Genomic DNA, 144,179 nt, shown 5'->3' with positions numbered 1-144,179 from the left:
TGCTCCCTTCTTGGATACATATGAGTGATTTGTGGAGCACGAATACCCCTAAGGCCTTCTTGGATGGCCTTGGTGAGATCTGCCAAAGTCATCTCAGAGATCGTTTGCTCTTTCATGATTGGCTTTATCTTCATTGGCTCATGCCCTGATGCCTGCAAGCTACTAGACTTCGGCTTGGCAGACACTCTTTCTCCTGCAATCATTAAATTATCCTCCAATTGGATTGCATTCATGGTGACTGCTTCCCAAGTAGTGATACCTCTAATGACTAGGCCATTATAAATACTTTCATGTCGTAGTCCCCTAATGAATCTATGGAGCAATTGGTTGTTGTTGAATCGCTCGTTTGGATTGCATCGAGAATTCAAATTCTTTAGGCGACTAATGAAGTCTCTCACGGATTCACCTTCTTCTCGTTGGGCTTTCTGGAGCTGAGAGGCTACACCCCAAAGTACTCCCTCTCGTATGTATTCTTTTAAGAACAGTCTCCTAAGAGTAGAGTAGATCATTTTCTCTTCTACTCTTAAGGTTCTATACCAATCTCCAGCCTTTCCGCTTAGGGTCAAACTCAAAGCCTTACACTTATGTAGCTCATTGTGCTCTTCCAAGGAATCGCACACATGTTCAAAGACTTCCATATGCTTTCTAGCATCTCCGTCTCCACTGAATTTTTGTGTGAGCTTAGCTACTTGAACTGCCTTGCTCCTAGGCTCTCTATCAGGTGCACTACGCATGTTTTCCGCAATAGAGCGACCGATAGTTTGAGCAAATGCTGCCAAATCTCCTATTTGAGCAGGTATAATGGGTGTATGTGCTCCTAGAACCACATGTGAGATGGCAGTTGGCCTTGGCCTTGGCATACGCGCGGCTCTTGGGTCCCATATTTCGTATGGTGGTGTACCAGACGGTGGTCTAAAGTTTACAGGCGTGGCCCTAGGCATAGGGGGTGCCTGATATGGCATGTTATTATTAAATGGCATGGCTCCACTTGTATAAGAGCTTGGATAATGCCATTGTGGATTGTAAGCTCTTGGAATAATCGGAGGTGTAGAAGCTACATGAGGCTGAGGTACGACAGGTGCACATGATTGATACATACATGTAGGTATAGTTGGGGGCACTGTGCTACTAGGCATCGGCGCAGTGTTAACAAATGAACTCCATGGTGTACTTCTTGTCATGCTCACCACTGGGATATGCATGGTAGCCGTAGTGTCATTAAGAGAAAGATGAGCTAGATCTGGGAAGGTAAAGCTGCCACTTGTGGGCTCAGATTGTACTGAGGCTCCTGGCGAAACAACATATGGAGGATCAATGGGGCTCACTGAGGGAGTCTCCATTTGTGACAGGGTTGGTTGGTTGGCCTTTCCCGTATCCAAGAATCTCATTAGGCCTGTTGAAGGCATGTTGATCCCTGTGTTCTGTCTTTCTAACTCGACAATCCTATGGAGGACATCACAGACTTTCTGTTGTTGCTCATCTATGCTAGTAGCACCCGATGTGGATTGTAGAACATCTAACCAACCCACATGATAGGTGTGTCCTGTGTACCGATCAGTTAAAGCTTCTGCTTGTAGGTCATACTCCCAATTTTCGTTTAGGAATATCCCATCTAGGCCTGGCGTGCTGGAGTTTTCCCTCGAAGTGGAAGCATTATTGCTCCCCATCACTTGCCCCTCCGTGACTGCTACCTTGGGAGCACTCGGTTGCTCGACTGGCATGATTGTTGTCATAGGAGCCTTTGCTTTCAGGGCTCGACTTTGTTCTAGCCTTCTTAGGTTCTCAATTTCCCTCTCCCTTGTTCCTTGCATATAGCGTTCAATCTCTTGTACTTCGGCAAGACTCCTACCATCGGGTAGTAAAACCTCAGAGGGAGATAGTCCTAAAGGATCAGGAGGTGCAGTGGATGGAACATTCACATGCACACTCTCAAGAAGCATAGGGTCTATTTTAGGCATGAATAACGAATTTACTTCCCCACTCCCTTCATTTATTTCATTAACCGCATGTTCGGAGCGAGTAGCTCTACTAAGGGTCTCTTTTAAGCGGCTAAACACGCTGGACCCGGGCCGTGGGCCCATGGCATGCATGTCTTGACTTGAAGTATCAGGGTTTGGTGTAGGATACCCCTCCATGACTTCGTAGTCAGAGGAAGAATCACTAGACGCGATATGAGGATCTTGGGTCGCGCTACCTTGAGTCCCGGCCGAAGGTCCAAAACCTAGGGTGGAGGAATAATGGGTGCCCGCGTAAATGGAGGCACTACCAATATGCTCGTGCTCTAACACTCGTCCAGAGCGTAGATTCATATGACTTGGATCCCCTAGAAGTGTCAGTGAGTGCCCGTGAAGGCTGCTCACCTAGTAATTTTGGGTGTTTTGCAACCCAAGTCTTTTCTTATTTATTTATTTTTTGATTTTTTGGTCCTTTTTTTCTGACCCAGCCATAGAATAGAACGTATGATAGCTCAAAACGAGCGTCTCGGTCAGAAGGACGTGCCGTGCTTTACAGCCCTCCGTTTGGTCACTTTATGCCCTCGGAATCCCTAAAACCGTCAATTTGTAGTAGGGAACTAGGCCCAAATTAAAAAGTCTAAGGGTGTAAGTGGGAAGAGAAGGGAGGAGAGTGGAGGACTTGCCCCACATGCTCTCATTCCCTCTTGAGGGGGTAGGGTATATATATAAGAGTGAGTCTAGTATATATCATAAGACTGAGGACTGAGGCCTGGGCTTGGCTTGGGCTTGGGCTTGGGCTTGGGCAAATGATCCCAATCAAAATTTTAGTGTAGCCCCCCAGTCACTCACGCTTAAATATTTTCGGTTTTTTATTATTATTATTATTAAGGCGACGACCACGCGCGGTTTAGGTGACCCTTTCTTGGCCACACACACTGTCAACACCTACCTAACCTCTCTGTCAACAGCTCAAAGACAACTCACTACCTTATCTACTTACTAACAGTGCTTCTAACCACTAACTAATCTGTTAATTGCTTACTGACAGTGAGCTAACTGTCCACCTACTTCCTCTCTCACTACCTTACTGTGCAAAGACTGTGTGCAGGCAAACCTTGACAGAAAACTGTGTTTTGACTGTGTGCAAACAGAAATTGCTAACTGCCTTCCTACTTATTCATTCACTGCAAACAAGCTAACGACTACTAATTGTGCAAAGACTGTGTGCAAACGGAAAACACAACATTATGCAGAAATCACAGAACTTGCAGACAATACAGAAATTAACAACTTGCAGAAAAATAACTCATTCCTCTTCCTCTTCCTCTTCTTTCCTACTACAAACAACTCATAGGAGAAGCACAAAGTGCCTCTTGGGCTTAGTGCAGGGCGATTCCCCGACAGCGGCGCCAAAAATGTGCACTCCTTGCCGCACTGTCGAAGCAAGGGACTTGCCGATACACCGTGTGCGAGCCACAAATGGCTCTAAGCACACAACAAGCCTAAACTAGCAAGCTCAAGAGAGCAAAGGGTGTGTCACTCACCGCTCTACGCTCACCTTCGTGGTGGATTCCTCGCCGCGATGAAGAAGAAGCTGCAATCGTGCCGCGCTCAACCACTTCGCCGCCGTCGTGCCTTCGTAATGCTCGATCTCACACACACTCCCCCCCTCTCTCTCTCTCTCTCTCACATACACACACACACACACACAAGGAGGTGAAGAAGAAGAAGATGGAGATGGAGATGGAGCAAGAGCACTCTTCTATTGCACAAATGAGAGCATGAGTGAATTTTAGGTTTAGTTGGCTTTTATATGAGCTCACCCCATTCACACTTGGGCGCCCATGCTTAGCCAACTAATCCCCTGAATGTCTCAGTTAGAGTGCACCTCTCATCGGCGATCACTCTTACCCTTTTCCTATTGGTCCGACAAGCCCGGTACCTGACTCTACCAAATACGTAATACACGTCCGTCGTAGGTGATGGGGTGTCCGTGAGCCGTGAGGGTTAACACTTGGGGTGTAGGTGGCTCTTGGCCCTTCCTCAGGGGCATATGCTGATGCTCCTGGACCTGTTGCCCTCCCTACCTCATCTGGGAGAATAAGTTGGTATTCTCGCCCGTATCTATCAACAAAAACTATGCCCTTCCCCGTAGGAGTTTCATAAGAGAATAAGTAAAGAACCTTGTCTTTGCTTAATTCGTTTACATATGGTTCTTTGCTTCGAAAGTAAAAGACTATACCCTCACTCTCTTGTTTGTAGATTCCCACGTTCTCGTTATAAGTTGGAACCCTAGTTGTTTTCTTATCATACATAAAGATAGCTCCCGGTCGATCAATGTTTGGTGGCGGTTCTTGAGTTTCTGAAACCATTTTCCCTTTCGCCACGTTATCTCCATATCTGTTATAATCTTCAGGGTTACTAACTATTAAATAGTGGTTCCCCTTTTCGTCTCGAAATCTATCTCCATCATCATAGACTCGGATTATCTCTAATCTTTGAGCTGGCCTCTCTTTGATACAAATGCACTTGCGGCCTCGATAGTCAGAATAGACTAGGGCTCCTCTCGAGTTTGTTCCCTCCAAGAAGATCACCGTGAGCTTGGAATCATTCAAAGGATTTTGGAAGGTGCTTCCTCCTCGCATAGGTCCATCATAGGTGAAACCTCCTGGCTGTTGACTACCCATCATGAAGAAAGATTTGTCTGACGAAGTGTCAGTATCACTACCTTCCTCAATAATCAGTGCTAGCGGATCTAGCCTTACCTGAGTTACACTCTCTTCGGTGGACACTAAGCTACTTTGGTCACCTGCCACCTTCTGGTCTCTAACAATGTATCTTCCTGATCTTAAATTCATCAAACTTATCAATGCAATTTATCACAAATCCAACCACTCACCTGGCAAAGGGTCAATTTCTGCACAACTTCTTTCTTTGTTGCTGAATATACCTGTACGCATGCGTTTTAATTTCGGCAATCAAACCAAAGCATTTATCAGCTAGAGGTTATCTTAGTAATGATTGGTATAACTGGAGAGTTAATCTCAACCACTACTGTATTTTATACACTGCTGATGTTCTGGATTAGGTCTGCTAATCTGAACTGTACTACCCTCAGATGTTGGTCAATTTACACGAAAATGTCTGAATTCAGTCTTTGCTTCATCAGATGGGCAAACAAGGTCCAAATTCACTTCTGAAAGAAGTTCTCACTGTCTATGCCAGGTCAAATTTTATTTGCAGTATGCCCCAATAGACATCCTACACGTAGGATGTCTCCTACTGTGTTTTGCCTGGATTTTTGCACTGTTGTTTCCCCTTATTGTGTTGAGCTTACAGCTGCCTTTACTTTTTGGTTTGGACATCTATTAGCTGGTCAATGAGTCAAAAATCTGTTCCTACAGCCTGTTGCTGATATTGATCAATCTAATCAACTCCAATTTGGATCAAAATTGACTAGGAGGCTTGCCTTAGGCTATACAACACCTTACTATGCTCAAAGTCAAAGTCTGGCTTCAATTTCTTGCATTAGACATCCTACACGTAGGATGTCTTTTTCATCAGAATGGCTTCAAACTCAAAGCCCAGGCTCCCCTTGAGTTGCTGAGCACTTTGGTATACTCAAAATTTAGTTTGGAGTCCAAAATCACTCAGAAGACATCCTACGCGTAGGATGTCTTTTTGGCCTGTTTGACCCCAGACTTGTGCCACAGCTTCCCCTTGATGTCAGTAACCCAGTGGTATGCTTAGATTTTGGTTTGGATGTCAAAAGTTCCAAATTTTAGTTGTTCTTGCCTTGTACCGTCAAAAGTGCTAAAGTCCGCTTTGAATCCAATTTTCTCACCCAAATGAGGTGAAACCCCTTCCGTCACTCAATATATCATGCAAGACATGCTCATGCTGCCATCTTATGGTTTTGGTCTCAAAATAATGTTTTGGCACTATTTGGGTAGGATGTCTGGCAATTTCAGTCTATCTGGCCTTATCCTATCAAGATATGGTCAAATTTCCACTTTCCAATTGAAATTAGGGTAAACCCTACCTTCTAAACACACTGGTCAACTCAAAATCCCAAAATTCCTCCCAGATTAGCCTGTAGACATCCTATGCGTAGGATGTCTCCTGTCTTAAAATTAAATTTTTTTCTGACAGGAATGCTCCTAATGCTCTGTAGATCTATCAGAAACACTCACAGTAACTTTTGGACTTCAATTAAGCTTTCAAACACACTTTTGCGTCTTTTACAAACTTGTAATGACTTTACCAAGCAAGTGTACATGCATGAAATGCTCTAGATCCTGAATCATGATGTCCTACTTACTCTACTCCTACCTATCATGTGAAATGGTGATAATGGTGTTTTTGGTTGCTTTTTGGCCTCTCCGGACTCTCAAGCTCTCCTCTCACCGCTTCTACCACTCCAACTCCTACTCTAGAACTCGACTACCACCTAAAACTACCTAAGTCTACCTCATCTACCTAAGTCGAAGGATCTAGGCCAAACACACGCTTCCTAGACTCCCTCTAAGACCTAGAGAGTCCTCCACACTCTGATCCTATCTAAATGTAAAGCGAGACTCTTGGCAAGCCAAAAATCCGAATCCTCAAGGATTAGTCTCGGTCACCTACCTAAGGTTTTCGTCCCCGGCAGCGGCGCCAATGTTGGACGGATACGCCGCGACGGACATCAGCACAGCGAGAACTCACCTAACATGTAATGTCAGCTAAGGACGAAGCTCGACCCGCAGGTGCGTGGAAGCAAGCATAAGGTGTCAACCTAAACTCGACCGACTCCTAACTAATTCCTACAGAGGTCTCTACCAATTGTCTAAGTCACAACCTTCAAGAGTGCATAAGAGGAAACTCCCTATAACGCTTTCTAGAGCCGAACACCCATCAAACAATCTTGAAACACCATAGAACTTAAAGGAGACCCTACTAATACCAATAGGTTGCTCTCCCTAAGGTCTATGAACCAAAATCCCGACCCAAAACCCCTAGTGCAGAAACACGTAGGATGTCTAGCCAAAATCTGCAGGTCTTCGTTTCCAAAATCTAAAGTACCTAATGTGTAGTTCTACTCAATGTGAACACGTGGATATGCTGCAATGCAAAATCGGATAACCTATGCTCACCCAAACACTCGATGAAGCTCGTAGAAGGAGCTCACAAAACCGGACCGTACGCGCGCAATGTGGGTATCGGTGCGTAGCTCTCATTGGGGGCAACACGCTGCACTTCTCCGCACTCGATTCCGACCACCGGAGCACACGTAGCGTCAAGATGAAGCTCACACTCTCTCTCTCATACACAGTAAGCTCACTCACAAACTTCAAACTTGTTTTAAAATGACAAAAGGTTTTTTCATTAAGGTCAAAAAGTGGTATATATACCTTACAATTTCTCAAATGCTAAAGTTCCAAAATCAACCATCTACTCAATCTAACTATCAAAACTGGGATACAATCTGGAAACTTCTGTAAGTCCCAATAATTACAAGGTGAAAAATCAGGTTTTCCTCAATGAATGAATAATTACAAAAATAATAATCCTCTGAGTAGTTACTGCCGTGGGGTGTGTCCAGCTTCTAACAATGCCTATAAAGGCTTAAAAAACCTAATATTAATCTCTCTTTCAATTTTACAACTACGAGTCTTTTCTTCTCCCCCTCCCCTCTCTTCCTCTCTCTCTCAAGCAATTTGACAATCGATTTGATTGTGTGGGGATTTTTTCTAGCCATGGAAGAACTCGAATGCACACATAGCAAGGAAGGTCACAAGCCACCCCAAGCGCGCAGGCACTGCTTCTATATTCGGCCTAATTCCCAACCAGAGAGAGATCAATTGCATGAAGAATACAGGGACTATTTTTTGATGCAGAAATGCAGAACTCAACATAGAGATTCTAAACTTCTCTTTGTCACATGGATGACCTTGCCAAGCAACATGTAGCTGCATGCATGCAATGCACAAATTTAAAAAAATGCAAAGATCTCAACATACCAGACATACACTTGCATGCATGCAATTTAACAAGAAGAAAGATAGGACTCAAAAGCTAGAATATTTCAAATAACAATAGCTAGCTTTCATGAAAGAAAAGCAAATCCTGTGGCACAACACAACAATGTACACATGCAAAGGAGGAGCACAAACCTCTGGATTTTGTAGATGACCGAGTCTCATCCTCGCTAAAAAGCACTCCAGACTTAGCAGATTTCTCCACAGAAAAACTTGCCTTGCTAGCTCTCATGTTCGGGGTGCTGATGCTCTGAGGAGATTTTGTACCTATTGGGGGTGACCTTGCATCCATGGTCGTGGGCTTCTTCCCCTTGTCTGGTGAAGCCCTGGCAACAGCCTTCCTTGCATGTGTCCTCATAGTTGAGATGATGCACAGCCAGAGACCTCAATAACTGCACAGCAAGATGAAGAAAGTGGAGCCTATGAGAGGGGTGCAATGCTTGTGCTCAAAAAATATTAACAAATGTGCTGTTGTGAAAGACGTCCAAAGCCACTAATCCACTGATTGAGAATACCGAGTCACTTTACTGACGCAGGATAGAGTGCCACCTCACACAAGTTTAAACGTACAAGTCCCACCCACGATTTATTTCAAAGGAGTGATGTATTAGTGTTTCAATTTTTAAAACATTCCCTCCTATGGTACTTAAACTTAGAGGACAAAAAGGCTCCCTCCAAAACAACCTAGACACATGTAAAAGTACCAACTAGGTGAAAAAAAAAAGGTTCTTTTTTTGTACCACCATTGCATGCTTTCAGCTTTAAATCTTCGATCTTATGAAAAATACATGTATGTGATTTATGAGGGCTATCAAGATTTTGACTAAACATATGAGTTCATCATGAGTAACATGTGATATAACATGACTCTTAACATCTTTGGAGTTAAATGTGGCTTTTTGACATGAAATTTGCAATTGTCAATCTTGTGCAACTACTCTTATGGGATTATGGTAAAGAGTGTTTGTCCAAATGCACTACAACTTCACACACTAGCCTTTTAGGACATGCTGATCATGCTGGAGATCACCAGTTTTCATTTCAAGTCCAATTTGACAGATGATGTCTTCTATCGTGATAGAAGAGTGGGGCTCATTTTTGCAGGGTTTTTTTACCAACTAACTACTTCATTGGCTTCTCCTTCATCTCTAGGGCCCATACATGTTATTTTTTCTCATTTCACATTTTGTTACACTTGATTATCACCATAGTTTAACAATTTGGACAAGTCTTGGTCCCAAAGTGTTTCCACATGTTAACTTGATTTCAATTTGTTCCAAACTTGATACACTACCTTAAGATCACATTGTGAACATCTCCAAAGTGTTTCCACGTGTTAACTTGATTTCAATTTGTTCCAAACTTGATACACTACCTTAAGATCACATTGTGAACATCTCCAAAGTTTAAAAAACCCTTTTTGGTCCTTCCTCCTACTGATGAGTCTTATATCAAGATACAAGTCCTTCCCTTGTGTTTTTTCAAGAAAAGTGAACTTTTACCCATACACTTAGCTTCCCCATGTCATCTTGAGTCCATTGATTTAGTTTCATCTAGTTTGGGTCTCTAGACTTCTTGTTTTGGCATATCTCGCTCAACCTGCTTTATCCCTTGGTAAACCAACTCCACTTGGCCCAATCAATACATGGACCTGTAGATGAGCTCTAAGGGGCATGTACACCATAGTCCTTGAATTTGGACTTTATCTAGCACTTGTACAACCGTGGTTGTCTTCTATCACAATAGAAGACCTTCATGCTACTAGACACTTCAATTTTGCCCCAGACTTGTACCACATGCTCTTCAAGCTTTGATAAGCCCCTTGATAGCCTTGGTTTACCTTTTTGGCATTGATACTTGCACTTAAACTTATCCATTAACTTCTAGGATTTTTGAGACAATTATCAGCAGAATGACATGCAAATGTGCAAATGATGTGAAAATGTGTATACAAAGGTCTATACTGCATGTATAATCCACCTATGAATAAAAGAATTCCAATCACTTCTCTATACCTGCCTCTCAAACTTCTATTGAGATAGAAGACTAAGGGTGTTAGTTTTCCATCTTATGTGAAACTTCTTGACATATTCCCAAATAGTAGGCTCTAAGAAACACATGCAATAAGAATTAGCCAATTTGGATGTTTACTCCCTGATTTCTCACTCAATGAGCACTTGAAGTCATATCAGACTCCATAGACACGGCTTGACATGTTGATTTGTCGCCTCAATTGCCTTCTTTGCCCTCGTGAACCAATCACTTTGTCATTCTAAGCTTTCATCAACCACTATGACCATTTTTCATCTTTTCAAAGACAATTGACAAGTGCATGTCAAGTTTTGGTTGCTCGGATAGGCTTCTACAACTTTGTGACGCTATGTTGAGGTCTTGTCATTGATGAACTTTTACCCATCTTCCAAGGCATCATTGCATGAATTAACCTTGTAATCGTGTTTTCTACCGTCTAATATACCCACCCATGAATTTTCACTCCATTCTAAGCACTTTGATCTGGTGTCTCTTCTGAACCCTTGTAGGATTAGGGTTTCTTGAAATGCATTATTTCCACTATATGAGGGTAAGGGTTTGATCTCTAGGCCTAGGGAATTGTGCCCTTCAAGTTTGGTATGATTCGGTGTTTCCTAGCTAGGCCTAAGGATGTTTGTTCTCTCCTTGTGTGCTGGCCTAATCTAGTGTTCTAGCGAGGTTTCGCGATGACCTATGACCCGGAGTGTGTAGAGTAGTGATAGAAGAACTCACCTCTCACATATGGAGTTTGTTAGTGTAGTAAGTACGATAAACAATGAGCTAGAAGTCTCTATGCGATCTCTAAAAGCTCTCTCTCCACAAGATCTAAGTCACAATGACTTACTTTTTGGGTGGCTTGTACTTACATGCCTAGGGATCCCATACAGAATTGGCTTAAACTTCACCTGTGGTCTTGAATCTTGACAAAATGCGGTTTAGGCTCAAAAATTTCTTGATTCGGACTTTGTTTGCTCAAACTCCGTCACTTTTGCACTTTTGCCCTCTAGAAGGTCCTCTTTTACAGGTGTCAAAATTTAAGATCTTCTGATGAGCTTCATAATTTTTATATGGATTCTCCAACATTGTAGGTGGAGATGGATGCTACACCCACTTGGGTTTATCTATGTGTGGCCATACTCAAGTTTACCTATGTGGCCACTAGTGAGAAACCTCTTCTCTCTCGCTCTAAATATATTTATTTATTTATTTATTTATTTATTTATTTATTTATATTTATATTGTCACGTGCATCAAAGGTAGGGATTCTCACCCTACTTTGTGTATGCAACCAATTTTTGAGCGAGAGAAATTAAAAGTTGAGCAGCCTTCAATTTTGGAGGGAGACAACTAAACAGAATCCCCTCGTCATGGGCCGGATGCCCCATTGACATCACACGTGATGTCATGCATGCCTTGGGTGCTAGGGTTAAAACTTGCTATAGCAAATCTCCAACCAAGATTGCGATGAGAGAGAGAGAGAGAGAGAGAGAGAGGGAGGGAGAGAGATTATGATTTCTCTCCTATATGCAGTTTGTGTGTCTACAATGGCCTAGGTTTATAGTTGGATGGGTTTACAATATGTCTAGCAATAGGCACTGATAGACTAACAACTTGCACGTAATGCATGTCAAACCAAAACCAATCCAAGAAATTCAACCATGTTTAATTTACAAGGAGTAGCCTGGTTCAGTAGCCTACAAAGCAACCAAAAGCAAAAACGTCAAAGACCCACTAAGTAGACCCTCTTCAGCGTGAAGGAGATGATGGCTTTTTAGAGCAAGTGGAACGACAAGGTGATTCACATGAAGGAGAAGCAAAATAAGGGATAAAACAAGCACCCCAATACACTTTAGATTTAGAGGTGTTTTGCTACAACCAGTGTTGGGGTAAGCCAACTTGTAACAAGGCTTGCATAAATTGGCTAGACCGGAGGTCCCTAACACCTTAAGGTTTTGGGCTCTGGATGGCTAGACCAATTTGTGGAATTTCATTGTTAAGCACGCTTGCGCCCGACAATACTTGGATGGGTGACCTCCCTAGAAGGCTACCCCCTTGAGACCAACAATTGGTATAAGAGCCATGGTTGGAAGCATAGAGTCTGTGTGTCAAATTGAGCTTGTGTGGCAAACATAATTGGATGAGCTTCCCAAGTTTAGCTTAAGAGGGAGATTGTTGGGGTAAGACCAACTTGTAACAAGGCTTGCATAAATTGGCTAGGCTGGAGTCCCTAACACCTTAAGGTTAAGCGCGCTTGTGCGACAACAGTACTGGGATGGGTGACCTCCCGCAAAGGCTACCCCCTTGGGACCAACAACCAAGTCCCTATGCATGTAACTCAAGGTTTAGTTGGTGCATCATCTGTACTACAAGAATTTAGTGAACCCACACCAACATCATTAGTTAAAGGAACACTTCAGTATCCAGCACCACCAACAATTACCACACCTAACTAAACATCAATTGTAGCACCCCTTGTAAGCCCACTACTAATGTCAACACCACCACGATCACCAACCTAGCAGTAACACCACTTGTTGCAATAGCATTTATTGTAGCATCACTTGTGGTAGCAACACCTGCTGCAATACAACCAACAAAACTAGCATTAGTTTTTTGAAGACCAACAATATCTCTTGTGCACATCCCTAGGATGAGTTGGTACAACCAACACCAAATAGAGATTTCATCATACATGTCTAATTGATCAAAGCATTTTCGGCCAGGTCAAGGATAGAGAAAACACATGGAAAGAGCTAGGCCTCCCAAAGCAACAAAACAAGTAAGTTAGGTTCTACTAGCACACAACTCAAGAGCATTCAAAATATCACCAAGGAATTTCCCAGTAATAGCTAGAGGCAGGGGTATCAACACACATACTCACATACATTAGGACCACTCACTTGTTTGTATTGTACTAGAGATGGGACGCAAAGTGGGGCCAAATTGTGCACTTTGGTGCAAACACATGGAAGAGAGGAATGCTAGCCCAAAGGTATACCCCCAAACCCACCAATTACAAAGACAGACCAAGTACATACAAAGATATAGTGTAGAGCAATGTGGCAATAATCCACAATCATAATTAGGACCAAGAAGGTTAGGAAGATCATCATGAAGAAAGTCAAGAATTTAAAGTTAGTTGCCCCACCACCACGGCAAAAGCTCTAGTAAAGTAAGCACTTGAATGTGAACTGACCTATGTGTGGTAAACCAAGAAGAAATCTTGGAGGTTCAACAAGAACACAAACACCAAGATCAAGACGAGATTATTTATAAAAGCCAAACACTTGATAAAAATGAGCACCCATAGAATTGTGGGAAGAACTGTGTCAAGCTAGCATGTCAATCCCATTGCAAAAATTGTTGAGGTTGGTTCCTGATTTCAAACAACATCTAGTTGTACTCTCTCTCTCTCTCTCTCTCTCTCTCTCTCTCTCTCTCTCTCTCTCTCTCTCTCTCTCTCTCTCTCTCTCTCTCTCTCTCTCTCTCTCTCTGTGCGATATGTTTAACCTTGCACTTCAGTATGGCATGCCTCATGATTGGAGTGCAAATTGGATCAAACCTTTGCACAAAGGAGGAGATGTAAACAATGTGAACAACTATCGCACTATAATGGTTGGTTCTTTGATGGCAAAGTTATTTGGATGTATCATGGAGATGAAGATAAGTGAATGGGCTGAAAAGAATGGCAAACGTGCGCTTGGCCAAGCAGGTTTTCGAAAGCATCATAGCACTATTGATCACCTTGTCACTCTTCGAGTTCTTATGGAAGCGTCTCGATTGAAAGGAAAAAAGTTGTATTGTTGCTTTGTGGATTTCAAGAAAGCTTTTGACATGGTACCGCGAGGAAATCTTTGGAGACGTATGCAAAGCCTTCAAGTGCCGAGAGAATTTATGCATGCAGTCTTTCGCATCTACCAAAAAGTGATATGTCGATTACGTATGGGAGATGGAATTTCAGAATTTTTTGCAAGCACTATTGGTGTCAAACAAGGATGCCCACTTTCCCCAACCCTCTTTGGGCTACTCATTGATGAATTGGAATACATGGTTCTTGATTTTATGCAGCAAGAAGGCATAGAAGAGGTTAAGATTGGAAATGCGGTGATCATGCTTTTGCTTTATGCCGATGATGTAGTGCTCTTGGCACATACCTTAGAAGATGCACAAAAGCTTATGAGTGTCTTGGAACGCTTTTGCCTACATAGCGGGCTGATCGTGAATGGATCCAAAACCAAGGTTATGCTTGTAAAGACCCTCAATGACGAAAATCCATGCATTGTATACAACAATGAGAAACTTGAAGTGGTAGATCACTTCAAGTACCTTGGCCTTGAGGTTCCATCCAATCATAAATGGAAGGATTGTGCAATCCGTCGCTTGGAAGCCGGAAAGAGGGCTTATTATGAATTTGAGAACATGTGCAATGCAGGAGAGATCAAGTGTTGGGCTCTCAAAAAGTACCTCTTTGACACATTGGTGACACCGGTGCTTCTTTATGGAGTGGAGGTGTGGGGTGGAAGCATCGGGAAGTCTACTTGGAAAGAGTTTGAGAATGTCCAAAAGCGTTTTCTCACCAACTTTCTCCAAGTCAAGACACAAACACCCTACATGCTCTTACTTCTTGAGTCCGGATCGCTTCCCATTGAGATCTTGGGCATGGAAAGGGTTGTGGAGTACATGCGTAAGACACAACGTAGCCCTTTGCATCGACTTCCTAGAATCGCATATGAAGCAAGTCAAAAGGTTCAAAAGACATGCAAGAGCAAAATACTAAGTTCGGGGTGGATGCTTGATATCAAGAAATGGTTTGGAAGATGGGATGCATGTCACTTGGTCAAGGATGCGTCGATCGACTCCCAAGTTAATGAGGCCTTCTTACAACGCCAATGTATCATGGCTTGGGAGAAATCCGGAGGTTCTCGCTTCAGCCATTACACCACACACGTTGCCCCAAACTACAAATCTCTCTTCTTCTCGGAACGAGGTAACCGAACCCATTCCTACATCCTTGAGCCCATCCCGTTGAGTGCGATCCGCACCATTGCCTCCATTCGTCTTAGCTCCCATTCTCTACGCTGCGAGACAGGACGTTGGGGCACTGGCGAGGAGTGTCATCGACTTTGCACCTTATGCCCTCGTCAAGTGCGAGAGAATGAGTACCACACACTACTTGAGTGCTCAGCTTTTGACCACATTAGGTCCTCTTTTCCCCATATATTCAGCCATGAGCTCTCCCTACATACCTTCCTCTCCCAACCACGATGTGGACTCTCTATTGCGACGCTCATTTCAGCCATTTTTGAGCATCGAGAGTCACTTATGAACTCCACTCACACCACGTGACATGTTCATTTGGTCCCATAGGTCATATTTGACCTCCCAGGACGATAATAGAACTATCTATCTATCTATCTCTCTCTCTCTCTCTCTCTCTCTCTCTCTCTCTCTCTCTCTCTCTCTCTCTCTCTCTCTCTCTCTCTCTCTCTCTCTCTCTCTCTCTCTCTCTCTCTCTCTCTCTCTCTCTCTCTCTCAAATCTTGTGTATCGTATAAACCCAATATAGTGTAAACATTGACCATTGTAAACCCATCCGACCAAAAACATAGGCCATTTGTACACACATATTGCATATAGGAGAGAAATTATTATCTCTCTCTTCTCTCCATCTTTCTCCCCCCCCCCCCCCCCCCCCCTCTCTCTCTCTTTCTCTCTTTCTCTCTTATCACAATGTTGGTTGGAGATTTGTTGCAGCAAGTTTTAACCCTAGCACCAAGGCATACACCACCCATCATGTGTGATGTCAATGGGGCTTCCAGGCCATAGCGAGGGGATCTTTTTAGTTGTCTCCCTCCAAATTTGGAGGGAGCTCAACTTTTAATTCCTTCCCCTCAAAAATTGGTTGCATACACAAAGTAGGGTGAAAATCCCTACGTTTGATACATGTGACACGAGAATGAGAGAGAGAGAGAGAGAGAGAGAGAGAGAGAGAGAGAGAGAGAGAGAGAGAGAGAGAGAGAGAGAGAGAGAGAGAGAGAGAGAGAGATTAGAGGTTTCCCACACTACAGGATCAAGGTAGCAGGAAATTGGTTGCATACACAAAGTAGGGTGAAAATCCCTACCTTTGATACATGTGACGAGAGAGAGAGAGAGAGAGAGAGTAGAGGTTTCCCACACTACAGGATCAAGGTAGCAGGATATTGTAGAGATTGGCTGGTAGTCCTAAGGGCTAAGCCTCCATCCACCTCGTCAAGATAAATAAAATCTTCCGCAATAAGACTATACGTATCATCTATGCAGTCAAACAAATATTCCTCATCATGTCTTCCACATAGGTGCACTAGAAATTTTACTAGACATGGATACTCATCTTGTGCAAAAGGATAAGCATGTGCAATTGAGAGAATGTTCTGGGCTGAATAGGGATCACTCGTGGTCAAAAAACATATCAATCATTCTAATTCTTCAAATTTTTCTTCACATGCTAGGCTATCTACGAGTTCCTAGTCATAGGAAAGTACAAGATAGCACATGTGACACACTTCAGAAAAGTAGAGATTATACCTTTCATTGAGTGGTAAATTGGACGACTCCGGTGCACTAGCCATGTCTGTGAGTACAAATAGCTGTGGGTTAGGTTCTCTAATGACATAAATATTTTGTTTCATTGTGCATGATGTGACTTGTGGTTTTGGGCTATCTTTAGGATTCGATATGGTTCAATCTCCTTGTTAGATCACTCTTGCTCCTTTCACTAGTTTTTGGCTTGTTGGTTAGTGTGAGTATAAAGCTATATATATACAGTGTTGAACGAGGCGAGATAGACGAGTGTAGATGAGAGAGATACGAGAGAAGAGAGAGACACAACACCACAATTGCAACCCCAAAGTGTGTATAGAGCACACACTAAGTGCACTTATATAGTGGGGACCCATACCTATATATAGCGTGGGTATGGGCTCTATAGATAGCTACAACATTCCTGCTCAAATAGAGGTCCCTATGTATGGATGAAAAAACCCTTCGGGTTGAAGGGAAAAACCCACAGCACTATATACATGGACTGTTATATTAATACTTTGTTGAGTTTAGAAGATTTGAAATTTCAGGAGCTACATCACTCCATTGTATACAACGATGGCCATACAACCTAATCTATCTTGCTTTTATGGATGTCTTCATATATTTGTGTGTTCTTCATATCTTGCATGTAGATGCGACACCTACTTCCGAAATGTTAACCTGTGATTATCATAAACTCAAGAAACACAACTTGGTAAATTTTTAGCTTCAGAAACACACAATGTCTTTAGAGGTGGTTTGCGACGTTGCTCCTTAGACAACATATATACAAACAACAGTTGCACAATTGTGCATATATATACGGTTTCACAAACGTACATTCACATACAAGTACACGTGGTTATTGAACAAGACAATAAGAATGGAAACGATATGCATGCTCGGATGAGAGATCATATTCACCATGAGATGATGTCCATAATGAGATATCATCATCCTTGTGCTGCCGTCACTAGAGCATGGAGGTCTCATATCATGCATGGAGCACCGAGCTCTCATGGAATACTTTGAGCACTGAGCTCTCGAGTAATAGCCGTCGATGTAGACGAGTTGATGGCTATGATGGTTCTTGATAGCCATGCCATCATAATTGTGAGGATGAGTGGCTCCATATCATACTTTGTAATGTCACTCATCCTTTGTAATGTCATCATCAAGGCACACCACTAAACGTGTCAATCCATGAAGTAATGAATGCAATTATCATCCATTTCAAATCGCCCATTAAAGGTTTATTGTCATCAAATACAAGAATGTAGCATGTAAAATTGATGAAGTATGAAAAACCATATACAAACCATCAAACGATATCTATTAGGAACCATCCTCGTGCCGCCATTAGAGCACCGAGCTTTTTTGTACACATAAACTTTATCATTATGGAGTACAAAGCTCTTAGGCACACATAAACCCTTGTCATTGGAGTGGAGCATCGAGCTCTCAAGTACGTAACAAGTAGGTGAAGAAGAGAGCATCAACTTCTATAGTGGTGGTGTCGCTGCGTGACAATCATCAAGTCATAGTATTCCATGAAGTATGTCATCAATAAACCCCAACAAGCATTCAAATCCCCTTTAGACATCATCATCATCATCATCAAATAAACGTCATCATGAAAGTATTTGCAAAGAAACTCTATAATCAAACTTTGTAGTAGAAGATAAATTTATGATATGAAGAAGGGAACTGTCAGGAGGACTCAGGACCGTATTATCGATTATGAGAGCACATATAAAAGTCTCATCAAAGGTTAAATCTAAAAGCATCCCAAGACATCCAATCGAGAAAATATAGATCATGTACATATAGATTCCATATATATATATATATATATATATATTCTCATCATACCGATGAAGTTTTTGGTCACTCCGACCAGTTTTCACTCCCCAACTTTCCTTGGGTTTCTTCTTGATTCCGGAGCTAAGAGGGGGGCATTAGCAGTATATGATGTAGCATGTGCCACGTGTCATCTCCGACGTGGACAAAGAGTGCCCCGGCCTTGGTGAGGTAGTTAGGCTGGGTTCACAGTGGGCGGCGGCAGCAAACGGGACCTTGCTGCGAAGAAGCGCAGTTATAAAGGACTACCACTTGGGGTATAGTTCGGTCAATAGATACAAAATCTTTGGTGTTCAAAATTACAATGAGAACATAGAGGGTGGAAGAAAAAGTGATTGGCGATTGCCTCCCTGCAACTCTAGCAGTGCAACTCTGTAGCATGGATCTTGTAACTTATGCAAGCTTGTTTCAGATGCTGTCATTTGGAATTTCAGATGTTTCAGATCTTGCACTTGCAGAGCTGCACTACCCGCTGGAGAAGCCCAATATTGTGATAGTCACTACTGATCATGAGATCATGCTTCCTGTCCTCATTCGCTGATGGTTTCAAGATTTGGAGCATACATCTCACAAGCTTCAACCCTTAGATGTGTCGGTGTTCAAGTCATTAAAGACTCACTTTCACAAGGAACGTGACATTTGGTACATAAGGACACACTCAAGGCAAGCTAGCAAGATATAATAAACTGGGTCAAAACCTCATGAGGCTTTACAAGAATGCCATCATTCCAATGCCACAAGTGCAGGAGCACTTTGCCTAGCTAACAAATGTCTCCCCAAAAAAACATTCAAAAATTTGATGTGTCTAACCCACCTCCCAAGTTAGACTTCCCCCTACTGGCTCCTCTACCCTACGATGTAATTAGGTTCACCGCTTTCTTGCGTAAGCAGGTGCACAATGTGAAAAGTGCAGGGAAAGGAAGAGGCAAGGTGAAGAAGATAACCACCAAGGCCCAGTTGTGATGAGCGGATGTGGCAGTGAGGGTGAAGAAAATAACCACCAAGGCCCAACAAAGAAGTCTAAAGAAGGAGGTGAAGGAATTAACCACCAACAAGCTGTGAAGAAAGGAGGCAGTGCAAAAGCACCTAATCTGATAGACACATTATTGGAACATAAACTCTTGATCAAAAGACTCATGGACTTGTGTCCGAATTTTAAGGAGAAAGTGATCAGCACCTTAAAAGTGTGAAGATGATGAAGAACAGGATGTGGCAAAATGTCAAATGGTTCAGCCAGAAGAACCAATTGCGTTCAATATAAGAATGGCAGACAATCAAATAATGATACCCAAAGAGTTGGTCCGTAATGTGAAAACAACAATTGGTGGGTTAAATTTTTTGTTACACTTAGTAGTTTTTCCTATGCAGAAGGGAGTCGCTGATGGGTATCAGGTATTGCTGGGAAGACCCTGGTTGAGAGATGCAAAAGTGAAGCATGACTGGAACAGGGATAGGATCTTGGTAAGGAAAGGCAAAAAGAAAATCTATATTCATTTCGGGAGTAATGTTGCACACATTTCACAGCTCTCTCTCTCTCTCTCTCTCTCTCTCTCTCTCTCTCTCTCTCTCTCTCTCTCTCTCTCTCTCTCTCTCTCTCTCTCTCTCTCTCTCTCTCTCTCGTTTCGGTCACAGATTCATAGCATAATTTGAAAGAAAGAGATATTAAAACTACAATTTGAGTTGATTTTGTAGGCTTTTGAGATGCATCGCTTCGTTAATTTTATACATAATTGACTTTTTTGTGAAGTAATTTGCGACACATTACATGCGAAGCACTCAAAACGGACCTCAAAACATGCAAAAAGGAATGAAGATTAGAACATCTTGAATCCAACTAAAATAGAGTATTTTGGGAATTTTTGAATTTTAAGGTTATTATTGATGTCTTAAATCTTTGGCCCGCTTGATCTAGGGGCTCTCTTTCTCTTCTCTCTCTCAGGCTACTATCCGGTAGTATTTGGGAAAGGTTTGCCTCGCTTTAGCTTTGAGCCGATTGAAAATCAAGACTAGCAGGTTTCAAACTAAGGTAAAGGGAAGAAAAACCAGTAAAATATACAAGAAAATAATTTACAATTTTGTAAATTAATTTTTTTAACAAGTGTTTCTGGTTTGCATCTTCGCAAGGAGGAAACCTAGTTGTTTAGGAAAAAATACTTTCTAGAATCCCGAATATTGCAGTCCGGTTCTAGCCTTCCTTCGTCGCCAATAGTACTACCCTCAAGCCCTTCATCTCTGGGGACTCCACATTCCTTTGTATTCTCCAACACTTGCAACACTGACCAAATGTCCCCTATCATATGATGTGCAAGCCCTTGCATCATATGCCTCTAAGAGGGGGCCTCCACGGACGGGGGTAACTGCTTCCCTCCTCTGAGGTGTGGTTGGATTTAAAACCTTTAATCCCCCTCCCATTCAACATGAACGTGAAGGCTTGTCATTTCAAAATGTCCCATCAAGATCTCTCTTACGATTATCCAACTCGGCTTTCTGGCCACACCAACAAGGTATCCTCGACAACCAATCAATTGGCTTTGGTAGCGGCCAGTGGTGTGGGTGTGTGTGTGTGTGTGTGTGTGTGTGTAGAGAGAGAGAGAGAGAGAGAGAGAGAGAGAGAGACATGCTACAATCCCAATCTCCATCGATTGGGTGTTAATGCTCGTGAGAAAGAGATTGCAAGTGTGAAGCCTTCTTCTTTCGCAACGCTAGAGAGAGAGAGAGAGAGAGAGAGAGAGAGAGAGAGAGAGAGAGAGAGAGAGAGAGAGAGAGAGAGAGAGAGAGAGAGACATGCTACAATCCCAATCTCCATCGATTGGGTGTTAATGCTCATGAGAAAGAGATTGCAAGTGTGAAGCCTTCTTCTTTCGCAACGCTAGAGAGAGAGAGAGAGAGAGAGAGAGAGAGAGAGAGAGAGAGAGAGAGAGAGAGAGAAATGAAATGGTATATTAACGTCTTCAAAAGGCCAAAATGACCTATGAGACCAAAAAGTTACAATTGGTGAATCTGATACCATGTCTCAGTACGAAAATTACAAAGTTACCAAGTTACAAAGAACTAACACTAAAACACTAAGGAGAAAGGAAATAAGGGGAAGGGAGGGGGGGGGGCGGGTTTGTGGGTTCATATGAAATCTCTCATCGGTCGCTGTCGGATCTCATCGACCTCCTCCATGGTTAGAACTCTGGTTGGGCATCTTGCATGTCAAGCTAGAGTGATCTGTATCTTCTGTTGCAACCTTCGTCGGTAGTGGGAGACCCCCCGAGGTCGTGGACGTCTAGATCTGCCAAGTTCAGTGGCTCTGTCAAGCAGTGTACCTCTAGTATGAGTAGGCTCTGAGATCTGCTATAATGATTGCTCCGTTGTATCTCATAACTCTAGAAAAAGGTCCGAACCCTTCTCTGAACAGGCAGTGGAAGCGGCCGCGTATCTCATAGTATGTCGGGCAGTGGCATGTGTATTGCAACTCTGTCTATGGCTCTAAGTTACATAGGTGACCCATACCCAATATATCATTGTGGCTACGGACTATCTCACAAAATGGGTGGAAGCCAAGGCAACACAAAAAGCAGACGCAAGAAACACTGCACAATTTTTGTATGAGAATGTCTTTGTACGATACGGATTACCAATAGAAATTGTTAGTGATCGAGGAACACATTTTCTTAATGAAGTCATTGAATATCTGCTAGAGGAATTCATGGTCATACATAGAAATTTTGCTCCATATCATCCACAGGAAAATGGACAAGCTGAGGCCACAAATAAAACACTATGCACGGTTCTCACTAAAATTGTATCAAAGTCAAGAACAGACTGGGATCAGCAGCTACACTCAACACTATGGACATACAGGGTAGCTTACAAAACATCAATAGGAACAACACCTTTTACAGTTTTAGAGATGTAAGTAATGATTTTTCTTTATTGATATAGATCCCGCTCTAGCTGAGATAGATAGGCCCTTTTCTTTCGTCGCACTAGGCGGCGAAAGATAATCCATGATTGTCTATGTGTGGTAACACCCGTGAGCACTTCCCTCTGTAGTTTGATCCTCGTCTCTCTGCACTCCTCATCATACCAACTGTTCTGGGGCATGTTCCCAGATCGTCTCCGTGTGGGCTGGCTATGGGGGTATGCCTCTGATGCTGTATCATGGAGCGTCTCTGTCAATATCTGAGTGAGTTCCCGCCCCGGCTCTTGGGTGCATAGCTGCCTGTATATCTCATCCATATACACAGAATCCGTCTCCCTCATGAAGGTATACAGAGTGTGTGTGGGGACCTCTCCTAATGGAGTTGTGCTGAACTAAAAGGTCAGGGTGAAAGACACGATAGCATGATCAACTGCTACTCCAACTGGCCTAGTGCCCACCATGAAATCCTGAAAGAATGGAATGACCTGGCTGGGCCATAACATAATCCATTGTGTTGGCACCATGCTAGTGTGGAAAGCAAGTAAAACCTCCAACTGTCAAAAATCTTTGTAGGCCATTCACAATGGCCAATTTGTGTGTGGTTCCCATATCTATCAAGTATCTGCCATATTCAGTGTATTCCTCATCTTGTGATAGTCTGGATAGACCCATCTCTGTGACGTCCAGCTCCCTGAGCATCTCTTCGGAAGTATCATAAAATATTGTCTGGTGGTGGGCAGTCCTAGCATTGAAATCCCCTAGTATGAGAACGTCACCATCCTTGGAAAACTCCCATATGTCATTATCCAAAATAGCAAAGGGGGATTGTCCTCTAGGTGATGCATATACTGACGTACTAGGAGGAAAGTAACAAATAGCAATGTAGAGGTATCTCCCCGTCTCTGCCCTGAGCCTCACCCACATGTACCTAGCCTGTTCATCCTTGCGTGCTATATATATCATTGGCTGTAGTTCCTCCCTGAATAGAACTGCCACTCCCCCTGAGCCCCATCCTCGATGCTCCGATCTGGTCTCCTATCTCTGCAGGCTGTCTCCCATCTATATCCGCTCACTTGTGGCATGGATTGTCTCGTTGCTTGATGCGTCTCAGAGTAGAAAATGATGTCTCTCCCCGTGAAGCTATCCTCAAAGGCCCCTACATCAAGACAGAGTGACCCATTACAATTCCAGGTTGCCATCTTTAGTGTGGTCCCATAGGTCTCGCACCGTCATGCATGGCGTCGCTCCAATATCACCACCTTTCCATCCCTGTAAAAAGCAATCTTCCCCTTTTCCCTTGCTGCTCTTATTTTCGGCATTACTTCTTGCATATGAGCAATCTACAAGAGGGTGAGGTCATCTCCAAGAAAGATGCCCGTCTTCTTTAGAGTCGCTCTCTTCTTCAAGAAGTCTTTCTTCGCTTCCATGGAGGGGAAGTGGAGAATGAGTGCCCTTTCCTTCGAGGTTTCTCCGTTGCTCCCACTTTTCTTAGTGCCCACTCTCCAAGCCCTCGTATGCGTCTGCTCGTTGACCCCCACCGGAGTCATGAGTTCTTTCACCTCTTTATCTACATTATCTTGGTCTCTGAGGCCACATATCCTTACGTGTAAGGCCCGCACACGTCTCCTTTGCTCCTCTTCTAGTGTCAAGTTGATGATGGTTGGTGTGGGGTGGGAGTTATTTCCTTGCCTTTCCCTTTCTTGACAATCTCGATCCATTTTTCGGCCTTTTTTGCTTTTTGATGGGTCTTTGTGATGACATCTACCCATGAGGTCGTCATTTCTTTTTGTTGCTCCCCACCTTCTTTGATGGCCCGTACTTGTTCCTTAATCGTGTTAAGCTCTTCAATGAAAAAGGGTTGAAGTTCTCCCTCTTCGAGGACATTCTGTGATTGCACCTCTGCAAGCTCTTTCTTGAGGAGTGCGATTTCCTCATCTTGGGCCTTCATGCGATCTTCGAGTGTACGTATCGTGCTTTCCAGTGCTGCCACGCGTGCATCGAGTCCGTTAATAGTACCTAAGAGGTGGCAGTTAATCTTGTTGATGGACTCGCTCAGTTCTTCTTTGCATTTTTGGATGGCATCCTCCACCGGGTCATCCTTGCTATTCGGCTTTCTCATGATTGAGAGGCCGCGACAGGAAAGGGAGAGGGAGTACCGGAGGGAGAAGAGGTTTTGGTTTCTCTCTCTCTCTCTCTCTCTCTCTCTCTCTCTCTCTCTCTCTCTCTCTCTCTCTCTCTCTCTCTACGCGGATAGAGATTCTCTCTCTCTACTCTCAACGGTCGCGGGTGTTCTCTCTCTCTATGCCCTTTTTTTCCTCTCTCTCTACGCGGAAGAGATCCTAAGGTCGTGGGTTTTCTCTCTCTACACCTTTTTTCCCTCTCTCTCTCTCTCTCTCTCTCTCTCTCTCTCTCTATGTCCTTTTTAACCTCTTTCTCTCTCTACGCCTAAAACCTTCCCACTCTCTCTCTCTCTCTCTCTCTCTCTCTCTCTCTCTCTCTCTCTCTCTCTCTCTCTCTCTCTCTCTCTCTCTCTCTCTCTCTCTCTCTCTCTCTCTCTCTCTCTCTCTCTCTCTCTCTCTCTCTCCACGTCGGCAGGGCATTTAGGGTTGGGGTTCAAGAGGGCGGGGGTGGGTTGCAGGGGGGCGGCGGGAGGGGGAGCAGGGGAGAGAGAGAGAGCGAGCAGGAGGCAGGGGGTGTAGAGCGTGCACGAGCAGGTGCAGAGAGCGGGGGCACGAGCAGGTGTAGAGAGAGCGGGGGGCAGCGAGCAGGGGACAGTGAGCGGGCAGGGGACAGGGCGCGAGGGGGGCAGGGGCAGCGCAAGGGGGGGCAAGGGCAGCGGGTGCTCAGAGAGAGAGAGAGAGAGAGAGAGAGAGAGAGAGAGAGAGAGAGAGAGAGAGAGAGAGAGAGAGAGAGAGAGAGAGAGAGAGAGAGAGAGAGAGAGAGAGAGAGAGAGAGAGAGGGATGAATATGTGTTTGTGGAAGATATTTGGTGTTATTTGTGCATCCTTGCTCTTTTTCTCCAATCCTTATCGATGAGTCACACCCTACTCACCTTGATCAACATTGCCTGCAATCCTTATCACCCAAACATGAGGTTGCAACTCCACTCTCGAGGTACATCACTGCAAGAGTGCCCACAAACCTACCTGTGCTTACTTATTTGTATGTGCAGATACATACACATGCATGTATGTGTGTGCATGTGCGTGTGTGTGTGTGAGAGAGAGAGAGAGAGAGAGAGAGAATATTTTGACGTGTAGTGAATTTCTATGCATAGCATTCAACTGGGTTGAAATATTTCTCGTGATTTTAACACTTGTTACTTCATTAGCGTAGTGGGCATTTCCCAGTCCTTGGCCCGTCAACAACCCGCGTGGCTCTAGCACAGCGCTCATAAGCTCTTAAAAAAATGTCTGCGCTTCGCTCAAAAGCTCTAAAAAAAACAGCGTCGTCAAAAGCCCAGCGCATCGCTCAAAAGCTCTAAAAAAACAGCGCCGTCAAACACCTGTCGTTACCGCAGAAAAGCATACAAACAAGAAAAATTTATAGACTCCGCCTATTGCATCGCCAGAGCCATTGTGTAAAGCTACCTCATGCTGCCCTGCGCTGCCTCTTGTTGAACTACACCGCCAACGCCCACTGTTGTGCCGGATCGCTCATAAGCTCTTAAAAAAACGCTTGCGCTTCGCTCAAAAGCTCTAAAAAAACAGCATTGTCAAACGCCTGTCATTACCGCAGAAAAGCATACAAATAAGCAAAATTTCTTGACTCCGCCTATTGCATCGCCAGAGCCACTGTGTAAAGCTACCTCATGCTGCCCTGCGCTGCCTCTTATTGAACTGCACCGCCAACGCCCACTGTTGTGCCAGATTGTGCTGAAACTGCAAAACTACGCCGTCAGAAGCTACCACAACAGGCCAGCACTCATAAGCTCTAAGTAAAAACTACGCCGTCAAAAGCTACCAAGTGAATAAAATAAAAACAACATTCTGCGTTGCTCTCACGAGCAATTCGATCTTCTCCACAAGCAGTTCGCACGAAGTAAGCAGCTCTCACGAGCAATTCGATCTTCTCCACAAGAAGTTCGCACGAAGTAAGTAGTTCGCAGGAGCAATTCGATCTTCTCCACAAGCAGTTCATAGGTTCCAGAAGTAATCAGCTTCGAGATTTGCCTACAGGTTTGTCTCTGGCCACTGTATGAGAGAGAGAGAGAGAGAGAGAGAGAGAGAGAGAGAGAGAGAGAGAGAGAGAGAGAGAGAGAGAGAGAGAGAGAGAGAGAGAGAGAGAGAGAGAGAGAGAGAGAGAGAGAGAAGGCTATGAAGCTAGTAGCATCTTTTGACGCTCCTCCTTTCAACCAAAGCCATCATCGCAGCCCGTTAAAATTTCCGCACACACAGTAGCATCTTTTGACGCTCCTCCTTTCAACCAAAGCCATCATTGCAGCACGTTAAAATTTTTGCACACACATACTCACAGGAGTAATTGCTACACGAGACTGTGACTTCTTCATGCAGTAAAGCCTCTGCGCCTTCCCCGCGTAGCAATCATATCAGCTTTATGTGTAACAAGACCCAGTGGCTAGTTGAACAGTATGTCCAGCTTCAACTACCTTACTCACCTCGTTTCTGCAAGCGCAACTAGTTATGGTCTAGCTCTATGTGTTTCATTGCAAATAGATCAAGAGAACCTTGGACACGTCTCTATATTTGCAACGACGATATATTCCAGCGTGCGATGAGTAAGAAGTGCCACATTCTAGTTTTGAACACTGAGAACACAGTAAAAAGAACACACCAAAAATTGCATGCCACTGTGGGAATGGCACGTTCCTCGTATTATAAAAATTGGGGAGGACTGTGCAAACTCCCCCGTGCAAGGACACCAACACGTTTTCTTTTTTTTTTTCTATAACATAAGAATGAAAGAACACATACAAATAATGAGATTACTCTCAGAACCTTCAACATTGTGCTATTACTTTTCTAACGCTTCATACTTATTCTTTGCAAGGGACATTCGGGAAATCAGCTATCGCTTACATCTTTCCAACTCAAAAGCCTACAGCAGCACAATCCAGCACCACGTACATGGTTGTTTCAAACGCTTGCATTGTTCGTTGCTTAGATGTGACTAGTAAGTAGATATCACAAGGTTTTCATCGCATTGAATCATTCATATTGAGTCCGACTTAAGCCTTGAATTGACCATCACCGAAAGCGTAGGATACACCTCAGCAGATCGAATGCGAGACATTGCACTTCAATTAAGAAGAAGGCTAGATTTCTACCATGCTCACAATCATGGATTGATATCGTCAATATAGTCTACCGATGGAGTTCAGACGTTGCAGCGATATTCAGACCTTTAAGCATATGCTTTGTTTGTGGTGTAATTTTCATCCAAAGAAGTGCCTCTTTTGATTGTACTCGAGCTCCAGACGAGACATCGATTGCAATGTTTGCTAGCAGTCTATTTGTATCCAGCTTAGAGGCTACACGAATAGAAACGCAATGGGTGCAGTGCTCCACTTGTGAGAACTCAAGTGCACGTCGCAGATATTGCGTGCCCTTACTTCCAGACTACACAAGAAGAATATTGAACGGAAATCAGCTTCACATACAGCTATTGAGAGTCATTGACATATCTGTCAATGCCATCTCAACAGTGACAACAATTGCACGAGGTACACTAGACAGACGTTCAATATTAGATAACCCTCTGCTATCATGGAGTAAAGAGCATAGAATAACATTCACAGAGCAAGATGTAGCTACATCACAAGTGGCAGACATACTTGCATTCAATCTCGAGAACAAATTCGTACTACAGAAGTACATGTCGATGGCTGAACGACCGAATAAGAAGCTTGGCCTCTGCATACTAAGTCAAGATAGTGTGAGAAAGATCATTCAAGAACAACAAGACAACGCACCGTTTGCACCGATGGCGCGACTTGACACAAGTTTGATGTTTGGTATCATCAAAAACATCGTTGAACCAGCCAGGAGAAGAGCATTCACCTCTAGCAATACTTACGAATTTGCTTCTCTGCAGCTCTGTGGCCGTCAACAGTTGCGTGAGAGAACAGTTGCTTTCAAGCCGAATGGCATGCCTGCCCCATCAAGCTCTGCAAACGATATCACAATAGAGACATCAGTGTTTCCATTCCTGTTCCCTTTTGGGAAAGGCCAGTATGATGGTAAAATCAACTTTAGTATATATGTAAAGATCCGTGCATCAACTCTGTTCTCCGTTTACACCCTGTACAAGCCATACCTGCTCATAATGTACCAACTAAAGCAGACACTTATGTTGGCTAGCAATACACACACGAGCTTGTTACAAAAGGACATTGACAAATACAAGAGGGTCAATCGTACAGCAACTGACGAAGACACTATGAAGCATGTGCTTCGATACAGCACCCTGTCCGCCATGCCAGGCTCTTGCTCGTGGCACCGCAAGAACCTAAAGGACTTGATAGCAATGGTGAATGAATGGGGAATTCCTGATTTCTTCTTGACTTTCACTGCCGATGAGGTCACAGACACAAGATGGCCTGAGCTTGACACAATTGAGCTAATTGCGCATCAGTTAAATGCCTCCTTCACTTGGACAGACTGCCCAGTCGAATGTGCCCTCACCTTCCACTCTAAGTTCCAAATGCTTATGTCTAAACATATACTTGTGAAAGGTGTGTTGGGCCGTGTGCAACACCACTTGGTTAGATATGAGGTTCAAAATAGAGGATCATTGCATGCTCATGTCATATTTTGGATGCATGAAGAAGACAAAGAGCAACTATCTGCTGAAATAGCTGCATACATCCCGACAGAAACTAGCTCTGTGGTTTCGCCAGAAATAAGCCAACTCCGAGAACTCGTACTCAGGAAACAACTTCACAGGTGCCGTACCAGTTGTTACCACGGTCAAAGAGATGGAATATGTAAACACGGGTTTCCATTTCATGTGCAGCCAAATCCAAACCCAGTCTTCAACGAACAAAATCACAGATGGCACTACTTCAGGCCCCGACATGAAGACAAAAATGTTGTACTGTACCGCCCTACACTGCTCTTGCTATGGGGTGCACATATGAATATACAGTGGGTCACCAATTCATCGCTATCCTACTACCTCTTGAAGTACGCACTCAAAACTGAACCAATGGGCCATCTCAACATCTGCTCAGAAGATGCAGAGCGCTTAGGCCTAGGTGGCCTCAACGCTGTAAAATTGAAGCCGATCTCAGCCTCTTTACTGTCGAAGCCTATCTCAGCAACACAAATGGCATTAAATTGTTTGCAAATCCCAATCATTTCAAAGAGCGATAGCGTCCAATACGTTGACTCATCGCCCCCGGCACTACGACAATGAATCATTTCTCACAACAATGATGTCGTGCTGCACTCTGTTGATCTATATTGCGCACGACCATGAACTCTGGAGAAGCTTACATTTTACGACTTCCACAAGAATTACATAGTGACGAAGGAAAAAGAAAGGAAAAAAAGTCTTTCAGAGGAGAATACCTACGGCCAATTGCTGCAGCGGCAACGCCGACTAGTCCGTTTCACAGACTTTCACCCAGGGCATCATCCGGAGGCTTTCTTTTACAACGTGTTGCTAAAGAGCATCACCTTCAGAAATGAATCCCAACTTCTCTCACCTGAGAATGCGAGCGGACATGCATGCACATAGTCCTTTCGAGGACAATTTTGAAATTACCACTTTAGTAACTAGTACCAATATACATAAAGCTAGAAACTTAGAACAATTCTATATTAAACAACAGAAAACAACAATAAAGATGGAGAGAGATGCATTTCGTACATTTGTGATGATTGTGCCCATAAATAAAAAAAGAAAAAACCATACGGATGTATGGTGTGGAGTTGGCACAATTCTCCACATTTATAATAATACCATAGGAAACGTGCCCTTCCCCCGCCACTTTTATCCCCTCCAGTGTAGAAGGGGGACTTATGCTTCTCCTTCAGTGTTGGAAGGACTTTCTTATTGTAAAAATACTACAACTGTACAAGGAAGAACTCATTACCGATGTTTTATGAAGACATGTATCATTCCACATTGCCATGCCGTGGTGTATCGTCTATGTGTCTCTTTGTTGGGCATCCCCAAAAATTCTTCAGCCCTTGTCACCTTCATCTACAACCTTTAGAATGGAAATGATGTAAATTAATTGCTTTAATGAGTACATGATGTAATCTTATTTTTGAGATCACATAGAGGAAAAAAAGTCAAAATATAAGTTTACCTTTGGTATTGGTCGTGTGGATCAACGCACAATCCTGGATGGATCGGCTCCTAGATCTTCCTTACATTGTTCCGTCACCTTGCCTCCAGTATAAAGTTCTGCCATCGTCATCCAGTATGTGACTTCTGCAAAGATATCAACTGTCGCATTCACTTTTGCTATCATGCCTACCGATACCTACACTACTTCTGATGTTCTTGGTTTCAGGGTATGTTGAATCTTCCTTACTGTCTGTTGTAGGCTCACACGCATACATACACAAAGTTGCAGACTTTGGGGCACCCCATATGGCATACATATTGATCAAGACACGGCGAAGCACAAGATCTTTCTCCAAGAGCCCTTGCTTGGCATCTGCTAAAAATATCCTAATGTTTTTTGGTGCTGCCCTTTTGGAGCAAATCCTGCAATCAAGAGAGAGGCCATCGCTTTGCATTCGTGAAAATAGACTAGAGCTTTCTAGCCCTGCCCTTGTGGGGCAAATCCTGCAATCAATGCGTTCCAAGAGTCCACACTTTGGATAGGAATCTTTTCTAGAAGTTTTGGTGGTCTTTGAAGTGCACCATATTTAGCATCTTGCGTAAATCCACATGCCTTCAAAATGCACGCGATTGTGTTTGGAGATAGGCCCTCCCTTCGCATCTCCTCAAAGAGTTTCCTTGCGATACCCCTTTTGAGCATATCCTGTAATCAGACACAACATCTTGCACAAGAATCTCGTCCAAAAATCTCGTCAAAGACTTGTTGTGCCATGACAGCTGCAATGCACTTGACACACATACTAACCAACATGTTCCCCAAGTATGTGTTCGTGTCAAGTAACCCAATATCGCAAATATCTACATGAATACCATTGCCTTGGTACAAATCCTTTTTCTCAGCATAGTCTTTAAGTGAGATCATAAAAGAAATACTTGTTTCCTAGTCCTACCCCTATCGGGCATATCTTGCAATCAAAGATGACATCCCACATAGTAGTCTCGTCAAAGACTTCTTGCACCATGAGAGGTGCAACGACCAACATGTTCCGCAATTATGTGTTCATTTCAAGTAATCCACTATCGCAAATATTAGCATGAATTTTACTGCCTTGGTACAAATCCTTCTTCTCAGCACAATCTTTAAGTGATCTCACAAAAGAAATACTTGTTTCCTGCATCTACCTTTGTTGGGCATATCCTGCAATCAGAGACAACATCTCGCACAGGAATCTTGTCAAAGACTTGTTGCACCATGATAGGTGCACCGCACTTGACATACATACTGACGAACATGTTCCCCAAGAATGTGTTCGTTTCAAGTAACCCACTATCGCAAATATCAGCATGAATCCTACTTCCTTGACTATCAGCCTGAATTTTACTGCCTTGGTATGAATCCTTCTTCTCAGCATATCCTGTAATCAGAAAACATCCTGCATAAGACTTGCTGCACCATGACAGGTGCACCGCACATACTGACCAACATGTTCCCCAAGAAAGCGTTATTTTCAAGTAACCTGCAATCAATGCATTCTAAGAAACGCCACTCCAAACTATAATCTCCCTCACGACATCTTTGTTTGATAGCCCCTGACTAAGAGTATCAACGTGAATTTAATGCTCATATCAGCATTTGCGTAGAGCCACATGCCTTCAAGATGCACGCACATGTGATTGCATTAGGAGAGGTGTGTAAGCGATTGCATCAGGAGAGAGGTGTGTAAGCAATTTCATCAGGAGAGAGGTGCGTAAGTGATTACATCAAGGGAGAGGCCCTAAATTTGCATCTGCAAAAAACAGCCTAGAGATTTTTGGACGTGCTCCTGTTGCGCAAATCCCGCAATCAGTGAACTCCAAGAGAGGACATTCCGGACAGGAAGCTCCTCAAGCACTTTCTATGCTTTCAGAAGTGCACCACATTTGGCATACATATCAACCAAGGCATTTCCAATCACGACATTTTTTTGCAACAACCCTGGACTAACAATATAAGAGTGAATTTTTAAAGTGCACCACATTTAGCATACATATTGACCAAGGCAGTGCCAAGAGACCCTCACTTCGCATCTGCTCAAAACATACAAGAGCATTGTGCCCTGCCCCTCTGGGGAAAATCCTGCAAGCTGTGCATTCCAAGAGTCCATACTCTGGACAGGAAGCTCCTTGAGCACTTTTTGTGCTCTCTAAAGTGCACCACATTTAGCAAACATGTCAACCAAGGCATTACCAAGAACATATTTTTTCAGCAGCATCTAGCTAACAATATCAGCATGATTTTTTAAGCTCATATCAACATCTCGCATAGAGCCACATGCCTTCAAGATGCACTCATATGTGATTGCATCTAGAGAGATACCCTTGCTTTGTATCTAATGAAAACATCCTAAAGCTTTCTGGCCTGCTCCTGTTGCATGTATCCCAAAATCAATGAACTCTAAAAGACAACATTAGACAACAGCCCCTGACTAACAATATTAAAATGAAATTTGAAGCCCATATCAGCATCTTGCACATAGTCACGTGCCTTCAAGAGGCATGCATAGGTGATTGCATCAAGACAGAGGCCCTCACCTTGCATTTGTTGAAATCATCTTAGAGCTTTCTGACCCTGCTCTTGTTGTGCGTATTTCGCAATCAGTGCACACTGTTCCAAAAAGTAAGCTCCTCTAGCCTTTGTACTTTGTGAAGTGCACTACATTTGACATTCATATTGACAAAGGCAGTGCCAAGCACGATTTCTCTTTTCAATAGCTTGACGTACATACAAAGTAACGTGTTGGCTAAGTATGTGTTTTTTTCAAGTAACCCACTATCACAAATATCAGCATGTATCCTGCTGCCTTGGTACAAAGCCTTGTTCTTAGCACAGTCTTTAAGTGAGCTCACAAAAGAAAGACTCATCTCTTCCTCTCCATGTTTGCTTGTGTAGTGGATATTACGTGAAAATGAAACTAGTGCTGCATATAGAGAATTGAGTGTGTGTGTGTGTGTGTGTGTGTAAGTGTATGTGCGCATACAAAGAGTGCTTTATAAATTACAACACATCTAGCATACATGTCAACCAAGGCAGTGCCAAGTAACAACGTTTCTTTACTTCGTTAGCATAGAAGGCAAAATCAAAAATCTTGCACGACGTTCGTCCACCTGGCAGCTCTTTTCAAAGTTTTGTTTTTGCTAAGCTCGCCTATCTTTATCGTATGCGCGCTCATAGCTTTTGCTTGCTCACTGTGCATCATTTTTGTGGTTGATGAAGATAGTGTGGCAAGGAAGCATCGATTTGCAGGGTTGCACAACAATAGCATCTATGAGAGGCAAGACTCGGGAGGGAGAGGGGTCGTACACAAAGCCATTGGATTAGCGAGAGCATGCTATGTTGTCAGAAGGGCAAGCGGGGGAGGATTTAGTTTTGCAAGGGAGGGAGAGGGGTCGTACACAAAGCCGTTGGATTAGCAAGAGCATGCTATGTTGTCAAAAGGGCAAGCGGGGGAGGATTTAGTTTTGCAAGGGTGCACCTGGCTCTTAATTGATACCTCCACGGTCCACACTATCCTCCTCTCTCATGATTCTCTCTCTCACTCTACATACTGGATGCCTTCCATAATGCCAATTCCCAGCCTTTTGTTACTGTTGTTTAACAAGCAACCCACTGAAGCCCATTTAAGAAGGCAAGAGCACACAATACTTTGTGCATACAGTAGAGCAATATGCTGCAATAATGCATTACTAGTACGAGCTTGAAGGGTCCCACCGTTCCAAGCCAAGTGGAGGATGAGAAGGAAAGTGTGTTGAGATGCTCTTGGGAATGGTGTCGACGAGAACTCTCCAGATGCAATCACCTACATAAGCATCTTGAAGGCATGTGGCTCTACGCAAGATGCTGATATGGGCACAAAAATTCACAATTACATTGTTATAAAAGTATTTTGTGCTTGGCACTGTCTTGGTCGATATGTATGATAAATGTGGTGTGCTTGAGAAAGCCCAAAAATTGCTCCAAGAGCTTCCTGTCTGGAATGTCGGCACTGATTGCAGGATGTCCCTGGCTAACAATATCATCGTGAACTTCTTTGCCCATATAAGCATCTTGCCTAATGCCACATGCCTTCAAAATACAAGAGTACGTGACTGCATTTGGATAGCTGCACTCTCTTTTACATGTGCTGAAAACAACCCATAGCTTCTTGGCCCTGCCTCTATTGGGAATATCCCACGATCAGTGCCTTCCAATAGACAACATTCCAGAAATCAAGCACTTTTTGTGCTTTATTAAGTACACCACCTTTGGTATACATGTCGACCAAGGTAGTGCCAAGCACAAAGTTTTCTGTCAACAGCCCCTGAATAACAATATCATCATAAACTCTTTTACCGATACCAACATCTTGCATGATTCCAGATTCCTTCAAGTTGCACGTGTAGGTGATTGCATTTTCTCTCTTTGCATCTGCTGAAAACAGCCCAGAGCTACCTGGCCCTGCATACCTTCAAGATGCACGCGTAGGTGATTTCATCTAGACAAAGGCCAACAATTTGCATCTGCTGAAAATATCATCATAAACTCTTTTACCGATACCAACATCTTGCATGATTCCAGATTCCTTCAAGTTGCACGTGTAGGTGATTGCATTTTCTCTCTTTGCATCTGCTGAAAACAGCCCAGAGCTACCTGGCCCTGCATACCTTCAAGATGCACGCGTAGGTGATTTCATCTAGACAAAGGCCAACAATTTGCATCTGCTGAAAATAGCCTACAGCTCTTTGTCCCTACACCTATTGTGGGTATACCACAATCAGTGCATTTGAAGAGACGTCGTTTCAAACAATAAGCTCCACAAGTTGCTTTTGGAGTGCACCACATTTGGCATACATATCGAGCAGTGCCAAGAACAACAACTTGTTGTGCTCGGATAAGTACACCACGCTTGACATACATACTGACTAACGTGTTGGCTAAGTATGTGTTGTTTTCCAGTAACTCACTATCACAAATGTATCCTGCTGCCTTGGTAAGATTTGTGGCCCTGCTTCTCTTGTGCATATCCCGCAATCAATGCACTCCAAAAGACGACGTTCCGGATAGGAAGCTCCTTAAACACTTTCTCAGCTTTTTGAAGTGCACCACATTTGGCATACACATCGACCACACACAGGCAATGGCGATGGCAGAAGGAGCTGCAGCTTATGTGATTGCATCAAGAGAGGTTTGAGCATATCCCACAATCAATGCACTCCAAAAGACGACGTTCCAGATAGGAAGCTCCTTAAACACTTTCTCTGCTTTTTGACGTGCACCACATTTGGCATACACATCGACCACACACATGCAATGGCGATGGCGGAAGGAGCTGCAGCTTATGTGATTGCATCAAGAGAGGTTTGAGGCATTGCCAAGCACAACAACAACCCCTGACTAACAATAATAGAATGAATTTTTAAGCCCATATCGGCATCTTGCATCATAGAGTCACATGCCTTCAAGATGCATGTGTAGGATGCGTAGGTGATAGCATCGGACAGAGACTCTCACCTTGCATTTGCTGAAATCAGCCTAGAGCTTTTTGGCCTCGCTCCTGATGTGCATATCCTGCAAGCAGTGCATGCGTAAGTGATAGCATCCGGACAGAGGCCCTCACCTTGCATTGACTGAAATCAGCCTGGAGCTTTCTGGCGGAAGGGATGAAGCGATTGCTGCAGCTCTCTTGCATCGGGACAGAGGCCCTCACCCTGCATTAGCTGAAATCAACCTGGAGCTTTCTAGCGGAAGGGGCTAAAGCGATTGTTGCAGCTCTCCTCTCCTCTCTCTCTCTCTCTCTCTCTCTCTCTCTCTCTCTCTCTCTCTCTCTCTCTCTCTCGCGCTCGCGTGCGCGTGCGCTCTTTTCTTTTTGCCTTTAATACAAACCCCAATGAGCTGCTGCCAAGTGGCATTGCTCTTCTTGCAGGGTTTCGCAAAATGCTTCTAGGCTACATAATCAAGGTAACGAAGCACTCTAGTTTTTTTGGGTGAGTGCGAAAAACAAGGACTTGTAATGGCAAAGTAGCGCGCAGTCTTGTTTCTGCTACAAGCTTCAAAAGTACTCGAGTCGAACAAGCTTCAAAAATACTCGAGTCGAATGAGATGGTTCTTCTCCCGCGAAGAAAGCATTTGATCCATAGCTTGGTGGTTGCATCGCTTTCACGTAGACTCCTCTCTCCTTTGGGCGTGCTCAGAGATTTTACGGTTTGACATGGCGAACGACCGAACAGAGGGTTCTTTATATGGCCCAATTTCTACCAGGAATCAGGCTACCCAAACATTACCTGTGCAAACGCAGCCGCCCACTCAACTTTTGTCCCATGAAGTGCATCAATTCACTCAGCTTGTCCACCACGACTTGACACCGCACGTGGGCGGGGACACCTTGGTAAATGATAGTGACGCTGAAGGTTCAGGAGACACCGTAGTTCTGAATGATGATGGGGAACTGCATGGAGTTGGCGATTCGGTTCCTAATGAGAAAGAGCTTATGAGCAAGCCTGTTGAAAACGGGCACAATAGCACTCTGCACGTACCCAGAGATCTTCCAGATTCTGATGCCACAACAGAGGAGGGAGATGGTGCATATACAGGGAACCTTGATGCAGATGCTGAGTCCCGACCTCCGCAGATTGATACCCCTCCAGATAATGAAGGTGCTTGTGTTTCTATCTGTTTGGTTTGAAAGATACTATCTTTGCATATAGCTAGATCACTTAAATTTAGGGATGTTTACAGGTGCGAAGACCGGTGATAATGTTCCCGCATTCATAAGGGCCAACTTCCCTGAGGTGGAAGGAGGCTCTGAGAATGTCATCCGACAAGAGACCCCCCATGTTGCTGTGGTGGCTGCTACAAATGGCTCAAAAGATTCACAATCAAGACCAAGAAGTATCTCATCTGTTCGAGCAGCATCTTTACGGGCTTCAGGGCTCCGTGCAGCTGGTCGGACTGCATCCTTTAATTCCTCTGGAAAAGATGGCATTAAGTTTGATTCTGAAAGTACAATTGATTCAACCCTTGGAACATTAGATGACGGACCAAAGAAGCCTCTCAACGGTGTGGAAACAGAGCTACATGGTGTAGATAAGACCACAGCAGTGGAGTTTGACTCAAGGCAATCATCACCCAAGGTGACTGTGCCCTTTGATGATGCATTGGCGCGCATGTCTACTTCTAGATCAAAGTCCAAGGGTGCTTCATCTACCCACGCATCTCTCGAGCATGCATTTGGCTTCAATGATGAAGCACCTGGTATGAAGGATCGTATTGACTCTGATGCGATGCTTATGACAGAGAAATCAAAATCTGATGCAGAAAAGTCATCAGCTCCTCTTGAGCCAGTTAGTTTAGGACTAAAGCGGTTGCGTTCTCAAGCGTCTGTTATTAATGGTAGTGATGCAGGGGTTGATGCTGATGTAAAGTTGCAAAGTGGACCACATAATAGTCAGAAAGCAAGGAAGCTTGTATTTGATTTTATGGAGACATCGACCGACAAATTTGGGGGAGCAGAAAATACAGCTTTCAAGGGTTCAAACACAGATTACGGTAGTTCGTTGAGAAAACAGACAAGTGGGATTCATGCAGGAAGGCAAGGCTCTGTGCCATCTGGAGTTTGTGCTGCGTCCACCAATCTAAGCTACCTTGAGTCTCAGGATCCAGGAGAGGAGTCTCAAATGAATGCCCTGAATGTTGTCGATAAGCTTGTGTGGCTCGATGCATCATGCATGCCTGATGATGATGCAACAAATCATGTGCCTCAGGATGGTTCAGTAAAATGTCATTCAGGCATCAAGGGGCTTCAGTCCCTTGCCCAGGCTGCACAGATGAAAGCAGTCCATGATAAGCTGGATGTTTTTGACTGGGAAGACAGTCAATTAGATGAAGAAGCTTCTTCTGACAAGAAGCCAGTTCCTGTGAATGTTAGAGGTCGAAAGAGACAAATGGAAGCTCCCAAGGTAACCATGTCTAGCAAAAAGCAAGCTGTTTTTCATCAGCAAAAGACACAACCTGTTCCTCCTTGCCCCGATAAAAAAGGTCAGAAAAGCGCTCATGTTGTCAGCACACCAGAGATGCCCTCTCTGGGTAGTGGCAGGCTTCAATTCATCTCCGGCAGGCTTCAAGACATGGAGATGACGCCACACACTGTACTGACCACACGACTGAGGAATAGGACCAAAGGTGAATCAAGGCTATCAAGCAAGGGCAGACAGAGTCCAGGCTTGCAAAGAGGACGTAGGAAACGAGATGATGTGAAAAAGCAAACAACTGAAGTAAGCAAAACGCATGAAACAGAGCAGCAAAGAACAGAGAATACCATTGAAACTAGGGTTCAGCAGCCAGCTGCTGAACCAAGACAACGAGCTGGCAGAAACAAATCGATTGATGGATCGGGAAGAAATCTCAAACCGGAGAAAAAACAAGAGAGGGTTAATCAGGAGGGCAAGCAAGAGGCAGTCACGAAAACTTCTGAAATCGACGCTAATCCACCATCTGGTCTTGGGTTAGCTGACCGCACCAGTCAGGATGATGCAGCTGCTGACATATGGATAGAAGCTTTTTCAAAAGCTAAGAACAAAACACCAATGGACCACAATGTTGAGTTAATCAAGTTCAAAAAACGCAGTTCTTTGCATGATGAGACTGGGGAGGATCTTAAGAAATCTAGAACCATGGAGGCTTCACCAGTTACTAGGGATGACAAAGACCTGGATACCTGTGAGCAAGAAGAAGTTTTTACAGGGAAGGATAGGGTCCAGTCAGGGTCCAAATCAGAGAGCAATCTTAATAAGTACAATATGAAGAATTTAGCATCAAGTGATCAGCGCATAAGCAGGCGAGCCAATACTCGCTTGAATAAAGTTGCACAACAGAATAATGTTAAAGGAATAAAGAAAGTAGATACTGATTCCTTGGAAAAGGAAGCGCTTGGGAAATTGAAAAAATCAAAGATATCTGATACCCGTCAACTGAAAGGCAGCAGTCATGTAGAACACCAGGATGCTTCAGAAAAGGAATGGAATGTGCTGGAGAAGGACGAATCTGTGAGAGAGTCTAAAAAGGAGCAGGATACAAAGCACAATTCAACTGCTGACCCCATCAAAAAAAGTAGGAAGGTTACTTCTCAAAGTGCAGGGGTGGAACATGTGAGCAGAGCTCAACAAGACAAGACTGGGGAGAATTCTGTGCTTGACAGAGGACCCAAAACAAGGTCTCATGCCCAGGTTACCAGACTCTATAGTAACAGCACCGATAGAACAGCCACCAAAAAACTTAGAACATCAGAAGAAGCATCGCAGGCTGATTTTGGTGCAGAGAAGCCAAGTAGAAAAGCAGATAAATCGAGAAAGAAGGAAGGTTTGATGCCACATCAGCACTCAGGCAATTCGGTGGAAGAAGCACCTGCAAGAGTATCCACAAGGAGTACGAGGGGAAGAGAGGCAGCTGATAATAGCGTTCTTAAGTCAGCAAATGCTAGAGAAGAGGTGCCTGCACAAGGTCTGAAGAGAAGTACAAGGAGAAGAGATGCTACTGATGCAAGTGTTCCTGAGTCAGCAAAGGCTAGGGAAGATGCCGTATCACAGCCTGGAGAACAGGATACCAACAAGTTTTTACAGCATATAGGAGAGTTAAGGAGTCAAGAAGGTGATGTCTCTGGGGCTTTGACGAGAACTAGTGGAAGCACAACTGAAAGTGTCAAGAGACAAGAACCTGTAAATGTTGTGAAAGAGTCACAAGTTAAAGGCAATTTAACTAGTGAAGGGCAGTTGCCGAAAAATCAGGTGGTGAAGTCAACTACAAAGACTAGCAAGCCATTGTCATGGCAAAACAAGAAGGCGAAGGCTTTAAGAACGCTGGAAAAGCTTATTAGTTCTAGTGTAGTTGACGAAGGAAGGAGGAGGAAACGAGAGTCTGGTGAGATTCATGTGCTTTTTAGCCACAGTTTGACAGAAGAAACAATCAAACATCAAAAAAAGGTATGTAGTCCCTCTTAGTTGGCTAGTGTGAAACCTCACGATCCTTGCGGAAAATGGCGGATTTGCATTAAGTACAGTGGGGTTTAAGAAAGAGTGTTAGTTTCTGGAACTTTCTTTGGTATGTGCAAAGGTTCATTGTTTGTAATGGGTTAGGAACTGCTGATGATCTTGATTTTGTGTACAAATTTTTCTGCCTGTAAGGGTTGGTCAAATTATAAAGCTTCTCACTCAAAAGTTGCCAGTAAATATATTTTTTACTTTCATAAAGTATACAGCACTTACAGGAATATGTGTGTTATTTTTCAGTTTGAGAAAGTACAGTATTGATACATTGGTGCCTCTAGATATATAACTTTCCATCGGGCCTGTGGGAATGAAAAGTGTATGCATCAGATCTGCAGATACGTGGATGCTTGTTGTTGGAAAGTTCATGCCATTACTTATATGTTCACGTTTGTATTGCTTGTTTTGAATGCAGCAAATAAATTTACATGTTCACATTTCATATTGTAGATACTAGCAAAGCTTGGTGGCCGGACGGCATCGTCTGCTTTGGAGTGCACTCATTTCATTTCCAACGGTTTTGTTCGATCCCAGAATATGTTAATAAGCATGGCTGCTGGGAAAATAGTCGCCACAACTTTATGGCTGGAAAGCTGTGGCCAGGCTCACTATTTTGTGGATGAGAAAAATTATGTACTACATGATGAGAAGAAGGAGAAAGAGTTTGGGTTTTCTATGATCACATCGCTAGCAGCTGCACGCCGTAAACCTTTGTTTAAGGTTAGCAGACACCATATCAGGCAATTACTATGCTAGTGGTTGTTTGCCACTGAACTACTCCCTTTTTTCAGGATGTTGAAGTAGTAATCTGCCCAAATACAATTCCGGAACCCACAGCCTTGAAAGCGATCGTAGAAAGTGCTGGTGGTCAGGTTTGTTCTTTTTTATATCCTGCTTGCGTCACATATGTGCAAGATGTGAGAGAGAAATGAAATGAAAAGTTTATTTATGTTTATGTTTGCAAAAGGCCTCAAAGACCTAAGAGTTGAGAAAGCTACACATTATCTTATGAATCAATATCCATTCCACTTTGAGTGATGACCATCCACTGAAGTCGTGGGTTCTTGTGGATTCTTGTGGTCTTGGGTTCTTAAGTTCACGAGGAACTTGGGTTCTTGTGGGTCTTGGGTTCTTGATTTCTTGAGGTTCTTCTTTTGCTTGCAATCTGTGTTAGAGAAGGATCTTCTCTTCACCCAAGCTCTTCTCTTTCCCGCAGGCACACCCCTTGGCGGCACACCAAGGTTGCTTTTTCCCACCTCACGTCGATTGGCCGGCCGCTAAGTGCACGGTCCGCTCTCAATGAGTGAAAAGAGGCACAAGGGGAGGCTGGACAAGCCCTTCTTTCTTGGGTTTCCTGCCACTCTTCAAAAACACGATTAGGAATCGACACGTCCAAGAGGACTTAGGTTACGTGCGGCCTCAACAAGCAAAAAAAAATTTATGTGGTTCTTTCCTTGAGTGATACAGAACACTGTCAAAGCTCTGATACCAATGTTAGGTGTAGCGGAATGAATGTTGAACTTTGCTCAAGATAGTGCTCCGAACTGTGCTCAAGGTTCCTTTTACTTACGGAAGGGAGAGCCTTCCGTTCCTTTAGTGGGAGAGTGCAATGGACACAAACAAAGTGGATGAACATTGTGAATGAAGGTACTGAGATTGAGAGATAGAGAGAGAAGAGTACGACACTAGAGTGTTGTTAAACCCTCCTCCGAAGGCCCCACTCTCTATGGCGAGAGCGGTACAATGCTTGGACTTGCTGACGATGTCGACGACGACGAGACAGGCGGAAATTTGAAACTGCTAATGGCTGAAATCTGCAATCTTCTATCTGCTGAATTTTGACTCTATGTCGGTGACGATGTCGATGGCGACGATGCGACGACGACGCGCTGAAAACGCAGATGCTAAAATTTGCGTTTTTCGGGCTGAAACTGTAAACTTCGATGGATCCCACCGTGCGGCGAGGAACTGTTGCGAGAAGGTGAAATCTATGAGGTTCGGGACTTGATCTGCGGTGTCTAAGGGCTGAAAACTGAAAACGCTGATGCTTTTGCTGATTCCGTCGCGGGGGAACTGCAAAACGCTAGGTGCTCTGTTGTCCCAAGTTCGGGACTTGATCTGCGGTGTCTAAGGGCTGAAAACTGAAAACGCTGATGCTTTTGCTGATTCCGTCGCGGGGGAACTGCAAAACGCTAGGTGCTCTGTTGTCCCAAGTTCGGGACTTGATCTGTGGTGTCTAAGGGCTGAAAACTGAAAACGCTGATGCTTTTGCTGATTCCGTCGCGGGGGAACTGCAAAACGCTAGGTGCTCTGTTGTCCCAAAGACGCTAGGGCTGAAATTGGTCCTACTGTCGCCGGTGGTTCTGCAAATGCAAAACGCTAGGCTGATTTGCTTTGTCGTGATGATGCCGGGCTGATCTGCTGTGCACAAAACACCAAGGCTGATCTGATGCAAAAACGCTAGGTCCTCATATGGCTGAAAACGCTAGGGCTACTGCGGGTGTTGGTCTTGCTGAGAAGTTGCCTGTTGAGCAAGGTGCTCCTGCTGCCTCTTCTGCTAGAAAGTGCTAGCGCTAGGTTTGCTTATATACAAACTTAGCAAGATTGCCCTACCTACTTTCCAACAAAAGTCACTTAAAAATAATAAGTGAAAAACGTCAAAAATAGGGAAAATAGGTCGATGCACTGTAAAAATGCTGCTGATGGGATCTGACTGAAATCTGATGGTCATGCTGTGTGCAACTGGAGGATATGCATCTATTCTAAGTGTCTGGACATGCACGGTCTGCGAACAGACTCACAAAAGTGCCAGATCACTTCCTATTCTAGACTCACTTGACTGAACTGAACCCTGTTCATGCTGTAGCTTGTCCACGGACACATAGGGTTGGATGTGTCACGTGACAGTCTTGGGTTCTTAAGTCTCTTGAGGTTCTTGAGGTTTTGGAGTTCTTGAGGTTCTTAAGTCTTGAGGTTCTTGAGGTTTTGGAGTTCTTGAGGTTCTTCTTTAGCTTGCAATCTGTGTTAGAGAAGGATCTTCTCTCACCTGAGCTCTACTCTTTTCCGCGGGCGCACCCCTTGGCGGCCTTGCGCTCACACCAAGGTTGCTTTTTCCCACCTCACGGCGACTGGCCGGCCACTAAGTGCACGATCCGCTCTCAATGAGTGAAAAGAGAAACAAGGGGAGGTTGGACAAGCCCTTCTTTCTTGGGTTTCCTGTCCCTCTTCAAAACACGATTAGGAATCGACACGCCCAAGTGGACTTTGGTTACGTGCGACCGCAACAAGCAAATTTTTTTTCTGTGGTTCTTTCCTTGAGTGCTACAGAACACTACCAAAGCTCTGATACCAATGTAGGGTGCATCGGATGTGAATGTTGAACTTTGCTCAAGATGAGTGCCCCGAACTGTGCTCATGTAACAGACTTGGGCACTCCAAGTCAAGAATCTACCACGACAACACCAAATAACCACTTCAAAACAGTTCACAATTCACAATTTATTCGACACTGGCCCGACAGAGTTCCGTGTCCGACGGAGTTCCGTGCCTAGAGATATTGGCCCCAAAGACTGGCGCCCCTTTCGGTATTTCTTTTTGTATTAATCTGACTGCTCACATATTTAAAGTTACAAGGGATGCCAAAAGCAGAGCCCAAAAGCTGAAATCAAAAGCTTGTAAAATAAAGCAGTTTCAATCTTTCTCTCTCAAGCTCCCCCTAGAGCCTTTTTAATAAAAGCAAAAGAGTTCTCTCTCTCTATTGCATAGAAAAAGCAAATCCAAAATCAGCGCTGATTTTTCATGTTACCGCAAAACGTGGAAATCCGTACAGCTGCCACGTGTCAGCCAACCCATGATTTTCGGCGCAGAATCCGACAGCCAGCCACGTGAGCATTTCTGGGGTGTTGGGCAGCCAGTTAGGGTTAGGGTTTCAGTAAAATTAGGGTTTTTGATTTTAGGGTTAGGGTTTCCTACAGAGCAAGCAACCACGTCATCAATTTGTGACATACCCCCTTCTTGAAAGCATTGTAATCGTCGTCGATTATGCCTACAAAACAAATAGAAGCTAGCTGAAGTGGAAGCTCAAGCCTCTGAGTCTCTGACGCATCTCCTTAGTCACAAGACAAGGCATCTTTGCCCACACCTGCTCTTTGCATGCATCCTGACGCTCTGACTGAGGCTCTGCAGACAATAACTCACGGTAAAAGTTAGTAGCAATTGCACGCATGTCCTCTGGCTCAGAAGCAACTGACCCATCGGGCCTCCTCAATTGACTGACCTTGGCATGCGTATGCCGAGGTCCCATTGCCTCGAAGAAATCACTAGTCACTCGGTCACCCACGTGCGTCCACTGAGATGCCTGTCAATGGAAAGCAAACTCATGGCGCCGCTCCTCTGTGCTAACAAGCTCCTGGCGAGCCTGTTGTAACTGCTCCTCCAACCAAGGACTGTCTGGATACTGCTCCTGCATCCTCTGCAAGGTCCCGGCTGAGACGCTGCTCCTCTCGCTGCAGCGAGGCGAGCCAAAGACTCCTGGAGAAAGAAACGACTAAGCTGAGCTAGTCCTGAGGCCACTCTGTCAGCAGGAGAATCCTGCATGTCCAAGCTCTCTGTCCAAAGAGCCTCTACTCGCTCTCTAAGTGCAGAGTCCAGCAAGACCCTCTTAGGGATGCAAAGCATCGTGCTCCCTCTCCTCTACCTATTTGCCACTGTGGATCACTGGTGCATGGTCCGAGAAGGAGGTCCTTGCTAGAATGCCAACTGTCCCACCCAAGCGATCTATCTGCGATAGATTCACTCCTCACACTTTGCGGCCCGAACGGGAGAAGGCAGGTTGTCTGGGGGCCTCACAAAGCTAGAGTGTTGCCACACATCTGAAACCTTCAGAGTCATACAAAACCTCTCCCAAGCTGTCAGCTCAACTCCATGCACAGTAGCATGGCTACCACCAATCCTATCAGAAGGGTCCTCCAACATGTTGAAGTCAACCCCTATGCACCACTGCTCTGCCTGCGGCAGAGACTCAACAATCTGTGACCAGAACTCTGCTCGTGCACTCGCCACATTGGGCGCATATATGTTCAAGAAGCCCACAAGGCAACCCTGAACCTGCATAGTGATCCACTGAGACCTGCCTGGCACAACAATCCCTCTACCCACAATGCCAACTGTCCCACCCAAGCGATCTATCTGCGATAGATTCACTCCTCACACTCTGCGGCCCGAACGGGAGAAGGCAGGTTGTCTGGGGGCCTCACAAAGCTAGAGTGCTGCCACACATCTGAAACCTTCAGAGTCATACAAAACCTCTCCCAAGCTGTCAGCTCAACTCCATGCACAGTAGCATGGCTACCACCAATCCTATCAGAAGGGTCCTCCAACATGTTGAAGTCACCCCCTATGCACCACTGCTCTGCCTGCGGCAGAGACTCAACAATCTGTGACCAGAACTCTGCTCGTGCACTCGCCACATTGGGCGCATATATGTTCAAGAAGCCCACAAGGCAACCCTGAACCTGCATAGTGATCCACTGAGACCTGCCTGGCACAACAATCCCTCTACCCACAATGGCCTGCTGCAAAGAATCCGCAATAGTCATACATAACCAACCTTGGATGCCTCCAGGTCCAAAAGCAGCTGACCAAAAAGTATCATATAGTCCACGCAAGAGCATACCACATCGTCTAATGCGGCTCTCACACAGATCATGCTCCTGTAGCATAAGGAGATCAATCTCCCCTCCCACAAGGCAACGTTGAAGCTCGCGACGGAGTCAGCCCCTCTGACACTGAAACTGGGGCCCACCTAATCCCTGCACGTTCCATGAGACGATCCTCACGGGGAGCGAGAGAGAACACATGCTGCCGCAACAGCTAAATGTGCTATCTTCGAGGCTGGCTTGGATGGGGAGTAATCCGCATCCGAGCGTCCTCTAGATAGGTGTGACTGCAAAGAGTGCCTGGCCCAAGCCCAAGTAGACCGAGCCGTGCGTAAAGCAACCTGCTCTGTCCAAGAGTCCTCATGAATGTGTACATAGCATGGCGGGCACTACGTATCAACAAAGAAGTGAACCACAATGTGTCTACATCCTGCTGCATTTGGAGGGGTCACAACAAACTTGGCCAATGGCCACAGAGTCTGAAGCATGTCTGTAACTCCTAGGTCTCCCATGTGGTGAGAGGTTGGCTTCTATCTGGAGCCACTCCAACATTGAGTCGAGAGTCCACTCAGTCTGGTCCCTGCCGCAAAGGGGAAAAGAGAAGCCAACGGCTGAGTCCAAGGCCTCTATCCCCCTAGCTGCAAGGAACAAAACATGAACCCTGAAGCATGCTGCCTCAAGGTCTGATGAGGAGTCGCCGAGAAAGCGTGTAAAGTCGTAGGCAAAGAAGTCCCATCGGCGCCGAATGTTGAAGCTCGTCAGACCCCAAGGGACTATTGCAAAGGGAGACGTCTGTACCTGTAGAGGGGGTCGCAAGAAAGGCTGTCCCTTTCTTGCCAAGCGACTCGTGGCAAAGGTGCTGCCAAGAGATCTCCTAGCAGCCGGGGATGGCCTTGCCCCCTGGGTCGACTCTGGAAATGGAGCGGGAGGGGGGGGTGTAGGAGCAGGGGGAGGTGGGAGTGGAGAGGGGCGAGGAGGAGAGGCGGGGGGGGGGGGGGGGGGGTTTGATAAGGAGGGGGGGAACTCGGGGGGGGGGGGCTGTCGAGGGTGAAGCTGAGGTGGGGGCTGGAGTAGGGACCTCGTCCTGCTCAAGAGGACCGAATCGGTTCCCCGTGGGAACCCATTGCTGCTGGGCAGGAGCTTGAGGACCACTCGGAGTGCTAGGCTGTCGCTCTGGCCCCTGTCGTCGTCGACCATGAACTTGCTGCCATCCCTCCTCCGCTGGAGCCTCAGGCTTGGAGGGTGGCTCTGCCGGTGTGCTCTGTGTCTCTGCCTGTGGCTGCTGGCCAGCCCTTGCAGGCTGGGGCTAGGCCTGTGGTGTAGGTCCGGGCCTCCTCCGCGGACAGGCCTTCGCAAGATGGCCCATCTGTCGACAAATGAAGCACTGATTCGAGAGGCCCGAATACTCCACGCTCTGTCTAAACCAACCCCCACTCACCTGAGGGAGTAGGATAACCTTCGGGAGAGTGTGAGTGTCCCTAACCATAACGCAAACCGAGGGAATACCGGCCGCCTTGGCAACTAGTGAGGCTGCCGTGCGAGGTGTCTCCAGGACCGTCCCAATTGCTGAGCCTATCCTGGACAAAAGTGGTAAGTACTCCCTCCGCAAACCAGGAAAGCAGACGGAGATGGGAATGTTTGCCTCCTCTACCAAAACATCTGAAGCAGGGTGAAAACCATGTCTCCACTGTCGAAAGTGGGCTCGAACTGCTCGGATGGTCAAGGGGCTCATGGCGATGACCTTAGGCGCATCTCGGAGGTCTCAAACTCGATCTGATAGTAGCCTTGTCCGAGGAACTAGATATCCAAGATCTTGCCCACCTGTGCAAGAAGGCGGGCCTAGAGAAGGTCACACAACTCTCCTCTGCTAGGTCTGGTGCCGAGAATCTTACAGATGACGAAGGTCGCCTGGAGGCGCTCCATCTTAGCTACGAGGCTCGCTTGCTTTGTCGGTGAAAGAGCAAGTCGGATGGTGGGCTCTGCAAGGTCAGGCCAGGGGGCTTCTGAGGAGTCCCTCTGGGGCGGAGCATGAGCCTCCATCTGTGTCTGCTGCCGTGGAGAGGGGCGAAATGGCGTTGACAAGATATGGCCCTCTACTGGACGAGCACGCCGAAATTGATGACGATTTCAGCAGAGCTAGACCCGGGGGTAGAGGGAGGGGGTAGCGAAACGGAAGCAGTGGGAGTGCGAAGCTGGGGTGGCGCGGGCTGAGGCTGGGGCGAGCGAGCGGGCGGGCTGTTGCGCTGCGACAAGGCAGGCGGGGCGGATTTGCTGTGCGCTGCGGCCGAGTGTAGGCAGCGGGCAGGCAGGGCTGGGCAGCGTGCGCTGGCGGGTGAAGGGGGGAAGTGATGGCGCGAGCGGGGGTATGCAGAGCGTGCGCGGGGAGGTAAGCGAGGGACCTTCCCAGAGACAGATATGCTCGGCTAGCACTTGAGTCATCCCGACAACTATTGCTACAAGGGGACACAAATGTTGTTATGGGCAGATGACATCATGGTTTCAGTCACATGGCTTCAACATGGATAGACTACCTTCATTCCAGTACTCTCCTTGGATGCACCCTCCCTTTCTCTCACGCGGATAGAGACCACTAGACTTATACGTCAGGATACTAGATACCAGAAGCACATGGATACAACCGATACAAGAGTTGGGCACGAAGATGGCTTTCTATAGAGAGCATCTCCTTCAACTAACAGAGAATGGACATGTGATTAGACCGGCCTATATGGACACTCATTTATCCTATAGGAACTTCATTCGAGACCATCTTATGGTGTGCATGGAGTTCGGTACCAGGACCTCACCCTAAGCAGGAGGGGATGTCACGTGCACATGGCTCTGTGTGCCATGTGGACATGGTTCATCGACTTCCTGAGCCAGTTGTCCCCTTCTTCATAGATAGGAGTGTCTAGAATTTTGTGAGCCTGTTCGCAAGACCTGCATGTCCCGACGAGTCCATCAGATTAGGTTTTCCAGTTTTGGAACCCTCTTGCATAAATGGATCCAACGAGCCATTCCCCGCGTTGATTGGATTCCCCGGTGGGTAGATGTGGTGACAGTTTCACCCAAACTGACCCCCCCTTGGCCAACTTCTCAGCAATCATTTTTATGATTTATTTTGTTGGGTCTGGTGGACAATTTTCCCTACCTAGCTCTTAGCACATTTATAAGTAAAAAAGTGGGCCTATAAAGGGAACCCTCAGCCTAGCATTGTCAATCAGATTGGACGAGCGCTAGCAGAGGAGAGCCATCAGCCTAGCGCCCTCTCTGTGTGGAGGAGGCCTGGCGTTAGTAGAGCACTAGATCAGCACTTGCATTTTGCACGGCTCAGCCAACATTTGCGTTAGTGAAGAAGATCTGCAGCCAGAAGGGCGATCTCACTAAATGGCTCCTCTTGCCCAGGGTGACCCCATCTGCTGCCCATTTGTGCTCTGCTTGCTGTCCATCTGCCATCAGCCCATCAAGCCCTGATTTCAGCCCATCGGATCTCTCCTTTCAACCCATTCCCTGGCTCAGAATGCGGTTCCACATTGCTGCAGATTCAGCCCAGCAACATCGGTGGTTAGAAGACATCAAATCAGCCCGAGATCTGCTACGTTTTGTGCAGACAGATTTCAGCCAAGTAGATCCTCTCCATTGGCAAGCTTGTGGTCACCCAAGCAAGTTCCATTGGTGGTCATACGAGGCCGGCATCGAGGACAACCATCAAGTACATCAGATCAGCCCCGGAGGTGTCTCTTGCTGAGGAGCTACTGTGGCGATAGTCAACATTCGAGTCAGTAGAGTCTGCACGCGAGGTGTTGCATTTGTGTGTACATTCCATTTACGTAATCGAAAACAAATATCACATTGGCAACGGTGTGGGGGGCCCGGGGGGGGGGGCCTTGAGAGGGTTGGTTGGGACCCCATCGAGTGTCATTCTCTCTCTTTCTCTCCCTCTACACATCTCTACCGGTCTCTGTCATTCCCTCTCTTGAGGGAAAGGCAAAAGGAATCACTAACGCAAGGAAAGAAAGAAAAGGATTTGTGGAAGTGTAAAACCTAGATCTTCACCATTTCAATTCCATTGCAGCTGACAAAATTAGCATACTGCAAGGGAAGCTTGGCAAAAGTCGAGTAGCCATATCCTTAGAGGTGATCACTTTTCAGTCGAATGACTAGAAGGCCTGATTAGAATGATCACTTGTTTCTTTCACGGATAGCACTTCTTTCCAGCTGTTAACAAGGCCAAGAATTTGCAGCATAGTTTTTGATGTACAATTGGTTGCATTTTCTCTTGTAAATATTGTTTTAAACATATTCCCAATTTGATGTTCTAAGGGGAATGCCCCCTTAGATTTTCTCACCATGCTTGTGGTTTTTGTAGGTTGTGGATGCAAGAACTTGCTTATCACAATCAGATAGAGAGGATGACAAACCTCTTGTAGTAGTTGCTAATGAAAAAGGCTTGGAAACTTGTAGTCAATTTCTTGTGAAAGGTATTTTGTGAGGTAATTCATACAATCAGGCAGGATGGAAATGGTTAGGCTCTAATTCTTTTAAATTTTCGTCCTATTTGTAGGTTTAGAGGTGTACTCTGAGGAATTGGTCCTGCAAGGAGTTGTCACACAGGCTTTGGACTTCTCAAGGTTTGTTTTCCTCAAAGCTAACTTTTTTTTGTCATTCTCTTCTTTTGTAAGTGCAAAAAACATTAAGTTTTTAATGCATCAAGGGGTTTGCAAGCGTGTTTTAGTTTCCACAAAAAAAATTTGAGTGTCGCTAATCTCATTTGAAATGACCGCTGCCCTGTCATCACAATAGGCCCCAACATGAGAAGGTCAGTGGCATCCACTTTATAAAAGCCCAAGGGGTTTTAAGTCAACCTAACATATTCAGAGATAAGATAATTTTTTGCTGATTTTTTGTTTGAGCATACCTACTAAGGAAGTGGAACATAAAATTTTCTAATTAGATGTATGTGCACATATGTGCTCTTATAGACATGTGCATCCAAATAAACAATTATCGATACATGTTACTCAGTTTTCAAGTTTTATATGTGTATTTATATCTAAATAATGTTGTATAAGAAATGCTTAAAGATATTAAAATGTGATGCGATGTGTGTAGGAAAGAAATATTAACGTCTTCTGGAGCCCGAACTCGGTCTATGATACAGATCAATATACAACTATGGTATCTCCTTTCGTCATCCGAAACAACAATCATAATGACGAAATGATAAAAGTGAAACTAAAGCTAGGGGTAACCGACTAGAATATACAATACAGGGTTCTTGCCGGATTCATCTACGTATATGTTTTAGTCATACTAGCGGACATGGAGATTTCACAACGTGAAGTTTTTGTCCAAGTTGCGACCAATTGATATTGTGGAAATCTTGCTATTCTTAGTGGTGCATATGCCTTGTTGGGAGCACTAGTTCTACACCCACTATTGGGGGATGTTGTAGCATTTGGTCAATACTATGCATGATGAAGCTGATGGTTATACTGTCTTATGGGTGACTACCATGAGTGTATAGCTGCACTTTCCATCATAAGTGAATTTGGGCTCTTCCTAGATTCATCTAGGCGTATATATATACAATAGAGGGTAATGTAGTGTAATATAGAGGAGGATGTAGCTTTATGACTAGGGGCTGAGAATGCAAGCTATATGCGTTGGGTGTACAAGCGTAGTTATAGGATTGGACACTCCAAGCGAGAAATCAATAGCAACACATGAACAAAAACTGCAAAATTACTGAACTTGAAGAGAGAGAGAGAGATTTGATTTGATTTGGTATTAACGTCCGCGGGTGGCTAGAAATGACCCATGGGACCTCAAAGTGATGCATAGTCTCCCCTCACGGGGGTGTATGGTGTGTGTTGTTCTCTTTTTGTGTTCCTATGAGTGTCTTTTGATGCTCAAGTATGCGGGTGAGGTATGTTCTGAGAGCTGTAGGGGAGGGGTCTGTCTTGGATAATAGATCCGCAAAGGTAGAACAACCGCTTAGGAGTGGTTGAAAATTAGCCCAGATGTGAGCGTATTCTGGGCATTCCAATGTCACATGTGCTTCATCTTCGGGAGCTTGCATTGTGCATGATGTGCATATCCGTTTAGAAGCATCAATTCTCAGCCAGCCCTTTGTTTCTATTTTGAGCATATGTGACCTTGTGCGCATCAAAGAAATGGCTCTTCGTGCCATGTGGGGCATGGGTGTTCGTATGTGGGCCTGGGCTTCCATTGGGTTTGTGCTATAGCCTGCCCAATACTTTGTGTTGACATGCTTGCAATAGTATTCAAATTTCAAGCGGTGTTGCGTTGTCTTTCACTTGCTGTGGAGGCTATTTAGTAATGCAATGTCAAAATTCAGCATGTGTTCTCCCTCCTTGCCCTCCTCAATAAGCATGTCCACATATGCCTCTACATTCCATTTAGCGAACCATTTCTTAATGTCCTGTATGAGGCTCGATGACAAAAATTTGCTTTTCTTTGTCTTTTGTGGCGCACATCCCGTTTCCCATGCAATGCGGGGGATTCAAGTAGTAGGCATCACTTTGACCTTCATGATATACGTGTACATTCTTTGCAATGCTTTCATTTCTAGTGGTCTCTTGCCTGTCTCCAAGAGTAGCACGGAGTATGGTGTCGTCTTTTTGACCCCCATGTGTCTACATAGAAACTTTTTCTGAATTTTTTCAATTTCATTCCATGTGTGGGCTGAAATGCTTGCTCTCCAGATTTCCACTCCGTAGAGGATAGCTTGCACCACGCTTGTCTCAAAAATGGTCGCTTTTATCTCCCATCTTTTGTGTGCACATGTTTTCAAATTGATACTACTTGGCATGGCCGATGTCAATTCTATTATGTGCGCATTGTCCCCAAGCATAGTTCCACGGAATGTCAATCCCCAAGTACTTGAAACTGTTGACTTTCTCAATTTGTTTCCCTTGATACATGAGGGGGGGGTGGATATCCATCTTACGAGTCTTTACAATCATGAACTTTGTTTTGTCTACATTGATTGATAGACCCACATTTTCACAAAAAGCATGTAAAGCATCGACCAATTTCTGTAGAGCTGTAATGTCATGGGCGAAAAGAGCCACATCGTCTGCATAGATGAGCATGAGAAGTGTAAGCATCTTGATGGCTGGTTCATCCCCTTCTAGTTGAGGGAGGAAGCTTTCTATTTGATCAATGCACAGTCCAAAAAGAGTAGGGGAGAGAGGGCATCCTTGTTTGACTCCCATGTTGCTTGAGAAAGCTTTGGACAGCCCTTCGTGCGTTTTTAGTTGACATATGACTTTGTCATAGAGATGTGCTACCGCACTCCTGAGATGCATCGGTACTTCTATGCATTCCATCCTTTTCCATATACCCATTCTCGGTACTGTGTCAAAGGCTTTGGTGAAATCTACAAAGCAACAATATAATGTTTTTCCTTTTAGCCGACTCTCTTCCATTAATACCCTAAGTGAAACAAGGTGATCAACGGTGCTATGTTTTGGTCGGAAACCTGCTTGTTCTTTTGCTCATTTTCCATTTGTCTCCGCCCATGTGCTTATGCTTTGTTCTAAGATGCTTCCCAAAAGCTTTGCCATGCAAGATCCTACCATAATGGTACGGTAGTTGGTAGGCTGATTTACATCCCCTTTTTTGTAAAGTGCTTTGATCTAATTTTTTTGCCAATCCTCGGGTAGCCCTTGAACAATGGCTTGGTTTAGCATTCTATGTATCCACTCTCTGGCTCTCATACCTGACCATTTAAGCATTTCTGAGTTCAAGTGTAGTATGTCCGGAGCTTTTCCATTTGCAAGTTTCAGTATGTCTTTTTTAACCGTTTCAAAATCAAAGTGGTCTTGGGCATGGAGATCGGTTTGCATGTGTGGCATTTCTTCCGCATTATTATGTACATATAGTTGTTCCACATACATGTACATGTCATCTGGGCTTATGTCCCCCATAATATCATGTCTTCGTCCTTTTATTTTCAGCCATTCTTTTTTGGGATTTTTCTTGAAGTTGGCTATGGCTTGTGTCTCCGTGCGTAGCTCATAGTTTCTTCTTTTCCGCCTCTTGAGATTTGTGTAGTCTTTTGATAGAGTTTCCCATTCCGTGTTCGTCGTTGACAGTGCCCGCAATTGTTTTTTTACATACTTACACTCTTCATCAAACCATGGGTTCTGCGGTAGCCCTTTAACATGATTTCCTCGCCGATGCGGTTTTCCCATTGTTTGTTCCACGACGTCACATAGAGCTTGTTTGAAAATTGGCCATGCTTGTTCAATGTGTGATGGCATGGGTATATGAGCAAGTGCAATTTCTAGATGTTCTGCATACATTCTTTTCTTGTCCACTTGCATTTTGTATGTCCATGATCGGGCATGGGGCTGTTTTTGTGCTTTTTGAGTGGGAACTTGTAGCCATACATGGATTGGGGTGTGGTCCGAATTGGGTGACCTCTTCCCAATTGTAAAATTACTTACAATATGGGATGCCTCATATGCAATCAATACATAATCAATAACACTCATGCCTTTGTTGGCCGTGCAGCATGTGCATTCTCTTGATTTTTCCATTGACGGCGATTAGTTGTAAGGATGTCATCATACTGAGCAATGCAATACCTTGCGGGTTTGTAATGAGATCTTTCGAACATCTCTCCCATGTGGGATCTAGTATCTCATTATGTTCAAGCATCGGAGGTGTCATGAGATCCACCATTTGCATTTGCGCATGTGCTATGCGAGCATTCATGTCCCCAATAAGCATAATCATCCCTTCTTGTGCATAGGCATGGATATTGGCATACAGATCCTCAAAAGGGTAATTCTTCTCTACATTGAAGGCACCATAGAATGGTGACTCTCTATGGGGGATGTAGCACTCGGCAATGAACATAGGTTTAGGTTTTGTGTCAAACTTGATCCATATGTACCGGTTATGAGCATGTGTCTTGCAAATTGTGATCATTTTTCTGAGTTCCTCTCGGTATATCACTGCGACTCCTTGTCCCCTCATTTTTGTACATGGCATCCGTAGGGAGTGTGTGACATATCCTTCAATGTGTGGTATTCTACATGCATCGTGCTCCCATGTTTCCAATAAAAAGAGAATGTCGGCTTGTGGTAGGACTTCCGTTAATCCTTCTCCTTTATGCCACGGGAAGCCTCTGCAATTCCAACTTGTCACGTGTAGTTCCGTGAACCCATGGGTCTCGCATTGTCATTTTGTTTCCTCTTTTTCCCCTTTCGTGTCCGCGAGAGAGAGAGAGAGAGAGAGAGAGAGAGAGAGAGAGAGAGAGAGAGAGAGAGAGAGAGAGAGAGAGAGAGAGATGAAATGCTATATTTAACGTCTTCAAAAGGCCAAATTGACCTATGAGACAAAACTTAGACAATCTTGGTGGATCTAATACAATGTCTTGGTACAAACATAAAAATGAAGTAAAGTGAAAAATAAAAATCATCATCGATGCCCAAGGATGCCTGGCATCCTCGGGATATCCGAGAAATTTTTGCATTGGTCCCTGAAGAGCTCCTTTAATGTCTGCCTCTGTAAATAGTCGTACTAGGCGTCTCCCATGTCGTGCTAGAATAGTCCTAATTCTTTGATGAAGCCTCCATCGATGTCGTGGTCGCCCTCATAGACATGGGCATGTAGCTCAGTGGCTCTATCTACTAATATACCTCTGGTATAAGTGGGCTCCGAAGTTTGTTGTGAAGCATGCTCATGTGGCTGCCGAGTCCTTGCTCTGAAGAAGTCATTGATCTCCCTCTGTGAATGTCTCCCACTACCTGGTCTCCTCTGGAGACTCTCCCTGTGTCTGCGCATCTCTAGCAAAAACAAACCGAGGCATCTTTGATCCTAATATCTCATGAACCAAAGCCCTCTCTCAATAGACAATGAAAGCGGCCTCGTATGTCACAATATACCGGACAATGACGAATGTGATGTAACTCTGTCTCTAGCTCCATATGATACAACCGGCATATCCTGGCCTCTGTTAGTACTCTCCTAAATCTGCCAGTCTCAATCCCTAGTTGATGCGATGATGTGCGCATCTGACCAATAGCACATCGTATCCCATAGGATAAATGAGTGTCCATATAGGCCGGTCTGATCACATATCCATCCTCTGTTAGTTGGAGAAGATGCTCTCTATAGAAAGCCATCTTCGTGCCCAACTTCTGTATCCGTTGTATCCATGTGCTCTTAAATACAAACAACCATTGTAAATCAAAAGAAACTACTCAAAGGGAGACTGGTGATGAAGAAACCAGATAAAGCATTACCTTATGCGTTCCCAATGACAATGTATAAAAAAAACTAGACTAACCTGGATACCATCACACAAGGGTGTGCTATGGCTATCCCCAATAAGGCTAGAACACCATCAATAATTCCATAGGCTAGATGATGGAAGCCTAGGCATCCATTTCCAGCTCAAAAGTGAACAAGCTTCAAGCAACTTGAAGTGAGCTAACACTTGGCCAATCCCATATCATTGACATGCAATTCTCTCAACATTTCCTCTGAGGTATAGTAGAAAGTTGTCTGAGACTCGCCTGTCTTGGCATTAAAGTCTCCTAGAAGAATGACATCTCCATCCCTAGAGAACTCCCATATGTCCTCATCCAATATCATGTAGGGTGACTGCCCCTTGGGCGATGCATAATGCGATGTGCTGGGGACAAAATAGCATATTGCAATGGAGAGTGGCCTCCATGTCTCCGCTCTCACTCTGACCCACATATATCTGGCCTACTCATCTCTCCAAACAATACGAATGAGGGGCTAAAGCTCCTCCTTGAAAAGGACCGCCACACTTCCTGATGCCACACCTCCTGACCCACGTCCTCTATGCGTTGATCTCACATCCTGCCTACAAGTAGTCTCCCAATGGTATCCCGTTACTCTAGGAAATGTGCCACCTAGAGTCTGATGCGTCTCCGAGTAAAAACTAATGTCCCTTCCCTTAAGCTATCCTTAAATGCGCCTACAGCCAAGGGTTTCCACAACACCCCCATCCGCTAGAAAACACACTTAAAACTGCACACCTCTACGTACAGATCACCATCTGCACGCATACCAACACGCGCACGCTTCGCACAATCGATAGATAGCATACCACCCCAATTCTGCCTGTTTCTAGCAATCTCACAAAACACACCTCTCTTCTTTATTTCTCACACACACAAGCGACATGGGGGGCACACACCACTCACACACTAGCACCATACACCTTGGAGCAGAGCAAAGACGAGAAGGGGAGAAAGGGGGAAGAAATGGCACAAAATTCAGCTATGGTAAGCTCCAATTTCGACAAAATCACCATCTACAAACACCATGAAACTCGACTACAATCCGGCTTCGTCGACACGGCCTCGACGAGCGCAAAGAAACTCCTCTGGCAGCATTCTTCCTTGTGGAGCTCTCCTCGTTGAGAGCTCGGAAGTCTCCTCCTGTGGGTGCCCTCGTTGGCCCCAAGCTTCTCTTTTTTTTTTAAACTACAAAAAAATTGGCTCTTAAGGGCGTGTGCAACCCCACTCTATTTTGGGTCGACCACTCTTCTTTTTTAGTTTCCTTTGCATGTGCACCGCTGCTATTCTCGGCAACTTGGGCTCCAAGTCTCATGGGAGGACCCCCCTTGGTGTTGTCACGACAGCGTGACATTGCCTAGGGGTGCCCCCTCTTCAACTAAAATTTTATGGCCCTTTAAGCATCGCAGGAATTGTTGCTAAATTGGCTTTATCTTACAGAAAATAATTCTAAATGAATTATTGGATTTACAAGTGAGAGGGTTTTCTCGCTTGGAACACCAAGGAAAAAATAATTCTAAATGAATTATTGGAATTTTAAGTGAGAGGGTTTTTCTCACTGGAGACATCCGAGTACAGAGTATTCCTAGTGTGTCATTTAAAGTAATGACGGGAACACTGAGAACGGGAATATCTATAAGGCCACCAGGAACGGGTACTTCTGATGCGTCACATCAGATGGGTGACAGGGAGGATCGGAAAGAAGTATCCGACCATCTGGGAACGGACATCTCTGATGCGTCATAGGATGGGTGACATAGAGCATCGTGAAGGAGATTGTACCGTAAGTTCGGTAGGAAAGGACTAGGTGATGGGTATTCCTGATGCGTCACAAGGTGGGTGACGGGTGCATCGGAAAGGGAATATCCATAGTCGGGAGGAAATTCCGAACTGTGTTAGAATTGTGCACAAGGAAAAGCAAGCACTTGAATGAAGATGGGTTCAGAGGAAACTTTGAGGAAAAACAAATGCTTTATGAGAAAACGGGATTGCTTTTCGGGAAAGCAGATGCTTTCCTGCGAGGAAGTCCATGTCTGCATTGCAACTGTGCATGTGATTGCATCCAGGGACGCCTGGGAAGTGCTGTGAAAGCGTTGTTTTTAACTTATAAGGTTTTATTGAGTTTTTGGGCAGGTTCAGACTATTTTTAAAATACGCCGGCCGCCCACTTAATAAGTGGGCAGCCATCTGATAAATAAGGCAACAGATCAGCCAGCGTTTTCTCTCTCTCTTTTTCTGGCAGAACAGAAAAAATGAAAAAAAAAAAAAAAAAACCGGCCGCGATCTCGATGCGAGCAGCTATTCGTGCCCGTGGCTAGGAGCTATAAAAGCATCACATGCCCTCACTCAGAGAGGAGGACCAATCTTTGCAAGGAGGAGATGCTGTTGCAGATTTCAGCCGTAAAGAAGACGTTGCCGGTGATGCCCATGGCTGCCCCAAGTGTACCAGATGTCGCCAAGACCCAGTGCGCGAGTTTCCTCCCGAAGAAGTGCCTATGAAGCGTGTTTCCATCGCGACAAGTTGCTGTTTTTCTCTGTTTTCAGCCCATAAACGTCGTAGACGGGGCTGATTTACGAGAAGGAACCCGAGAACACACCTCTTTTGTGTGTAGGATTGGAAGAGAGGATTTTCTATGGAGAGATCTCTTCCGAGGAATTGCTTTTCGAGAATCGAGTTGCGTTTCGAGCGTCGAGACTTTGAAGGTAACGATTTTCATGTTCTGATCTTTGAGTATTTGATTGCAGGTGTACTTTCTCTTTGTGAGGGAGTAGGAGCAGAGGAAGGCATGAGCCTCTGCAGGAGAAAAGCGCTCTGAGGAACTAGAGCCAGATCAGCCCAAGGGTTTCGTACCTGAGTTTGGGAAGTAGATCCACGGATCGGAGAGAGGTAGTCTCTCAAGTTGTGATCCGGGAGTTGGGATTCCCAAGTAAGGACTTCGTGTCCGGGAAAGCAGAGTTGTTCTGTGGGAAGAGGCCTCTGGAAAGAGAGTTGGAAAAGAGTTGCAGGGATGCCATGCCCTGAGTTTGGAAGGTGAGATCCAGAGGCGAGAACCTTGATTCTCGAGGAATTGGAATAAGGAACGGAAGTTCCTTGGAATAGGGTTTTGCCCTAGGAATCGGAAGCTGAGGCTTCCGGGAACCATCAAGTCTTATTCTAGAACGAACGTGGTAATACGTTCGGTTCAAGTGCTTGTATAGACTTCTCCTCAGTAATAAAGATACTATTACGGGGGGGGGACCAGCCCATCTTCTGGTCCCCAGTACTGTGTCGATCTTCTCACTCTCTATCTCTCTCTCTCTATCTATTTCTCTCTATATCCTTTGGCTTCAGTACTAAGTGATAAAGTCTATTTATCAGAATGTATTTTATATTGTTATGCGCTCCTGTTTGTGACAGTGGTATCAGAGCATGGTCTCCTCTCTTTCTCTGTAAAGGAGGACGACTCTGGGAAGATACGGGAAGAAGCCATGACAAGCCAAGAGAGAAGTAAGCAGGCGGAAACCTAAGTCCTGTAGGAAAAGCTCGCAGAGTTGGATTTTTTTTTTTCTCTGCAAGAAGTCGACACAAGACTTGGGATTCTCTGAGAAGGCGACAAGAGCATGATGCTCAAGAACCTAGAGAATCCAAGGAGCGGAATGCTCAAGATCCTTCAAAATTCAGAAAATATCCATAAACATCAATCCAAAACCATAGCCATGAAATCCCATCATTTAGGGAAGGATATGAAGGAGGTCTCTAGACCTAGGAACACTCCGGTCAAGTTTGATACTTGTGACGGAAGAGAAGATGTTCCGAAAGCTACCGCTTTAATTCGACAGTTTGAAGTTGCCTTTGCAAATGGCAATTTCTCAGAAGCGTCGAAGGTGAGGCATGTGACTAAACACCTCAAGGGGGATTGCAAGTACTTGGTGGTATACCAAAGCTCTGCAAGGAACTTACAACAAGACTTGGATTCAATTCAAGGCTGAATGTTTTGACAAATTTTTTTTCCTCTATGCTTTGAAGAAGGTATCCAAGAAGATTGGGATCGGTTTGCCCAATAGGAACACGAGTGAGTCAAAGCAAGTAGTGGTTCACTCTTGCCAAGGTAGCTCTATTCTTGATCCTCTCTGAGGAAGGAAAGATGAACAAATTTAACGAAGGACTTTTGCCCGAATTTGTAAACCCATCTGCAAGATACTTTGCAGCAGATGGTGGAGTCAGCAATAAAAGCTGAAAGTGTACACCTTGATGTACATAGAATACAATCCCCGCAGTGGGACGAGAACCATTGAACCGAGAAACAACGAATTTTTGTTACCTCTCCTCGAAGGATACGTTGCTATCCGGAGAAAGTTTGGAGTAAGGGAATTCAATCTAACTCCTGAGTTTTTTGAATAGAAGACCCTCAAACTTCAAGTGAGAGGGCAGGTCTGATCAAAGTTACGTCTTTGAGAAAGTTACAAAGCGCGTTTTCTTTTTCACACGAGGATTGCATAAGTCTAGCCAAGACTGATCACTCTTGAGTGCTTATGAGAGTAGGGTTGAGTCAGAACATTGTTTTATACGATGAACTACTTTGCTTAACCATCCGGAAGGTCCATAATTGATCTGGTATCCTGTAATTCTCCAACAAATTACCTGCTATTGCGGGTAGGAAATTATGAAGGAACCATTCTGAGTTTTCAAGCAAAGAAAAGCTTTCATGAAGCTTGAGTACTCTTTAAGCCCACACTCCCTACCCGGTAAGGGAAGATATGGTAGTGCTTTTTGCACAAGTGAATGAACACTCTCTTTACGAGGGAAGGAACAAGCGACGACTACGGCCTGTGCTTGAGGAATCCAAGGATTAAAATCCTAGATTATTTGATGAGCGGGTTTTGCTCTAAGATCGAGCCAAGTGATCATCAAGTTGAGCGTCTTCGCTCTAAGGATCTTACAAAGGGAAGGTAATTTCCCAGGTTCACCGAAACTTTAACATAGCTTAAGAATTATGTACACTTTTGAGTACATGGATAACACACGAAGATGTAGACCTATGCCAAGGAACTGGACGAGAGTTTGTTTTACTCTCTTGGGCGCCTTTTTGCGCGCAAGGATATTCTGACACGAGAATCTCTATTTGAGATGTGTTTGGTAGAAGGAATTTGAGTTTCTCTACGGAGAAGAGGTTTTCCGATGGTCGTTGATCATTGAGTACGCTATGTGCCTTTACCATTACAGTAGCAACTTTTGGTTGCGGTATATGTTTCTCCATGAGCAGATCAAGTAGCATTTACACGCTGCTGAAATAAATTCGAATTATTATGTTCGTAAGAATATAGTTCGCCAACCGTTTCAAAATGGTAAGAATTACATATGGGAGAACATCCCTGAGAATCAAAGAGGGTTCGCTCTATTGTGAACCGGGTTTGAACGTACGTTCAGAAAATGCTATGACTAGAATCCTATCTGCCTGAGATTTTGCAAATCGTCATTGATGCTCGCAAGGTGAATCATTTTTTATGATTTTGTAAGGAAGAGACGCTAATGGGCGTTGGGAAATCACTGCTGGTGGTAATAACTCGCAGGAGGAAAAGATTGGAAGGAAGTGCCGCCGTGCACAAAGAATCTTCGGATTGGAATTGTCCGCCTACGTTGAGTGACGGCCCGAAACAAGAACCTTCTTTAAGGTGATCGCAAACTTTGTTTGTGAAAGAAAGACATCGAGCTTAATGCTCTATGACTTTAGCATTCCCTATGTGGGAGGACACAAGAGGTTTAATACCCTCTAGACTAACAGCGCAGGATTATGCACAAGGACAGATACCTAGATTGGTTTCTAGGAGGATTACTCTTTTCGGATTGAGAAGGTGGAATTGAGTTAACAGACTCTGGAATGAGGAAACTTCCGGTCTGTTGGAAAGACATGAATGACGAGTTCTTCCACGGCTCGTAAGTTTGATGATTGGTGAAGGATATCCTCAAGAGGAAGGACATGAATCGGTAAGCTAAGTATTGAATTATTAAATTTTTGAATTTTTGTTTAATTTAATTTTTAAGTTCTCTTTTGAGAAGGACTAGCTCAACTCACCATTGAGCAAGATTTGGAATATTTCCGGTTTCTCCCCGGTAGTTCAGTTGGACCTCTACAGTTGAGGACAACTGTTTATAAGTGAGAGGGATGTTGCTAATTTGGCTTTATCTTACAGAAAAATAATTCTAAATGAATTATTGGATTTATAAGTGAGAGGGTTTTCTCGCTTGGAACACCAAGGAAAAAATAATTCTAAATGAATTATTGGAATTTTAAGTGAGAGGGTTTTTCTCACTGGAGACATCCGAGTACAGAGTATTCCTAGTGCGTCATTTAAAGTAATGACGGGAACACTGAGAACGGGAATATCTGTAAGGCCACCAGGAACGGGTACTTCTGATGCGTCACATCGGATGGGTGACAGGGAGCATCGGAAAGAAGTATCCGACCATCCGGGAACGGACATCTCTGATGCGTCATAGGATGGGTGACATAGAGCATCGTGAAGGAGATTGTACCGTTAGTTCGGTAGGAAAGGACTAGGTGATGGGTATTCCTGATGCGTCACAAGGTGGGTGACGGGTGCATCGGAAAGGGAATATCCATAGTCGGGAGGAAATTCCGAACTATGTTAGAATTGTGCACAAGGAAAAGCAAGCACTTGAATGAAGATGGGTTCAGAGGAAACTTTGAGGAAAAACATATGCTTTCTGAGAAAACGGGATTGCTGAAAGCAGATGCTTTCCCGCGAGGAAGTGTATGTCTGCATTGCAACTGTGCATGTGATTGCATCCAGGGACGCCTGGGAAGTGCTGTGAAAGCATTGTTTTTAACTTATAAGGTTTTATTGAGTTTTTGGGCAGGTTCAGACTATTTTTAAAATACGCCGGCCGCCCACTTAATGAGTGGGCAGCCATCTGATAAATAAGGCAACAGATCAGCCAACGTTTTCTCTCTCTCTCTCTCTCTCTCTCTCTCTCTCTCTCTCTCTTTTTCTGGAAGAATAGAAAAAATGAAAAAAAAAAAAAAAAAAACGGCCGCGATCTCGACGCGAGCAGCTATTCCTGCCCGTGGCTAGGAGCTATAAAAGCATCACATGCCCTCACTCAGAGAGGAGGACCAATCTTTGCAAGGAGGAGATGCTGTTGCAGATTTCAGTCGTAAAGAAGACGTTGCCGGTGATGCCCATGGCTGCCCCAAGTGTACCAGATGTCGCCAAGACCCAGTGCGCGAGTTCCCTCGCGAAGAAGTGCCTACGAAGCGTGTTTCCATCGCGACAAGTTACTGTTTTTCTTTGTTTTCAGCCCATAAACGTCGTAGACGGGGCTGATTTACGAGAAGGAACCCGAGAACACACCTCTTTTGTGTGTAGGATTGGAAGAGAGGATTTTCTATGGAGACATCTCTTCTGAGGAATTGCTTTTCGAGAATCGAGTTGCGTTTCGAGCGTCGAGACTTTGAAGGTAACGATTTTCATGTTCTGATCTTTGAGTATTTGATTGCAGGTGTACTTCCTCTTTGTGAGGGAGTAGGAGCAGAGGAAGGCATGAGCCTCTGCAGGAGAAAAGCGCTCTGAGGAACTAGAGCCAGATCAGCCCAAGGGTTTCGTACCCAAGTTTGGGAAGTAGATCCACGGATCGGAGAGAGGTAGTCTCTCAAGTTGTGATCCGGGAGTTGGGATTCCCAAGTAAGGACTTCGTGTCCGGGAAAGCAGAGTTGTTCTGTGGGAAGAGGACTCTGGAAAGAGAGTTGGAAAAGAGTTGCAGGGATGCCATGCCCTGAGTCTGGAAGGTGAGATCCAGAGGCGAGAACCTTGATTCTCGAGGAATTGGAATAAGGAACGGAAGTTCCTTGGAATAGGGTTTTGCCCTAGGAATCAGAAGTTGAGGCTTCCGGGAACCATTAAGTCTTATTCTAGAACGAACGTGGTAATACGTTCGGTTCAAGTGCTTGTATAGACTTCTCCTCAGTAATAAAGATACTATTACGGGGGGGGACCAGCCCATCTTCTGGTCCCAGTACTGTGTCGATCTTCTCACTCTCTATCTATTTCTCTCTATATCCTTTGGCTTCAGTACTAAGTGATAAAGTCTATTTATCAGAATGTATTTTATATTGTTATGCGCTCCCGTTTGTGACAGGAATGAGCCCCCAGTGACCGTGCCACATCATCATTGTAGCATGCTGGCTGTCGGCCGCACCAACATCAACAACTCCATACACGGCATGGCCCCTAGGGCCGCCACCCACAAACGTCTCTCGGACGCCGCACGTAGAGCCAAGCGAGCCGCCACAAGCCCATGCCATAACTAAGGACCTCAAAGGTCTACTCACTTTCCAATTCGAAAGGAGCTCGAAAGCATTAAAGAGCAGGTGAAAACTCTACGGGAAGAGGAAGAACAGAAGGCAGGAACAACCTCTTCATGGGCGGAGCACCTATTCAAAACACAAGAGAAGGTTGATAAAGGTGAAACGTGGATCGAGGACGCAAAGAAAGGAAAAGATAAGATGCACGAAGCCACACTGACATCCACTATCATCAATATGACAATTGAGGAGGAGTAAAAGAGGAAGACTAGAGTCCTTCATATGATGTTACACGTCTCTCAGACATTCGAAAAGTACACGCACAGGTGCTTGGAGAGTTGGCAAGAAGAGAAGTGATGCGAAAGTCCCAAGGAAGGAGCACTCATTATATGTTTCGCTACGTTGGAAGCTAGGAAGGAATCCTTGAAGAAGAGACCAACACTCAAGCAAACTGGGATATTTTGGGGTGATGACCTCACTCTAACACAAGTAGCACACATGCAAGAGCTGATGCTAGAGATCAAGGAGGCAAGGGAGAAAGGGAAAATTGCTTTCTGCAGGGGAGGGAGAGTAGTGGTGTTGGAAAAACGCACCGCATGACTGTGCGAGACCTATGGGATTAACCTTAAAATGGCAGCATGGAATTGCAATGGATCAGTGAAGATAGATGTAGAGAGGCATTTTTGTTGTGTGTTGGGTGTGTTCCGCTTTCTGTAACAGACTTGGACACTCCAAGTCAAGAATCAATCACGACAGCACCAAATAACCACTTCAAAACAATTCACAGATCACAATAGATTTGCACTGGCCCGACGGAGTTCCGTGCCTAGAGATATTGGCCCCAAAGATTGGCGCCCCTTTCGGTATTTCTTTATGTATTAATCAATGATCAAAGTACAAGAGAGCGGTTAGGGTTTCACTCTCAGACTCTGCGTCCAGATGCTCTGCAGAGTGTGTACCCAAACCGCTTATTTAAAGTTTACAAGGGTTGCCAAAAGCAGAGCCCCAAAAGCTTCAAAATCAAAAGCCTAAAATAAAAGCAAAAGCTCTTTTCCCTCTCAAATTGACTTGAGTGAGTTTTAAAATAAAGCAAAGTCTCAGAAATTAGGGTTTCAGCAGTTAGGCTTTTTGGCAGAAATTAGGGTTTCTACAAATTAGGGTTTCTCGCAGAATTTAGGGTTTGCAGGAATTTCAGGGTTTCGGGCAGAAATTAGGGTTTCTGCTGTCGGTAGCCACGTCATCACTTTGTGACATACCCCTCTCTTGAAATTATTGTAATCGACCGCGATTACGCCTGCAAAACCGATAGAAGCCATAAACCGTCTTAGCAGACACTGACTGTTAGTAACTACATACTAGGGACACACATCTAGCACATGTACCAAATCGACGGTCACATCACATGACATCACAGGACATCACTAGACATCACAGGACATCACATGACATTCAACCTTCATTCGGATCTTAGACCATGATTTATCGGCAATGTAGCTAGCAATCGCATCTAGATCCAATCGGGACCTCATCGATGTCCGATTGACTAACCCCTATTGCAACCATGTCTATTCAAGATCAATCAGACCAAAATGCTGTAGTCATTTCGCTTAAAAAGAAGTGAAGAACAAATCAGTATCATAATCAAGAATTCCATTTCATAAAGTCATCCAGCAGAATACTGTCAGCTGTCAGTATCCCTGAAGGTCAAAGAGACATCAGTGACTTTAGTATCAAAATCAAGGCATTTGTTGACAAGGGAGCGGAGTGACTCCCCTCTTGTGCATCCCATTGTACCAGATCTCCGGCCAAGCTGAATTCTGGGTTCCGTTTGGAATAGACTATGCTAAACCAAAAGCATCGAGGTAAAGTTTCACAATCCGAGGAGTATCTGCTAGGTCCTCCTCCTCCATCCACTTCACATCAAATGCAGGATATTTCTTGAACTTAACCAAGAACCGCCTTCGGACTTTACCTTTCTTCGTATCCTTCTGTGCCAAAATCTGTTCAGGAACAAGGATCTCCTCGTTTTCTTCCACTTCGGGTTGCTCGTTAGGCTCCCCATCATCAGGCACATCACCTTTAAAAGGTTTCAAGAGACTCACATGAAATGCATTGTGAATCCTCCAAGTATCAGGGAGTTTCAATTGGAAGGAGACATCATTTATCTTTTCAGTAATCTGGAAAGGGCCGTAGTATCGTATACTAAGCTTTGGAAAAAGCCTCTCCTTTCCTTTTTTCTTTCTTAGGCGTGCTTTCTCAAAACGTAAGAGCACCCAATCATTCTCCTTCAATTTCAAGTCGCGACGATGGCGATCCGCTGCCTTATTCTGTCGTTCTTGAGACTTTTGCAAAGTCTCGCGAACCTTGGCAAAAGCCGTATCCAAATCTTGCGTATATTCATCTGCTTCAAAAATCGCTACGCTTATTCATTCTTGGTTGCACCAATTTAATGCTTATTTTGCAACAACTAAGAAGTCAGGGAATAGCAAAGTCTTGACGGCAGCTATGTACCTCACCGGTGATGCCATCAATTGGTAGCATGCATGGCAAGAGGCACAGCTAGCCGCACACCTAGAGGAGGCCGATGAACTTACGCCCCTCTTTTTTAGTTGGGCTGATTTCCAAGACAAGCTCAAGGCGCGGTTTATGCCACCTCAATACCTAGCGAGATTGAAGGACGATTGGCGCTCTCTCAAGCAAAACGGTATGCCGGTTATGTCTTTCTCTAATCGTGTTTTGTAGCTAGGTACTCAATTACGCAAGTCGGATGATGAACGCAAAGAGGCATTCCTTTTTGGATTGGACGAGTATATCAAGTACGATGTCGAGGTACTCGATCCAATCGATCTCAACAAGGCGGTAGCGATTGCTCTCGCACAGGAGATGAAGCACAACAAGGGAAAGCCTAAGGAGACCAAGACGTCCACAAGTACCTCGTAGACTTCTCAGAACCCTCAGAACGGTAAGAACGGTAAGAGTGGTAAGAATGGTAACTCTTCTAACCAATCTTCCTATGAATCTAAGGGTAAGGCTAACACAATTGCTAAACCTAAGCTTACTCCAGATGAAAAGGTAGCACAAGGAATTGTAGGAGGATACATCACGTCGGAAGAGCAAAGCACTTATTCTAAGGAAGGTCATTGTTTTCATTGTCACATTAAGGGCCACATAAAAAGAACATGTCCTAAGCTTGAATCGAATGAATCTAAAGAATCCACAAAACCCACTTCCTCTGTCAATGCAATTAATGATAACACGAGTGTGCCCCAAGTTTCTCAGGACCGTCCCATTGATGATTCTCTCATTAAATGTTATGGTCGTACGTCGGGGTATAGTTTTGTCATATTGTTTGACCCAGGTAGTATGCATGATGTGATCAGTTCCTCTCTTGTTGAGAAAGCCCGCCTCGAAGTTAGTCAGAGATCTCCTATTGAGGTCTCTGGCTTTCTTCCTGGTATGGACGCTCTTATCAAGGAGGAGTGCCTTGATGTGTTGTTTGCAATTCAAAACGCTGCCTTCACTAGAAGATTTGTTGTCTCTCCTCTTTCAGGATGTGATATGATTTTGGGCATTTGATGGTTTCGTGATAATAAACCTCTCATTGATTTTGAGGCTAACACTTTAACTCTCAATGCCAAAAGTGATTCTCCTATTGTCATTCAGGGAGAGGACATTGTTCATTCTCCATCTCTCATTGCTAATATGCAGGACAAGATTGAACGGATTCGTGAGAAGAAGACTCTCTGAATCTCTTTTTCTTCAAAGCATGACACACAAGATTTGCATGATTGTGAGAAGCATGATGAATAATGATGATAAGCATGATGATTTGATTGACAATGATTTGCATGAGCAAGATGTGATTCCTCCCAAGCATGAGTTGCATGAAGATGATGTGATTGTTCATAAGGATGATGTGTTAGTGGATGCGTTTTCTAGCGAAGCTAACCTCATTGCAGATTCGATCAATTACGAAGAACCGATCTTGGCTTTTGAGTCGAGGTCCAAAGAACCCCCACAGGACGATTCGATCATTCAGGAAGAACCGATCTTGGCTCTCGAGCCTAGGTCCAAAGAGCCATTACAGGAAGTATTATGTGTTCGCAGGATTGATTCGTACGCAGTGATCGAGTGTTTCATTCGTGATCATTTCCTGTATTTTAGTCGACTTCTTTATGTGATCCCTTGTTCTAGGCATGACATATTGTACGTTCAGCACGTTTCCATCATGAATGAGCACGAATGTATGGGGATTTTTCATGAAAAGCTGAAAAGTATGCATGTCAGGAAGTTACATTCCATGTCTCTTCCTTGGCACGACACAGTTGTAGACAGAGCACATGAAAGTATGAGCACCAAGCGTAGGCATTTCCATTGTGAATTGCCACATTTGATTGAATTAGATCAGTAAAGAAAGATTGGATCTCATTGTTTGCGTGTATGGGATGAACAGTTTGGCACTCCGTCTAATTTTTCATCTACATTGCATGCACAGTCTTTGAGGAAGACACGATTTTTTCCACTCACTTTACATGGAATAGGTATGTTCATGTTTTTGTGTTGGAAGTGGTTTCAGGAATTTTCAGCCATGGAGATTCTTGAAGAAGACAAAAGCAGAACTCTAGACGAAGTTGAAGCAAGAAAGGAAACTCATAAGACTTTGTGTCGCTTTCAGCGCGGCCCAAAGAAGAAGGCATTGCAGACATTTATGACGTTCAAGTACCGCACGACCCACACATCAGATTGGGCCGGTGAAGAGTCTCTTCCAGGATTCCGGATGCTCTTGGCGATCTCCCTCGACGCCATAGAGTTCGGTACCAGTACCTCACTTTGAAAGGGAGGGGATGTCACGTGACACATCCAACCCTATGTGTCCGTGGACAAGCTACACCATAACGGGGTTTCCGTCAAGTCCAGTCAGTTTAGATTAGAAGTGATCTCTGGCACTTTTGTGAGTCTATTCGTAGACCGTGCATGCCTAGTCACTTAGTGTAGATGCATATCCTCTGGTTGCACACCGCATAAGCATAAGCATTACATCAGATTCCATCAGAGTCAGTTTGGGAATTTTTTAATTGACTTTAGCCTAATTTCCCTATTTTTGACAATTTTCACTTATTTTATTAAGTGACTTTTGTTGGGAACTGAGCAGGGCAAATTGGGTAAGTTAATATATAAGCAACCCAAAGCTAGCACTCAATGTTAGAAGAGGCAGCAGGAGCTTCCCGCTCAACAGGCACCTTCTCAACAAGAACCCCATCAGCACCCCGAGTGTTTTTGGTTTTCCTTCATCGCCGGACATTGCCTCACTTAGCGTTTTCAGATTTGCTTGATTGCCATCAACATTTAGCCCTAGCGTTTCCAGTTTGGCATCGCTACAGTAACCTACAGCCTAGCGTTTGCAGATCGCCATCAGCAATCCCAGAGCTTCCCAGCTACCTAGCGTTTTTCAGATCTGCCGGCGTTTCCTATTTTCAGCCAATCTGTAGCAGAAGAGGCAGCGTTTTCAGTAGTTAAGCACAGTAGCAGATTCAGCCCTAGTTGGTTGCAGAAGATAGCCATTTTCAGCCCTCGAAAACTCAGCCAAAACAGCCATTTTCAGCCACCGAAACAGCCCCGAATTTCAGCAGTTAGAAGACCACCCATTTCAGCCCTACAGTCGTCGTCGTCATCGGCTTAGTTCCAAGTTGCATCAGTCCATTGCATCCGCATTGTATCACTTTGTGCAATCATAAGTAGACCACTCTCGCCGACGAGAGTGGGGCCTTCGGAGGAGGGTTTTACAAACTCTCAGGTGTCGTATCTCTCTTCTCTCTTTCTCTCAGTCTCATACACTTGCACGCACAATGTCCACTCACTTTGTTCGTGATCATAGCACTCTCCATTAAGAACGGAAGGCTCTCCCTCCCTTCCATAAGAACTAAAAGGAACCTTGAGCACACTATGGAGCACTCATCTTGAGCAAAGCGCAAACAATCTTTCCGCTGCACCTAACAAAAACTTCTTTATCAATAATAATATAACGATTTCCAGATTTCAGCGCTTAGCATTCTGAAATTTCAGCCCGTCTGGTGGTCGTCGACATTGTCGGCAAGTCCAAGCATTGTAGAGATTTGTGCAATCATAAGTAGACTGCTCTCGCCATAGAGAGTGGGGCCTTTGGAAGAGGGTTTGACAACATTCTGGTGTCGTATTCTTCTCTCTCTATCTCTGAGTCTCAACACTTTCATTCACAGTGTTCACCACTTTGTTTGTGTCCATTGCACTCTCTCACTAAAGGAACGGAAGGCTCTCCCTTCCGTAAGTAGAAGGAACCCTTAAGCACACTTCGGAGCACTTATCTTGAGCAAAGTTCAACATTCATTTCCGCTCCACCTAACATTGGTACCAGAGCCTTGACAGTGTTCTGTATCACTCATGGAAAGAACCACAAGAATTTTTTTTTGCTTGTTGCGGTCGCACGTAACCCAAGTCCTCTTGGGCGTGTCGATTCCTAATCATGTTTTTGAAGAGTGACAGGAAACCCAAGAAAGAAGGGCTTGTCCAACCTCCCCTTGTTTCTCTTTTCACTCATTGAAAGTGGACCGTGCACTTAGTGGCCGGCCAATCGACGTGAGGTTTGAAAAAGCAACCTTGTTGTGAGCGCAAGGCCGCGAAGGGGTGCGCTCGCGGAAAAGAGCAGAACTCGGGTGAAGAGAAGATCCTTCTCTAACACAGATTGCAAGCAAAAGAAGAACCTCAAGAACCTCAAGAACCTCAAGCCCCTGAAGAACCTCAAGAACCCAAGACCCACAAGAACCCAAGTTCAAGAGCCCAAGACTTCAGTGGATGGTCATCACCTGAAGCGGAATGGATACTTCGCATGAAGGTGGTGAGCATGGGAGTAGCGAACATAGTTATAGGTGACGGGGGGGACGGGCCCTAGGGACGGGGCACGCCCGAAACTGGGCCGGAGACGGACCGGGACGGACGGAAAATCGTCCGATCGACAGGGTCTCAGGTAGCACGGACCGGGGACGGTCGGGGACGGCCGGGAACGGACAAAAACAGGCGGCCAAATAAATTGAAATTTGAAAAATATGACTGTTGAAAACGGTCATTTGTAGCCAACATCCTGTTTTTTGGGGGGAGGGGGGTTTGGCCCTTGGGAGGCTATAAAAGCCTGCTTGGGCCTCATCTTCCCTCAAGCTCCCCTCTCTACTCGGAGTCTACGTCGCTCTACGACTCTACGCCGTACGGTCTACCTTCTAGAGGCTTCTAAGCCTTCTACACTCTACACTCTACCCTTGAGTCTCCACTCTCTCCCTCTTCTACCCTCTCAACTTTGAAGCTCTCCTCTACTCTCTCTCCACACAAGCTCTCCTCTAACTTCTAAGCTATTAGCTCTACTCTCTCTCCACCATCATGTCATCTCAAGCTAACTCCACTTCTCAAGCCGGCTCTTCTCGAAGGAGGCCCGCCGTGCAAACATGGTCGTGGTGGGATGAAGTCGTCTCTAGCACGCGTGGTAAAGGTGGCGGTGCAAGACCATGGACGTGCAAGCTATGCCCGTACAAGAGAACGGGTGGTGCAAACAAAGTGCAAGCCCATCTTCTTCATGAATCCGGTCACGAGGTGAAGTTTTGCCCTCAAATAACTCTCGAGAAGAGGTTGGATCTTCTTGAGAAGCTCATGGTGTATGAGGTTGCGGAAGCGGCCAAGAAGGGCCGTTTTGTTGCCGTTGATCCCTCCGCCACGGCGACACCGCGAGAGGAAAGGGAAGCCAACCTTGACGACATCTCTCAAGCGTTCAAGACAAATGCATATACACCGTCCTCTTCCATTGCGCATCGCCAAAGTACCCTCAACGAAAATTGGAATCCTAAATTGAAGGAAGAGGTGGATAGGTCGGTTGCCTGATTCTTCTTCCACGACCACATTGCCTTCCATGCTTCGCGGCGAGTTTCCCTTGGCATATGCACATTGCAATCTCCCATTTCGTATTCATTATGGGGTCTCGACTCTCGACTCTCCATACTAACACAACATGCTCTATTTTGTGTGGATAGGTCTCCATACTTTTGAACCATGGTTACGAAAATAGGGGAATATGGCTCCTCTTATGTGCCACCTTCATCGGAGTGGCTTCGCACCACCCTCCTTGACAAAGAGAAGCTTGCCGTGGAGCAAGCGGCCCACGCAACAAAGGATTTGTGGGAGACCAATGGCGTCTCTCTCCTTGTAGATGGATGGAGCGACACCCGCAAGCGGTCCATCCACGGAGTGGTGGCCTACTCTCGGGGGGGGATGTACTTTGTGGAGTCACATGATGCATCCGATAGTGGCAAGGCTGCGGAGATGCTTGCTGCGGAGTGGACAAGCACCATAGAGATCACCGGCCCGGAGAATGTCCTTTGTATGGTTGCAGATGGAGAGGCGTCAAATAGGGCAGCCGGGGCTATCATTGAGGGCATGTATCCCAGCATCCATGTCACATTTTGCATGGCGCATTGCCTCAATAACCTCCTCAAGGACCTAGGGAACTTGTCATTGATTTCACCCACCATTGGTGACGCCTCTCGAATTAGTGCGCCATGAATTCTCAAAGAGGAGCCACTTGTCCTTGCTCAAATATTCAGAGACAAGATTTGCATTCAATTGGCTTATGCTAGGCCGCTTGTCTACATGTGGCGGAGCCTTAAGGGGCCTCTTTCTCAGTGATGAGTTCCAGGCCATGCCGGAGTCTACATCAACAACAGGATTGAAATGCCGAGAATGGGCCGACGACGCCGCTTGGTGGGAGGAGGTGAAGACTCTTGACGCCACGATCAAGCCTATTCTACACCTACTTCGAGTTGTGGATGGCTTGGAGCCATGCATTGGCAAAGTCTACGAAGCCATGGATCGGATGATGGAGGCACTTGAGAAGCTTGTGCCTGACCCTGTTCAGTATGCGGAGATTCATGGCTTGTGTGAGTCGAGGTGGAATGGATACTACTCTCCACTTCATGCGGCAGCTTATGTGCTTGACCCTGAGTTTCAGGGAAGGCGTCAAGAGACCGACAAGGAGGTGAGCAAAGGATGGCGGCTTGCATTGGAGCGCCTTGAGCCTAGCAGTGACACTAGGCGCAAGATTAGAGACGAGCTACTCAACTACAGGCAAAAGAAGGGCTCCTATGGATGTGTAGATGCACAGGTTGATCGCAACAAGATTGGCTCGGTTTTGTGGTGGGAGGACTATGGAGGAGATGGCCCACATTTGCAGCGCTTGGCTGTTCGTGTCCTTAGCCAAGCATGTACCACTAGTTGCTTGGAGAAACTATAGAGTGTGTACAGCCACATTGCCTCTAAGAAGAGGAATCGCCTTGGGATCGAGAGCGCCAATGATTTGGTGTTTGTGAGCGCTAACTTGCGCATGCTTGCCAAGAGCGTCACACACAAGGCAGATCCCTTCACTGAGTGGGAGATGGCACAAGAGAATCCATCTATGGCCGATACACTTTTGGAGGAGCTAGAGGACGACTTCGAGCCTCAATGCGAGCCTCCCGAGGTCTCATACGTCGCTGACGACCTCGACTACGACGACGATATGGAGATTCAGCAGGCGAGCACTTCTTGAGTTTGATGATCATTGATCACTCTCGAGTCTAGACTCTCGAGTCTACGACTCTACCTACTACATAGCCCTTTGTACTTTTTGTTATCCTTGAGTCTTGTCCTAAGTCCTTTAGGCTTTTTGACTCTTGAGCCCTTGTGGCATGCACTTTTCATTTTGTATCCATCGATGTTTTATTAGCACATTTCCGCCTATATGACTCGTGCTCTTTGGTCTATTTAGTGTAAATTTGTGGTCAAAGTGATGCGAGTGCCCGAAGCAGGGTTTGAGCTAGTTGTGGTTCCTGAGATCAAAGAGCACGTAAGGGGAATTAGAAATTAGCATGGGGCAACATGGTTAGCATTCAAGTTAGCCTTAAAAGAAGAGTATTTTATGGAGGACTCCAAAAGGGTGACAAAGAGGACTTTTTTAGAGTGGGTAATTCGGCCAAAAGAGGGACTTTCGTCTACTGAACTACTAAGGGAATTTGAACGCCATTGTGATCAACTTTCAAGGACTGAAAAGGCTACCCTAAACTCAGAGAAGACAGAGCTATTTTTGCAGGCAGCATGCAAAGAGATTCAAGAGAAAGTTAGAGTTACTACTTGAGGACAAGGATGTTGAACAGGGCTTAAAGATCAAGTGGAATGAGGTAGAAGATTCCATTTCACTGCTAGCTAAGCGACATAGACGAAGAGACAAAATGATAGTCAACCCTACTCAAGCCCCAAGTGTTCTTGAGATTCCCATAAAGCCTGTGATTGTGGTTCCAAAGAATGACAAATCCATCCTCGATGATATTGTTAAAGGATTGCAAGAGCTAAAGTTAAAGCTTACAAGGCTAGGAGAAAAGGGGCAACCATCAGACCAATCTACAGGTCAACGACCTCAAAACAGAGAAGGCTTTGTAAATAGATGCATATAGTGTGATAGTGTTGACCATGGAAGGAGGGATTGTAAAAGTTTCAAAGATGCTTTGATGAAGGAGCTTGTGTTCTTTAAAGATGGAAAAATTCATTTAAGTGAAACAAGTAAGCTCTTGGGGACAAACTTTGGCAAAGGTGGGATGAAGAAGCTAGTTGAGGACGTTGCCACTAGCCAGGCCGTCTCAATGGTTGAGGCAGCCGCCTATGGGTTGAAGGTAGAACCTATTAATAAAAAAGGAGTCAAGGCTGGAGAAGAAGCATCTAATGGGATTGGAGAATTGTGGCCGTGTGCAATAGAGTCTGCTGTGAAGGGTAAAATGACTAAGAGGTCTTGCATGAAGCTGGTGACTGCATTCGGCTAGAAGCAGGTTGGAATGACCCTATAGACTCTTTGTCAGTACCTGCGTACATTGCCAAATGTCAAGCCAATGAGGCCGTTGTTGAAGAGAAACACAGGCGTGAGAATGGGGATGAAGAGCCTTTGAAACGGGCCATGAGGAGTGGAGGCAGAAATGATACAGTGCCTCCTAGATAACTTCCCCGCAACAGATGCATGTGCCCGAAGTACTTATGCAAGAAGCCTTAAGAAAAGAAGGAGGATGCAACAAAAGCCAAAGCGAAGGGTCCGACCTACAAACTCGAATCAGATATAGAGGCAGCAACTGATCTCAAAAAGGTTTTGGAAGATAGGATTTTGAACAGTGAGGTGGAATTTACCTTGGGTGAGGTCCTTGGTATAGCGAAGAGGGAGTTCCATGAAGAAATAATTGATATCATCAAGAGAAAGCGGCAATCTCTTATTGAATCTATATATGCACAGGGTGAAGAAGAGACTTTATGTGCACATAGAGTACAGGTCTATGGAGAGCAAGGTGATGAAACTGTTGTTGGATGCTACAAGGCTAGGGAAGGAGTAAAACAGGTTCACTTCTAGGAGGATGAAGATGAAGTCGAGACCACTCACAATAGTTATTACTCCAAGAGTCATTGGGCAAGAGAAACTACTGAGACCCTGGTAAAAGTGGGAGACTTGGAAGAGCCATACATTGCGCTAATAGATCATAGGTCAGAAATTAACCCCATGTCAAAGAGTCTATATCAAAAAGGAAAATGGCCAATCGATATAAATCATGGATGGATGATCCGTGTAGCAAACAACTCATCCGGGGAGTTGTATGGAGCTTGTCCGAATGTAAGGGTGACTATAGGGGACATGAAAGATGATCAAAATTTCTTTGTTTAGGAGATGTCTACATACCCTCTTATCCTTGGGCAGCCATTCATCACTGCTACTCGTATGGAAACAAAGGTAATGGACGATGGTTTAACTTATGTGTAAGGTCAGCGTATGGAAACAAAGGTAATGGACGATGGTTCAACTTATGTGTAAGGTCAGCGGATGTGAATGATGAACTTTGCTCAAGATGAGTGCTCCAAACTGTGGTCAAGGTTCCTTTTACTTACAGAAGGGAGAGACTTCCGTTCCTTTAGTGAGAGAGTGCAAATGATCACAACAAAGTGGTAAACACTGTGAATGAAGGTGTTGAGACTGAGAGCTAGAGAGAGAAGAATACGACACCAGAATGTTGTGAAACTCTCCTCTGAAGGCCCCACTCTCCATGGCGAGAGCGGTCTACTATTGTATGCTCAAATCTCTACAATGCTATGGACTTGCCAACGATGTCGACGACGACGAGACGGGCTGAAATCTGAAAACGCTAATGGCTGAAATCTGTAAATCTTGTATCTGCTGAATTCTGACTCTATGTCGGTGACGACGGTGATGACGATGATGCGACGACAATGCGCTGAAATCTGAAAATAGCGGGCTGATCTGACCGTGCGGTGAGGATCTATTGCAGGAAGGTGAGATCTGCGAGATTTGGGGCTTGATCTGCGGTGTCTAGATGCTGAAAATTGAAAATGTTGATGCATAGAAGGTTATGACGCCGGAAATCTGCAAAAACTCTAGGCTTAAATGCTGGTCCAAAAACGCTAGGCTGAATGTTGTCCTGTTGTAAAAACGTTAGGAAATTTGCTATGTATCTGCTACCACCGGGCTGATCTGCAACTGCAAAACACTCGGACTGATCTTGCTGAAAATGCTAGGGCCATCTGTTGCAAAAACGCTAGGTGGTCTTGTTGGGGTCTTGCTCAGAAGATGCATGTCAGACGCTGGGTCTCTGCTGCCTCCTCTGCCAGATAATGCTAGCGCTAGGTTTTCTTATATACTGACTTACTCAATTTTCCCTACGTAATTTCCCAACAAAGTTACTTATTAATAATAAGTGAAAAGTGGCTAAAATAGGGAAAATAGGTTTGTGCACTGTAAAAATGCTCCTGATGGTAATCTGATGATCATGATGTGTTCAACTAGAGGATATGCATCTACTCTAAGTGTCTGGACATGCACGGTCTGCGAATAGACTCACAAAAGTGCCAGAACACTTTCTAAGCTAATTGAACTGAACTGAACCGAACCATTGTCATGAAGTAGCTTGTCCACGTACACATAGGATTAGATGTGCACGTGACATCCCCTCCTTTTTAAAGTGAGGTAGTGGTACCGAACTGTATGGTGTCGAGGGAGATCGCCAACAGCGTCTCGAATCCTGGAAAGGACTCTTCGCCGGCCCACTCTGATGCGTGGGTCATGCGATACTTGAACTTCATAAAGGTTTGCAACGCTTGCTTCTTTGGGCCGCGCCGAAAGCGACACAAAGTCTTCTGTGGCCGAATAGTGGAAAGGACTCTTCGTCGGCCCACTCTGATGCGTGGGTCATGCGATACTTGAACTTCATAAAGGGTTGCTACGCTTGCTTCTTTGGGCCGCGCCGAAAGCGACAGTCTTCTGTGGCTCTTTCAATGCTTCAACTTCGTCTATAGTCATGCGTCTACCTTCTTCAAGAATCTCCGAGGATAAAAATTCTTGAAACCACTTCCAACACAAAAACATGAACATACCCATTCCATGTAAAGTGCCTAGAAAAATTCTAGTCTTCAAAGACTGTGCATGCAATGTAGATGAACATATAGATGGAGTGCCAAACCGTTCATCAAACACACGCAAATGGAATCGAAACTTGTCTTTCTGGTGTAAATCTATCAACTGTGGCAAATCACAATGGAAATGCGGATGCTTGATGCTCAATCCTTCTTGTGCTCTTTCGGATACTGTGTCATGCCAAGGAAGAGACATGGAATGTGAATTCCTTGAATGCAAACATTTCATCTTTTCATGAGTAATCCGCATACATCCGTGCTCATTCATGAGTGAATCGTGTTCATCGTACCATACGGCATGCCTATGAAAAGGGATCACATAAGGACAGTGACTAAAATACAGGAAACCATCACGAATGAAACACTCGAACAATGCGTGCTAACTAATCATTCGAACACATAAAACTTCCTGTGGGGGGTTCTTTGGACCTCGACTTGAGAGACAAGATCGGTTCGTCGTGATTGATCGAATCTTCAATGAGGTTGCCTAGTCACTTAGTGTAGATGCATATCCTCTAGTTGCACACCGCATAAGCATAAGCATTTACATCAAATTCCATTAGAGTCAGTTTGGGGATTTTTCCAGTGACTTTAGCCTATTTTCCCTATTTTTGACATTTTTCACTTATTTATTAAGTGACTTTTGTTGGGAACTGAGTAGGGCAAATTGGGTAAGTTAATATATAAGCAAACCCAAGTTAGCACTCAAGGGCAGAAGAGGCAGCAGGAGCTCCACGCTCAACAGGCAACTTCTCAGCAAACCCCCCCAAGACACCTAGCGTTTTTGCTTCACAAGCCTAAAGCTAGGGTTTTGGATCAGATCAGCCCTGGCGTGTTGGTGCACAACAGATCAGCCCCGGCGCCATTGCTACACAGCAAATCAGCCTAGCGTTTTTGCATTTGCAGAACCCCGGTGACAGAAGGACCAATTTCAGCCCCTGGCGTTTTTGGTTTTCAGCCGCAGATAAGGACCGGCAATTTTCACCTAAAGTGTAGCAGATTCAGCCCGGATAGACCATCAGTTTTCAGCCTAAAGAAACCTAAGTTTTCAGCCCTAAACCTGCAGATTTTCAGTGTCAAAGACCCACAGAAAAGAGCCCCCAAATCAGCGTTTTTGGATCAGTCACAGATTTCAGCCCATAGCGTTTTTGGACAGCAGATAAAAGATTTCAGATTTCAGCCCTTAGGTCGACTTCGTCATCCCCGTCGTCATCGTCGACATAGCCTAGACTTGCATCAGTCTCATGCATACCATTTGTACCAGATTGTGGAATCATAAGTAGACCACTCTCGCCGAGGAGAGTGGGGCCTTCGGAGGAGGGTTTTACAACGTCTCTGGTGTCGTATCTCTCTTCTCTCTCTATCTCTCAGTCTCATACACTTTCACGCACAGTGTCCATTCACTTTGTTTGTGATCATAGCATTCTCTCATTAAGAATGGAAGGCTCTCCCTTCCATAAGAACGAAAAGGAACCTTGAGCACATTATGGAGCACTCATCTTGAGCAAAGCGCAAACATTCATTCCGCTGCACCTTACAATTGCACTTTGCTTCTTGGCCACCAAGCGTGCTTGCTTACGCTCACGCTCCAAGTCGGCCTTTCTTTTTGCTTTTCTTTCTTTTCATTCCTCGGTCGCCAAGTGCGCTTGTTCACTCTCGCGATCCAAGGATGCGTGTCTTTCTTGGTGCTCATGCTCCAAGGTAACGTGTTGCACTTCTTGTTGTAACATCATGTCCATCATCGTCTTGACCAAAGCCTCCATAGGATTTGGTGCAATCCTTGGCGTAGACGGGGAAGGGGGAGGGTCGGAAAAACCTCCTAGTGGGAAAAATTCTTCTTTGCCACTTCCATGCTCATCACCTCCATGCGAAGTATCCATTCCGCTTCGGTGATGACCATACACTGAAGTCTTGGGTTCTTAAGTTCACGAGGAACTTGGGTTCCTGAGGTTCTTAAGTTCTTGAGGTTCTTGAGGTTCTTCAGTTCTTGAGGTTCTTGAGGTCTTCCTTTAGCTTGCAATCTGTGTTAGAGAAGGCACTTCTCTTACCCAAGCTTGACTCTTCCCTGCGGCGGGCGCACCCCTTGGCAGCCTTGCACTCACACCAAGGTTGCTTTCTCCGACCTCACGTCGATTGGCCTGCCGCTAAGTGCACGGTCCGCTCTCAATAAGTGAAAAGAGGAACTAGGAGAGACCGGACAAGCCCTTCTTTCTTGGGTTTCGTGTCACTCTTCAAAAACACGATTAGGAATCGACGCGCCCAAGTGGATTTGGGTTACGTGCGACCGTAACAAGCAAAAAAAATTCTTGTGGTTCTTTCCTTGAGTGATATAGAACACTGCCAAAGCTCTGATACCAATGTAAGGTGCAGCGGATGTGAATGATTGAACTTTGCTCAAGATGAGTGCTTCAAACTGTGCTCAAGGTTCCTTTTACTTACGGAAGGGAGAGCCTTCCGTTCCTTTAGAGAGAGAGTGCGAATGATCACAACAAAAGTGGTAAACACTGTGAATGAAGGTGCTGGGATTGAGAGCTAGAGAGAGAAGAATATGACACTAGAATGTTGTCAAACCCTCCTCCGAAGGCCCCATTCTCTATGGCGAGAGCGGTCTACTATTGATTGCACAAATCTCTACAATGCTATGGACTTGCCGACGATGAGGACGGCGACAAGACGAGCTGAAATCTGAAAACGCTAATGGCTGTAATCTGTAAATCTTGTATCTGCTGAATTCTGACTCTATGTCGGTGACGACGATGCGACGAGGACGTGCTGAAAACGTAGATGCCGAAATCTGCGAATAGCGGGCTGAATCTGCAAATGCTGGCTGATCTGACCGTGTGGCGAGGATCTACTGTGGGAAGGTGAAATCTGCGAGGTTTGGGGCTTGATCTGCGGTGTCTAGATGCTGAAAACTGAAAACGCTGATGCAGAGAAGGTTATGACGTTGGAAATCTGCAAAATCGCTAGGCTGAATGCTAACCTGTTGCAAAAACGCTAGGAAATCTGCTGTGTATTTGCTACCGCCGGGCTGATCTGTAACTGCAAAACGTTGGGGCTGATCCTGCTGCAAAAACGCTAGGTGGTCTTGTTGGGGTCTTGCTGAGAAGATGCCTGTCAGACGCTAGGTCTCTGCTGCCTCTTCTGCCAGATAATGCTAGCGCTAAGTTTTCTTATATACCGACTTACTCAATTTGCCCTATGCAGTTTCCCAACAAAGTCACTTATTAATAATAAGCGAAAAATGACTAAAATAGGGAAAATAGGTCGGTGCACTGTAAAAATGCTCCTGATGGATTCTGATGGTAATTTGATGATCATGCTGTGTGCAACTAGAGGATATGCATCTATTCTAATTGCTCGGACATGCACGGTCTGCGAACAGACTCACAAAAGTGCCAGAACACTTCCTAAGCTAACTGAACTGAACTTAACTGAACTGAACCCAACCCTTGTCATGAAGTAGCTTGTCCACATACACATAGGGGTAGATGTGCACGTGAGATTATGCTAGGATAAGGAGTAGGGATGGAAAGCGTGCGGTCCAATTCTTTACTGTTTGTGTGGACCATGAAAGGAACCGTGAAATTCGTAGAGAGCAACTCTTGCCGAAGACAAACAAAGAATTCGAGGACTACAGGCCATTGGAGAGCGGGATTGTAGTGGTACAAGAAGGGAAAAGTTCTCGCATGATGTATATGCAAGAGAGATGTTTTCTACATGTTTTGTAGGATTAACAGACTATGGATTTATCACTTTTAGAAAGTGTGAAAACTTAAAGCGAGGTGAAAGACAACATGTAAATAGTGTACAGAAAGGTTTGAGAACCAATGGTTTGATAGAAGATGAGGAATGCATTGTAGGTGTGTTTGATGAGTGTTCATTTGTGGATACCATGCAAGACTTGGAGTCTTTAGTGGATTGTGATTTGTGTGTTGGAAATGAGGTTGCGAGAAAGTATGCTCCATAGAGATGTACAAAGTTGTTGAGGATTTTGAAAATGCTCAAGGTATTGATGTGCGAGTGGATACTAAATATAAGCTGTGGCAAACAAAGTGAAACCAGTGGCGTTACCTCTACCAAACGACTGCACAAATAAGATGGAACAAGCTTCTTTGCAACCTAGTCTTCGTGACCCGAGCAAGATTGGGCACAAGTTTACGCATGATTCTTTGAAGGAGTTAAAGGTTGGTTGCGGGGACAGTTTGACAGAAGGTGGAAAGATATGCTTTGAAGACATGCTTGCCAAACACAGAAAAGCTTTTGCATTTGAGTCGCATGAGATACGGTGTGTTGATCCTTCCATTGTTGCTCCTATGGTACTCCTAACTTCAAAGGAGCCCACAATTATTTCATTGAACAAGAGCTCAGATTGCCCGCATGCGCCCAGAGTGTCTTCACAATCCCTCATGTACCTTGGAACTTGCAACCTATTCCAGTTCCAAAGGCTCATTTGCCAAAACTCATTGAATTACTTAATGAAAAGATCAAGATGGGTATTTTGGAGCCTTCTTGTGCTTCATATTCAAATAGGTGGTTCACAATTCCAAAGAAAAATGGTTCTTTACGCTTTATCCAGGATATGCAACCTATCAACAATGTTAGAATTAGAAATGGGCCCATTGTAGATGAGTTTGCAAAGGCATTCGTAGGAAGGGCAATATATTCTATGGGGGATTTGTACTCAAGGTATGATCAATTCCAACTAGCAATGGAAAGCAGGGGCTTGAGTGCCATGAGGACACCTTTGGGTCTGGTAAGGATGTGCACCTTACCTCAGGGAGCAACTAATTTAGTTGCGCATATGATGAATGGTTGAACAAATTTCTACGTGACTTCATACCTCAAACTACGATGCCTTTTCTTGATGATGTGCCAATCAAAGGATGTGATGTAAGTGATATAGATGTGGCTCTGGACTTGAGGAGGTGCCGCAAGTATGTGGAAAATCATATCAAGATCTTGTCAAGGTTGGAAGAAGTGAACCTTACCTTGTCTGGGCAAAAGTCAGAGTTTGGTGTGAATGAAGTTCTTATTGTAGGACATATGTGCGGTCCATATGGTAGAAGGCCTTGTTCTACAAAAATTGATGTAATTCAAAGAATGAAAGAGAAATGTATAAATGTGACTGAGATTCAATGGTTTCTATGTGTGTGTGTGTTTTGTGTTATTTGGATTCCACATTATGCACATGTAGCAGAACATTTGTATCAACTTTTGAGAAAGAACAAAAAATTCCAATGGGAAGAAATGCATACACATGTCAGTGATTAACAGTAGTACACATTAGCGGCTCGTTGCTATTGCACCCCTCGCTCGCTTTCCATTGCTCCCCCTTCCCTGTGCCTGCTGCTCGCCCTTCCCCCCCTCTCGGACTGTCCTGCAGCAGCCTGTGTTGCCCCCCCCCCCCCCCCCCCCCCCCCCTCCTATCACTGCCCTCAGTTCCTCCCCTCGCGTTCCCCCCCCCCCCCTTCCCCCCTCTCTTGCCCCCTTCATCCCCTGCTCGAGTGCGTCTTGGAACTTCAACAACTTCATCGGCTTTTGGTGGTTTGATTGGCAATCGAGCTCCTCCTTCGCCTTTGCTTGCAGTCATAGACACAGATGGATACTCGTGCTCCACCCCAGAGGGCCTCAAATGAATCCTCCTTGACCGACCCTGTTGACCTTACCATCCGACTGCTCTATCGCCAATAGAGCAAGCGAGCCTTGCAACAGAGGTGGAGTGCCTCCAGGCCACCTCCGTCCTCTGCAAGATCATTGGCAGTCGTCCGAGTGGAGGGAAAGTGCAAGACCTGCTTCAGGCTCATCTCCTTGTTGAGGTGGGAAAGATCGTCGACATTCAGCTTCTCGAGCGAGCATACTATCAGATCGAGTTCGAGACCCCCGAGATGGCTTCGAGGTCATTTCGATGAGCCCATTGGCCCTTCGTGCGGTCAGGGCTCACTTCAGACAGTGGCGCTATGGGTTCGACCCAGCTACAAATGTTCTTGTGGAGGAAGCAGATTTGCCCATCTCGGTCTGCTTCCCTTAATTGAGGAGTGAGTACCTCCCGCTCCTTTCTAGGATTGGTTCCGTGATTGGAACAGTCTTGGAGACTCCACGCACGGCAGCGTCAATTGCTGCCAAGGCAACGACCATTCCCACAGTTCGCGTTCTAGTTCGGGACTCCCACACTCTGCCGAAAGTAGTCCTCCTATCAAGGGTGAGTGGTGGCTGGTTCCGACAGAAGGTAGAGTATTCAGGTCTCCCGTATCAATGCTTCATCTGCCTACAGCTGGGCCATCTAGCAAGGGCTTGTCCTCGTCGGAAACCTCGACCTACGGTGCAAACCCAGTCCTTGAGGGCGGAGCAGGCACAACAGACAGATACATTAGGCACTCAGGCTGGCACTTCTGCAGAGCCCGGTGCCCAGGCAGCAGGTCCACGACCAACAACAACAAGGGGAGAGCTCATCCCACTGCCCCCGCCCCCCCCCCCCCCCGGCCGCCTTGCATCAGTCCAACAGCATTGAGTTCCTACAGGGAACCGTTTCGACCCTCTTCAGGAGGACATAGTGGAGGCGAGACCGCAGCCTCACCACCATTCCCACCGCCCCCCTCCTCTACTCCATCTCCCCCCCCTCTGCCCCCCGCCTCCCCCGTGCCCCCCCAGTGAGGCTTCAATTGCTTATCTTGACCCGGCTCACGCCCCTCCTGCACAGGGGACTGGACAGTCTTCGGCAGCCCATCGTTCTCTTGGTAGTGCTTTCGCTACGAGCCATGCGGCTCGAGAGGGAGAATACTTCTTGAGGATGCCACTTTTGGTTCAGGCCTCCCCTTTTGTAGCAGTCCCTCTAGGACGTCCCAGTTTTGACATTCGTGGATGCTGGGATTCCTTTGACTACATCTTTACCCGTTTCCTCGGCGATCCTTCTTGTGACTTCGAGGCAGCTTGCTTCTGAGCACATGTGGTCTTGTTGGCAGCCAGGGACACAGAGGCGCTGGATACAGCTGTTGGATTTTTCTTTCCAGTGTGTGGCCGATATCACACTGAGTGGACGCTTCATTTAGTTTTGGATTGGTTGCAGGCCCAGGCTGTTGAGTTTTCACACCACACAAAAGATTTGGGAGCGATGGACGTGATATAGACACTCTGGCCATTGACCAAGTTCTATGCGACACCCCAGATGCATCTGGATGTAGGTATATTGTGGCTTACCTCTTTGCAGACACTCAAAGCATTCCGAGCTATGTTTTTGTCCATGAGGATTCTTGGTATGAGGATGTTGCTTTACGGACTGCAAGCTCTTCGTACGCTTGGGTCTCACAACACATGCATACATGCCTCTCTCGGGGTGGCTTGGATGCGGACTATTCCCCATCCAAGCTGGCCTCGAAGATTGCGCGGTTGGCTGCAGTAGCAGTGTCAGTTTTCACACACTGATCGATGAGGATTGTGTCATGGAACGTGCAGGGTCTAGGTGGACCCCAATTTGTGCGGCAGAAGGGCCGCTTGCGTCAAGAGTTACAGAGATGTCTTATGGGAGGTAGGATTGATATTCTCATGCAGAGGAGCATCATCTATGTGATAGCCGTATTTGGCGATGTGGTCAGATTTTGCGGGGCCACTCTGAGACTTTTTGGTCAACTGTCTTTGGGTCAGGAGGCATTCAAGGCGAGGTATGTATGACTATTGCGGATTCATGGCAGCCGGCCATTGTGGACAGGGGCATCATCATGCCAGGTAGGGCACAATGGATTACTTTGCAGGTTCAGGGCTGCCTCATAGGTTTCCTGAACATCTATGCGCCCAATCATGCGAGTGGTCGGGCCGAGTTTTGGGCACGGATAGTTGGGTCCTTGCCTCACGCAGAGCATTGGTGTGTGGGGGGGGACTTCACCATGTTGGAGGACCCCTCAGATAGGACAGGGCCATGTTACAGTGCACGAAGCTGAGTTGGCAGCTTGGGAGCAGCTATGCATGACCATGAGGATCTCCGATGTATGGCAACATGCAGGGTTTGTACGACCATCAGATAGCCTCTCTTTCTCTGTGTCTGACAGGAGAGTAGGAGGGGTGAATTTGTCGAGGATAGACCGGTTCTGTGCTAGTGACCACTTTTGTGACAGGGGAGGAGCAATATGCATTCTGGCAAGCACCACGTTCTTTGATGATGCGCCAGTGATCCTTACAGTTTCAGACACACACAGGAGTGGTAGCACCACGTTGCGCATCCTTGAGAGGCCCTTATTGATACGGAGCTGCGAGAGCAGGTTGTGACGCTTTGGACAGAGAGCTTGGACAATCAAGGCTCCCTTGTTGATAGGGTGGCCATGGGCCTCGCAGAGATTAGTCGTTTCTTTCTCTAGAGTGTGCCGCTCGACTAGTTGCGACTAGAGAGGAGGTGAGGCAGCTCCGTCGGGGCATTGCATCCTTGCAGAGGATGCAAGAGCAACACGTTGACAGCCCCTGGATGGAGGAGCAGATGCAGCAGGCTCGGCTCGTCAGGAGCTGATCACCGTTGAGGAGCGGCGACATGAGTTTGCATACTATCGTCATGCAGCTCAGTGGATCCAGGTGGCAGAGGATATGCATGCAGTTGCTACTGAATTTTACAAAGAGTTGCTTTCAGTTGAGCCTTAGTCATAGAGCCGAGATGCATGCAGAGAGCAGGTGTGGGCACAGATGCCTTGTTTGGTCACTGAGGAGATGCGTCAGAGGCTTGAGCTGCCCCTCTAGCCATAGGAGGTTCACGAGGCTCTCAGATCACTGCCACGCGGCAGTTTCCCAGAGGAGGATGGTTTGACTCCGAGCTTCTTCTTAGAGTACTGGGAGGTGCTTGGTCTGGATTTGTGTAGTGCTTATCAATACATTCTGCACATTGGTGAGATGCCTGACAATCTGAGCGAGGGATTGATCTTTCTTATCTCCAAGGAGGGAGGATCACTGGACGAGATTCGGCAATGGCGTCCCATTACCATTCTCAACTCAGCCTACAAAAGCTCTGAGTCTGAGAATTCAGCCACTGCTAGAGAGCATCATACATGGGACACAGACAGGCCTTGTCAAGGAGCATAGCATGCTTGACAACATCTTCACTTTCTGGGAGTCGACGGCCCTGGCTCGTATGAGGGGAGAGGACTTGGTTTTACTGCTTCTCGACTTTGAGAAGGCATATGACAGAGTGGATTGGGATTTCCTGGAGGGCACTCTACTTCGGCTGGGGTTCTCAGATGCTTGGATCCGGGGTGTGAACTCTTTACAAGCGGGCTCACAGTCAGGTGCTTTTGGCAGGGGGAAGAGGGGATCATTTTTCACTCATGCGATCGGTTAGACAGGGATGCTCTCTTGCCCCCTTCCTGTTTCTCTTCTACGTTGAGGCAATGAGCAGATTTTTGACTTAATAGGAGGTGGGACTGCGAGGCTTACAGCTGCCCATCAAGGGAGAGGAGCTTCTGGACGCAGGGTTTGCAGACGATTCAAGCTTGTACTTGGAGGGTCGAGAGGCCAACCTACACAGGTGTGAGCAGGCTCTCGAGGTGTTTTGTTGTACGTCGGGAGCGTTGATCAACTGGAGGGAGACAGTGGCTTTTTGGGTTGGCAGTGCTCCCATGCTAGAGTGGTTGCCAGGTGAGGGTTTTAGGTGGATTCCCCCTGGGACACCTGTAGGATATCTTGGTTGTCAGGTTGGCTTGGACTTGACACCAGAGCAGTAGATTGCTCCTCTCCTCCTGTCTATGTGGAGGAAGCTACTGCATTGGAGCTCAGTGCGGCTCTCTTTGGATAGCAGGGTATAGTAGCCAACCAGGTGCTCTTGGCTACTATGTGGTACATTACATCTTGCTGGATTTTCTCTAGCTCTTGCATCAGCTAGTTAGAGAGGTTTTTCAGGAACTTTGTGGTCCGAGTGTGATACACAGTCGGCTCGGGCTAAGGTTTCCTGGCAAGTCATCACACTACCTTGTTCCCAAGGAGGGTTGGGGATCATAGACCCAGCACGACAAAGTAGATCCCTCCTTGGGAAGTTGGTGATCAGAGGTCTTCTTCCAGGTGGAAGGAGCTGTTGTTGCAGCGGATTAGCGCGAGAGTCCCTCAAACAGGGGGCCCTTGGAGTCCCTCCACACGGTGGATTTTCACAGAGATGCGCAGAGTTAGCCTGAGAAGGAGGTGGGAGGATTGATTTGCTGTGAGCCTATTGTGGGCTTGGGAGCAGTTGGAGGGGTGGCCTGGAGCAGCACCAGCCCACTTGCATTGAGGAACGCTTGAGACAGCCACTTGTTTTGAACCATTTTATCCGCCACATGGTTGGGAGCTGACCACATGTCTCTTGGCCCTTGGGGTCCCATGGCAAAGGGGCCAGCCCGTTCGCTTGGGGGCTGTAGTAGTTCACACGTCTTCGAGAGGAGCTTCAGAGCACACGGTTCTAGGGCATGATAGGGGTAGAGAGCATGTGTCAGGACATTGCAGAGGCTCTACCAGCAGATTGACTCATCCCTTTAGAGCCGTCAGCTCCTCGCTGGATGGGGGCCTTCACGCGATTGGAGGTCCTCATAGCCATGAGGGCCAGCTCAGACTTTGGCTCTTGCTTGTTCTTTGAGGTACAGAGAGGGGGTCGTCTCCTCAGCATCCCTACCGAGGCACCCGAGGTGGTTGAGTGCTGCTTCCAGAGGATTCGAGTGGTGGGCATCAGCGGGAGGACCTGTGTCATCGACCCCGACCCTATTGCTTTAGAGACATGACACTGGTGACTTTGGGCATGGGAGAGCCGGCCTGTGACACGGCTACAGTGGGACCCAAGGGAGTGGTTCTAGCGAGACCCCTCTGCGCCAGCTGACACCCAGGGACACCCTTTTTTCAGTACACAGCTCGGAGAGAGGCTCGACCTGCTGCAGCGACCCACTGGCAGGAGGAGGGCCTCACGGCAGAGTTTCTAGCAGACTTTTGGGAGCGGTTGTGGGACAACTGACAGCCGAGGCAAGTTACTTTGTTCCAGTGGTTGGTGACACACAGAACGGCTGCAGTTGGTAGTTGGCTGGTCAACATGCAGAGCTTGCAGCCATCCACTTGAGACACAACGACATTGTCTGTGGGATTGCCCCATGGCACAACAGATGTGGCTTCGGATCCTGCAACTGATGCCTGCACTTTCGTCTGTTTGTCAGTACACTTGGGGAGCTGCTGCTTGGTCCATCCTATCGGGCCCAACAACGCACTTCGAGATGGCTTCAGTCACCAGGATGATTGTGATGCAGGATGGCAGAGCTACACTACAGCCAGCCACAGAGATCATCCCTCAGGAGTAGAGTAGGGATAGAGAGAGGTGTTGGGAGCTCTTCTGCGGCCTAACACTTTGGTTCATTTGGAGAGCCCGCTACTTTCACATTTTTGAGGCTCGACGTGTCCCTCCGGCGGAGATTGTTTGCGACTTTTGGCTAGAGCTGGTCCACACGCTCAAGGGCCAGTTTGAGGGGCTCCAAGGTAGCTATGACCGCATGCGGGAGCGCCGGGAGGCTTCTCTAAGATTGTGATAGCCTGGACCATTTTTCGCCATGGTTCAAGGCGTGCCCCGATGGCAATACAGACCACCAGTGTGGCTCTTCCCCCCACCTATCTCCTGATTTAGTATATACTTTATTTTTTCGTTGGGGGAGTCTCCCCATTTGCTGATGTAGCCCGATTGGGTAGGTTTGTTAACTAATGAAGGATCTTTTTTTGGAAAGAAGTTGTTGCTTATGTGTCCGACTTTGAGGAAAGTAAACTATGAATGTGGAAGGCATGTGATTGTGATAGTGGATACTAGCCCCACATGAATTGGATGGACGATTGGCCAAGATTGTGAAGATGGTAAGCGATATGTAGTGAGATTTGGAGCAAAGGTCCTAAGTGCTCGTCAACGCAATTATCCACAGGTGAAAAGGGAATTATGGGGAGCAGTTACAACACTGAATTGTGATAAAGAGTATTTGATAGGTGCAAATGTAATTGTCTGATTGTCTACTTGGAATGATCACAAGCTGCTCAACTCCTGACATTGCTATGTTGAGATGGATTGCCTACATAAAGCCCTTGAATCATGAATTTAAGCATATTACAAGGGAAGATAATCCAGTTGTAGACATGTTTTCCAAAGCAAGATATAAAAATGAAGAAGAAATGATTGTTGAGGGTGATGATGTAGGTACAAGGTTTTATTGTAGCTCTTATGCGCAGGGTGATTATGTTTTCTTGTCAAATGCACTTGAGTCATTTACAGAGGACCTATATTAAGGAGATTGGTTGCTCATTGCACTTTGACAAGGCAAGAAGGGCGGATTGATCAAGAGTTCAAAAGAATACGCAGAAATTACTTTTTGAAAGATGGATACTTGTGGAAGCATCCAAAACAAAGAAATGGAATGCCATTGAGGGTTGTGAATGATGAGGACAATAAAAGGGACCTTATAAAAAAGTTTCATGATAGATCCCTTTGTTTCACAAGAAAGTCAAAATGAAGGCTCTCATGAACATGTTATGAATGAGGATGAAGAAAGAGAAGATGATGCATTGGAATCCATTGGGAGTGATGACGAAATTGATATGTATGTTGACTTAAACAAAACACTGAACCTGCAAAAGATATGTGTGGCACATATTGAAGAATGTGCATGTTTAGAGGGGGTGGATGTTGTGCCGTGGCACGTGCATAATGTGAAACTAAAATATCTACCTCAATCTCAATGCTTTTGTTATGTGGGACCAAATGCTATGATGTACATAGTGATATATGCAAAAACAAATGCCACTATTGCAGTTCCGTATATACCTTGCCGGGACAGCGAGGTCCTGGATGTGGCACTATGGCATGTTTTGTCACATAAAAATATGCCTAGTTTGCTTTAGAAATGTACAAATGTCAAGTGTTTCGAAGTGGCACGCTCGTTTGGCCTAGAAAGTTCAATGCGGACGATCTCTACCAAAAATAGCAAGTTTTATGTGCAGGTGTAAGAGATGCATCCAGAGTGCTTGCCAAGTGGTAAAATGAGGTTCAAGATGAAATTTAAGCCCATGGGATTTTTCCACAATTTTAGGGATTTTTCTTAGCTCGTAAAATGGTAAAAAATGACTCAAAATGCCACATCACTCACGGTGCCGTGACTATGAGGAGTGAAGGAACGTTTTGGAAGAGCAATATCAACACTTCGATCTTTTTTGTGAAGGGATACAAAGCCTACACCTATGGTCTGCTAGTGCAGTCGTGTGCTATTCCAACCTTGTATTCGAGGTTGTGAGGCCACCAATTAGGGTTTTCCCACTTCAAATACTTGGGATTGACTAATGAAGTTTTGAAGCTTCCATGAAATAGCTACGACGAAGAATTGAAGCGTTTTGTTTAGGGTCTTTATCAGGGCGAAAGAGCACTACAACTATGCAATTGGGAGCGAGGCTACGCCAAATCATCACACACACACAAGAGTTTTGAGTTGATATTGGTAAGAGAAGCTTTCATGGCTTGAGTTTTGTTCTTTTTTAGTGTGTTTTTAGCTTCTCATCTTCCACAACTCGCTTGATTTTGCTTCGAATCCTCACAGTCAAAGGCCCGGCGCTTTCCTAGCCGCACTACGCACTTCTTGACAACGGAATGTCTAGGGAGCGTTTCGTTGTATGCTAGAAAACCTCTGAATGATGCAGACGGGATGTATGGGGAGCGTTTGGTTGTATGCTTGAACCTCCAAGCGATGCAGGTTGTGGTCTGGGGGGCGTTTGGTTGTAAAAGGCCTCTATATCTCCCGACCCAGACCTTTTTAGGTTATGCGGGAGGAGTGATGAGGGAGTCGTTGAACAGCTCGTGGCCCGGACCTCGGTGGTTATTTGCGGGGGGAGTGTTCATTGGCGACTTTATCTTTCTATGTCTTGTAACATGCATATGTGAGCATTTGTGTTGCATTGTGATGTGCCAACCACTGAATGTTCCTTATTGGATGAGATTCTTCTGGGAAGCCAACGACCCAGGAAATCAAGAGCTCCAATCACGAATGTGTAAAAGCTAATGGGAAACATGGACTAAAAATGCAAATGCAAGGCCATCATGTCCATACAACGCAACCTAGAATGTCACCATTTGGTGGTCACATATCTCCAACAGTATGTATGCATGTATACGTTCTCAATGTGTTTCTGTATTGTATGTATGTGTTTGAATATATTGCGGCATTTTAGGTTCAAACATTTTACGGTCGCAACCTATTTTAGAATTGAAGAATCTGTATCTTCCTATGTAAACGAGTTTGGTATTTAGGAATGCATTCTTGATTATTTTTCCACAAGGTAGTTGTATTTCATCAAGAAAGCTTCTCTCATTTATTTTCTTCATATGAATTTTCAATTTATTTTTTAAAGACGTTCTTATTGTTATTTCTCACTTGCATAGAGAAATTTGTTTCGAAATTGGTACTTTCATGATTAAAAAATGTCTTTCCTTGACGCAGCTTATATATTTTAGCTCGTCATAGTTCGTAGGTATAGAGACCTTTATACATGCATTTTGAATATTCAGCTTTTCAGGCAGTTGAGGGCTAGTTTTTCTGAAAATGTTCATTTAAAGGATTAGTTCTCATGGTACATACTGTCTCCTTGCAGGAACCGTCTTTTCGAGGATTATAGACAACAAAGAGGTTCAAGACGGACATGAACTAAAGCAGTTGATTTGAGGGTATAATCATGCTGGAACTTAACATGCACAACTTTTGCCATAGGAGATGTAGGGTGTGTATATCTTGTCATAAATCACAATGGTCATGTTTGATTAGACGTTAATGTGTACAGCACTAGAGAGACTACATTATTTGTTGGTGAAGGGTGATTTGTAAGATCTGTGCATAGAATATGCTATTGAAGTTTCTTTTTATCCTTACTTCCAAGTTCCATGGGCAAGTGCACTAATGGTTCAACTCTCGGTTTCCCATTCTTCTGTGTTAAAAGTTTTGTAATTGTATCAAAGATTTACTCATCCTTATTCACAATGTGTGGTTAGACGACTAATTTTGATGGTAAACACGCACCCCCTTTTGGGCGAGAGACATTCTTCATCGAGAACACACGCACATATGCATGCATATACCAGTTGATTAAGCAAGTTCAGTAAACTCGGAAGGAATTCATGGAATTAGAAACATTTGAAACCACTAATGAGCTCTAGAACAAGTAAACCAAGAATTCATAAAAAAAATTAATAATGTGGGAACAATAATGGCAAGTTGGTTTTAAAAGATGATATGTATGTGTTGCTTAATTCTCTCTTTTGTGATTCACATAGCGACGGGCGCCTAAATTTTCATTGTTTAGGAGCTGGCTAATTGCCACCATACCTGCTTATGTAAACCCTTTTAGTACCAAGGAAGATTACACAAAGGCAAATTGTCCTTCTTATCAATAGCATTATGATTTGATTGCATGGTAGCCAATCAAAGAGGCTTTTCCTCATCCCACAAATGAGAAGCCCCATCTTGTTGCCTTCTCTCTCTCTCTCTCTCTCTCTCTCTCTCTCCAAATGAGCTATACAAGTAACTTATGCACATGATTTGCACAATGTATTATAGCATAATAAGAGGCTTCGGTTGCGTTCCAACAAAAGCAATAGATGTCGTGGTTTAAACATGACAGCTAATGCCCAACATCCTCATTTATAAACTACCTTTCACAAGTCACGTTATGCTTGGACTATGTATGATACAACTTGTAACTTTCTAAATTATACCTCGAAGGATACATTTAGCAGTCTTGTCATCTCATTGTTTGCGGTATTGCTCCGGCACTAGCTATGCATTCAACTATTGACAACGTGCAAAACTCAACTTCCTACCATGTCAAGATTCATATGGATTGACACACCATAAAGCTTTTTGAGACACTCGCTTAGAATGAATGCACACATGGAAGTTAGTTAGAAAGCATGTGGGAAAGCCCATCTTTGACCATGTAGCACACTATTTTTGTAAGTAATAGTTTTTGGCTATATCTCTGGCACAATAATTTGCAAACCATGCATCTTCAAAGCAAGTATTGTGGTTGAGGCCATTGACAAGGGGGACCGAATTCATCATGAGGTTTCAAGGAAATGGTTTCTTGAGCATAATTTATAATGAGCAGTTTTCTATCTCTAAAAGTTAAGCAAATTTACACAGATACATTAACGACGATTATAGAGATACATCAACAAGAGGGTTTATTTTAACCTGTTAATTCATTTTTTTTAAAAAGGTCAATATATTCATGCCAACATTTTAACAGAGGGGTTTTTTAAATACCTTGTGAACGCTTTTTATATAGAGGGTTTCTTAATAGTGGACCCCTTGAATTTTATTAATTCTTATTAGAGTTTTGCTTCACCTAGGAGCCTTGTGATGAAGGGCATTCCAATTGCCTCTAATTTTCTTTAGTGTTTGTTGAATGTTGGAAATATAATCTCTTTTTGTCCTTTTTTTGTTTGTATAATTTCATATTTCTAGGACATGTGGAGTTATTTGGTTCCAACATTCATGAGTAGTCTTTTAAGAAAACAGGATAAAGATTCAAGTCAACCAACTCAAGGAGAACCCAAATAACATATAGTCATAGTTCGAAAACTCCATACTTGCTTTAAAAGGAGACAAGCGGTCTATGTTGTGAAGCTTAGCACAGATTTTATGTCAAGATGAGGACACTTTGAACGCTTGAAGTGAGAATGTAAGATGCTAAATTTTCATGTAGCTTTGGTGATCCCAAGAGGAATTTTGAGTTGGGGAGACATATACACCAATTTTTGTAAAGAAGCCTCGCCGTAGTATTGATTTCTACAATTAAGAGAAGTGAAAAATTATGCATATTAATAGTAAGGTATTGATCACAAGAAGACTTTTGCACCAACCTTGTTACACAATTGTCATTTGTACTATCGTTGCAATAACTGGCTAGGATCATATGGAGTGAATTAATTTCATGTGGAAATTTGTCATGAAGAGATCCATATCAATCAACCTCTTGGTTTTTCCATAAAAGAAGAACATAAGGTTGCTACCTGAGCAAGGCTTTGTATGTTCCTAAGCAAGCACCTAATGCATGGTATGAGAAAATACTTCTCCCTTGAATTGCTCTTTGATTTTGGGTAGTGCACTTGAGAGTCCACTTTATGCACACAACTATGAGGATAGTTTCAAAGTACATTGCATGCTAAAGCATTTAAAGTTAATGTCTAGCAAGCTTTCATTGTCACAACTCATGGTCTTTTGAATTATTACCTTGGCATACAAGTTGTATCCATTAGGGGACTATTCTCATAAGCACAACGAAAAGTTGTTACATTGCTTTGATTTTGGAAGAACATTTCTTTGTAATTATAAGGAACCAAGTTTAGATTCTACAATGTAGATGTTAAAAAGGCATCTTGTAATTATCTTTATTCAAATATGATGCCTTATGTATGTAACATTGGCCCAAATATATAATATGGTGTTTCCTAGTTGAACATTTTTGTTCATAGCCTTGACACAAAGAATTGGCAAGTGGTGAAGCATGTCAGTAAATACCTCAAAAGGCATTACCAATTTGGGCATTTTGCATGATATGGATGCTTGGCCATGATTTCATGCTTTTACTCACACTAATTGGACTAGTTGCTAAAATACACACATCTATTTTATTACCTTTTTGGTGGATCATGCATATGGTGCTTGAGTAAATAAAGTATATTGTAATTACAATAGAGGCCACATCAGGTTTTGAAGCTAAATGTATGAAGCATTCTTATAGCTATAGTAGAGCTTGTGTGGCTAAAAGGGTCATGAGTTCGATCTACACGTGGGATTTGATGCATCTAGGCCATTTTCATTAGTGCATAGATAAAAATGAAGAATCTAGGTGATCTTGCTCATGTGAAGCACATTGCAATGCACTATAACTATGCTAGAGATTGATCATCAAATACCTCCATGTAAGTCTTCACAAACCTTTCGAGTGTCCTGTTGGAATTAGGGTTGCAAGGACACACACATAGCTTGGAGAAGATGAAGAAGCTCAAAGCACACACCAGAGAGTGTATTGCTTAATGTGAAAATAGAAAGATAAGTTAGCCCTAGAGTGATGGGCGTATGTACAATGCACAAAGGGAAAAACCTATTAGTGCGGGAAGAAGTGCCGTGGAGGTGTTGAAAATTGTGTGCTTAACCCTAAGCACCATTAATGTGAGTTAGGCTATCGTGGATGAAGCCTTAAACTTTCCATGGTGCTAGGGTTAGAAGTGGGATTGATTCATTAGAGAAAAGCCTCTTAAGTAGGCTTAGTGCTTTACAATCATTGGCTAGAGAGGTTGCATCCTCTTGCTATTGGACTATGTCATCATCTGTCCTTTCCTAGGTGGCTAGAGGGATTTCCCATATGAGCCACAAGTTGGGCGTACCCCAACAATCACCCCCTTAAGGCAAACTTGGTTGTTTACAAAGATTTAATGTGTTCATGTCATGGTGTACGCCTAGGCTAACATGATTCATCTACTTGATACATCATGGCAGTTCAATTTGATTCATCACCATGGTTCAATGTCCCATGATACATCATAGTGGTTCTCTACCGGATTAATCGCTATCGTGCACGAGTGAGACTTAGGAGGTGCACTAGTAGTCCTAGATAGTACAAAATCATTCATTCATTCATTCATTCATTTGTGAAGAGGTCATCGTGTGTGTCCTCTTCAAAATCATCTTCATATCTTTGTTGTTGTCATGTGTCGTTGTTGATGTTGTCATTCGTCATGTCATTTTATTCATCTTCTTTTGTATGTTGAATTGCTTGATCTTCATTGGTGTCGTTGGTCCCTTTTGCCAAGGGTGCGGCCTTCATGGCTAATGGTGTGTAGCACACATTCATTCTTTTGTTATATTCATTGATTTTACCTTTGGTGGTGTTCATGTCCTAATCACGAGTGGCGTGTCATAGTAGATTGATTCCTTGATAGGCATGGCATACATGTCACAAGTGCATATGACAATGGCCTATGAGGAAGGTCATACTGTTGTGGTGACTGCAGTGTCTAGTCCTCTCCCAAAGGTGGACATACATGCGAAAGCATAGGTGTAAACATACATTCCATACATGAGGTCAAAGTAGTGCATGAAATTTTTCCAATTGATTTTAGGGTGTTCATGGTGATAAATACAAAGTTATTCAATAAAGCAAATACGTGCCTCTAATGATGTGGAAGGAACTCTTAGGTGAAGATACTACCCATAATTATGTGTGAAATATCTCTTAGAGCTCTTGAGAAAATGTTACTTCGTGGGAAGGAGCCCTTGGAGAGAGGCTTGTGGCTTCTTGAAACTTTGCTACTGCGTGGTAGAGGCCCTTGAGTGGGTTGGTAATCCAAAAAATCTCTGGGTTGACTAGCCATGGGATGGGAGGCCCTCAGGGGTAGACCCAAAGCATCTTGCTTAGGTCTACCAGGAAGCCGCCTTGTGTGAGCATCCTATAAAAGGCTTAAATTTCCTAAGATAGGATGTTCCCACCAAGTGGGTCAACAAAATAATCTCTTGCCACGAAGAAAGTACTATGATCATCAAATTCCTTTAGGCACACACGCGCACGCGCACGCGCACACACACACACACACACACACACAATTTTTTGAGCTACTATTTTTCAGAGAGCACTAATTCCAGAGAGAACTGCAAACTGCATCGAATTGCTGCTGAGAGCAACGTAGAATGCTTTTTTATTTTATTCACTTGGTAGTCCGCCAAAGGCGACGAGTGCCAGGCCGATGGTAGCTTTGATGGCATAGATTTTTTTTGGGCTTTTCATGCAACGATGTTTTTTCTAATAATTTAAAGGGAAAATTACCAAAATACCCCTCTAATTTGTGGAAATTCCCAGAATACCCTTGTATCTATTTTGGATGGATTGTTCAAGATTTTTTAATCTTTATTCCTTTTTTATAATTCAGATCCGTTTTTGCATGCTTAACATGTAATTTGCCACAAATTACCTTGCAAAAAAAGGCAATTATGTCTGAAGCTAATGAACCAATTCATCTCCAAAGCCTATATAATCGACTCAAATTTTGGATTTAGAATCTTATATTGATAAGCAATGAGTCTTCTTCATTATGTCTGAAGATAATGAACCAATTCATCTCCAAAGCCTATATAATCGACTCAAATTTTGGATTTAGAATCTTATATTGATAAGCAATGAGTCTTCTTATGAAAAGCTACAAAAATTTTAATCTTTGGAGAAATTTAATTTCACAACCATGGGTATTTTGGGAATTTTGGAAAATTTGAAGGGGATTTTGGGAATTTATGACAAAATATTGGGGTGTTTTGGGAGTTTTTGAAATTTGAGGGGTATTTTGGGAATTTCCACAAATTAGAGGGATATTTTGGTAATTTTCCCTAATTTAAATCTAGTGCGACGTGGTGGCTTTTGCATTCAGAAACCGGAAAAAGAGCCTTGGGCTCACCAAGTAAAAATGACAAGCTTTGCAAATTAGTTAATGATGCTAGGCTCTTCCAAATGCAAAGGTTAAGAGCTCAATGGAAAGGTGTCGTTATAGGCTATCTCCACACACAAGTCACACTTCAAATGAAAGACTTAGATTAAAGCATGAAAAATATATGGGAATGAAGATGATTAATCGATTAATCGGGTAAGGGGAAAGATTCCCCAATCAATCTATCATGGAAATGATGCACCTCAGATTCGCCTCCTAGCCTCGGTTCTGCTGCATAATCGCTTTGTCCATCTGTCGCGTGCCCCGCCCCTCCCCCCACACACACATACATTCAAGCCAGCCTGCTGCCTCTACTCGATCACGGCAGCTGCTGCTCCTAGTAGCTTATATGGATTTGGGCCCTTGTTCCCTGCGCGCTGTGGGTTAGCCTGTAGTCTCGGGCCTTCTACTCGCGCACAGAGCTTGCACCAGCCTAGAACTATCTTATCTCACACCATTCCCTCCCCTCCCCATAGCCCCCTACTCCAAACCGCTGCAAGACATCCTTGGTGCGTACCGGAGAGGGAGAGAGAGAGAGAGAGAGAGAAAAGAAGAAGAGAGTTTTAACGTCGCAAGAAACTATCCCAAGAGACCTTAAAGATGTAGCCGACGAGAGAGAGGGATGAAAGAGAGAGATGTCCGTTTGCAGGCAAACATGGAATAGAGAAAGACAAAGACATCAATAGCACTGACACACGTCCCAAAACGAGACAGAATTTATTTTCACTTTTTTTTTTCTCACTCTCCACCACAAACAAATTCCTCCCTCTCTCTCTCTCTCTCTCTCTCTCTCTCTCTCTCTCCCACGTGTTGTTTACTTTTGCCCTTTTACTTTCACTACTTTCACTAAGCTTGCAGAAGGATCTTGCTAGATACCCCTCAAAACAGCATGTGTGCCATCCTACTTGAAAATTTGTGCACACACACACAATTATTAGAATGTCATTAATACACCATTTTGTTTAGGTGTATACGAAATTGTACATTGGTAATTTATCCTATGACAAGCCAAAAATTCATGAGATATATACTCCCCCCCCCCCCCCCCCCCCCCCCCCCCGCCCCCCCCGCTCGATTTGAATGGATGGTGCCGATAGTACATTTAGAGACATTTTTAGCCATAATAAAAAATTGCTTGAAATACATGAACACTTCAGACAACTTTAGGCAGATACACCCATGCATGCCTGGAGTAAGCATTAATGAAAGTCACGAAGTATAGGGATTTATCCAAGGATGGGGTTTGCATAGGCCCACAAATATCACTATGCACAAATTGTAACTTGCATGTAGCCCTTACTAAACCATCCTTTGAAAACTTTGAATGTTGCATGGTACCTAAACTACATCCTTCACAAACATGCTTAGACGGTGCTTCAAGAGGCGGCAAAGAAGCAACCATATTAGATTTATGAAAACACAACAAGCTGACAAAATTTAAGTGCCCAAAATGTACATGCCAAAGTTTTGTATTTGAAACAACCTTTGAATCCACAACTACATTTGAAAAATTCTACCCACGGTTATCTTACAAAGTGAGCTTATACATCCCACACCACAAAATCCCAGATGCAACAATTTCATCACCAAAACTCAGATCATGAATTGTACATCTGTCATCAAGATTTTTTTTTAGATATAGACAAAAAGTTTTTTCAAATCTCTAGTACATAAAGTGCAATAGCAAGTGTAAAAGAATTGCCATTTGTAGGAGTTCAGTTAATCTTTCCAACTCCCTTGAATGGATAAGAGGCATTGTTGGCACAAGTGACCGTAATCCCATGAGGATAGTCTCAAGAGAGGTAAACAAGTCATGATGCAAAGTAATGTGCTTTGTAGCACCACTATCAAAGTATCAAACATGTGATTCTGCACCAAGTCACATACATGCAGCATGGATAGAATGATCGTGAGTACACTTTACACTAAATTCCCATTCTGCATCTACATCAAAATCACAATCTCCATTTATCGAAGATTCTGCAATAGCTGCACATGTTGAAGATATGGCCTCTTTATTATTAGTTTCTTTTTCCTTCAACTTAGGACATTGCTTGATCAAGTGATCATTAGCCTTGCAATAATGGAAACGCATCTTCTTGCCTTTTTCATCAAAATTCCCATGCAAGTTTCTGTCAGCAGAAGCACTAGACACAACTGACCTATTACTCATGGAAGAACCTCAAAGAAGTGGCTACATTACTATTACTCCTTCCTCTTTGACTAGCAACCAAATGCTATTCAAATACACGCTATTTAGCGGTGTTCTTTCTTGAAAGTGACTCTTGTAGTAGCAGCAATGTGCAGAATGCATCAAACTTGATAGCTTGAGGGTTTCCTTGGTTCATAAGTGTCTAAGTATTAGCAAAAGCATGGTAACAGTGTCAACTCATCAAGAAAAGTCTATACAAGTGAATTTTCAAAAGTAACTTCACTTGTAAAAATGAGTTGCTGATTGATATCCTTGATACCAGCAAGAAAAATGCACAAATAGAAAGATAAGTTATCCCTTGAGTGATGGGCGTATATGCAATGCACGAAGGAAAAGACCTCCTAGTAAGGAAAAAAGTATCATGGAGGACCTAAGTGTGTTCACACTCATCACTACCACATATACGGTAACATTTCCTACTCCAATGAATTGTCGTGCTGAAGGGCATGGGGAGATTTTCAAAGTGATGTATTCAATATGTTCCATTATTAACTAAAAGATGAAGTTAGTGGAAAAGGATTAAATAATTCAATGCAAATGTCTGTATAGGTTAGATTTTACTCAAGAAATCCATGTATAAACATATTTTCTACTAATGTGAGGATCCAAAAGCAACTCTTTTTGAATACATGTGTCTAAACACGCCCTATGGCTAGGAGCCTATGAGAATAGGGACTAGTGCGATCCCAAATCTAGAAGATGCATGCATTGCAAGGGCTCTATATATAGGGGGATGTGGTGTGTAAGAGTTGGTTGTGTGAAGCTTTAGTGAGGTAGAGCTAATGGTGTTAGGTTTTCTCACTGCAATTTGGTTTCCCCTAGAGATGTGATTGAAGCCTCGTAGGGATCCTACTGAGTAGGAGACATACTTATTTTATAAGATTTTGAAATTATTGTCCAACATACAGAAGAACATCAAAATATCTAAAACCGCTAATATCTACAAGTGTATATATATTATGAAGGGGGTCACGTCAACTATGCAATCACCATAGAAGGTGGTGGGTATATGAGTTCTCTAGCATTTGCAAAAAAGGGGACAGGTTAGTGCTTTAAGGTCCGTAGACAGGGGTTTTTCTTGTATGTTATGTGAGCCACATCCATTGATTTTTGTCTATTATTTTGGCTATCTCCATGAACTGATCCTCTAAGATGTGCTTGTCATCCTTCTCGAGAGAAATTACATGAGCCACAAGTCTCCCCCAATAAGGCATATACCTAATCCTTGGACCATGTTGAGCTTGTGGTTTCCTGTGGTGGTGGTAAGGAGAGAAGTCTTACTTGTCATCTTTGTTAGCTTTGATGGTGGTTGTCGCTTCTTCGGGCACATAGCTGTGCAATGCCTCAAGGGATATACCTATGTCTAGGGGCTACTAAAGAGCTGTGTAGAGTTTGGTGAGGCTCACTCTTTCAAATTCATTCCTTTCCTCATTGGTGAGATCAGGAAGGGAGATGGATTTATGAAAGAGTGCATGGTGCGTGAATGCATGTGTGTGTGGTGCGGTGCGGAAGAGAGGAAGATGAGAAGAGTGCACGACTGTGTGGGTGTAGCAAACCTCTTAGTGATGGGGAGCACCTTATTCTTTGGTATATATAAGAACAAGGGTAAATGGTCAGTGAGTGGTGGATGGTCGGCCACTAGACATGTGGCCCCCAGAAAAGGCACAATGCGTTTATCCCAACAACCTTCCAGTTAAAGGTGAATGTGCCAAAAATAAGTGGGTCCTACTAGCTAAACTACTAGTATGTACAAGAAAATAGGTAAAAGACTCTCTCAACCTTTGCCCACTGGCTCGCTCCGTCGATCTACATGGATCTATATCGGCTCTAGTGATAGGTGAGGGGGTGTATCCACACTAGAGCCGTGACAATCTCTGTTGCAAATGCTCCTACTGTAGCTGCTAGGTTGAGCCTCGACACTAGTAGGTCGTAGATGAGATGTTCGAACGCTGACAAAATCTATGCAAACCTGGTTGTCCTAGCCTTCCCTTTGCTATGTGCATGAACTATATCATCAAGACTATGCATCACGTATGGATGTGTCATCTCTAACACTAGGAGGATAGCTACGTCCCTCTCACCTGTATATATCATCTGGGATATCTATGTCCCTCTCACTTGTGTCCTAGCATCAACTTATCATCCTCTTGCATATCAAAGAACTTCATATCCATCATCTTTGCATGTGTATCTAGGGAGAACTCTACGTCGTTGGTGCAACCCAAGTGAGTCGACCCTAGCAGAGGGAACTGTTGGGGTAAAGCCCCATGTGGCCGGTTAGGCCAGGTGCCCGCTCACTATACTTATTCATTATGTACATAATAGAATAAGGAGGCTCACATGTAGAGAGTGAGTTTTTAGCCCCTGCAAACACAAGGTCTCCTCTTCTCCTCTCTTCTCCATTACTGCACACACTCACACACGCTCTCGCTCGTGCACTTCAACTGGTATCAGAGCACAGGGATTGGGAGCACCATTGGAGCTCAGCGGGGAGGCAAGCAGAGAAGCAGCAAAAAATGCAGTACGTTTTTGCAGATCAGTTTTGGCCTACCAAATCATTCAAACCGATTCCTATAATTCCTAATCGGTTTTTTGTCCTCTTCAACTTTGTAGAAGAAAGTTTTCTCAAAATATTCACCAATTTTGAGATACGTCACTCAGACTGCCTGCACGTCTAGGGTACACATGTGCAGATTTTTACAGATCTGTTTTGACCTGTATAAACAACACATTTCAGGTCCATTCCTGCATAGTCCGATCGTTTTCGCGTGGTCTACAACTTTGCAGAAGGAAGTTTCTACAAATTCTGAGCGGTTTGGAAGATATGGGCTGACAGGCTGCAGGGTATTCGAAAGGTTGAAGATTATGTATGCATATTGTGGTGATTTGCTACATTCGGAGAGCTCGGATTGAGCTTTGTCATTCTCTTGTTTTGCGCATTGATGTTTTGAACTCAGTGAAGAGAGTGTGGGTTGATATTTTCAACACATTTATGCGCACACATTGAGAACACTTCGTGGATGTATGCATTCTTGTGGACTCTCAGGTTCGAGAGTGGACTCATCATAGATTATGTGTATTGACTTATGCGATTGAGCAGATTTCGAAAAGTGTGGTGCACAGATTTGCAGAGAGTTTTGCAAGCATTTTTAGCATGATTGTGAGCTGAATTTTCAGCTGATTTGGATGCTCATTTGCTACACAATTGGTACATGCTTGATGCTCGTTTATATTGCCATGTGGATGCACATGATGTGCACTTTTTGGCGACTGGTATTCTTCACCTTGCAATGGCATATGTGGGCTGATTTTCAGCTGTTTTGAGCATTAATTTGTGCCATATTTTGGTTGGTTTGCATCCAAGTTTATGCTAGTATATGCTTCGCTTGTAGAGTGCGGTTGATGCACTTTGTTTTTCGGATTACAGGATTGTTTTCCAAGTTTACGGAGTTGAGACATTGGGGCAGCTCATGTATGCTTGAGTGCGGATTTTGCGCATGATTTGCTCATGGTTTTGAGCATGTTTATGGCATGTATGGTTATTATGGTTAGATAGCCAAATACTGCCGAAACTCTGCCGGATTTTTCTTGCGAGTTTATTTGTTTATGCCATGGTTTGCAATCGTGTTTTGATTGCATTTGGCACTCAGTGGTTGCTTTGCCATAGTGTTCTAGCATCGCATTGTGAGAGTGTTTGCTCACCGGATTATGTCATTTAACATACATGTGGTAATCTCTTCAGGAGGGAGATCGTTGATGATAGTTTCATCGATTATCACATAGTGCTCTTGGATTAGAGAGGGTGTTTTGGCATCATTTGAGCGGTTTTGCTCACTTTGTTTCGTTACATTGATCGCCATATTTGCTGATACTTCTCTTAGACATCTTATGCCAGCTTATGTTGTATTTTGACAGTACTTGGTGTATGAGTTAGCCAGGCTTTGGCTATTGTCAGTTGATCGATTTGTGCTTAGTCTTGTCACAGGTTATCTCCATGGATTTGGCATGTACATCATTGTCAGGGTTTGTGCTTTTCCATACAAAGTTTGATGGTTCAAACGTTGAGCATTGGAAAGAAGGTATGCATGATGCATTGACTCAGTTGGGCCAAGTTTTTCCACTACAGGGCATGGATGCTAGGCCAGAGTCTATGACTGACAATGAGTGGGAGGACTTGGATGAGCTTGCACGTTCGAAGATCATGTTACACCTTGGTGAGTCTGTCTATCGCATTGGGTTGGATGCATGTACAACTAGAGAGTTATGGCAAAGATTGTGCAATGCTTTTGGCACAAATGCGTCTAGAGAGATGCCTACAGTCAAAGGACGATCTTACAGACGTAGAGATGTTGTGTGTTGGCATTGTGGTCATATAGGGCATGTACGTAGGCATTGTTTTTTACGGATGAGCAACGCACGAGACAACACAAGAGGGATGCTATCACTTTGGATGATGTGGGAGCAGATATAGCATATGTGGCTATGCATGATGGAGATGTCGCCTTTGCTTCCATGTTTACTCTTGACTTTCTTATGTCGGTTTTTGACGAAACATTACCTTCGCATTGGATACTAGATGTGAGTGTTAGGTTTCATGTCACGCCGAGTCGTGAGTGGTTTAGCACATATGCTAGTGGTATGCTTGGATGTGTGTGTCTAGCTGATGGTTCAGTGCATGACATAGTTGGTGCAGGAGATGTCAGACTATCGTTGTCAAGTGGTGCATCATACGTGTTGCAAGATGTACGCCATGTGCCAGGTTTGATGCAGAGCTTGATCTCTGTGAGTCACTTACGAGACAACGGATGCCAGGTAGTGCTGGATGAGCACAGTTTAAGATTGCATCGTGGAAAGCTATTCATAGCTAGAGGTGCTAGTGTTGGCACTATTCATGCGATGCGAGTACGTCATGCACGAGACGGCACAGTTTTCGTGAGTACGCATCCATGCAGAGAGATGAGGCATGTCTCCTTTGCGGATAGGTTGCATGATGCTCTAGTTTGTGAGCACGTTGAGCCAGTTGTGCAGACAGTTGTGCAGCAGGGCATGTCATTCATGGATACGATGATGGATATGGATGGCTTGAGTGTTGAGGATTCAGCCGTGATTCAGTCATTCATGGATATGCTTAGGCCAGAGGCTGATGTATGTGAGTTAGAGCTAGGCATTGCTCTTACCACACAGGGTTTAGGACAGATAGATGCTCTTGGTGCACATGTGACATGCGATGGACAGGAGGATGGATTCCAAGGATCGGAGTTTGGGTGTCAGGTTGATTTCCATGAGTGGAGTTCTAAGCCATATTTGACTGAGATGGTCAGATTGGCAGATATTGCTAGGATTGCATCAGCATTCGGAAGTCTCATGTACGAGATACTCATCTCGAGACCCGAGATTGCATTTGCAGTAGGTGCATTTGCAGTGGGAGTAGTTAGTTGTGTAGTGGCTGACATTGGCCTTGAGTATAGGGGTACTTTGCAGTGTATGGTGAGATACTTGCAGGATGTGTGCGGATTTGGTGAGGAGTATGGTGTCCTGCTACACCTTTGGGCCTGCTCATACAGAGAGCGCGACAAAGAGAGAGAGCGAGGGAGAGAGCTTGGTGATGGCGGGGGTGAGTGGGTGAGGGATGGGTGAAGTGGGTGTGTGTATGGGTGTGCTATGAGAGGGAGAGAGTTTAACTGTGCAGTTGCCTTCTACATGGTGGGTGCCGACACCGAGGGGAAGAGAGAGAGAGGGACCGTGAGCAAGCGAGAGGGGGAAGAGAGGGAGGGTGAGTGTGTGTGGTGGGGGGTTGAGAGAGAGAGAGAGAGAGAGAGAGAGAGAGAGAGAGAGAGAGAGAGAGAGAGAGAGAGAGAGAGAGAGAGAGAGAGAGAGAGAGAGAGAGGGAACTATATTGCGTGCCTACGGGCATGGCATGGCGGGCTGAATGAGGGGGGAAGAGAGGAGGGTCAACGGGGTTAGGTAGAGAGAGAAAGGTAGCGGACCAAGGGGGCGGATGAGTGGTGGTGTGTGTGTGTGTGTGTTATGAGAGAGAGATATTATATGATGCGCCCGTGGGGCCGCTCACATAGAGAGCGAGAGAGAGGTAGAACGAGGGAGGGAGAGAGAGAGAGAGAGAGAGAGAGAGAGAGAGAGAGAGAGAGAGAGAGAGAGAGTAGGGAGAGAGAGAGTGAGAGGGCTTGGGTGAGTGGCGGCCCACCAGATAGAGAAAGACAGGAGGGCAGAGAGGGAGGGGAGAGTGGGGTCGAGGGAGTGTGGACGAGAGGGGAGAGGGAGGGGTGAGGTATGGCGGCCCGCCAGAGGGAGTATGGACGAGCGAGAGGGGTAAGAGAGAGAGTGTTAATATGAATAATGAAAGAGAGAGAGAGGGAGACTTTTGTAAAAGCATGGCAGCATGCCAGTGGAAGGAAAGGGTGGCAACTTGTTTTATGCGCCCATTGGGCTAGGTGACACAGAAGCAAGGTAAGAGAGATAGATGGTGGGTTGGCACAGTCGAGCTGGAGAGAGATGACTTGTCCTCTGGTGATAATGGAGGGGTGTGGCCAAACTGAGGGGTGGACTACCATGGGCAAGCATAGAAGGGGGGGTGGTGAATGTTAAAAACAACGTTTTTTATCGTTTTTTCTGGTATTGTGCTCCTCCCAGATTGGGGCTAGTTCTTGCTGCCACAGTTTCGAAAACCGGCCATCATTAGCCCTCCCTTCTAGCTAGAGGCATTCATGCTTCTAGCCCTACTTCTGGTTCTTTACCAGCGGAGTTGGAGGGTTCTCCCTCCTCTGGAATATCTAGCATGAATTCTGGGTCAAACCTTAAAAAGTACCTCTTGAGCCTCCATCCATTGACTCTGGTCTTGTGAATTCTACCATTTTCTTCCATCAATTTGTAACTACCGTTGGCGTAGTGCCTTTCGACAATGAATGGCCCTTCCTATATGGGTTGAAATTTCTTGTCTTTCCTAGTGTCAAATCTGTTGTCGTATCTCAACACTAAGATGCCTTTTTCCAGACCCTTTTGCTTAAGCCCTTGATTGAATGTGAGTTGGCGTCGCTCTGCTTGCGCTGCATAGTGATTGATTGCATCTTCCCTATCTAGTTGAAGCCTTTCCAGATCCAGGATGTGGTTTCGGAGATTGAAAATTGGGCACTGTAATTGGCTAGCCATGACTCGCAAGCTGGCTATCTGTACCTCGATGCCATTGGGTAGAATGGCATCCTTTCCATAAACCAGATGAAATGGGGTGAAACCTAGTGATGTGTGGAATGTCGTGCGGTAGGCCCAAAGAGTGGCCATGAGATGTTTATCCCAATCATTTGTGTGGTTATTCACTTGCTTTGTGATGATTTTACAGATCATGCTGTTTACCTTTTCCACTAGGCCATTGTATTGTGGATAGTATGGGGTGGAATGTCGGCGTGTAATGCATAACTTTTTCATCAGCTCTCCCACCAGATCTCCTCTGAAACTAGGCCCTCTATCAGATATTATTTCTAGAGGTGTGCCAAAACGGCAACAAATGTGCTCAAATATGAACTTCGTCACTTCTTGGGCTGTAATGCGTGCGGTGGCTGCTGCTTCCGCCCATCGGGTCATGTAGTCTACACCAACTAAAATGTATAGTTTACCTAAGATTGGGCCCTTGGTAGAGGACCAATTGCGTCTATTCTCCACTTTTCAAATGGACCATATGAGATGATAGGAGTCTGTGGCTCATAAGTTAGTGTACGATCACTAGACACTTGACAAGCCTTGCATGTTTTACACCGATGATGCACATCCCTGTTCAGACTAGTAGGCCAAGAGAATCATGCCAGTAGAATCTTCCTACTAGTAATGTCTAGAGCAAAATGGCCGCCGTAGATGCCATCATGGCAACTTGAGATTACCTCTGTGATGTCACTAGAGGTTGGCACTCGCCTGAGAATCTGGTCTTTTCCTTTGCAATATAAGTTGTTGTTTATAAGGTGGTATCTTGTAGCCTTCCTGACTAGCCATTGTTTATGGCCCTTAGTGTACCTTTCAGGATATTGTCCTGTATCTAAGAAGTTGATGATATCAGGCATAGCATCTCTACCTTGAAAGAGGGGTACTTTCAATTTGATTGCTCCTATGGAAACATCTTGTATTCTTTCCTTGGCTAGAGCATCTGCCTCTTGATTTTCTGCCCTAGGGACACGAAATAACTGCATTGCTTCAAACTTCTTTAAAATATCTTTAACTTGACATAATTGGCCAAGTAAAACCTGATTTTTATAAATCCAAGTGCCATTTATCTGCTTTATCAAAAGCATAACATCGCCAAACACATTTAGGCGTTGAATCCCTTGCAAAATACATTGTTCTAATCCAATTATTGAAGCCGCGTACTCTGCTTCATTGTTGGAGTGGGAGTGTAATAACTGCCCAATAGAGAATACCTTTTCCTTTTGTTCATTGAAAATGATGATGCCAGCTGCAGACTGGTCCACTGTTCTTTTGTATGCTCCATCAAAGAAAAGAGAATGAGCTCTTTCTAGCTTAGGAATTTCTAGCATTGGTGTCACTTCTTTATCTTATGCGTTGACCTTTAGCTTCTTCTCATAGTGACGATGAGTAAGAATAACTGTTAGACTAGCCCTGGTGGAGTTTTCTACCTGCATGGTGTAATCAAACTCTTGTAATCTAAAAAGCCACTTAGAGATCCTAGATGAGACATCCATGTGTTGCATTACATACGAAAAGACCTCTTCCATTGTTAGAATTACAAAGGGTCTAGGCAATAGATAAGAGCGGAACTTTGTAGTGGCAAACATTAATATAAGCACCATGTGCTCTACTGCCGGTGAATCCTTTTTTTGATGGGGTCATGACACGACTAGAGAAGGAGATAAGACGCATGAAAGAGGTTTGGGTGTCCTTCTGCATTAGTACGGCTCCAAGTGTATCACTTCCTACACTGGGTTTCACATAAAATGGCTCATCCCATCTAGGGGGTGCAATGGTGGGAAGTGTCTCCAGGATTTGTTTCACTTCGGTAAACTGTTGCTCATTTTCTTCACTCCATGAGAAGACATATCTATGGGTGACTTGTTGTAGAGGGAGAACCACCTGAGAGAGCAAGTGAATGAACTTGCTTAAATACCTTACCTTTTGGAGGAAAGAGACCAATTGCTTAATTGTGGTGGGTGATCACAGAGACACTAGATCTTGAATCTTGCTAGGGTCAGCCTCAATCCTTGTTGCTGAAATTACATGGCCAAGGAGAGTGACCTTGCTTTCACCAATGTGGCATTTGTCCCCGTTGAGCTGACCACCCAAGGTTTGCAGCCTAGCCAAGCCATCATAGACCTTGCTCAAATGGAGGGAGCATGAACTGTAGATGCAAAAATCATCTATGAAGACTCGTATTGACGTTCCAAAGTATGGCTAGAAGACAAAATTTACATAGCGTTGGAATGTGGCCGGAGCGTTGGTGAGGCCAGAAGGCATCACTCTGTAAGCAAAACATCCCCATGGTGTTATGAAAGTTGTCTTTTTCTGGTCTTCTTCTACAATACTAATCTAAAAGTAGCCTAAGTAGCCATCACATACTGTGTAGCACTCATGACCTGCTACCTCATTGAGAATTTCATCTTGGAATGGGAGGGGAAAACGATCCTTATTGTTGCTGCATTGAGAGGTTTGTAGTCTACACAAACACTCCACTTACCATTCTTCTTTGGCGTGACTATGACTGGGGAGACCCACTCTAAGTATTCAACGGGGTAAATGAAACCTGCCTGTAGAAAATTCCTTACCTCTTTGAGCAATGCTTCTTGTTGAATTACCCCAATCCTTCTGAGATTTTGTACTACGGGCTTACTCCCTTCCTTGAGTCTTATGTGGCGTTGTACCACTGTGATTCCTATGATCTTGTCATAACCATCAATGAACAATGTGGTGAAGTTACCTAGCATAGAGACATATTCTTCCCTCTCTTCACCATTCAACTCACTGGAGAGCATCCGATGTAACTTACTTGTATCAACCAAGGGTTGCATACCTGATGGTCCCTTTTGGTTTACCGATGGTGTTTCAGATTGTGTCGATCTTTTTGGGTCTTTGAGTATGACCCCCATTACTTTGATGCTACTGTTGATCTCTTCAGTTTTTGTTTTCTCTTCTCCTAAGGTGGACGAATAGTCAATGGTGGACTCATCATCCGATGCCTCCAAGATCATGTTGCGTTGCTTCCCAGTCCTCATGTCATAGAATATGGACTTCCCTTTAGCATCCTTCATTTGAATCATTCCGGTACTCCAGTCTTGCTTAGCTTCCATAGCCATGAGCCATGATCTTCCAAGAATGATAGGGTAGCCCTCCCTTTGTGTGGCATGACAAAAATGTCTACCTCCACTTTTGTGTTGAATGCCTTTACTTTGACTGCATTCACAATGCCTACGCATTTTACTCTACATGATTTGCCATTTTGGCTCGGCAGGGTACTGGCCTACTTACCTCTAGGCCTAGATGGTGCATCATTTTCTCACTCATGACACAGAGTCTGTGCGCCACCATCTATGTAGACGTTTGAGATACATGGCACCTTGATGTGGGCATCCATGGTTGGTAGGATGTCGTCAAGATTCTTCCCAAAGATAGCCCTAGCTATCCTTGGTCTTGATTTTCTTGTACTCACCATTTTTGTCCATTGTTTCCTCATCCTTGGTGCAAGATGGAGTAATTGGGGCCAGGTTATCTTCGGGCCCTACATCAACACATTCTGAACTAGGTCATATGATTTAGCATACTCACCCAGTGAAAAATCCACACTGTTGATCTTCCGCCGAGGCTTAGATGCCTGCTTGCTAGACTCGCCTTTTCCTTTGTTCTTCTCTTGGACCAGTTCTTCTACCTTTGCCTTCCCTTTAGCTTCTAGGCTAATAACACTCACCGCTTGGTTTACAACAGGTGGTGGAGGTAGTGGTGGAATGAGAGGTTGTGGTGGTGGTGGTTGTTGTACAGGGGTCGAAGGATTTGGAGCGGTGGAATTGAATTTGGTTGCGTGGGTGGTGGTGGTCTTGCCCTTGGTGGGGAGATTTGATTCTTTCTTCCTCCTCTATTGAAGTTCTGTCTTCTCGGATGTGGATAGTAATACATGCCATGGCCGTCTTCCCCGCAATTGTAGCAGTGGTATTCTTGGTTTTGCCTTCATTGTCCTCTCCCTTGCTCTGGATTTTTGACAGGTGCATGCCCTTGCTGTACCAGATGCATGGATAAACTTTCAAGCTGAGTAGTGATGCGACTCAACAGGTCTTTCTGCTCTTCTAATACCTCTTGTGGCTGGGTTCTATGAGCGGCTATTGCAGTCACTTGGGTTAGTTGGATTGAGCTCGATTCCTCTAACTTGTTGACTCTTACTTGCATGTGCAACTTCTTGTCTTTAAGGCGGGCTACTTCCACTACCAACTCATACGTTGCAGGGAACCTCCCCTTCACCTTCTCTTTAAGCGGCGACCACATGCTAGCAATGAAACGGTCCTTCTTCAAGAAATTAGGCGCTCCTTCACCTTCCTCCAGTGAGGCAACCCATCGCTCCCACAAATCCACAAACTTGGATTCGTAAGTGGCATACTCTAGCAGATCTCCCTGCTTTAACTCTGCCAGCAGCAGCTGCCATAACTTTTCTGAGGTTGTGCCTCCACCAAACCTCTTCACAAAGGCAACACGTAGTACATCCCATGCATTCTTGGTAGCTTGGGACAAAGCATTGTACCAAGACTTGGCCTCTACTTTCATCAGTAGAGAGAAAAAATTCGTAGCCATGAGGCGTCGTCATCCTTGTTAGACACCACACAAGCGATGTCAAAGTCATCCAAAAAATCGGTGGTGATATCTTTTCCCTTTTTTCCATTGAATGTGGGAAAAGAGACACTTGCCATGGTAGTAACTCAATGAGCAATAAATTACAAGTAAAAAAATAAAATAAAATCGCAAATGACTCAACAACTCATAGCGGCTTTTTACCGGGTTGGGTGGATGGATTTAAAATAGAGCTAAGAGGATCGCAAAGCTTAAAGCAGAATAAAGATGCTTACATCGAAAGAGTGGTAGTAACAAGAAGGGGTAAGATGATAGGACGTGGAGATCTTAGGATTTCATCAAGCATCTCTACTCCGAATAGGAAAACAATCTTTTGCTGGTAGAATATCTTCCTATCAATATATACATTTACATGCATGTGTTGCAAGAAACAAAAAGGAAAGGCTTCTGGCCTATTGTTATTATCCATGTCGGGTGTAGGGAACTGATTACTTAGAGTTGCATACCTTAAGTGTTGACAAGGTGACACCTTCAACACATGCCTCTACCTCCTCTTGAAGTCCGTACAATCCTCCACTCTTAATTTGTGGTTAGCACGAGCAATACGAGATGGGGATCTTACCTCTTGAATACTGACGACGCTACAGCTTGGCAATAGTACTTCAATGAAGGCGGTTAGTGCTTCTTCTATCTCCTCCTCCTCCGTTCTCCAGTTGGATAATTCTTGTAGCCATTCGTCTATGTGTTGTCTTCAGCATTGTAATCTGGAGGTTTCCAAGAAGCCCTCCTCAGTGGGGGCACCAAATGACGAGCGCAAAGTGCGGCACAGACCTCGACGACCTCAAACTCCAGGAGTCAACGCACGCCAAACCGGCCATGGCGAAATAAACAAGGGGCACCACCTAGCTTTGAGCAGCTAGGACGCAGACAATGGTGATTTGAAATAGCACAAACTCTGCACATAGATAGATAGATAGATAGATAGAGAGAGAGAGAGAGAGAGAGAGAGAGAGAGAGAGAGAGAGAGAGAGAGAGAGAGAGAGAGAGAGAGAGAGAGAGAGAGAGAGAGAGACGCAGATGATGAAAACCCCCCCGGGGTGTGAGGGGAAATTGATTTAATGCAATATTTACAACAACCTCATCTTTGGCGAGGTGGCAACCATGGTGACAGAGAGAGATAGTGAGCCTAATAGTGCGTTCTCTAGAGGTGACTCATAGACACAGAGATTTCTACTATCATGAGTGTATGGAGACCATTGGAGTCAAGGTGTAGATATGGCTTCTTCACATAGTGCTAATTCCCAAAATGCTACACTAAATCCCCTCTCTCTTGATGCAAGTGTTGCCAATCCCTCCCATCAAAATGCTACCAAGTGCTGACCCCCCCGATAGTGACCTCTCAGTGCCTTTTTATAGGTGTAGGTTGCATTAGGTTAGGGTAATCTGATTAGGTTTAGGGCCCTAATCAAGAGAGACAAAGCAAGGATTTGGGCCCCAGATGGTTGACCCTTGCTTTGTCTTAGGAGGATTTAAAAATGAAAACTCCTAGGTGGGCCTTTGTGACCATCACCTAGAGAGAGGTGACAATTTACAATTGGGGTTTTTTACAAGATTTTGGCTTGAAATTGGAAAAGTAATGATATTCTACGGATATTACTGCAAAGATGCATCTGGACGAGATGCCGATGAACGGCGGGCCTTGCTGCTGCATTGTTGTAGTGCGCTCGCCAGTTTTGGGGCCGGCCGAGGCATGCCTTTGACGTCCTTCCTTGATTTAGTGTCGGCCTTGTGTGACTTGGCCATCTCTTCTTGTTTGGACGTCGATGTTGATTCCTTCGGTTTTTTTCTTATTATTTTTTGTGGGTGTGTATGGTGTGCGTGTGTTGTGTTTTGTGTGTGCGTATAGACGTGTGTGCATTGAATATGAGTGCATATGTTTGTTTTCGCTCGTAAGTGCGTATGCGCGCGCGTGTGTGTATGTGTTTATACGTGACTGAAGAGATGCTTGTGAATGTGTGTGTGCATGTGTATGGGTTGTGTGTGGGTGTGTGCGTGGGAACGAGAGAGTGAGGGGGAGATATTATGTATACATAAATATATATTTTCTATTTTATTTTACTTTTTTTTAACGTGCTGGCTACAGAGACGGTGACACAGAGCGTGAGTGAGAGAGAGAGAGATGGTGGGTGTGAAAGGTTGTGAGAGGGGTTGAGCGGGACGGGGTGTGTGTGGGCATGTGCGTCTGCGCGCATGTGTGTGTGTTTTACCCTATTGCACCTTGGGGCCTGCTTACACAGAGAGAGCCACAGAGAGAGAGAGAGAGAGAGAGAGAGAGAGAGAGAGAGAGAGAGAGAGAGAGAGAGAGAGAGAGAGAGAGAGAGAGAGAGAGAGAGAGAGAGAGAGAGAGAGAGAGAGAGAGGGAGAAAGCTTGGTGATGGCGGGGGTGAGTGGGTGAGGGATGGGGGGGGATGGGTGAAGTGTGTGTATGGGTGTGCTATGAGAGGGAGAGATTTTAATTGCGCAGCTGCCTTTTGCATGGCAGGTACTGACCCCGAGGGAAAGAGAGAGAGAGGGAGCGTGAGCGAGCAAGAGGGGGAAGAGAGGGAGGGTGAGTGTGTGTGCTGGGGGGTTAAGAGAGAGAGAAAGAGAGAGGGACCTGTATTGCGTACATGCGGGCATGGCGTGGCGGGCTGAAAGAGGGGGGAAGAGAAGAGGGTCAACGGGCTGAGGTAGAGAGAGAAAGGTAGCGGGCCAGAGGGAGGGGGGGGGGGGGGGGGGGATGAGCGGTGGTGTGTGTGTTATGAGAGAGAGAGGTTATATGATGTGCCGGCGGGCCCGCTCACACAAAGAGCGAGAGAGAGAGTTAGAACGAGGGAGGGAGAGAGAGAGAGAGAGTAGGGGGGAGAGAGAGAGAGAGAGAGAGAGAGAGAGAGAGAGAGAGAGAGAGAGAGAGAGAGAGAGAGAGAGAGAGAGAGAGAGAGAGAGAGAGTGCTTGGGTGAGTGGCGGCCCGCCAAAGGGAGAAAGACAAGAGGGGAGAGATGGAGGGGAGAGTGAGGTCGAGGGAGTGTGGACGAGAGGGGAGAGGGAGGGGTGAGGTATGTCGGCCTGCCAGAGGGAGTATGGACGAGCGAGAGGGGTAACAGAGAGAGAGTGTTAATATGAATAATGAAAGAGAGAGAGGGAGACTTTTGTAAAAGCATGGCGGCCCGCCAGTGGAAGGAAAGGGTGGCAACTTGTTTTATGCGTCCATTGGGCTAGGTAACACAGAAGCAAGGTAAGAGAGAGAGATGGTGGGTTGGTGAAGCCGAGCAGGAGAGAGAGGACTTATCCTCTGGTGATAATGGAGGGGTGTGGCCAAACTGAGGGGCAGCCTATCGTGGGAAAGCATAGAAGGGGGGGTGGTGAATGTTAAAAACAACGTTTTTAATCGTTTTTTCCGGTATTGTGCTCCTCCCCGATTGGGGTTGGTTCTTGCAACCGCGGTTTTGAAAACCGGCCCCGTCAGTACTATAGTGGCTACCAAGTCTACATGATGGTTGTAGGCACATGATGGTGTATGCCAAAAATTTGGTGTGATCATGCATTTTTGTTGAAGAGGTTGCTATGGTTGATGTGAAATATGCTTTGCATGTTTTTGCAAGTAGAGTTATTCCTTAAATTTCATAGGAGTCATCCAACAATGAGGTTTTAAGCCCTACTTTGTCCAAAAATTGCAGGATAGGTACACATGTTTCTGCATGACACATGTGAAAATGTCCTTTCTTAAAGGTTCCCTAAACCAGATCAAGACTACATTTTTTGGCAACTCGCAATCTATTGGTCCACTTAGCCACCTCCCTTGGAAATTTTGAGAGGGCAGTGCCCCCTCTTGTGCTCTACACAAGCCTCATATGAGATCTCTTATACACCCTAATAGTGCCCGATGCTACTCCTCTTTAAAAAAGGGAGGGTTCCATGTGGGCACGTCCCATGTGTGAACATGCCCCATGAGCATAGTCTAATCCACCCTCAAACGCCAGCCATACCATCGAATGGCCACCATGCAGCACCCTGAGGGCTGCCCATGCATGCACACCATAGCCAACATAGGGGAGATCTCTCTCCCTTCTCCTTGTTGCCAATGGTAGTGCCTTGTCCCATTATATATATCGTGTGCTCCTTGTTCACTGCTCCCCATGTGGGACTTATGGTGTGCTTCGTGGAAACCCCATGCTTGCCTGACCTCCAAGGCTCTAAATAACTTATCAAACCTTTCCTCCTTGCCATTTGAAAACCTCATATCTCCTAGATTCCACACCCTTTGGGGACATGCTATAAAGCCCAGGCTAACCTTCACCTTCTGAGAATTGAGCCCCAAAAGTTGCACCGCATTTTGAGTTTTTTGTGACCACAAATGATCGATCCAAAAAACAAGAAAAGTCATCTGGCACCACTTTGTTGGCAACTGCTCTAGACTTCAATCTGCCACATATCACTGCCTGAGATCTCGATTGATGAGCCATCATTCCCGATTGAAACTGCCCACAGTACATACCACCCTCGAGAACCTTGGCAAGCGCAAAAAGATTTATATCGGCAAACCTATTGAGGCGGTCAAATAATACCAGAATTGGCCCCCTTGAAAACTTCATTGGCCCATAACTTGCCCATCTGAGCTCCGATTGATGATCCAAACAGACCAGCATGCACCACAATTTGAGAAGTTCAAGTCTATTTTCTCACATCAGCTTTGACCATTCATCTATACCCACCGAGTCCGGCGAGGATCTCTACCAAGCATTCTGCCTTTAAACTCAAATATCTCTCACATCGTAGCTCCAATTGAGGAGCCATCTAGACCATCTTGGAGAGCGTCTTGAGTACCACATTGTGGCACACATTCCCAAAAATTTGGATAGGTTAAGCATCCAATTTGATTAGCTTACCATGGAGCCTTTTTGGCCTAGAAAACCACCATAAACATACATATCAGATACCCTTTGCGGTCGTGGACCCTTATACATGCTTTAGCACTCTGGCTTCCACATGTAGGCACCCTTAGCCCTACTTTGTATTGTTCACAACATCAATAATCTTTGACTACACCATCATTGTCCCGCCCTCCTGTTGAACATTCATGTTCAACCAAAGACAATTATTGAATGTGAAACTGCAACACGAAACCAACAACTAAACAAACGGAATAAACCACAATTGTATGCATAAAATACGTAAAAGGCTTCTTTTCCATTGCATGCCTCCTCACTTTAGGTGGGTTGCTCAACACCGTTGATCACAATCTGGTGGACATCGGTCATTAACCCTCTATCAAAGTGCAGCTTAAGCCCCACACCATTCACCCTTTGCCTAAGAAATTTGCCATTTTCCTGCACAGGCTGATAGGTCCCATTTGTAAAAGCTTTACGTACCTTGTACAAACCTGCCCATTTCTTCTTGAACTTCTTTTGGAAGGTGCAACACAACCTTATACTTCATCACCAAATTTCCTTCTTGTATCCGTTTACCTCGCAAGTTTTGATTGAACTTCATAAATCCCTTCTCCCATTGCTTGACATAATAATCGGTTGCCGCCTCTTTGTGCATCTGTAAGGCTTCAAGACTAGCAATCTAGTCTTGCAAAACATCATATTGAGTTGCATTGACTCGCTACATACCTTTCAAAGATCCTAATTGTGCATGCACTGGCAGTACTGCCTCTTTACCTTAAACTAACTCATATGGTGTAAAATTTGTAGCCACCTTGTAGGTTGTCCTTTACGCCCATAGACATTTCTCAAGATTAGCTTCCCATCTTGTCTCCTGCTTGTCATATACTTTGTAAGCATCTTGCTGATCTACGCTTTGGCACACTCCACAGGGTGACAAAAACCAATGTTGAATGCCCAACTTCTCAACTAATGCATGCATTAGTTTATTATGAAATCCTTGATCTTGATCAGAAACGAGCACCCAAGGTACTCCAAAATGACAAAAAATAAAATCAAAGACAAACTGGGCCACTTTATGAGCATTTAGCTCTTTAACCGCCTTGGCCTCAACCCATCTCATAAGGTAGTCAATGACTACCAAAATGTACTTCTTACCACTCATTGACTTCGGGAGTGAAATGATGGCATCCAATCCCCACTTCTCAAAAGTGTTTTGGGCTATGATACACCCATGTGACTTGGCTACCAGTGGTCTTTCTCCAATGGTGTGACACTTGTGGAAGATCTTGCACCAATAGTGTACATCCCGCACAATGGAAGGCCACCAAAAACCTGCTCTAAGGATCCAAAATAGTACCTAATCTTTTTCTTGATTTCCGCTCTTCTCATGACATTATTCCAAAACCAAGCCCTCCTCAATACTCCATTTCAACCATATGTCATCAAATCCTCACCTATCAAAGTAATATGCGATCCTTTTGTACAATCCTTCTCTTCTGTAGGTTAGACAAATTCTCTGGACACTACCTTGTGCTAAAAAATTCATCGATCTCCTTCAAGGTCTCTCTACTTGCATAGGTGGTAGTTGCCACATACTATAGGGAGATGGCTAGGGTGGATGCCAACAAATAGAAGCCATGGGAGATGGCATGCAGGGAAGGAACGGAGGTGAGGAAGAGAGAGAGAGAGAGAGAGAGAGAGAGAGAGAGAGAGAGAGAGAGAGAGAGAGCAGAGAAGCAAATATCAACAACCAAGACAAAAAAACAATGCTATTCTATTGTATTGATTCAAAAGCCTTACAATATATAAGAAAATCAGCCATGCACACTCCATGCAAACTAGAAGTATTTCTACATGCCATAAGGGTGTTTTCCCACGAGCACCAAATGGGCTTGAAAACCCAACAATCCCCCCCTCAAGTCTAACCACTGACAATGGACTTGGTATAGACTATGGCAGAGTTCAATCACTTGAAACTATGAGTAGAATCTCCCCCCCCCCTCGATAACAACATAGGTGTGTGTGTGCACTTCCCTCAGACAACAATAAGAGTGAGACAGTAAGAACTCAAAACCAAACATAAATGGAAGGTCTTACCACTTTTCTTCAAGGCAGTGTCTAATACCCATAAAACTTATTGGCATGAAAATAATTGACAACACACAAAACCATAATAGACCTATGACAACATAAAGAAATGACAAATCATGAATTTTGGCTAGCACAATTAGACTGAAGAACAATTGAAGAATGCTGCCAAAAAACAAAAACTAGTTGAAAGAGACCAATCAAAACTTGCTTCCCTTGAAGTGTATCAATCTAGATTTGGATCCATCAAACTTGTCAAATTTGGATGCCATACTTAAATCTTTAAAAGGATTTGATGACCAAGATTCCTTTTGAGGATTATGCATGCAATGGGAGGCTCTTTGTAGCCACTCACAAAACAAAATTCACCTTTTCTTGATAACCTCTAATCCATAGTGGAATGCATTTTAAAAATGATATCGTTGATTAACTACTTTCCCACAACTGAACAACATTTTGAAATGCTGCTCGTCAACAAGCTCCTTTGTTAGACAACACCCACAGAGATAGCATTTTGAATGCCTTGCAAAATGACCACATGTAGCAACGTCTTGAGATGTTTCTTATCGTTTAGCCTTGTGTAAAAATGCCTGCAAGCTGAAGCATTTTAGAACATTGATGCACTGAGAACTCCAAGCCTTTACCCGCGTTTCAAAATGCACAGAGAGAAATTGCCTACGCTAATCCTTGCCATCACCAACGAGGGCGTTTTGCAATGCCGTATGTAGCACTGTTGCCCTTTATTGAAGCCTAGAGATGATGAGATTTTAAGATGCAACCTATAGAGTTGTCTACCATCCTTGCCACCTTGGAATGTGGGCACTACACCAACAACATCTTGAGATGACAATGCTCACTACCTGGCCTCTAATACCACTTTAGGGAGATGGCTAGGGTGGATGCCAATGAATAAAAGCCATGGGAGATGATGTACAGGGCAAGAACAAAGGTGATCAAGAGGGAGATGGGTAGAGATCAACAACCAAGACAAAAAAACAACACTATTCTATTGTGATGATTCAAAATCCTTACAATATATAAGAAAATTAGGCATGCACACACCATGCAAACTCAAGGTTTTTTTGCTTGCCATAAGGGTGTTTTCCAACGGGCACCAAATGGGCTTGAAAACCTAACACGTACAAACTTGATACATGCACTTGTACTCTACTACTAGCAAGCTGATCTGCTTCTTGGTTCTACTCCCTTTTGACATGCTTGAATTGTATGGCTTCAAAGAACTTCAACAGATTCTTGATGGAAAAAAACCGATGCTTAAGGGAATCTCTCTTTATCTTCCACTGGCCCAAAAGTCGCTTGATGACCAGCAATGCATCCCCTTTTACCAGTAGCCTGGAAATGACAAAATCCCCACATTGCTCCATCTCCAAGTGAAGAGCCATGTACTTTGCCTCATTGTTGGTGTGGACCCCTTATGATCATATGCCTTGGAAAAAATAACCTTGCCCTGTGGGTCTTGGATCATCACAACTTTCCTACCTTTCACACTACTCTCCTATAAGCTCCATCAAACACATCAACAAAAGAATCTTCCAGATCAGGCTCCTCCCCACTACATCTTGCACCACTCTTGGGTACACTGGTAGATCAACACCCTTATTGGCCAAAATTTTTGCCAAGTGAGACTTGCTAGTATGGTTGATCTTTAACTCAAACTCAAATTTATGTAGCTCCAGCATCCACTTCATAATACACTTCCCTGGCTTCAAGTGTAGTACCACTTCAGGCAATAGATTGTTAGATTTCAACACATAAAACTTGCAAACAATCAAACATACTTTAAACTTCTTACAAGCAAAAACCATCACCATCACCCATTGCTCTGCTTTAGTGTATGTAATCTCCCCAGGATTTATCATTTTTCTCTCAAAGTAGATAGGCTGATAGCTCCTTCCTACCTTCTATAGGTGAAAATGCTTACCCTATCATTTTGGGGAGGTTGTGGCTTTTGGAAATAGGGGCCAAGTAGGATTGGGAGAGTAGGGTGTTCACCTTGCCCGACAAAGAAAAGGGAAGACTAAAGAGAGCCATTTTATCATATGGTAGTAGGTGAAGATGAAGCTGAATGGCTTATGATGAGGGCTACACCAATACTATAGGGAAAGAGGAGAGCAAGGATGATATGTTGAAGATTGATGCTGATCTATTTAGGGTTATCATAGAGGACCCTCTTATAAAAGAAGGTACATAGCCTCATGGTCATGGCATAGGTGAGGAAGAAGTGGTCAACATGTTGAGTGAGGATCCAACTAAGCAAGAAATAGAAGGCTATGTTCAATTGTGTGCTTCTTATCCTAGTCTGTTTGCAACGGAGTACAAGAATTTGCAATGAGGGAAAGGTGTGGAGCACAAGATTATACTAAAGGAAAGGTATAAGCCAAAGGTGCAAAATTCAAGAAGATTGGGAGAGATCCAGAAGGAAGCCCTTTGGTAGGAGATTAACAAGCTTTTGGATGCATGTATCATCTATCCTGTGAAGGAGTCAGAATGGGTTTCACCGGTTGTTATCACTCGAAAGAAGAATGGAAAGTGGAGAGTGTGTGTAGATTACAAGCCATTGAATGTAGCTACCAAGCGGAATCACTATCCTTTTCCATTCCATGATGAAATCGTGAATCAGGTAGCAGGTCATGAAATGTACTCAATTATAGATGGGTTTTTTGGTACTTCCAAATATGTATTGTGCTTGAGGACTAGCTCAAGATGATGTTTATTTCTTGATGGGAGTGTTTTGCTTACTGCAGGATGTCATTTGGCCTGGTGAATGCATATGCCACCTTTTAGGATTAGATGAACAATGTATTTGGGCATTACTTAGACAAGCTCATCAAGGTGTTTATGGAAGATATTGGGTGCTATAGTTCCATGTCCTAGCATCTGTTCAAGCTACAATTGTGTTTAAAAGGCTTGACAAGGCAATTGAACCCTAAGAAGTGTGAATTGGTGCAACCTCGTGCACATCTATTAGGTCATGTGGTGTCACAAAAGGGGATAGAAGCTGATCTAGAGAAGGTTAAGGCCTTCGTTACGTGCTTAAGGTTTGACTTCTTTTGTGCGTAAGCTGAAGGACCTGTCATAGTTTTTTTTGGATGCTCTCGCAATATGTGTACCCCTTCAGAAGATGGCCCAATAGGTTCATGGTTTTTAGTGGACTGAAGAGGCACATGATGAAGCTTTTGATAGAGTGAAGGAGATCCTTTGTCAGTTATCGATGGTGTGTCCTCCAAATTGTGAGGATGATTTCTATATTGCTATGATAGTGGGTACTGTTGCTATTGGTGCCCTACTACTATTTTCATCACAAAAAAATTGATAAGACACTTTGTTCCCATCACCTTGACATTCACATCCATAGCCACACCTAAACACCTAACTTTAGCATGATTGGCCATCCTCATTTGTACATTTGACTTGGCCACTGCCTTCACACCTGCATCCCTCATAGCCATGTCAGTCATGACACAAACTTGATCTCCACCATTTATGTACACGTGGACTTGCATTTTTTTCTCAATGACCACATCAACAAGATGTAGAATATTTGTTGGATTTTCTACTCTCAAGGCCATATTTTGCATTATATGCACATCCCCTTTACCCTAGGAAGCTTCGTACTCACACTTGTAGACCACTGCCTTGTCAGCTTAGGATTCAATGCCAGCAACTGATGTTAGCCTTTTGATTATCAACATCACTTACTAGGTCATACTCGGGATGACCATGCCATAACTGAAAGTCCAGCTGCTTGATTCTACGATGCCTCCTCTTTGTACTAGTCTCCTTGTTCCTTCCTAGCTTTCATGTGTGCTTTCCTAGCCTTCCAAGTCTTGCATTGACTTTTCTATTCAAGACTAGGCGTATCTGTTCTAGGTTCCTCAATTATTAGTTCTTCCATTTCCTTTTGAGATTGTGCTCTTGTGACAACCTGTACATGTATCACCATTTTATTTTTAGAACCACTACTTGATGGGAGTGCCTCTAATATATTCAACATTGTTTTTACCGTTTTATTTGGGTTTTTTGGGCAATCATGGTGATGCCACAATATGGACAATATACATTCACTCTATATACATTCACTCTAATGATCTCTGTATGAGGACAATCTTTCATAAGGTGGTCACCACCACACTTGTAGCATGGTCCTAATGGTTGTGGTGGCGCTCTTGGAGCCACTCTCTATTGTTAATCAAACCTTTGTACTGCTAAGCCACCATTGGCTATGAACAATAGTGTTCTCTCATCTAAGCTGTATCTACGATGAGGGCCGTTTTTCAAATTTTGCTCCACCTCTCTCTTGGTATGTACTTGATGCATGAAAATCACAAAACAAACATATGTATTTATTTGTACATAACTATGGTTTTGACACATTTGGATCTCAAAAATAAGGAAAGGTAGGAACAAACCCTATGAAAAGGGGAAAAAAAATCAATGGATGCTGATTCTACCTCGACGGTCACTACCTGACGGTCACTACAGGTGAAGAGTAAAAGTCAATAGTGAAAGGGAGGAGAATCTTATGCTTTATTTTGTTGGAGTCAACAAAATATTATCAAATTCAAGCATAATTCACTTGTGGACACAAGTCTTGCACATGAAGTCAAGAGGGGACCACCTAGAAGACTTTTGGAAGGGAAAAGACGGACACATATTTTTGTGGGATTTTTCTCTATGTTTTTCATTTCGAATTGGAAAAAGTTTTCAACAGCAAAGTTGTAGGTGTTGAGCTGATCTCTTAGCCCCTATTTTTAAAATAATTTTTGCAGCTATAGTTTGGGAAATATGGCCAAAATGGTGGAGCCTATCTGTCCACATGGAAAGAAGTCATTATTATCCAACTCCACACACACAATTTCTTATAGGTTTCTCTCCATTATTGCTGATTTTCTCTTATTTTATCAAGATTCTCTCAAATGTTATAAGGAAGCTCTTGGACTCAAGCTATGGAAGGTGGCATGGAGACAAAGCTTGCCGTAATGAAGGCGATTAGGAGGAAATTGGTCAATAAGCAGGGCACACAGAGCTCTCTCATTAGGGGAACGTCTCTAATTGAGGCTACTTTGTAATAACTCCTTTTGCTCATAATCTCTATCCTAATCACTCTCTTGGCCTATAAAAGGAGGCTTCCTCTTTTGTAAATGGGACACACACACATACACACACAGACACACACACTGTTGGGGTATAAAGCCCAATGTGGTCACCCAGGTAAGTGGGCGGGCCGCCAGGTATGTACACATATTCTTTTGTTAAAACCTAATAAGAACTCACTATGCTCTACACATTACAGTAGAGCGAGTTCACCATATCGTCGTGCTCTTCTTCTCGCACTCTCTCTCGTGTTGCACTTCCGCTCGTACTCCTTCAACTGGTATCAGAGCTCCGATCGAGGCTCGGGGCAGCACTGCAGGAGGCTAGAGTCACCAGCTCAAATTGGAATGAAATTTGACAGGCGAAGACATGGCCCCAAATCTCGTGGGATAAGCCGAAGGACTCGGTGTTGTCAGAATTTCATTCTGAGGTCATCTCGGCCACCGTTTGGCTTCGACAAAGGTCTGCGCAGGCCATTTTTTACTACGTGGTCTCGACGGGTGCAGATCCGACTCTGCAAATTTGGGGTTTTCAGCCTACGATTGCAGGTGCTGAGGATATCGACACTCCTAGAGTGTTGATTTGTGGCTGTCTACACATCGAAGGACGGCTCAGAGTTCTTGGAGGCGTGTCACATACGACACGGGCGCATCTACACACAGACTGTAGGCGACATCCACTAGTTCATCAGGTAGCTTGTGTTTGCTGCTTGATATTCCAGATTTCATCCTGACATTGCAGGTACTTCCACATGGGATGTATTGTCAGAGATGATGTATGTCTGTTGAGGGTTTCCTGGCTATGAGTCACGCAGCAAACAACCGCCGCAGCGGTTACAGCATACAGTGGGAAATTTGTGGATGTATGACTTTGTGGGAAGTCTATGTACTGTCAGATTTACTGCAGCCTTTGTTGAGGGTCGAGTGAGGTTTTATTGAGCTGGGGGATTCTCGAATGTTGAGATCCTTTCGGTGATACAGGTCTTGGAGCGATCCCTCGAGCACCCGTAGATAGGCAGCTAGGATGTATTGACTGTGAGTTAGACAGTTGGGATTGCATCTTTGCTTTACTGCCGTTGAGGCATTGTCACAGTCTATGCTTATAGGACAGTGACAGGACAGTGAGAGACAGTACAGGTGCAGGACAGGTTTACCCGCAGCTTACAGTGTCAGAGAGACAGTGTTTTTGAGCTGTTTTTTGGTCTGTTTTTTAGTACACCAAAGCCATTTTACAAAGGAGACTCTGCCAAAATTTCTGCAGAATCTGAAGCTTTCTTGGTTCATTTGACAGGTTGATATTGGTTCAGAGGTCAGTTTACAGGGGAAACTCTGCCGAATTTTTCCCAGAAAAGTAAACTACTGTGAAGCGTAGCTATGGCTGGATCACCTGACACTGCTCTTTACAATATCAAGAAGCTGGATGGAACCAATTTCCCATTGTGGAAGCAGCAGATTTGGCACGTGTTGGTACAAAGGAAGCAGATAAAACCTATAAAGCTCAAGGGGATAAAACCAGAAGATATGGACGAAGATGAATGGAGCAAAATGGATGAATTGATTACTCCGTATGGTTAGTCGTGAGGTCAATGTGTCAAGGGTTGTTTTGAAATCAAAATTTCTTCATCATCATTAATAAGGAAGGGTCAATTTGTGTAGGACTATTGGGAATGGGCCCCTTGTGTGGTCTTAACAAACTAACATAAAAAGAATTGTGTATCATTCAGTGTGAGAGTGTGCCCAAGCAAAATGCATTGTCATTGAACTTTTCAACTATTCTGAATGGACCATAAAATATAGGGGCCAACTTAACTTTAGGTTGCTTTCAATTTTTAGTTTTTGTTTCTCTATTTTTACACTTGACTGGTAATGGGACTTTTTTATGTCCTCTTAAGTGGCCAATTTTCTTGAACTATTTTAAGAGTTACAAAACGAGTTTTTGAGTGCTCCACAAAGTTGTCTCATGACGTGAAAAAACCTGGCATTTTTTTGGACTATCAATTCCACCATTAGCCCTTTTTTTTTTTTTTTGTCAACCTCAATTGTGCCAAAAAATTATGCTATTTTTGACCATTTTTAAATTTTGTGCAACCATACAAACCTAAAAATCATCTAGGGGAGGTTTAGATTGCTACATGACTAGATTTAATAGTTCTCAACCCGATTTTATGCTTTCAAGGGGCAAGGGGAAGAAAATATTCAATTGAAAGTTGTGGTCTATTTTGGAAATTTATCGATACTATTTTTTGGGCAAAATATGCTCTTTCATGATTTTATTGGGTATTTTAATGGAATCCAAGGGCAATATTGATTGTGTAAGTGGACTCCATAACATACAATTCTTCTTCCATGAGATTTGGAACACCTAATATAACAACATAATCATGGTTAAATTTTTTGGATCATAGTCATTTTGAGTTATAAATGATAGCTTCCTTTATATTGCTATTTATTAACTTGTACCTTAATACTTATTTCACCAAAAAGAAAAATAATGGGGTTAAAATAATCATATAGCATGTTAGTGGGTCATTGCGACGGACATCTATAGCATAGCTGTCTGGCATTAACATAATGTCAATACTCAAGGAAGCGACTCAAATGGGGCACAAAGGCTCTTTGAGGGTGTTAACCTCAAGAAGTGAACCCAAGGAACGAAAATATCTCTAGCACCTGCAAATCTATCACTCTCGGATCTGGAAACCTGCCTATGTCCTATGTCACTGCACTCAGTCATCAACACATTTTGGCACTCGAACGAAGTCCGAATGCTAGGAAACTTTGGGAGGAGGTCTAAGACACTTAGGGGCACTAACCTACCAAGTTTGGTCGCAATCCGAGGAGGTACCAAAATCACAATCTATCATGATCAAGGTCTTGAAAACCACAAGTGAACATATCAGAAAGGTCGCTCTAGGGTCTAGGAACACTCTCCCATGATCGGAATGTCAAAATATAATCATTAACCACTCAAAAGAACATATTTATCCTACTAATGTGTAGTCATAAATCACAATACAATCGACAATGAAGAATGAAAGAGCAATAGACAAAGAACACATTACAAGTTTCAGAATCGAAATGCGATTATCAGAGCTCAGAATATGAGGATTACAAGGTGCATGAGAGTAGCCACTCTCAGTCGTACGCTCCAAAACTCAAAACTTGATTATGATAAGGGTCTTTTTTCCACTTTACAAAATGAACCTTATACCTATGGCTCTCTTGGCCAGTGTGGCTGGCTTTACAAGACTCAGACTCAATTATAGACTTTACAACTCAGTTTTTTAGAGATTGTCCATCTACAGTCAGAGACCATGAAATAATTACAAGGCTTTCCGGAAACATAATGAAGGTACATCAAAATTTTAGGGCTCATGGATGAAGGGGTCGACTTGAAGGGCGCCCATCTGGCTTGACTGTCAACATTTTTCCTCTTCCTAATCTTTGCACGTCCTCGTGCAAACTCTCTTGGTCTGCAGTTAGAGAGCCATTAGGGAAGCTTTGCTTTTCTTTGACAGTTGTTGGAGTGATCTGGATGAGTCGTTCTTTAGCAATCTAGTCTTCTCTTCTCCAGTGTACATGTGAGTTGAATAAATTTCGCCGCCCTTGCTTGAATCTCCACCTTGTTGGCTAGTTCTTTAAATGGGTTATTGCTTAATGTGCTATGATAAGCAATACGTCGGGCTGACAGATTCTTCATCATGGGGTTGAAGATAAATAAAGCAAAAGAAACAACATAAACCCCTATTACAGTAGTTCAAGTCGAGCAAACTTGGGTAGGCGGTATGGATGTTTGCATCAATGTACAACTAGCCAATGGCACAACCAAAAGAGCACTTGTGGAAACTGGAGCATGTGTCAATTCTATGCAATATTCAACTACTTGAAACTATCAGAGTCCATGATTGAAACAACTCAGATTGAACTCAAAGCGGCTAATAGAGAAACCATGGTTAGTTTGAAACAAGCCAATGTCTTGATTAACATAAATGGTAACCACTACCCACATTAGCTCCACATTATTGCAGATACAGATCTCAACGAGCGAATCATTTTGGGAGTTTTGTGGATACCAAAATACAAGGCTGTTCCATATTGGAAAGATGAAACATTGCATTGTTATCTCAAGGATAAGTCTTATGTTATATCATTTGTGCAAACAGATCACATCTAGGATGAACACAAGCATTCAGACGACTACGACACAAGTAAAGAGATGCTTGCATCTCCACAAAGACTGCCTGCAAGTAATTGCGAAAGAAGAATCACTAAAGGTTGGATCCGAAAATCAATCATGGCATCAAAGCTGCAAAAGATATGGATATCCAAAACAATTATTGCTAATCAATCTTACCCCTCGATGCAATACGGCTTCCCAATTGATAAAACAGCACATCCTAAACGATGTCGTCGCCAGAGTCTAAATCCACAACTTCATGCTTCAATCGGCTTACCCAACTACCAACGGATTCCCAAAGCCAACTTGAATAAGCAAAAGAAAACAACAACAACCAATGGGAATGGAGGTTGAAACCATCAAACAACCAAATCTTGTCATTGAAGTCTCCCGAAACAAGCCTCAAATTGATCCCTAAAGTCCAACCCAATCATCTATTGGCCACACAAAGGATAATCACAAAACCAAGCATTAAGGGCTTGGAAGAATGCTCCCTCTATTGAAAGTGCTACTATGGAGCTAAATTCTCTATGTGAGGGGGTTGGAGAAGGGAAATGCAAAACCAAACCATGAAAAAATGCTAGAAACTTGGATATCATGGTGGCATGGCAGAGTTTTCCACTGGGGAGAATATATTCTGAGGTGCAGGATTTGTTCTTGATGGCGTAAAGGGAATGGGTGTCCTAAACCCATCGGAAGAGCACGAGAGAATATTGCACACACAAAAGTTAGGCCCAAGTATAGAGAAGGTTGAAAAGTTATTACTAGAAGATCAATCGGTAAGGATACGTAGAGTAGGATTGATTCTGCAATGTCATTGGAATATGAGTTGTTTCATAAACATGTTATTCAACAAAGGGAGTATGTTGATTTTGTTTTGGCCATTCCTAGGTCAAGGAGGAAATGTACCCCATACACTGAAAATAGAGGGCATCCTAGCTTCAACAACTTCTGTTCGGCAAATGTACAAAGGATGAAACCTCCCCAGAAAAAAGCATTGAACAGTTGGTTCAGTACCCATAACTTGCACAACACTATGATACCCAGTACATCTCTTCTATAAGCATGATAGGACCACCTTACACGGACTTGCATAGACACATTGTTTTTACCCATGAACTCCACAAACCTTCATCCGGGGTGACTCAAAATGGGAAGGGGGGAGTAGCAGTGGCTATACTAGCTGAAGCAGCAAATTGCAAGATGTTGAGAGATTATGTGTACAATGTTTAAAGTGTGTTTGATGCTTAAAATGTTTGTTTTTTTGACAACTTTTAGCCCATTTTACTCTTATCTAACAAAGTATTGAGCCATATTGACAAATTTCAACAAAAGAGATACTTAGAGTGAAAGTATATACATACAAGTGTGAGGAATAATTTTGGCAAAAATTTTGGCCATATATAATAATTTTGAGTAATTTTCTTTTCTTTTTAATCTAATAATGATCAAAAATTAATAAATAGAGCCAAGAATTTTGGATTCGAGATCTGAAAGCAAACATTGAACCTACAAAGCAAGAGCTTTGAGCATGTCAAATATGGAAGGATTTGGTCCATGTCAAAATTTACGCTAACTTAAAACTGATCAGAATTGCACAATCGTGAGCAAATAGCGATCAGGAGTTCAAACGATGAGCCGTCTGAGTTGCAGATGGTATGTCATGAGGAAGGTGGGTAAATAAGATAAGTATGCATGTTGCATTCGGGGTAAGTCGGGCACATATAGTCAAAATTGGCAGGATACACCTCATTTGCATTCAGTCAGTTCAGAGAGAGAGTTAGAGAGCTTCTGTGACCTAGAGCACTTTGCAGTAGTTCTACCTTCTACATCCACACCGGACACCCACACTTCACCATATTGGACAAGTATGATCCTCTTCAGCTCTAAAACAATTGTGAATTGCAAAAAACACCCAACAAATGCACAAAAAGCAAAATCAACCAAATCAAAGATGGGGTTTGTGCAAACTATCAGAGGATTTTTGGGATGGGTAAACAAGTCCAAATTTAAAGATAAATACATAGGAATTCTCCATTCACTCACTGAGCATAAACTGTCTATGCAATCACAGTGTCTAGATAGGGTGGAACGTGGATCGTGATCCATGTCCCCCTCAGATTCCAAAAGAGAGTTGTGCCAAATATTCCCTAAGAAAGCGTCTCTCCACTGATGAAATTACAGTTGCAAAATGTTTCTGAACATGGATCGCAATCTATGACCCCCAACAAGTCAAAGCAGAGAAAATCTTTGTCCATACAGTTTGATCCTGCTATGGGGAATATGCCCTACAACTTTGGAGTGAAATGGACTTGGAAATTGGGAAAATCAGTCTCTAAACGGTCATTTTGGCCCATAACGGGAAAATTTGACTTAAACTCAAGAAAAAGTGAACCATTGGTTTAGGGATCATGTATCCCCAAAGTTTGGTCAAAATTGGGTTCAAAACATGGATCCTGATCCATGTCCCCCTGAAGCAGAATTGTCAAAAAATGGTTGCAAATTGCAAGTCAAGGAATATGAGATGTGGCAAAATTTCAGTCTTTGAACCTGTCAAGTGCTTTGATTCTCAAGTTTAGCATTGTCGAAGTGTCAAGTGTAGAAATTGTAGTCTTGGGAAAAGTTTTGGTATCAAAAGGAGTTGTGAACTTGTTGTAACTCAAGGACTGCCAAAAAATGCCTAAGAAATGAATCAAAATATTAGAGGGCCTAGAAGGACCCAAATTGACTCCAAATGCGGTGAAAATCAACAAACAGTTGGGATTGGGGTTCGTCAGCTCCAAAGCTTTTGATGGTCAAAATGTCAAACAGATCACCATCAAAGTTTAAAGATCAAAGATGACAACCAAAACCAAATATGGCAAAGTCGAAACAAATTGGGCCATAATTTGGGAAACTGGGAAACCGAGAGAGATAATAGTCCAAATTTGAAAATAACTTCACCAGTGTGTCAAGATAGACTATCTGAACAAACTCCCAAAGTTTTACCCCAAAAGGTTGTCCAACATGGATTGTGATCCATGACCCCCTGCAAGTTGTTCAAGCAAAAACCATACCACCTAGTCTCAAATATCAAGGATAACCTAGCCTAGAGTTTCAAGTCATTTGAATTTCAAAATCCTTGCCAAAATACCAAAAATATCTATGCTTGAGAAAATTTCCAATTTTTGGAATAAAATCCCAACCCTAGCATCCCTAGCTCATGCTTATTCAAATAGTACCACCAGAAGTTGAAAATGTTGTCCAACATGGAACACGATCCATGACCCCTTGAGCCAGATTTGACATTTAGCCATCTAACCTAGTGCTTGTAGCTACCCTAGATGCACTGGTGAAGTTTTGACAATTTTGGACTTGTTTTGATCAAGTTATGCTCATTTTTCAATTTATGGTCAAACTTTGCATTTTTTGGATTTCTCTGCAATTTTATGGCCAACTACTAGATCTAATCCCTTGAAAACACATAATGATAATATTCCACCCCTATCAAACCAACCAACCACCCCTCCTTTGGCTCAAGAATCTACTGAACAAGCCAAAAACAAAGAGACCGACAAGCAGGAGACAGACGTACCGAAGACAACATCAAAGCAAGTGCCAAGGAGGCCACCAACAGTCGAGGACACATGAAAGATAAAGGACCAAGAAAAGAAGGAGATGGCCCCACCAAAAACTCAAGAGAAAGCACAGGAAAAGATTAAAGAGGAGACACAAATTAAAAATGAAGAAGTGGGCACATCTAGCAAACCGCCCACATCACAAGGAATCGATGTCGCCTCGCTCACAAGCAGTAGTAGAGGATGAAAAGAGGATATTCCACTCGTTTGACACTGATGAACATCTCGAACATATCAAACTGCAGTTCCAGTGTCAAAGGGGTCTCAACAACATTAGAGAGTTGGACTTAGAAGAAGCCAAAGCAAAAGCAACAAAAATAAAGGAAGCAAAACAAGAGCTACAAAGAAAAATTGAAGGTCTATAAAGCATGCAACTAGAACTACAAACTCAATTAAAAAGGGAAAAAACCAATGCTATCCATTACTACAAAGAAGCTCAAAATTTCAATGAGGCAAACACCCAGTTACAAGTCGAGCAACAACGACTGGAAGAGGATCTTGACAAAGAACGCCAAAAGACTGTCAAGCTAGGGGAATCATACGGGGTAGTCAAGAGTACACTCACCCAGCTTTTGGCAATGCAAGAAGCCCTCCTTTGGAAGAAGAAAATGTTGTGTAATCTCGAACCCAATCAAAGAAGGGATTATTGGGATGTTCCTATAACTACAGATTAAGCATTGGCCATCCTTGAGAACCAACCCTTATGGCGGAAAAAGTGGTTTGAAAAGCGTCCTAATGATGAAACATATTATAGAAACACACCTCAGGATCGATCCCACTTTCCGTCAAATCAATAGAAGGCGATCCTGGGATAATTTCTATACATGGCAGAGAAAAAGACGAGTGGTGCTCAACTACCCAGTTCTCACAAAGCCAACGAATAACTTCTCTCCATCAGAAAGATACATGGTTAGCAATCTGCAAGGAGTTATCAACCAAATGAAGGATGTTCCGGATTTAACTTGCCAAATGCTGGTGAAGATTTCCAAAATGCTCATCATATGCATCACCGCATTTGAAGACATAGAAGCAGCGGAACATCCTTGGCAGGTATTCTAGAAGGAGGCAAAGGGTTATATTGGAACCTGGAGACCAAAATTCTGAGCCAAAATGTATTCATGGGATTGTATGCCCGCATCATGTTCTTTCCCTCTCACTACATGTAAACATCGAAGAGGCATTCATGACTAGGTTCTTCAACATTTCTAGAGTGAGAGGTTGATGATACTTCTTTAACCTACAACCACTTATCCAGCTAGACATTACCTCTCCCTCCAATGTTGCAAGTTGGATGACACCACTTGGTGATATATCATTGATCACAAATGGACCCGCCTTTTAAGTTTTTTGGAATGTTGCTTAAGGGTATAGAATAAACGTAGTTTTCCTTTTGAAATTTCTTGTTTGTCACATGTTGGTCATGAAATTGTTTCATTTGTCATTTTTGCGTATACATAGCTATAACCGATTCGAGATTCATTTTGTCCAACTGTATTAGTTGGTCTAGTCTATTAGACAACTCATGCCCCGTTCATTGCGGTCTTGTACTACACGTAGTGTAGGAATTAACATGGATTCTAAACACAGATGAGCTTGATCAAGTGAAGGATCCCATTGCATCTATTTGCACACCAACATGATACATGAGGTTACTAAAGAGATCTTTTACGAAGGCAAAGGAAGGTGGAAGAGTTAATTGTATGGATTGAATCCCATGATTGAAAGAAGATGTTGCACGTAATTCTTTCATTCAATTTTTATCCTCTCCCTTGTTTTGTTTAGATATTCAATTTTGTGTATGATTAAAACCATACTTTGTTTTACTCTTTTGACATTATAGTTCATTTTGCCTGTGAGTATGTGCACCCGTTGAGATCAAAAAGTGAGGAAAGCTATTTTCAAACTCACGGAGTTAACAAGGTACGTCATACCTCTATTTAACTAAACTTTTCTATATACGCGATAAGAGTGATGATAAGTGAGGAACTATTTCTTTCTCATATGAATGTTTCTTCTTCCTCTTCCCTACCCTCATTTCCCGCTAGCTCTCTCCACCTTTGAAGGTGTTTGAGGCCTTGGGATTGAGGCCAAGGATGGTTAATGCTTTTACAAGTTTATGTTATGCTCATGATGCATGAAGCTTTACATCTTCATTGCATCACCTAGGTCACAAGGAACACACAAATTTTATTGTACCAAGCCTCTCTTGATGGGAGAATCTATAATACAAAAGCCTATTGGAGGGGGGACCGGCTCCACATAAATCCGGTCCTCAACTGTTGTCGAGTTCTCTAACTCTCTCTCTTGCAAAAGTATTATTCATGCCAAGTTAATTACGTACAATGGTTATGTTGCTATCGCTAATTAAGTTCTGTTGGAGATGATGAAATAGGAAACAGAAGGAAGACAGCAACTCAGAGTAGGAGGAAGATGGAGAAGGAGAAGACACAGAGCTTGTGTACGAGATCTTTGTAGTCTATATCTCTGTATTAGAATAATAGAGTATATACAAACTCAGAGCTACAAAGCTTATATGAGACCCTAAGAGATAAGGTGTCCTTACACACCAGATGTCCAGGGGGGAAAACCCAGTGGGAGAAAAGTGCCCCTGGTGAAGCGCGTATACACACTAACACTACTACATGTCTACAAATCCCCCCTGTAGTGATAGTGTGAATCCGTACAAGGTAGCATATCATCATGTGTATGAGAGTAAGCCCAAAGATTTTCGGAAAGCTTCAAACTTTTCTCGTGATAACGCCTTCGTAAATAGATCTGCAATGTTATCCTGTGTAGGACAGTAAGTTAGTGTGATCTCCCCTGCATGTAGCCTTTCCCTGACATAGTGGTAGTGAACCTCTATGTGCTTTGTTCTGGCATGAAATACTGGATTCCTTGCAACTACCATAGAACTCTGACTGTCAGTGAAAATGGTAGTGGGTGCCTGTTGACACTCACAAAGATCTGCCAATAACCTGCATTTCCATACACAATCAACTGTTGCCGTGAAAGCTGCCCTGTACTCAGCTTCACAAGTTGATGTATCCACTGTGGGTTGCTTCTTGCTTAGCCAAGATATACATGCATTTCCCAAGAAAAAACAATTCCCACTTGTGGAATGTCGTGTGTCAAAATCACCAGCCCAATCTGAATCGCTGTAACCAAGAAGCTGCATAGAACTGTGCTTTCCATACATATCCCCCCTTGGAAAGAACATGGAAAGATTAGGGGTACCTGAAAGGTAATGAAGTATGCGCTTCACAGCCTGCCAATGATGCATACCTGGGTTGTGCATAAATCTGCTTGCTTGTGAAACCCCAAATTGAATGTCTGGATGAGTGTTGCCTGCCAAATATATCAAGCAACCAACCGCTGCTGCATAAGTATGTACATCAAAAGGTTCTCCAGCATCATGCATGCTCAACTTTGATCTAGTTTCTACGGGTGTAGAGATTGGTTTACAATTTTGCATACCAAACTTGTCCAAAATTTTAAGCAAATATTTTGCCTACAACATGTATATGCCATCCTCTGATTGCACAAACTGAATACCCAAGTAATAATGTAGCAAACCAAGATCAGACATCTCAAAGGTTTTTCTCAAAGCATCTTTAAACGCTTCAATTTCATCTACAGTATTGTCTGTAAGAAGCATATCATCCACATAAAGTGTTTAGCATAATGAGAACTGCATCTCTCTTTTTGACATACAAAGTACTTTCTGTTGGACTATTCTGAAATCCCTGGCCAATCAAATAAGTATGTATCTTCTCATACCATGCTCTTGGAGCCTGTTTGAGACCATACAAAGCTTTATGCAATATACATACCTTTTGCTCTTGACCTTTTACAACAAAACCACTTGGTTGACTTACATAAACTTCTTCCTGCAAATCACCATTCAAAAAATCAGTTTTGATATCCAACTGATGCACTTTCCAACCATGATGAGCAACAATTGCAACTAGTGATCTAACTGTGGACGCACGAGAAGTAGGAGCAAAGGTTTCATCATAATCTATGCCTTTCTGTTGCGCATAGCCTTTTTCCACAAGCCTTGCTTTGTACCTGTCAACAGTACCATCTTGTTTCATTTTTACCTTAAAAACCCACTTTGTACTGAGGGCGAGCTTTTTGAAATGGGGCCTCTAAACCCAAACCAATGGGCCTACCCTCATTAAATGTTCGTAAAGAGGTACGCACACTACTTGGGGCACCACCTTCTTTTGGGAGTGGAGAAGGAAACCAATCAAAATAACACTTGCACTCACCCACTCAAGCAACACACTTTGAAAACCCCCTTACTCTATATACACTTTGGACACTTGAACACCATCAACGATTATGCAACCCAATGTCGTGCATCAAAATGAAATATGCAATTTGTGGAATAGCATTCACCTTCTCCCCATAAGAATATCCATAATACATCCAAACTCTTCCTCTCTCAAGCACTCATCAAAAAATCATGCGCACAAGACTTGCCTCTCAAACACACAAGAGAATCACTTACATCAAACTAACACACTTTGCATAGAGAGCTCATCTCCATCTATGCAATGCCGTGACACAAATAAAATCACCATGAGAGGTAACCACATGCATATGTAATGAAGCAAAAGAGAGTTGGAGTGAGAAATTTCTTTAGACCAATTGAATAAGTGTGGAGAAACAAACCAATGGTAAATTGAGAATAGAACACTTACTTGATTTCTCGCACACCTTTTAAGGGGAGGACAGACGCTGGCTAACCATCACGAATTGTGACACTTGAAAGTTTTGAAGATGATTTCATGATCATTAACATAACCATGAGAGATATCATGATGTATTTACAAGTTATTGAGGTGCTACAAATGATTTATTGGGTTGATGGAGTAAGAGATTGTAGAATGGAAAGAGTGGAGAATAGAGTTGCACTTCCTCTAAAGAGGAGGGTTAGGAGGGAGGATGTGAAAGAGGGAGAGTTGGGGTTTTCTCTACTATTGATCAAGAAACAACATGAAGTTGAAAAAATAGGTGTGTGTCCTTGAGTCTCTCCAAGGGGGGCTATTTATAGTTGTGTAGGAGTGGGATTATGCTACACTTAATTAGAGTAAGTGATTAGACCTAATTAAGTGTCCTTTGACCACTCATTGAATATTGGACATAAAAGGGATTATTTATTCACCAAAAATATCATTTTAGACCGTGAAGGCTCCATAGGGGTGCATAATGTAGGTGGGCCCCACCATGAGGCCCTACGGGTGGCTCCTGCGGGGTATCTCAACTTGTCTGTCTTGGCATTTAGAAAGCATCTTTAGGTTGGTCCCATCACATGCAAGTGACCTTGAACACTCATTGCTCTTCTAGAAGATGAGTGGGGAAAAAATAAGATCTCACCCTCTTGATTTACTTGATTTACAGTTCCCTTTTGCTGCGAATCTGACAGATTTACACTATTTTGACCATAACTTTTTACCTGTAGCTCGGAATGACATGCTTCAAAAGGCAAAATTGACCTTCTTAACATGTTTGATATGAATTTGTACTATTCTTCACACCCATGCACCAAGGAATTCGGTTTGGAAGGTCCACACTAGGCTAGGGAACCTTTTGCTTCCAAGTCTTCTTGTATGGGCCCTTTGCTTGTATGCATCCAAGGGGAATCATGCTTTTTCAAAAGGCTATGATGCTTAAACAAATAGAGGAGGGCCCAATATTATTTGCTTGTGAAAAGAATATACAATTGGAGTCTTTTTGAAAGGAGAGAAACTATATGTATATTCTTAAGAGATATTGGGCCACCTATGTAGGGGGCATAGAAGACTTGTAGAGAGGGACCATAATCTTTGGTAAAGACAAGTGGAGAGTTGATTTCCATGGGAATTTATTTATATGGGGTGGAAGATGGATATATTATTTTTTTACTACTAATTCACAAGAGGTAAGAAAGTTTGGGGGTATATAGTTGGTTATTGTATGCTTATTCTATTTACAAAGCAAAAAATAAAAGGGTGGTAATATAAATATATGACTAAGGTGACATTTTTGGGAAGAGTATAATGTATGTGTCGCCACAAAGGTTAAACGACGAGGGGGAATTTACTCTGGATAACTTAATAGGGTAGAAAAATATATACACATATGAGGAAGAGGACATTGAGTAGGCTGACAAATGTTGCAAAACGATGGTTACCATTTTATGCCACTCAGTACCAATAGGCTTTTTACCTGTAGGAAAGTCCACTAGATCCCATGTATGATTCTTATGAATAGAATCAATTTCTTGCTGCATAGCATCTTTCCACTGAACATACTCTAAAGCTTGTTCAAATGAATCAGGCTCATCTGCATCACAAAGAGTGCTAAAGCAAGCCAAATCTACTTGCTCTCTGCCAAAAGTAGTACCAGCACATGTTTTTCATGGCAACGGTGCATCCAACTTTGCTATCCTTCAAAGTTTTCTGAACCCATTTAGGCAAGGTTCTTTCTTCCCTGAGAACTTCTTGCTCTTCACGCACAATTTCCTCTACATCCTGAGGTGTCACATGCTGATCAAAAGATTGATCAAGATTATCAACCTGTTGTGATTCTTGATTCTCCACAAAAGAAGGAAGCAAACCTTCAAATACATCATGTGTCTGCATATGAGGTACATCAAAAGCAATCATAGGTTGAGTAGTAGTTTCTGCAAAAATTACATCACGACTTTCAAAAATCTTGTTTGTAGCAGGATTGTAAAGTCTATAACCTTTACTTCCACTACTGTACCCCACAAATATACATTTGATTGCCTTATCATCAAGCTTCCCACGTAACTGCTGAGGGATGTGAGCATAAGCAAGACAACCAAAAACACGAAGATAACTGACTGAAGGTTTTCTGTCATACCAAGCTTCATATGGAGTAATGGTCTTCAAGGCACGAGTAGAACACCTGTTCAAAACATGTGCTGCACAAGCAATTGCCTCCATCCATAGCTTATGAGGCAAACTCTTAGCCTTGAGCATACATCTAGGCGTCTCCATTAACACTAGGTTGGTAACCTAACAGGACATAAAAGTGTCCTTTCAGGGTTTTGAAAAAAACCTCCAAAACCATAGTAGATCCACTCATTTTGTAAAATCCTTTCATGAGGTTATAGTTCAAGGCCTACTACACATGGAAAAAATAAGAGACTTGTAAAATTTCTCATCTTTTGGTCACACCAAGCCTCCAAAGTTGATGGACCAGTACATTTTCATCAAAACAGTCATTTCTTACGTTTTTTTGTATAAAAATAAGATTAGGGATTTTTGTAGGACTTGAGATAAATTCCCTTGTTAACTTCAATGGGTTGGTGATCAGAACATATGATTGCTTCTCACTCACTATTTTTTGTTTTGCCAAAAGAAATAGGTACAAAAAAGTTGAATTTTTACCATTCTGCAAACCTATCATCAAAGTTTCTATAGCCACGCTGAATACAAATAATATATGCATGTTTTCTTAGTTCCCTATTGTCCTTTAGGTTCATAAGGATCCATGGAGCATGTCAAAAGAATAATACATCTCTTACCAAGGGGAATCTTGGGGACAAAGATGAAGTGCTAAATACAGCAAACATGAAAAGACTGGGTTCAACATTATGAGTTGTAGAATCCCATAGAAACTATTGAATATCTAGCCAAATTTGATCCTTATGACTAGATATGGTTACTACCTACAAAATGCATATAGTTGTCACAAGAAACTAGCAATATTGAAAAATCTATACTTGATATACTATAATGTTTTGTTTTCTTCTATAATAGAAAAAACCAACCATCGTTGTGTACTATGCAAAATAGGGTATTAGGTGCCCAAAAACTCAAGGAATATTAGCTTTATGTTACAATATGGGACATAGAAAATCAAAACTACATTTGGATATCATGAAAGCCACCAAAAAAATCATAGAAGAGCTAAAATTGGCTAAAAAATAGGATTTGACCATTTTTGTAATTTGGTCATAACTTACAACTTTAATATTTATTTCTCCCTAGAAGCATCAGGACATGTTGAGGACTACTAAAGATAGTTCTCTAGAATTATAGACCTCACAAACATGAATTCTAGAGTGGTATAGTTGCAAAAAAGTTGAAAAAAGCCAAAAACAGGACCCGTTTTTTCACACACTTTAGGTTGTGAAATGTTGTCCAAGGACAAGGTTAAAGATAGAATTGATATTCCAAAAAAATGTCAAGTTTTTTTCAGCTCATGAGACAACTTTCTAGATAGATAGCACCTCAAAATCCATTTTGAAACTCTTGACATAATTCAAGGAAAATGGTCACTTAACAGGACATAAAAGTGTCCAAGGACATAAAAGTGTCCCATTACCAACCTAGTGTCCCATTACCAACCTAGTGTTAAAGACCCGTTCTTCCTTTCTGCAACACCATTCTATTGTGGTGTGTATGGCATAGTGCATTGGTGTTTAATGCCTTTCTTTCCCAAAAAATCCTTAAATGCACCTGACATGTATTCACCTCCTCGATCGGTACGAAGAGTCTGTACTTTGCAACCTGTTTCATTTTCAACCATGGCGACATAATGTTGAAAAATTGCAAACACATCTGACTTTGCTTTGAGTGGATACACCCAAAAAAACCTGGAAAAGTCATCAATGAAGGTCACAAAATAAAGGTTGTTTCCTATAGATGGTGTCCTCATAGGACCACATACATCACTGTGTATAAGCTGCAACTTTCGTGTCCCTCTAACTGAACCATCCTGCGAAAATGCAAATATGTGCATCTTTCCAAGAACGCAACCTTCACATACATGTCTTGGTGGCATCTCCAATAAAGACAAATCATGCACCATATTATGCGTTGTAAAGTCATCAAAATGCCATAACCAACATGCCCAAATCTAGCATGCCACAACTCAGCATCCTGCATGGCCCGAGTCTTTGTTTCTGCAATACATACCTGAATCTACTTTTCATAACAATCTAGCACAAATAGTCCATTTTCCAGCGTACCTGTAGTGATAAGAGAATAACCATTCTCTCGATCTCGTACAACACATCTGTCATCCTCAAAAATGACCCGAAGACCATTTTTTGCAAGAGAGGATACAGACAACAAATTCTTCTTGATCCCTGGAACATATAAAACATCTGGCAAGCATAAATCTGAACCATCTGAAATGGTAATCAAAATCTTACCAACGCCTTTGATTGGATAGAAGCATTATTTGCACATGTCACCTTCTTTCCTGCTGGAGCTGCATCCAATGAACAAAACAAATCCTTCCTTGAAGTAATATGCCTGGGTGCACCACTATCAAAGTACCAAATCATTTGTGTCTCGTCAACACTGTAAGCAGAAAAATCTAAACATACTACGAAAGCATAAGAATCCTGCACAAAGTTTGCAGACTCTTCTTTAGCTGTAGAAGAATCACCAGAAGCTGAAACAACCAAACTTGACTCTTTCTTCTTTTCTTTAGCAATTCGCTTTTTACACTCACTAATGTAGTGACCAGGTTTCTTGTAGTAGTGACATTTACCTTTCTTCTTGGACTTGTCGGAATCACCTTTAGACTTCTCTGAAGACTGTCCTGCACCAGACTTGGAGTGATGAGCACTCTCTTTACCCTTGTTTTTGTTCTGTACAACAAGAGCATGATCCATACCATCCACCTGTAAAGACTTGTTCTTACGTGATTGATCCTCCTGCAATAGCAAAGCCACTAACTCTTCAAAACGAAGAGGCTCAGGATTAGCTCGCAAAGACAGAGTCAAAGAAGTCTGAAAAGTCAAATAAGATGGTGGTAGTGAATTGAGTGTTTTGGAAACCAAGTCCTTCTCTGGAATCACTTCATCAATGCTAAGAAATTTCTCTTTAAGATCCCTGATTTTTGTAAGATGCTCGACGATATCGTCACCTTCGTCCATCTTAATTTTGTCAAGTTGTTTCTTCAAAAACTCTATTCTGGCAGCGTTTCTTCCTCCAAACATAGCTTGCAGAGTGTTCCAAGCATCCTCAGAAGTTCTGCAAGATCTGATATGTGGTGTGATTGTCCTCTTTATGGTTAAGGCAATCACAACCATAGCTTGTGCATCTTTAGTATCCCATTTCTTTTGCTCTGGAGTGACTTGTGAGGGTCCTGCACCAACAGCTGCACCACGACCAGGCGTGGCAGGTGCAATGCTACCTGGACGAACTTCATCTCCAGATACATAATCCCACAATCCTTTACCAACCAAAACATTTTTGGCCATAAAAGACCAAAGAGAATAGTTGGTACCATCCAATTTGTCTTCGGATGTAAACGCACCAAAAATCTCTTTCTCCGTAGCTTGAGCCATATTGTGGATGCACACAAGAGAGCAAAAGAATCTCCAAGAGATTCACAAATCTCCTCTCCAATGTAAGAAAAACTCTACACAAAATCTCAGCACAAAGCTAAGACAAGCTGCTTCCCAAAAGAACTGTTTACCTGAAGAAAATCTGTCAAAAAGCACACCCTCTTGATCTAAACGCCTCCGAAAAGTAACTTCTGCTACGCTGCTCAGAACAAAATTCTGAGGGCTCGAACGGCTTCAAAAGGGGGGTAAATCCGCAGGTCACCTGCTCAGAACACTCCTAGAACGTCGAGGATGCTCCCACGAACAAATTTTCTGAAAACTGCGATTGTGCGCGCGCACGCGAAAACGCAAGTAGAGGCTCTGGAAATAACCTGGCTCTGATACCAATTGTTGAAGATGATGAAACAGGAAACAGAAGGAAGACAGCAACTCAGAGTAGGAAGAAGATGGAGAAGGAGAAGACACAGAGCTTGTGTACGAGATCTCTATAGTCTATATCTTTGTATTAGAATAATAGAGTATATACAAACTCAGAGCTACAAATCTTATATGAGACCCTAAGAGATAAGGTGTCCTTTCACACCATATGTCCAGGGGGAAAAACCCAGTGGGAGAAAAGTGCCCTTGGTGAAGCGCGTATACACACTAACACTACTACATGTCTACAAGTTCACCCTCTATGTTCTCAAAGTAGTCTCATAAAAATTCTCACTCTAGTTCTCTTAATTCCTCAAAGTTCATAGGCCATTTCCATTACATTGGTATCAGAGCTATTGGTTTCTCTTTTATTGCTTAAGAAGAGAGGTCCTTAAGTTGTCCATGAAAGGTTGGACCTATTCATTGCAATAGGGTAAGTGGGACACGGATCTATTACCTTGGTTGAGAAGGACTTTGTTCGAGGTACACCGTTGGGAACTATAGTTTTAATAATGGAGTCTCCCGGGGCTGCCTTTGGCTTAACCATTATTGAGCTACAAGGAAGCTCAACAGGAACCATAATCAACCGAGCAATGTAAGACCCTCTCCAATAGTCTTTGAAATCA

At 44.0% G+C, this 144,179-nt stretch overlaps 1 protein-coding gene and 1 pseudogene across 2 annotated transcripts; one reads left to right on the top strand and one right to left on the bottom strand.

The window, feature by feature from the left end:
* Nucleotides 1–30,485: 30,485 nt before the first annotated feature.
* On the bottom strand, nt 30,486–30,779 carry LOC147430532 (uncharacterized; annotated as a pseudogene).
* Nucleotides 30,780–36,575: 5,796 nt separating this feature from the next.
* Nucleotides 36,576–93,341, top strand: LOC147430531 (uncharacterized). 2 transcript variants are annotated; one of them, XM_086493148.1, is made up of 7 exons: nt 36,577–37,264; nt 37,347–40,585; nt 41,099–41,368; nt 41,440–41,520; nt 50,675–50,786; nt 50,870–50,936; nt 93,017–93,341. In XM_086493148.1, the coding sequence occupies exons 1-7, from the start codon at nt 36,820–36,822 to the stop codon at nt 93,066–93,068; spliced, it is 4,266 nt and encodes a 1,421-aa protein (XP_086349274.1). In that variant the 5' UTR covers nt 36,577–36,819; the 3' UTR covers nt 93,069–93,341. The 2 variants fall into 2 exon arrangements, with proteins under 2 accessions (XP_086349275.1, XP_086349274.1); XM_086493149.1 differs by lacking the exons at nt 41,099–41,368; nt 41,440–41,520; nt 50,675–50,786; nt 50,870–50,936; nt 93,017–93,341 and adding an exon at nt 40,892–41,037 and having other exon boundaries at nt 36,576–37,264.
* Nucleotides 93,342–144,179: the final 50,838 nt, after the last annotated feature.

The sequence above is a fragment of the Adiantum capillus-veneris genome, chromosome 21 (genome assembly GCF_014529385.1).
Source record: "Adiantum capillus-veneris isolate H3 chromosome 21, ASM1452938v2, whole genome shotgun sequence".
NCBI lineage: Eukaryota > Viridiplantae > Streptophyta > Polypodiopsida > Polypodiales > Pteridaceae > Adiantum > Adiantum capillus-veneris.
The sequence above is the reverse complement of the archived record's forward strand: the minus strand, read 5'-3'. Positions and strand labels throughout refer to the sequence as shown.

Excerpts from the sequence above, each read along its gene's own strand:
- LOC147430531 (XM_086493148.1), top strand. The coding sequence starts at position 36,820 with ATGGCGAACGACCGAACAGAGGGTTCTTTATATGGCCCAATTTCTACC. Across the intron at positions 41,521-50,674 it reads TAGAAAGTGCTGGTGGTCAG|GTTGTGGATGCAAGAACTTG; the intron begins GTTTGTTCTTTT and ends TGGTTTTTGTAG. Across the intron at positions 50,937-93,016 it reads CAGGCTTTGGACTTCTCAAG|GAACCGTCTTTTCGAGGATT; the intron begins GTTTGTTTTCCT and ends GTCTCCTTGCAG.